At 43.6% G+C, this 121896-nt stretch overlaps 1 protein-coding gene and 1 long non-coding RNA gene across 2 annotated transcripts; one reads left to right on the forward strand and one right to left on the reverse strand.

The window, feature by feature from the left end:
• The first annotated feature begins 6985 nt into the window (after positions 1 to 6985).
• On the forward strand, positions 6986 to 110585 carry SDC2 (syndecan 2). The gene is made up of 5 exons (XM_032316617.1): positions 6986 to 7568; positions 95809 to 95920; positions 102088 to 102221; positions 107103 to 107238; positions 108155 to 110585. The coding sequence occupies exons 1-5, from the start codon at positions 7509 to 7511 to the stop codon at positions 108316 to 108318; spliced, it is 606 nt and encodes a 201-aa protein (XP_032172508.1). The 5' UTR covers positions 6986 to 7508; the 3' UTR covers positions 108319 to 110585.
• On the reverse strand, positions 106160 to 112841 carry LOC116575308. The gene is made up of 3 exons (XR_004279699.1): positions 112539 to 112841; positions 111154 to 111283; positions 106160 to 106802 (listed from the first exon to the last, which is right to left on the reverse strand). It is a non-coding gene; the product is annotated as an uncharacterized LOC116575308 (long non-coding RNA).
• Between the last annotated feature and the right edge of the window lie 9055 nt (positions 112842 to 121896).

The raw sequence follows: 121896 nt of genomic DNA on the forward strand, positions 1-121896 counted from the left end.
TTGGGAATCTAGCCCAGAGAAAGAAAAAATCACCCATTCATTAAGGAAATACATAAAAGGTATTTCCTGTAAGACTGTTTGTAGGAAACAACTGGAAGCAGAAAGAATGTCTTTTACAGGGAAACAGCTGGATGGAGTACGAAATACCCACACCAAAGGGAAATACGCGGCCATTAAAAAAATGAATAGAAGTTCCGTCAAGTGACTCTGAGGAATTTCTACAAGACGAAGAAAGTGTTTCACGGTAAAACACGTAAGAAGGAAAGAAACGAAAACCCCTCCTGGGTGGGTCGTGGGTGTGAGTGTGTCCATTTGGGTTAGGTGAGAAGGGAGGGAAAGGGGAGGCTTCATTCACAAAGGTGTGTGGAGTAGAGGAGGGGAAAGCAAGAACTACTTCCGGGGCTGTAGCACTGGGGTGAATTCTGCAGAGAACCTCCCGTCCTTTGTCCTGGCATTACTATTAGCTCTAAGAAGAGCAACAGTAGGTATTTGGAGTTCTAACTCCATGATAGACAGTTGTGGTTTTTGTTTTGTTTTGTTTTGTTTTTTTTGTTTTCCTTTCCAGAAGCATTTTTTTTTTTAAATTTCCATCTGAATTCAAAAGGATGGTTCCTTGTTTTCACAATCCAATTCTCTTCGCTTTTATTTCAGAATTTGCCATGTTGGAATTTTATACTCGGTTTTTCTTTGGGTTTAAACTTGGTACGGTGCACATGGTTTTTTTTTTTTTTTAAGATTTTATTTATTTATTTCACAGACAGAGATCACAAGAGAGGCAGGCAGAGAGAGAGAGAGAGAGAGGGAAGCAGGCTTCCCGCGGAGCAGAGAGCCCGATGCGGGGCTCGATCCCAGGACCCTGAGATCATGACCCGAGCAGAAGGCAGCAGCCCAAACCACTGAGCCACCCAGGCGCCCCAGTGCACATGGTTTTTTAAAGAGAGAATGATGGATGTTTTGGTTGCCTATGTCCTCTTAATGCTATTCAGTGTTGTTGTTGTTGTTGTTGTTGTTCATACTTTTAGCTACAACAGAACATGTTTCTACCAGTAAGTTTTACCAATACTCAAATATCCTATCCTAGATTATAATTAATAGGTGAGAACTGATTTCTTTTTTTTTTTTTAATATTTTATTTATTTATCAGAGAGAGAGAGGGGAGAGAGCAAGCACAGGCAGACAGAATGGCAGGCAGAGGCAGAGGGAGAAGCAGGCTCCCCGCCGAGCAGGGAGACTGATGTGGGACTCGATCCCAGGACCCTGGGATCATGACCTGAGCCGAAGGCAGCTGCTTAACCAACTGAGCCACCCAGGCGTCCCAAGAACTGATTTCTTAAAGGTGTGTGTTATTCAGTCTAAGAGCCTCCGGGAAGGCGACCTGGAGGCGGTGTGTGACTCACAGTAGGCAACCAAATATTTGCTAGTTAGGACACTTCTAAACTGACACTGAAGGGGCAAGTGGGACTTAGCCAGGCAGAGAGCAGGGTGGACAGGTCATTCCAGGCAGAGGAAATACTACTCAGGACAACTGGGATTTATAACAAGTGGCATTTATTGAGATAACTGGCATTGATATTGCGTTCACTAAAGTAACTCACTAAACAGTTTGCCTATGTAGTTCATAAAACTCCACACATTCACCCTGTTATGTCCAATCTACAGGCGAGGAAGCTGAGGCGTAGATTCAGTGCCCTGCTCAGGGGTCAAGGCCTCTTAGAATACAGTGAGAGGTGGAACTGGGACTCAAGCCCGGGTCTGCCTGTCAGCAAAGCCTGTGCTGTTATCCAGGGCAGTGTGCGGAATAGCAGGTGTAAGAGGATATATTATGTCTCCTTCATGTGCTGGATTACTTCACAGCTCGTCCAGGCATGACCGGCATGACCGTCTTACCTGTTCACATTTCACTACCTGAAAGAATTTGGTAACATTTTCACATCTGGACATTGTGCACTTTGCTTTCTAGATATTTTAGAAAAATGTTCAATGAAATAACTTCCTGCATTAACCTGTCACGATTCCAGCATTAATACTATTCTAGTCAGAGAAATATCAATGTATTCTATTCTGCTTTTAGAGGTTTTAAGATACCCAGCTCTCCTGAACAAGGAAAGCATTTCCCCTAAGGTAATTCAATAGTTAAACCATCTCCTTCTTAACGTGTTTTTTTTCCCTCACAAATCTAAATAATTTTTAAAAATAATCTTTATAGTAGTTTGTCTTCATTAAGACTGTTCTCTACCTACATATACCTTATCCATCACCAAATGGTGAGGATTTCATTCTCTTCAGAGTGAAGATAGTCAAAACTCTGATTCGTTCTCATCTCTGTCTTTGGGATCATTTGTTGACCAGGAACAGAAGCCCTCTTATGCCACCTAAAGAAAAAAAAAAAAAAAAACTACCTTAAAGACAGTAAAATATCTCACAGATCCTAAAGGAACAGTTTTGATTTGGGTCTCAAAAGAGCTAGAAGAAAAGGAACAGGAAAAAAAAAAAGTCAGGAATCTACATTATTCTGGAATCACGTGTCCTCTATTTCTACTTCTTTCTGTTTACCTGCTTTATTCTTTCCCCTGCACACCAAACAGTCTGTTCTGTTTCATCACACGATGACCCCTTGGCAGTTCTGGACGACTCCCAGTTGAGCTCAACTCTGAGCTCCTTGGCTGAAATGACCCAAAGGGTGGATCTAATTGGCCAGTGGCCACTAACAAATTGCCTCTCCCCACACCCAGCCCTGGTCTACATAACTGTGATCAAGAGGGTGTGGGACCATTTAGTATACAGCATGTAAGGCTGTCCTTCAGGCCCTTGGAGAAAATAAATGTCTGAGAACAGTGAGTGGGATTAGAGCCAGCTGCCATCAAAGTCACAGCCTGCAGGTAACCGTAACAGGAGCAGTACTATTTTACATAAAATCATTCAGGATTATATTTTCCAGTTCAAATGGATATATACAAATGCAATGCAAGTGACCTGAAGATACCTTTGTGGAGCCTTGCTAAGTTCATGTATCCAAGTATGACTGTTAGGTAAATGTTCGATGCCCCTAAATGAAGTAGTCCATACATAATGTTGTCTTTAAAATTTCCATTTCTGACTTTAGGATGAAATTTGAGATGGATCTGAGTCACAGCCTTACAATTTGAAGATGACTCTTAATTTAAAAGTTAGCCAGCTTCTCTGGCAAAGGAATGATGGAGGTGAATGAAGAGAACAGTGGAAATACTGAGGCTAAGAATAGATTATTTTGGATGGCCTGTAGATCTTTGTCATGGCCTCAGCTCACTTGCCATTATTAGCATGGGTAATTGAGAGTTGGCCGGCAGGATTTCCTCTTATTCTCAGGTTCTATCATCTTTCAAGTGAATTTAGTCAGGGCTGATTCTACTAAACAGATTTCTAGCTTGAGCCCCTGGTAACAGTCCAGGGACTGGCAAGTGGAGAACAACCGAAAACAACAAAGTGGCATCTTTGTCCCTTTGCAGTTTCCTACTGTGACAGCTCACCTTGGGCCACAGCACCTGCGTGTCCATGGTAATAATGTGATATCACTAGGTACCCTAATGACAGGGTCCAGTGCGTCAGCTTGGCTGAAAAATGTGTCTCTAGTCCCTTTCATTTCTATTTTCTCATGTGTTCTGTTCCTTCTAATTCACCCTCTCTCCCCTTTTATTTACATGTCTGCATCTCTGTCTCTATATTCGTTTGTCTTCTGTATTTTCCTCCTGGGCTCCTGAGGTAGGTTGTTTATTCCTTCAGCAATCAGTGAGCTATTTGAGGAGTGATTGATTTTGCTAGTTTACTTGCTGTGCCCCTTAAAGCACAGCCCTCAAATGGAGGACCTGAAAACATACATTAAGGGGGAGCCTTTGGCTTTAATCACTTACTACCTTTCGTGTATTAGGTATATGCCACAAAGTTCCACGGAATTTTATTCAGTTAAAAAAAGTTGTAGTTAGCGAAAGACACACACAGGCTGCTGCACACTGAATGTTTGTGCCCCTGCATCTCCCTCCCCCCCGCCCCTTCATAGGTTGAAATCCTCATCTCCAAGGTGATGGTATTCAGTGGTGGGGCCTTTGGGACAGGATTAGGTCATCAGAGTGCAGCCCTCATGGATCACACTAGTGCTCTAGAGAACTCCCTCACCATGTCAGGACTGGGCAAAAAGAGAGCCATCTATGAAGCAGGAAGCCTGCCCTCACAGAATTTACCAGCGCCTTGATCTTGGACTTCTCAGCGTCCAGAACTGTGAGAAATAAACTTTTGTTGTTTATAAACCATTCTATGATATTTTTCTTATAGCAGCCCAAACAGACTAAGACACAGACCTTTGTCATTTCCAAGTTGAGGCATGTTCCTAGCACCATGGAACATCCCTTGGCCCCTACCACCACCCCCACTCAGCATAGGCCACTTTTTTGTACCCAGCTCTTGCATGGGTACTTTCACTCTTAGTGTCTTTTATATCTCCGGGTTATCCTTCTGGTCGTACCTGTTATGCATTTGAACACAAGATCTGAATATTTATTTGTTTTCAAATACCTGATACTGTGTGACTTTCACAACAGTAGCATCCCCTTATTACACATACTCTCAATGCTGCATTAGTCATTTATAAAACACAAGTCACTGGGAGTCTTGAAAACACCAAGAGCTTGGGGGACATCTTCAGGTGCAAGGACGTATGTGTTCCTTGAACAGGTGCATGTGCTTACTTATTTTTATTGCTGTCTCCCCAGGCTGAATCAGGGAGCAGCCACCATGCTTCTGTTTAAGTAGATGCCTCGATAAACAGCAATAACTTAGAAAGGCAGCAAATGAGTGCATTTCCCCCCTCACTGGAGTTCTGATTTATTTGATGTTTGAAACTGTTGGGGAGAAGGAAGGTGCAACCTTTCCCAAAGCCGGAGAAGCAGACTAGATCTCTATTGAAGGTAGAGGCAACATTTTATGGCTCTTTGCATTTCTTTCACATTACTCATTTTCCTTTGAAAACTCCTTTTAGAAGACCCTCTCTCCCCAATCTCATGAAATTCTTCAAGGTGCAGAGAACCTATCTTAAAAACATGGCTGTAGTTGATCCTTCCAAAAACGAAGATAGACCCACATTGAGCCACTGTTGCCAGCTCAGTTTCTGTGGAATTAGAAGCGTTTGATGAAACAACTTCCAGTTCTCCTGATTTTTCCTTTCTTCCTTCCTCCCTCTCTCCCTCCCTTTCTCCCTTCCTCTCTTCCTTCCTTCCCTTTTTTCCTCCTTTGCCCACTTTTCTATTTCTCCACATTACCTCTTGGCCTGTCAATGCCTTAGATTTGCCCCTGGAGAGCTTGGTGGGTAGCACCCAACACCAAAAAGCTGGATACCTCTGACTTCGTGCTGTAACTTTCCAGGTCCCTAAATTTATTTCTTTGAGATTTATTGCAGTGAAAACTTATTAAGACACTGTAATTCTCAGAGTATGACTGTATTTTATTTTATTTTTATTTTTTTTAAGATTTTATTTATTTATTTGACAGAGAGAGAAATCACAAGTAGGCGGAGAGTCAGGCAGAGAGAGAGAGAGAAGCAGGCTCCCGCTGAGCAAAGAGCCCGATGCGGGGCTCGATCCCAGGATACTGAGATCATGACCTGAGCCGAAGGCAGCGGCTTAATCCACTGAGCCACCCAGGCGCCTCAACTGTATTTTAGTCTAAATTCAAAAATTACAATGGCCTGGTATCTATATATCTGCATCTGTGCATCTTAAAGCTTTACAACTTGTATGCAGTACAGACTGAGTTTTAGATCAAAATTTATTTAATAAACATTTATTGTGTGTCCTCATGTACCAGGAATGAGAATACAGTGGTGAAAAAGACAGAAAGGTTCCTGGTCTCCTGGAGTAGGCATTCTAGAAGCAGAATAGTTCCACAAATCATTTACTCCATAAATCAGAGAGAAAAAATAGTGTTAGAAACTGGAAGGGAATAGGTATTTGCCATGTTCTGTAGCATACATATCATAGACACGGAACTGGAAAAAAAGTTTCCATCATAAAATATTTCTGATCAATTACTTCTATGCAGGAAACACATGCACCTTATTTTCTTCAAACTAGAAATTACTTTCTTTTCTTTGAAGTTCTCTTATATGTGTTATTATTCAGGGTCTCAATTTCTCATCAAACCACCCTATTTGTAGCTTCCGAACTTTAACACCCCTATGCTGAAATGGAGCCTAGAAAATGATTTAGGGGCCTAAACTGTGTATGAGATAGAAATGGTATTTAAGTCCTTACTGAAATTATGAGCTTTGAAAGCGTTGCATTTTAGGTTATTAGGGTTCTTCCTTCACTCTTTTTTATTTATTTATTTTTTGAAGGGGGTTTTAGGGAGGGTGGGAAATACTCACTGCACGTTTATTGCATTCATTTTCTTCTCTTTTAAAACACAATTTTCATGAAGTTGCGATTTATGACCAGTGCATAATGCGTGAAGGCATCTGTAAAGTTTGTGTGTGTGTTTTCCAACTCTCAAAGCAGTTTCTTTCTACTGGTCTCATTCTCACGGGCAGAAAAGCTAAATTATGTGTGTCTCGTTGTTTCACCGATCTCTCACCAGAAAAGTGAGAACGGAGAGACAAAATCGAGAAGAAAAGAGCGTGGAGAGGAAAAGGGGAGAGGGAGGGAGAAAAATGAAGGAGCTTCGGAGCGCTGGAGCTCTGACTGTGGACGAGCTGATCCTGAGCGGCCACAGAGCGGAGCCACCGGCGCCCACTGGTCCCCGAAGCTGCCAATCGGGGCGTAATCCTGTAGGAATTTCTCCCGGGTTTAGCTGGGAGTCACACTGCCGCCTCCTCTCCCCCAGACGCCCGGAGGAGCTGGGAGAAGCAGGCAAGGGAGGGAGGGAGGGAGGGAGCGGGAGGAGAAGAGGAGTTGGGGGGAGGATCGGGGGAGGAGGATCGGGGGAGGGGGATCGGGGGAGGGAGGCCGTGGCGGAGAGGAGGAGGGGCAGAGCCGCTGAGCCACTTACCAGGCTCGGACGCGCTTCCCTCCAGATACTCCGGGAGCTCCAGCCGCGCGAGTCGCGCGCTTTCACCGCTCTGCCCCCAAACTTCAGCTGCAGCTACATTCCAAGCCATCTGATTTATTCCTCAAAATCAGCAACGGAACCGCGACACTGGGAAGGAGTCCGCGGAGGAGTAAAACAGCCGCAGAGCAAGAAGAGCTCGAGAGAGCAGCCTCCCCGGAGCACCAACTCGGCTTCGGGAGTGCAGAAACCAACAAGTGAGAAGGCGCCGCATTCCCGGGGCGCAGCCGCGGGCGGCGGGAGCAGGCGCAGGAGGAGCCAGCGAGCGCCCCCGAGCCGGGAGCACCAGTGCCGGAGCCCCAGTGCCGGAGCCCCAGCCGCGGTCGTTGCGGCTGCTCCGGTCCGGATCTCTTCGCACCGGCTGCGCCGGGCGCTAGGCAGTAGGCTTCATTTCGCCCTCGTTGCCAGCGGCGGCTGGGAGCAGCCGGTCTCCGGAGAATATGCGGCGCGCTTGGATCCTGCTCACCTTGGGCTTGGTGGCCTGCGTGTCGGCGGAGTCGGTGAGTGGACTCGGAGAGGGGGGAAGTGCGAGCCGTTTCGGGTGCTCGTACCCGAGGGGAGTCTGCAGCGCCCGCGGGGGAATCGCGGGGCGCCGCCTGGGGGATTCCCCCCCCCCCCGACTTGGCGTTCGGCCGCGGGGAACCGACTGGGACAAATGCGCTCGCTCCTCCACCCCTTTCCCCCTTGCGTTCCGTTCCCGCAGAAATGCGCCGCTCGCCGGAGTTGCCGCGAGGTCCCCGGGGATGAGGGCGCGAGAATCGCAGTTCGGTCCAACCGCAGAGGCCCCTGAAGTCACTCCCAACTTCTTTGCCCTTGCGGGGGTCTTGCAGCGTGGCCCGAGAAGGACCTTGCGAAAAGGGTGGCCAGAGCGCCCGGAGGAGGGCCAGCGAGGGAACCCGCCCCCTCCGCGCTCTCGGCGAGACCCCGGGACACCCTGGAAACTTTGGGGTCCCCTCCCCCCCAAGCTAGCTAGCTTTCCTAGTCAGTTGACTAATAGGAGTGAGGAGATGGGGTCCCGATTTAAGAAATCTGAGAGTGACCGGAGAGGAAAGTTTGCAAAAGTTCTTTTGTTTGATGTTTTCGGTGGCCGGGGCGAGGTAGCAGACACTTCGTGGAAAGGCTGACTCCCCTCTGAGGCCCAGTCCGGGGTCCCGCGGGAGAGGGGTGCACCGAACGCGCCGGAAAATGCTGGGGGCCCTGGCCCCTGCAACCCAGTCCTGCGGCGATCCCCCTCCTCCCTGAGCTGCGGAGGGCAGCCCCGCTGGCCCTCGGGGGCAGGAGGACATGTTAATACGGGTTGCGCTGGAGTGGAGCGTGCAGGGCGAGGCGGGGTGCGGGTGACGCCAAGCTCGGCCGCGGGGCGCCTGCTTTCGGGGACCGAAGCTTCCAGCCTGCCACGCTTGCCCCCGCGGGCCCGGGCAGGGGTGCTTCTGAGGCCCGGAGGAGTCTTTTCTCCCGCGGGGCTGGGCCGCGCTCACCAGCCTCCCTTCCCGGGATCTTGGGTTCTTCTTTGGATTGCGTTTGTGGGACCGGAGCTGCTTTCTCTGCGTCGCCCAATGAGCGCCCTCTGAAGGGAGCTGCCTCCTGGGCTGCTTGTCCGTGGCGGCCCCTACCTGGGCGCCCCGAGCTTTGCCCCGCTAGGTGGAAGCCCAGCATCCCCAAATCTGTCTGCAGCCTCGGCGCCTTCTGGGGCTTCGGTTAGGGAGCGCAGCTGTCTGGCCTTTCTAGTTGCCACATCTTCTCCCTTTGTCACCTCCTGACTTGCCCAGGGGTGGTTTTGTCAGTTTCTTCCCCCTTGCCCTTGGAGTGTTAACCGTCCCCTCCCCCATTTTTTAGAGTTGAAGCAGTTTAGGAGCGGAAAACCTCTTCGACACTGAACGTTAGATCAGTGTGGGAGCTTCTGTGTGTGCCAGCAGGTCCCCCCAAACGGTCCTTGAGGTTGAAAAGCGGGTGGAATTGGACACTGTACAGCATAGATGAGTCTTTGGGTGCTTGGGTTGTAAAACAGAACTCCGAGCCTTATCGGTAGCTCTCTCTGGCAAATGATCGGTTCATCCGTTGGGACTGGTAATCTCCCAGCCAGTTATGAACTTTGGCTCATTGTACACAGAAAGGGAGAGATTCTCTGTTTATTTCAGAAAAAAACACGAGTGCTCATTTCGTTGCAAAACGGGGGCAAAGGGAGAACTCCCTCTGAACGTTTTCAAGAGAAGCCTGTCGGAAAGGCTGTATAGGCTTAAGGAAGTCCTTTTTCCGCGGAGTCCTGTTCAGGATTTGCTAGGAAGTGTTACTGTTTGGGAATTCTCCAGAAAGAATGTTTCTGTCTTCTGGCTCTCCGGATTTTTGCATAAATCTGACAATGCTCTTTAAGGAAGCTTTTTGCCTGAACTGTCTCCTCCCCCACCCACACACACCTTTCCCCTGAGCTCTGTCTTTGCGGTTCCAGTATTTCTCATTTCTGACCAGGATTAGATGCTTTCCCAAGGACTTCCTTCACTGTGGTAGATACTATCTTCAGTGATTGGGGTATCATCCTAAAGGGTGATCAGATCTTTTTAAAAATGTCATTTCGGACACTCTAACGGGGAGTCTGTTAGGCTGTTTAAAAGCCCAGGGTGGCCACTAGTCCATTTTCATTATTTTTAGTCTCGGTTTGATGCCAAGCACCCTCCATGTACGTGAAGTTGAAAGACTGCATTTTTTGACAATTAGCTGTTACAGCACATTATTTCCAGGACCTCTTATTTTAATGTGAAAATGACAACTCTCTCCTGGGAGCTAGAAGTGGTGGTTGTCTGAGCCCCAAATCTGTGTTTAGAAGGAGGAAAGGAAAAATGTCTGCAGTTAGTGAATTCTTGAGTTTTCTACTAAGCACAAGGGAAGGTGGGGGAGGGTAGAACAAAGATTCTTGGGAACGAAGGTTCAAAGCTGTCTGTGAAAAGAAGCTGGTGGCCCTTCCTTTCTGGATGCAGGAGACAGTAGGGACCCTCCGTGGTCACCATTCAGACTCCGCCCCCCGGCCCCCCTTCCCCTTAAGGCTTTCACTGCAGGAACACCATGTGAGGAGGACTGACTGAGTGTGGCGGTAGTGATATGCTGCTGTTTTTCTGTCCATTTTTTTTTTAAACGTGACTGTTTACCTTTAGAAATAATATATTGCACGCTTCTCTGAACACATAATTTGAACTGGAAATATGTTTAACAAAAGGAAGTGTTTTGGAACTAATGGAATTTTATACACATATTTCAGTGCGTGTAAATTAAAAGAAACTGTCAAGGCATTTGGACTCATGGGTTACCTCTCAGTGCATTATGAAAGGCAGACTTTGGAAAGTTTGCATTAGAAAGAAAAATAAGGGGCGCCTGGGTGACTCAGTCAGTTAAGCAGTTGGGTTAAGCAGTTAAGCCTCTGCCTTTGGCTCAGGTCGCGATCCTGGAGCAGGGTGGAGCCCCCGGGGCTGGCTTCCTGCTCAGTTGGGAGTCTGCTTCTCCTCTCCCTCCGCCCCTCCCCCTGCTCCTCCTCTTTCTCTCTAAAATACATACGTAAAATCTTTTTTTAAACAAGTAAGAAAAATAAAATTGGAACCATATAACCTTTTTCAGTTCTGTTAAAAAAAAAATTTTTGGCTTTGCTGGTAATGAAACAAATTACTTTTGCTAGCGAATTTTATAAAACCCCTTTTCTCTTAGTTGGATATTAGTGGTAGGTAGACATCATTTAAGAAAAAAAGATCTTGTAAGATTAGCTTTGCAAAAGTTGGTTGTCCTAAAAGGAATTAGAGTATGCCCACAGATTCCTACTTCTGGGACCTGGTAGATGTAGTTTTGGAGGACTGTAAGATGCTTACTCACATGGCATCTTGAATAATCATTAGTTTGGAAAGGATTTCAAAAGATCACCAAGTTTTTTCCTGGGCAGGACTAATTCTCAGCTCTCCAGAAGCACTCAGAGACCTGACGGGTCAGCCGCAGGTGGCCTGGAGTCTCCTCAGAGTGGCAAAGCCCCGAGGCTGAGTCAGCCACTCAGAACACGGACAACTCTGTCATTAAGGTTTATAAGGAGTCTGGTCAGGCCACTATGTTATTGGCATGTCACCTGGCACTCATCCAATAGATGGTGTGAGGAATGTCACCTGCATTTAGATTCTCACAACACTGTCCCTTTTCCATTGCAAAAGATCAGACGAAATCATCTCACCCATCATTTCCTTCTCACCATGAAAGAAGACCTGCTGTTTTTGGCACCGTCAGTGGTACCTTCAGTATCTCAGAATCACCAGATTCTTTCATGGAGCAGAAGCCAAAATAAAGTTTTAGAGAAACAGAAATCAAAAACAAAAACAAGAAGCGATGAAGAGCCTTTGCTGAAATAAGCGACTCTGATTTACCTTTTATAGTGAGGTGGACCGGTACCATCATCTTAATTCTAGTTGTTTGGATCTGAATCTTGAAGACATCCTTGACTCATTCCACTTTGTTGACTTCCACATCCAGTGGACTGCTAACTCCACCTGTGTGTGGTTCATTCTGGAAGTACACATTGGCGCCTACTAAGTGCGTGGGGAGAAAGCATTGAGCAGACGCGGCTATCTCCCGTGGGTTCTTGCAGCTCACATTCTGGTGATCCAGGTAGCTTTCCCCTTCAGTGTTGTCTTTCTTGGGACCTGGGCCTTTACACGGGCAGCCTTGTAGCTGTTCCATTCATCTAGATGCTCACCTGCTGTTTGATTTATCCTGTACCATTCAGATGGTGTTCCCGTGGTCCACAAAACACCCGTGTTTCTTGTTACTTGGCATGGAGTCTAAAAATCTCTTCCACATTTATAAGATGCTCATAATATTGCTCCTTCCTCCTTATCCCCCCCTTGATCGGTCTATGTCATGTCTCCTGCTGCTGGCCCACTGGTTTCACGGTCATGAACACTCAGGGGACATAGCCTCATCTGCAGTGTTTCTCCTTTAATATTCTGTTGATCCAGACCCAAGCTCAAGATGGGACTTTCGTGTTTGAGCTCTTGTTTTTTATCTTTCTGTAAATGGTACAGCAGATGAATGATGGGAATCATTGGAAGTGTGTGAAAATACAGATCTCAGGGCTTCATCTTGGACCAGCATAGCCAGTGCCCTGGAAGGGGGTGGGGTGATCTGTATTTTTATGAAGCATCTCAGATGGCTATAATGAATCAACCACATTTGGGAGCCATTGGTGTGGGTCACATACTTTCCGCTTTCTTCCTGTGCTGTTTTGTGCTAGTTGGTGGGCTCCCAGCAGTATGTAGCTGTGTGACCTTGGAGGCCCCATAGAGCACAGAGGGCTTTGGCATGGGAGGCAGACAAGCTGGGTTCACGTGCTGGTATTTTGCCGCTTAATGTGGTAGCACTTGGACGAGAAACTAAAACTCCCAAGTTACTTGAAAAAATACATATGTACATGTGTATAATTTGGACCTGAATGCCTTCATAACATGATTATTGTGAGCATGTAATGAGGGAGCATAGGAATGGTGCTTGAGGCACAGAAGGTACTAAGTGGTTTTCCTCTTCTTTTCTTGGCCTCTTTTCTGGTCTATGAAATCAAAGAGCAGTGGAAAATGCCCTTAAGCCCTCTGACGTTCGAAGACGGCAATTTTCTCCTCTGTTGCGATTGGTGCCACGTTAGAGGAGGGCCCTTTTTGCTACACCTTTGACGCCTGTGCAGTGCTGAGCTTGTAAACACCTGTTGAAGGTCCGTATTTAGGGGCCGGTGCCAGTGGCTGGGGGCAGTCTGGGTCAATAGGTCCTGCTGAAGTTCATCTTTGCACTGACCGCTGCAAGCAGAGTGGCCTGGGGCTCACTGACTCCACCCACCCGTGGGGGTACCTGGGCTGGTAGGCCAGTTTTGACTCGCTTTTGACCTCCGTTTCCACAACACTGCTGTGTTGGTGGGAAGAATAAACAAGACATTGAAGTCAAGTCCTGCCATCTTTGCTTATCTCCGTGCTCCCTCCTGAGGGCTTCCGCTGAGATCCCAGCACCCCCCGAGGAGAGATATTGCTATATTGGATGCTGGAGCGCCAAGGGTCATCTAGAAGGAGGTGGCAGGGTGGTGAGGAGGGAATGTTGGGGAGTGAGGGTGCAGAGAGAGAGATTCTTCTTATTTTTTAAGGGGAGAAATACATGAAATTTCTCCTTTTAGCCATTTGAGCTCTGGCTCCTACTATTAAGAAATCTCACAGCATTTTGACAAGTCTTTTCTGGGGCCATGTTAGTTTTAGCAACAAGGCTAAAGGGGTGACTGGCTCTGATTAGGAAAGAACACTGTCAAAATAGAATTGTGAATGTCTGTTTTTCTTGGGTATCTCAAAGAATTGGTAGGAGTAGAAGGGGAGAAACTGTGAAGTCTTTAAAGATAATCCTATTTGAATTTCATATTAGCAGTGAGAGGCCAACTGGTATGTGAGAGCCAGCTCATGGTCTTGGACTCCAAGCTATGGAAAATGTTGTTAAAGACAAGATAGGTTTTCACATTTTTTTCCTCTGCTGCTGAATCTGTTTTGTCAAAAATGTCACAAAGATACAGTAAATGTGCCCTTTACAAAGCAGTTAGATGTTTATTTTCTTTTATGATGATACAAGCATATTAAATACAAACAGTACTGATATTTAAGGGGTATGTGCGGTTAATGGAGTTTAGTCTCATGATAAGAATGACACGTGGAATGAGATATCCAATTATTCAGAGAAAATTGTTTTTTCAAGGTCTTACCACGAACAAGTAAAAGTTAAATATGTAGTTTCATATGATCTATTATTAAATATAAAGGCAGTAAAAGTGAATGCACGGTATTTAGGCAAAAGTCAGGTTTTACGCACACGTGGTTAATTATCTTAATCTTTCTGAGATGTCAGGTTCCCCATTTATAAAATGATGGGGTGAACTAGGAGAATTTTCTGTCTTTAATATTTCATTTTTCTATATGCTTCAGGGTAGGATTGAAGAAATGTTAAGATTAACCCAATCAATAAGTAATTATTAAGCTCCTGCCAAATACTTAACTATTTTATGTACTGAAGCAGGGAATTCATTCACATTACTGAGAGGTAAGTCATGTCTGATGGCTGATGGTAATCTGTTCATTGGAATTGAGTATTCGTCATGTACGGAGATTACATACATTACTCTGAATGTCCATGATCCATTGTCTAGTATTTTCTCATATATTCGCAGATATAAGCCGGTGTAGCATCAAGACCAGTGGATGTGATAGAATTCACTTTCACTCTAGGCAAAAACAACATGACTTGTTGATGTAATTTGAAGGGCTTTTTAAGGCTTAAGTCACTGAGGGACCTCAGGCTCCTCCTTTGGTTTCTGGTCTAGACATCCATTTGCAGAGAGGGGCCTTTCGGTGGTGCCTTCCCTCTGGCTCATGTCTCTTAGTACTGGAGCCCGGTGTAAGTGCTGCGGACACCACCGGCAAGAGTCTAAATGAGTAAGCACTATGGCAGACTGGCTCAGAGTCTGGTCATTGGAGGTGGGGTTGAATCCCCCTTACTGTGTCACCTTGGGCAGGTCTCTTAATCCCTCTCTGCTCAGTTTTCTTCTCTGTAAAATGGAATATTCTAAAGGTTTTCAGGATGATGTGAGACAGAATTGGTAGAAGCTTTTCGCACAGTGGCGTATTCATGCTTTATGTCATGTGTCAGTTACTATTATTCTGATCCGTGGTTTTCTGTCTCCTTAAAGAGTGGGACTCCATGGGGCTTATCGGATGAGCTCCAACCCAGAGAGTGTCCTGGGATCTGCAGGACGGAGCCTGCCCTTTCCCAGCTGGTTCTCTTTCCTGATTTGGGGAAGCCTAGCTCTATGTTGAGATAGTGGGGATATGTTTGTATTCATATTTTCTTGAAATGTGGCTGATGTGAGAGGTTATGTCCTTGGTTATTGCTGAAAGGTTCCTTACTGGGACCAGCTCAATCTCTGAGGGTTAAGATATGAAAAGCCCATTTTTTCCCCAGTAATTTTACCTCTTCAAATCTATCCAAAGGAAATTACCGTAGTTGGGTATATGTGTTTATTGAATATTTACCTATAATAGTTTAAAAAAATGGAAAGAACCTGAATATACAATAAAAGAAAACTGGTTAAAGATTCTAAATTATACATTAAACACCATATAACCATTAAAAATGTATTTGAAGAATATTTATAATTTGGAAGCATTATAATAGACAAAAAGTCTGATATGAAACTATATAGTGAAACTAAGGTTATATTAAAAGATTTATATGTATATATGTATACCTAGAACTGCATGTGATAAAATTGTCTAGAACTATGTATACACTTACACACAGACACAAGTAAACTGAGTAACTGAGTAAGACTGGTGGATACTACCAGTATCAATATCCTTGTTGAGATATTTACTATCATTTTATAAAATGTTACCATTGGGGGAAACTGAGTAAAGGGTAGAAGAGATCTCTTTGTATTATTTCTTACAGCTGCACTTGAATCTACAATTATGTCAACAAAAAATTCAATTTAAAAAAATGGTACTGGACCTAGAGGGGTTTACAAGTATGTTCTGATCCTTGAAGGAACACTTATTGTTACAGAGCTTAGAGCATGATAGAATCTGTTCTCTTTAACTTTATGAGGTTAGCATTACTCTGTGTCAAAATCAGACAAAGAGGGTGTAGGAAACAAACCATAGGCCAGCTTCATTTATGATGCCAAAATTTTAAATTTAACATTCTCAAAAGGAGAACAGCAAGCAGCTCATTAAAAGAATAACGATGAACCCAAGAAGAGTTTATCCAGGGCATGCTTCAACATCAGAAAAGCAGTGCAGATAAGTTTAAGGGAGATGATATGATCTTCTCAATAGATGCAGAAAATATATAATAAAAGATTATAAAAATGTTAATACAAGGTTCTCTACTTTCTGGTTAACTCAAAGGTTTACTGTGTAAGGGTTAGTACATCTGTGTTGATGGCTCAATTCACTTGACGTGTTTAGGAACCAAAAGATCACTGTTTACTGAGTTGTTAGGCAACAGTCTCTAGTTGCCTGGGTGACAGGTGTGTGACAGTGCAGGAAAGTAGGGGTCATAACATATATAGATTGTAATCCATAGGAACGTGTCGTTCTAGCATTGCCAAGACTCAGTGTTGTGCTCTCCCAAATTAAGATGACACAGGAGATGATCTTGAGGGTTTTGGAATCAGGTATATTGGGATTTGGTTTTCAGTATTAACCACCTGAAATCTACATGACCTTGGGGAAGTTTATTATCCTTTCTGAGTTTGTGTTTTCACTGTAACACTGGGGGGGTTATAATATTTTGCCTCTGGTTATTTTGAAGATTAGCTTCAATAATGACTGAAAACTTCTAACGTAAAAACCTGACCTATAGTACATGTTTTAAACACATTTGATTCTCTTTCCTTTTAGCTTTCAATTTTGTGATTCTGGAATATATTATTCATGTATAAGTATGTATGCATATATTTTTTTTTGTTTCTTATTTGCATTCTCACCCTTGACACCAAGGGACATATATTTTCACAAATTTATGACCAGTTTTTTTTTTTTTTTTTTACCAGGCAGGGTATGAGCTAAATTACACTTTTTCTTTCTGCCATCATCTGCTTCCTGAATTACATTCAGCTAAAACCAAAAATAGACTTGTACATGAGTTGGAAATTCAGTTAAGACTTGAAAATTTACCGTAGGATTTGGGATTATAATTGTAAAATGCTTCAAGAAGGTCAACATTGCAATCTTATGTTGTAAATTTATCTGTTAGGTTTGCTGATGAATTAAAATCTTAACCTTACTTCTGTCCCACTTTTGAACTCTTTTAGTTAAGAGTGGTGAGTATTTTTATTTCATTATTCAGGTATCCTCCTGCTTGTTTTAAAGTTTGCAGTAGGCCGGGGCACTTTTAGGAAAGACAGACATTAGTACCTGTTCTCAATAACCGAAAGAAATCTGAAGGGAATTTTTGCTTTTGTGAAGAAAACGCAAGAAGTCAAAATAGTGCTCAGTGTTCGTTTTGCAGTGAGCCGTAATGGGGGCAGCAGGCACCTGAAAAGAGCGACGCCACCAAACTCTTTCCCCAGGTAACACACTCAACATCTCAGCATCAAGCCACCATAGCTTTGACCTGTGTCTGTGAGCATCTGTGCTTTCTCTTGATTTCTTTTGTGCATCCATTAGCAAGATGTGTCCTGAGGTATCAGAAAAGCCTAACAGAGGTTATTTTTTGGGGTCTGAAAAGGCTCAAAAGTTTGTCTGTATAAATTACTGATAATGGCTTCTGTGCTCTCTGCCATTTTGGTTTTTGAAAGGTTTCATGGGAACCCTCTCTTTTCGGATAGCAGGGGGAACCTGCATTAGATTTGATTCAATTTTGTCATTGTGCAGATTAGTTATTAACTGAGGCTTTATGTTTGGTAAGTTGGTCAGTTAAGACTTAACTCATGTAATGGCACATCCACTAAGGGCAGAGCTCTTGGCTGGTCTTAAAAGTTAAAAAAAGAAATGATGACATGATGCCTGCCTTCAAGCAGCTATCACCGACCTCTTGATTGTTTAGGGTAGTTGAAAATGGGTTGGGCCCATGAGTTATACATGCATTATATGTAAAATATGCATCAGTTTGTTTTTATCTGAGTCTAATTAGACATACTAACCACCAGAACTGCCAAAGACCTACATATCTGTGGTTGAGAAGGATAAGAAGAACCCCTTGTAGAAGAAAAGTCACTGCTTTTCCAGCAGAACAAAGACAAACCTTCTTTGAGGTAGCATGGTGTGTTGGAGAAAAAGCAGAATTCTGTTGATGATCGGAAGACACTTGACTTGCAGATTTTTTTTCTCTTTACCCCACCTGTGCTCCAAGGAAACATTTCTGAGTATTAAAACACAAGAAAGACAGAAAGAGTGAGAAATTGTCCAGAACTTCAAGGATTTATTGATGTTTACATCCGAGGAGAATGAAACCTTACATTTCATCCAGTCTCATTCTCCATACTCTATAAACTTTGGGCTCCGAAAGGCGAGAACTGGACTTTATGAGTCTGGCTAAGATAGTAGTCTTAGCTGATGAATGAAAGAGGTAGAAAAGTGTTGGGATGGTTTTCCTTGTATTTTTGGGTTCTCATTTTTCATTATGTAACAATGGATTTTAGAGCTGAAATTGACTTTTAGGGGGAAAACACATCTAGAGAGGTTAAGTGATTTGTCCAGGATCACATAATTAATGGGAGAGTTACAATGTTGGGCTTAGGCTATCAGTGATTTGTTAGTAATTTTTTCTTACCATAAATCGTTCCCTTTCTGGGTCCTTCTTCTTCTTCATTCCTCGCATTAATGGTTAGCACCCAATATGCTTAATCCTGGCCTGTGTTTGATGTGTGAATGAAATAGCAAATGGAACATACATTTTATATTATACGCTCTGCATCAGTGTGGTTAATGCGTTCTGTACAAGGTGAGTAATTTAAAATGATGTTTAGATAATTTCTCAATTTGCGGCAAAAATTGTGCCCTGGCAGACTCTGTTACTGTCTGCGGCCCTTTTGGCTAATTAGGGGAAGAGAGCAGAAAGCCCTGGGATTTGGAGAGACTAGGGGCTAAAGTCCAGTTGATTTGCAAATCCTAGGAAGATTGTGGAGACTTGCAGACAGAAAAGGAGATGAAAGGTTCTTATCTTACTGGAGATAAGAATCAAAACTAGAAGTAAAGTCCTCATAAATTAATACCACATTTTATGTGGTTAAAAAAAAAAATGCCTCATTTTATGAGGGAAGAAGAGCATTCCTTAGAGGTTTGTACTAAAAATAAACACGTCCCTGCATTTCAGGAAAAGAGGGATGGTGGCATGTCTAGTCCAGGTAAAATGGTTCCTTTTGCTGGTTTTGTATGGGATGTAGGGTTGTCTTTTCTCCCAACATTTTCTCTTGAATACTTCTTTGGTAAGTCCAAGCGTAATAACGCAAATATATTTGCATCATGGTTTTTCAGAAAATAAGTCTGTGGGGTGATGTTTTTAAGAAAGGAATTTTATTAAAGGACACTGACATTGAAAATTACTACGCAGATGTCCTACTGTGTACTTAGAATTGTGATGGGCACTTTCCGTTCTTGTCTGTAATTGTCTCTCAACTGCCTAGCCGGATCACTGGCCACGACTGCATTTTAGGTGACCTAGCAGAAGTTAGATCCTTGGGTTGGTTGGTTGGTTTGTTTTAAGCTTTAAATAGCTCTGACATGATAATATCATCTTTCAAGAGAGCAGTGAAAGTGTTTAAATGTATAATGCGTTCAGTGTATGAAGTGTTTAAATGTATAATGGGTGCAGGTCCCAATAGTGCAGTGTCAGACCCCTTCCTTTGCATTGGTTGGCCAGATATTCTAGGTCACCCATGTTCTGATTCCTTCACCAATGTGGAGCCTGTTGCTTTGATGGCTTCTCACCACAAACTTATGTCGGGTAATGGGGGAACAAATTAGTGGAATTCATGGGGTCTCTTTACATTCCCAGCTCTGGACACTGGACACAGTGTCCAGCTGTGTATGACCTTGGGCAGGTATCTTAGTGTCTCTTGGCCTCAGTTTTCTCATCTGTAAGAAGGAGATTAGTCACAGTAGCCACCTCATGGTGATGCTGTGAGGATTAATGAGTTCCTGCATGTCTCCAGCTTAGAAGCATGCTGGGTGTAGAGTCAGCACTGGTCTCCTGTTGATGCTGATTGAAATGGATGGCTGATTAGATGTGCTGATCAAAGATGAAAGGATCCATTTTGGAGGTTTTGAATCCGAGACTGAGGAAAGTGACCAGATGAGAAAAGACAGAGCAATGAGAAAGGAAAGGGGAGGCTGAATTTTTGCCTCTTTCTCTCTTTCCTTGCTGTGGCTGTTGTGTGTTGGTCAAGAGAAGGTGTTTTAGCCTCTCTAGGGCTTAGTTCTGGAGACTGGGGGACATGTTTTAGATCACTGACTCTGACCCCTTCCTGCATATTAAATTCATCTGGGGAAACTTTGAAAGCTGTGGGCACCTGAGCCCCACCCAGACCAGTTAAATCAGACTCTATCCCGGTTGGGGTGGCGGGCAACCTGCTATAAAAGCTCCTCAGGTGACTCTAGCTTCCATAAGGTTTGAGAACCAGTGCTCTGGGTGCTTTCTGGTGTTCCTCCAGCTTCGAGGGAAGTCTAGCAGGTAAGATTTTTGTCTCGTGAAGCCCCGTGTTCCCTACTGCTTGTGACCAAACCCGGTGGAATGCAGTGGCTTCCCCGGGACTGCCCTGCCCCCCAACCCCAGTCCAGAGCCGGTGGAGGAGGGCATGCTTGCTCCCAGCTTCTTCCTTTTCCAGCCTTCTCCTCTTTTTCGGTTGGCTCATACTTTCCTGATAATTACGTTGATGGGTTACCATACATGGCTCTTAACACAGAAGATTATATATGTATAAACGAAGCCTATCTGAGGAGGTCTTAGAAAAAAAATGGAAACATTTCCCTTTCCTTTCAAAAACTTTCCTTAGTGGAACAAAGGATGCTTGTCCCCTTGGCCTGGTTGCAGAAAAGCATGTTTGGTCAGCTTATTAGATTTGCCTGAGTTCATGCTTTGAACAGAGAGATTGTGTTTTACTGATTGGGAATGTGTCCTAGAACTTGTCTGAAGTTACTGATCGTGTATAAACCCTACACACGTATCTTAATGATGGTCCTTTTCTTCAGTTTATCCTTTATTACTGCACCTCAGCTACTTGGACCTTGTTCAAGTCGAATTAAATCCATGGAACTCTGTGTTTCCGGGGCTGAAGTAGGGAAGAGCGAGTGCTCTAGGCTATCCTGTGAATAAGACGTCTGAGTTGTCTTTGGTTCTTGCCTCAGTAAAAAAGCAGCAGCCCCATTATCTAATCTGTTCATAGTTTACTTTGTTCGGATATCTAATTTGGGAGCATGTTTGCCCTCACTCAGTTCTGAAGCACAATTTTCCATCCCTCGAATAAAAGGGACTATCTTTAATTGACTTGGGGGAAGAAGAAAAAACCTTGTTTAAGAATTCTGGAGTTTTCAAAGCTTCTAAAAATTGCTCTGCAGGATAACATTAAAGTGCTGACCCTTTAGAAACTGCTGCTGAACATGTGTCTGTCCTACAATGGAGCTGGAAGGATTATTCTGAGCCCGCTGTTACAATGAACCATTTGCTATGATTCATACGCTTTTAAACCCAACGAGACTGTAATATCTTAGAATAAAATTCAACATCGCTGTTTTTTTAAATTTTTTTTTAGAATTTGATAACAACAGGGTTAAACGTTAGAAATTAAGGGAGTGGAAATGCGAATTCTGCCCTCCCCCTCTTAGCGTGTCCCTCTTACCATACATGGATGTTCCAGAGCGTTGATTATAATACAATTTGCGCACAGAAGTGTCTGTTCTCTGTGGAAATGACATCTGTTCGTTGTTAACCCTAGCATTAGGTCAGGTCTCTCTGTAAGACTGGACCAGCAGTTCTGCATCACCTAGGATCTTGTTAGACATGCAGCAGTTCTGAGCCTGACCCAACGGAATCTGAAATGTGGGGGTAGGGCCAAGAGTTGGCTTTAAAAAGCCCTGCAGGTGACTGTACTGTGATCTAGATTCTGAGATGCTGAGAGGGGTTCTCGCCCCTGCTGTTGAAGATTGAATTGAATGGGAGCCCCTGGTTATGGGGCCCAGGTAGCAGTGGGGTTTTGTTTTGTTTTGTTTTTTTCAAGTTGCCTTGGTGATTCTGATACTTGCAGGCCATTGCTTTGGGGTCTCGATTCTCAAAATGCTCTAAAAATGTGGATAAGGGACCCGCATGAGCCTTACTGGGAAGCTGGTAAGAAATGCAGACTCTGGACCCCACCTGAGACTCCTGAACTGTGATTCGCATTTTAACAAGACTCCCAGTGACTCATAAAGCTGGTGAAACAGTAGAGAAATAGTGAGTTTCCTTTATAGAAGTCAGTTCTAGAATGCCCTTAATTTAAAAGTTTTGTGAGGAGGCCACATAGCTGCTTTGTGTGACTTCTGCCTGGGGTTGACTCAGGGAAGCTGGCGTTGATCAGAGGAAAGGGTTGGCACAGTAGCGCCTGCTAGAAGGACCCAGGACGGGCAGGTGTGACAAGGCCCCGTAAGGCATCATGAGTGATCTCAGTGAAGATAGTCCCAGGTGCAAGTAGCAAATATCCCAACTCCAGCTGGCATAAGAAACAAAAACGAACGTTATGGGGAAAGTCCAGGAATATGAATAAAGGAGAAGCTAAACAAATTTTATCTTTAGCTAATTGGTAAGTGCTTTTTTAAAAAATATTTTCCATGAAGTGGTTTGGATCTTTTAACTGCTAAAGATTATATAAATAAATAGAAGCCTTTAGCACATCAAACAGTGATGAGTGTTACACAAATGATGAATTGCTCTGTTTACTCTCTCGTTCTCAAGGTTTTGGTTTCTTTAGTGTGTGTATGTGTGTGTGTAATCTTACTCATTACACAGAAGATTTGAGATTTCCAAGACTGCATACCTTTCCCACAACCTTTAGAAGAAATTGTATAAATGGTCGAATTATACTTCTGCAACCAGAGCTTTCTAGTGCATACTATGTAATGTTTTTTTTTAAAGTTTTACACAGTCTGAAATGATAGAAAAATAATACATGATATTCAAAATAACCTTCCATTTCCAAGCTTCTCAACTGAATGCTTATTGTCCTTTTAATAAAAATGTGGATTGCAGGCACATTTGATGTAAATGAATTAAAATTTCATTTGCCCAGAACTTTGTGTATTACGTTAATAAGATTTACCCAAAACACTATTGTTGGCTTAATAAATATTAAGAGCACATTTGTGAGCTGCCTCCTGGTGTTTGCTGTTTCTCTCCTTGGGCATTAACTACTCTTGTGAGTCTTTACCAGGCTGCTTTTGTTGTTTTGTGCCCTGAGGTATAAATAGAGGCAGAGAACCCAGAAGATTCAAACAAATTCCATACCATAAACTGTTTGCAGATGTGTTTAGTATTCATTCAAGAGAGCCTTTAGTTTATTTAACATAAAATTACTTTCTTCTAGCATTCTACATGTGCAAGAGGTTCGGTTTTTACTTTACTGGAAGTTTAAAAAATAATAAAAAGATTTTCTGGGAAGTACACCTGTGAAGCACCGGGAAGATCCTGTTCTTCTGTTCTTTCGGACAATCAGGAATGAAAGGGGTGGAAGCTTCTAAGGGGACAGATTTTGACTGAATAAAAGGAAGACCTTTCTAGAAGGCAGTCGCAGAAGGAATAGACCACCTCAGAAGTAGTGAGGCTCCACGCTTAGAGGTAAGCAAGCAGGTCTTTGGCCATTTACTTGGCATCTTCAAAACATCCGCTACCTGGGAGATTAGCTGACTTTTACAGCTTCCTGCTAACCTCAGATGCTGTCATTCTTACTGTATTTTGAAGTTGAATGCTGAGCAACAGAAAATACATTTGGTTTCCTCTCCTGAGAACCTGGTCTGACTGCAACTAGACATCATTAATGGCCCTTGAGTACGGCATCCTAGGACGAACTTTCTGTTAAACTGATGGCAAAACATCTATTTGCCAAATTCAAGGGACCGTGTAATGACTGAGGTTTGATGTTTCCGTAAACTCCAGACTCTGATAGCTACTTAATCAGGTAGGATAGCCAGCTTGACTGGTCTGAGCCAGAGAGGTGTGTGTGTGTGTGTGTGTGTGGAGGGGGAGGGAGCTAAAGTCACAGTGCATGGCCTTGAGGGGGAAGGGAGAGAGCCTCTAGGGGTGGAGAGGCAGGGGTGCTCTAAGGTAGCATGAAGAGTATCAGGGGAAGGGGGCCACAGTCAGGGGATTGGGAGATACCTTTGGGAGGTACTTTTAGCTTCCCAAGCATTCCCCTTCCGCCATTTTGCCATATGCTCTCCTTCGACTGGTCGAGGCAGTCATGTTGTGCTATGATCACGTGAGACCCATGGGCCCCAGCACCAAGCTTTCCTTATGAGGCTTTTAGAACCCTGGTGAAAAATACCACTGAAACAAACAATGGGTTACAACTGTACCTCTACTTCTGTACCCAAACAGCCCTTACTTTGCATGTCCTTTTTTATTCTGGGTGATCCAAGAGAAGGCTGGACAGGTAGCCAGAAGACTTGTAGCCTTCCTGTGCCAGAAGCCAGCTGTGACCTCTGGCAAATCATCCCGCCTCTTTTGCCTCTGTTTCCCCATTTGTAAAACTCCTTGATCTTTGTAGCCAAGCATACTACAGTTCTACACCGTGCTCCTCCCTCCCCCCCCCCTTTTTTTTAAAGGAAATCATTTTCTTCTTTCTACCTACTGCCTTGGAATAAAGACTTAAAAATTCCAGCCTGGGTTTTTACATGGTGCTCTGGTCTCGTCTCTCCTCCTCTGCCAGCCAAGCAAATTGGTTAGTTGTCATCTAGAACGCAGTCCTCTTTCCTGACTGACCATTTCCTCTCAGAGTTGCCACTCCAACTAGCTTCTGTAGCTTGGATTTCTTTCTCCCAGAGAGGAGGGTAGAAGTTGCTTTTGAATATGGGAAATATGGGAGTAGGTGTAGGAGGGGAAAATTCTCCCAATAGGGGAAAATGTTGTCTACCTGTCGGGGACAGGAAACAACTGGGGTGTGAATGGTGGCTCTCCTTGTTCAGTGGATAATTCCCAGCAGATTTTCACACCCTCCCTCCCCCGCCCCCTTATTTTGGGTTCTGACTATCAGCACACTGGATATGCGGTCTTACTGTCCTGGAATCTAGTAGTTCTCTTACAAACTGGGAAACGAGTGCACTCCAAAAAGCTCACGAGGCTGCAGGTAGCCCAACTGTTGTATTCTGGGGGCCCTAAGGGCCTTGACGGACCTCCTCTTTCAAAAGCTAACAATTCATCCAGCGTGATCTAGTCACAAACTTTGAAATTTGAAAATCTCCCAAATGCCTATAAAACTGACAGCCAGAGTTAGCATAAAGCAGGTGAAAAATGCTGTCCACCTGTGATCATGTCACACCCACCAGTTTCCAGCTTCTGAATCCCGGGGCTGCTTGAAGACCCTTGGGCTGCAGGAGATAAGGAGCCTTTCCAGGCTGACATGATTTGAATTTTCTGGGTGCTGGTGATAGTGGGGTGGGGGGTGTGTGTGGATTTGTTAAAAATGTGCATTCTGGGTTCCCACCTGAGTTCCTGTATTTTAATGTGGTCAAAACTACTGTAATTACAGAATAACTGCTTTGGCAAGCTTGGACTAAGTTTCTGCGGACCCCGCTTCTATGCTAACCTTTTTGGTGTTTTTAGTTCCAGCCCTAAGGTCCTCTACAAATTGCAAGACTTGACCCTGAGCTCAGGATCAAAACATACCTAGCAGTAGTAGGTTTATGATAAGTTAATAGCCTAGAGCAATAGTATTTTCCAATAGGGAAACTCTTCATTTAAAAAAGTAGTTTCTCTGGCCATGCAGTAGGATAATGGTCAGACAGTATTTTTTTATGCCGCTTGCAGTAATATACACATATATGACCATGACATTGAACAGCTCTCTTGAGATTGAACTCTCATGCTACAAACGTCACCCACTTAAAGTGTATATAGTTTAGTGGTTTTTAGTATTCTCCCAGAGGCTTCTATCCCCCAAATCTAACTTTACAGCATTTTCATCATCCCCGAAAAAACCCTGTATTCATTAGCATCACTTCTCCTTCCAGTCCCCAGCAAGTCCTGGGCAACTGCTGATCTCCCTTCTGTTTCTCTAGGTTTGCTTATGCTTGTCCTTTTCATATGAGTGGAATCCTCCTGTGGGATAGGTGGTCTTTGAGACTGACTGTTTTCACTTGGCATCATATTTTCAGGGTTCAACCAAGTCTAGCATCTATCCGTACTGCAATGCTCATTATTGCTAAACAACCTCTCATTTTCTGGATATGTCAGATTGTGTTCATCTGTTTGTCAGATGATGGGCATTTTGGTTGTTTCAGCTTTTCGGCTATGACAAGTCCTGTTGCCTTGATCATTCACGTACAAGTTTTTGTGCAGACCTAGGTTTTCATTTCTCGGGGTACATATCTAGGAGTGGAGTTGCTGGGTCCTATGGTAACTCTATGCTTAACATCTGGAAGCTCTGCCAGACTGTTTTCCAACATGTCTATAACATTTTTCTGCATCCTCTCCAACACTTGCTACTTTCTGTCCTTTTGATTGTGGTCATTCTTAGTGGGGGTGAAGCAGTATCTCATTATGGTTTTGCATTTACCTAATGATGATGATGTTGAGTCTCTTTTTGTGTTCCTGTGACCCATTTGTTTCTTCTTTGGAGAAATGTCCTTTTAAGTCTTTTTTTTTTTTTATTTTAGATTTTATTTATTTATTTGACAGAGAGATAGAGAGTATAAGTAGGCAAAGAAGCAGGGAGAGGGAGAAGGAAGCTCCCTGCTGAGCAGGTAGTCTTATGCGGGGCTCCATCCCAGGGTCCCAGGATCATGACCTGAGCCAAAGGCAAGTGTTCAACCGACTGAGCCACCCAGGTGCCCATTAGTCCTTTATTTTAAAATTAGTTTATCTTCTTACTGAGTTTTAAGAATTCTTTCTATACTCTTAATAGAAGTCCTTTATCAGGTAATTCGTAAGTATTTTCTCCCATTCCGTGGGTTGTATTTTTTCATTCTCTTGACAGTCTTTTGAAGCACAAAAGTTTTTAACTTCTATGAAATTCTGGTTTTTTCTTCTTATGTTGGTTTTAGTGTCTTGTGTAAGAAACCATTGCCTAACTGAAGGTTGCAAAGGATTATCTCTGGGTGTTCTTCCAAGAGTTATATGGTTTTTAGCTGTTACATTTAGGGTTATAATTCATTTTGAATTAACTTTTGCATATGTTGTGGGGTAGGTATACTTTTTTTTTTGGCATGGAGTCTTTAGTTGTCACAACAGATTTCATTAAAAACACTGTTCTTTCCCCCTCGGTATTGTCTTGGCACCCTTGTTGAATATCAGTTGACCGTGAATGTAAGGATTTATTTCTGGATTCTCAATTTTATTCCACTTATATGATCTAAATGCAGTACTTTGTACACCTACTTAGGTACATAAATGTGTGTGCATATATGCACACAAACATACCCAGAAGGTCATCTTCAGCTTGGTTGTGTTGCGTGATCACTTTGTGATCCTTTGGTTTTAATTTCGGTGGTTAGGAAATGGGACAGATTAAAAAGTAGGAATTTCAGACATGAATGACATCGGGAGATTTGGCCATGAGTTGAGGAGGTTGGTCTGCTCTTCATACTTTTTACCCCCCCTTCCCCTAAAGTGAAATACATTGCGGGATGTTTTGGAGTGGAGCACATTTTAGATTTCTGGTCTTGGCTTAGCCCCACTGGTACAGACTTAACTAAGTGACCTTCATGAGCTCTTAATGCCCTTTGCCCTGCATATAGATTCTTGGGCCTGAACTGTCTTTGATTATAAAATGAAGGAGCTTGACTAGATTCTGATGTTTCCTCCCAGTGGGCTGGAAATTCTGTGATTTGTGTGCATGACTATCCCTTAAAAAGTGGCACATTTTATCACTGTCATCTGTACATAAAACCAAATGAATAAAGACCTATTAATTTTACTCTTATTTTCCTGCTGATGTCTGGTGAGAAGGGGCTGGGAAGCAAACAAATGGTGGAGATGAACTGACCGATTTTCTATGTTACTTAGTTTAATGGTATAAAAAGCTTAGTCATGTGCTCTTAATGTTTCCTGGTTATTTTAATATTTGTAAAGACGAAATGCATGACAGAGAGAAAGGAAAACCCAAGATTTTGCTGTGACACTGTGTGCTTCTGCCTTGTGAATATAGTTGGAGAGACTGCCTTACCTTGAGATCAGTTAACTACAGATCCAGAGCTGAAACTTCTTTCAGAAATGTCTTAATGTTATTCTTGGGTTCCTGGGAATTTAGAAATATAGGCTTTTAATTATTCACAGCTGGTGCATGAATAGAGCAGTAATAATAATTAGGAATAATACGGTTCACCTCTTAAGCTGTTAGTTTTAATCCACTAATTTTTTTTTGATCTGAAGGCTGGCAGAGTCCTCAAGCGGAACATTTGGAGGAGGTCCATCCTAGTTTTCAGTTAGGAAGTGTGCGAATCTGCCTTGTCTTGCTGATTTGTTACAAGGGTTTTGATGGTTTGATTTTAATGCCTTCCACCTAAAAGCTCATGCACACTGAGCCGACCCACACTCAGCAGAGCTCATCTGGACATCCTCATGCAGAGCTGTTGGGCGGAAACAAGGAGTACCATCAGGCTGCTTCAAAGTGTCTGGGGAGCTTGCAGCTTTTTAGCCTGGTCCTCTGCAGTTGGATCATACCTGCTGGAGGAGCTAAGAAGTATTGGTAGGGAAGAGTTTGCCTTAGAGGCTCTTAGGCATGGAGGCTGAACCAGGTGTGGCACTCACAACTTCCCTGGGATGAGACGAATCCTTTCTATTCTCCAGGTAGTAGTCTTAAAAATCATAAAGCTGGAGGCACCTGTGTGGCTCAGTGGGTTAAGCCTCTGCCTTCAGCTCAGGTCATGATCCCAGGGTCCTGAGATGGAGCCCCGAGTTGGGCTCTCTGCTCAGCAGGGACCCTGCTTCCCTTCCTCTCTCTCTGCCTGCCTCTCTGCCTACTTGTGATCTCTGTCTGTCAAATAAATAAATAAAATCTTTAAAAAAAAATCATAAAGCTGATATAAGATATTTACAACCCCCCTGCTTTCTTGTAAAATCCTCAGATTCCAAAGTATTAATACAGTTTATTAGTGGAATTTACTTTCCATGGTTTCTTAATGTTTCATCATAGAGACCTGTTTCAAAAATGTTTCACGATGATCAATATTTATTAGAGAATAAGTGTAAAAAATGGGGATGGATGATTTGGATTCAGGTTGTATTCTGAGAAACTTTAATTGGGGAGAGGAAAAAAAACTCAAATTTGTATTTCGTAGATCAAATTTTAAATCTCCATTAACTTTGTATTATTTTTAGAAGTAGTATAGCCTTAGGTATGTGAACGCATTGGTAGCTTTCATAATTTATGCTGGCCACTAATTTGGCTGTGAGTAAATAGTTATTATCTGGAACTAAGTGATTGTCCTAACACATCCTCTTCCCCTTTCTCACGGGACTTCCTGGAAACAAGATGCCTTTTGCCAGGTATGGTTGATAGGATTCTGCCAAGAAGACTTTGCAGTGACAACCTTTTTACTTTTAAAAGTACACGTTGGAAAAAGCTTTCTTGAATCTACAAATGGAACCTATTTTATGAGGTTAAACTATTGAATCACCTTATATTTCCAGGAAAAGTAGAATTACTTTTATTACTGTTTTGAGGGAGAGAGAGAGAGCGCCCGCATGTATGAGTGGAGTGGGGAGAGGGAGAGACTGACTCTTCTTCTTTTTTTTTTTTTTTTTAAAGATTTTATTTGTTTATTTGATGAAGAGAAATCACAAGTAGGCAGAGAGGAAGGCAGAGAGAGAGAGGAGGAAGCAGGCTCCCTGCTGAGCAGAGAGCCTGATGCGGGGCTCGATTCCAGGACCCTGAGATCACGACCCTGAGCCCAAGGCAGAGGCTTAATCCACTGAGCCACCCAGGCGCCCCGAGAGACTGACTCTTAAGCAGGCTCCATGGCCCCTGGTGAGCTGGAGGTGGGGCTCGATCCCAGGACCCTGAGATCCTGACCTGAGGTGAAATCAAGAGTCAGACACTTAATCCACTGAGCCACGCAGGCACCCCCGCCCCGAATTATTCTTACTTTAAGACCATAGAACTTAAGTGGACAGAGGCTGTGACTTCATAGAAACACTGAGTATTAGAAATTGTTGGTGAGAGATCTGTAAACTCAGCAACATCCAAATGAGTGATTTTTGCTTTCCTCTCTTGTACTGTTACATGAAATCTTGTTTCTCCAAGTGAACAGAGGAGAAGTCCTAATTCCACTAACAAGGAGTCCCGTATCCCTGCCCCTCAAAGAGCCTCTTTTTCTATCCCAGACTGTTTATATATGATCAGCATGTGGACACCGTGCATGCTTATGTCTTAAGTATTTGCTTCTGGAGAGCCAGCTTGGAAAAGCAAAACAGAAAAATCCATTGGCATTTTGAGAGTTGAATCCACAGAAGATGTTGTTTGCAATGTGCCGAAAACATAAGGCCCCAACAGCCGGAACAGGCCTGGTGCCAGGCAATTTCACTGGGAGAGAAAGAGGAGGTCTGAAGCAGGCCTTTTAGGATTATCTCCAACTCAGCAGCTGCTGTCTGAGTTTGATTATGCTCTTCCTGCTGTGGGAGACCTGCATTAACCCTCGCGCCCCTGGGGAATGTCAGGGCTGTCTTTTCAACAAAAGACTCTTCCCTTGGACACCCAAGGGCAAAAGCCAAAATGGTATGGAGGTGAAAAGAAGGTGGGGCTTCTGAAGGCGGAATTTGAGAGAACCATCTAGGAAGGAGACTGCAGAATTTCGGACCTGCAAGTAGTGCCCATCAGGACCCTTGTCTTTTACCGCTGAGGAAGCAGAGGCTTGGGAGAAGTTGAGTGACTTGCCCGAAGGAAACCAGTCAGAACTAAAATTCAGGACCCCTCTTTCTCAGGTTAGAGCTGTTTTAGGGAGTACCCCATTCCTGATGACCTAGTTCTCACGTCAGTACAAATCCTCTTCTTTTGAAAATTGAGACGAAAGAGAAGAAACCTTTTCTTTTTTAAAGATTTTATTTATTCACTTGACAGGTATCACAAGCAGGCAGAGGGGGAGGAGGAAATAGGCACCCTGCCGAGCAGAGAGCCCAATGCCCGCTCCATCCCAGGACCCTGGCTGGGATCATCACCTGAGCCGAAAGGCAGAGGCTCTAACCCACTGAGCCACCCAGGTGCTCCTGAGAAGAAACTTCTACAAAGCATTTTGGAATTATGTATTAACCACCTTTTATAGACTGCCTTGGCATATTCAGATTTTCCTTTCCAGTAGTCGCGTTTTATCAGTGTGTAAATCCTAACAGAGCAGCAGATACGTTATTCCAGTAAATTCTGTGTATGATTCTTCAGGGCGGAACAAGCATATGGGAGAGGCGTCGGGAGGGAAAACTTGAATCTGGGAAGACGGCTTTGAAAACTGGGAAGGATGTTGGTGTAGTGAACCTTTTGTTCAACTATGGCGGGGTCTGGAGCCGGGCTGCACAGCCTCTGAGAATTTATGGCCTCCAGTCTGAAGAAGGTAGGTGGGCTCACATTATCTGTGTTGAGGAACATGTGTGGGGTCTTTGAGCCTAAGGTTGTCCAGGTAACAGGAGGCTTTGTCAGGGAAGATGGCAATCTAGCATTCTTTGAGAATAATGTGTTGCTGTGTTGCTGTTTATTCCACATCTGTGTTGGAAATTGAGAATTTTCCCTGCTTTGTGGTTGTAATAGGATCCCCAGTTTTCTTCCTTTGAAAGGTTGGGAAACTAATTTCTCGTAGGAAAGAATACATTAAATCCAGGGATATCACTAAAATGGGGGAGTTCTCTTTTCTTGCCATGCGAGCGAAGTTGTTTGATATTAATGGTCCTATTTAACATTGTTGACCTAAAAGGTATCGATAAAACAACAGAGAAAAATCAGGATGATCTTATTCACTAAAATTCCAAGTCAATCTGGAATGTTATACTTTTCATTATTTTTTTTATTTTTTATTTTTTAAAGGTTTTATTTATTTGACAGAGATCACAAGTATGCAGAGAGGCAGGCGGAGAGAGAGAGGGGAGGAAGCAGGTTCCCTACGGAGCTGAGAGCCTGATGTGGGGCTCGATCCCAGGGCCCTGAAATCATGACCTGAGCTGAAGGCAGAGGCTTTAATCCACTGAGCCTACTATACTTTTTAATAGTGGTTCCCCTCCTCACCAATAGTGGGGTTTTTAATTGCTTTATTCGTTAAAAAAAAAAGGTATTCATTTTTATTTTATTTTTATTTTTTAATTTTTATTTTTTAAGATTTTATTTATTTGACAGACAGAGATCACAAGTAGACAGAGAGGCAGGCAGAGAGAGAGAGAGAGAGAGAGGGAAGCAGTCTTCCTGCTGAGCAGAGAGCCCGATGCAGGACTCGATCAGGACCCTGAGATCATGACCTGAGGCGAAGGCAGAGGCTTAACCCACTGAGCCACCCAGGCGCCCCAAGTATTCGTTTTTAAAGGTGAGTGTGAGCCCAGTATCCTTCTGGGTTCCACAATCTTTCTGCAAAGCTTAAAAAGCAAATGTTACATTTAGGATACTCTGTTGAAATATGGTGAATGTCTTTCTTTGCATTTCTTCTAAGATTTCGGTGACATTGTAACTGTAAATAAAGCGGGGAAAGGAGGTCTGGAGAGCACAGTAGGATGAGAGCTCCAATAGGCAGTTGCAAGTTTTCTTTCAGAAATGTGCTTTTGGTTATGTTTTTTTTTTAATTCAGTGGCCCAGTTAGGGCATACCGATGTCTGCTTATTGGTTGAGCTTTTTGGAGTACCTGTTGCTTGAAAGTGCATTTTTCAAGTAGTTACCTGTTTTTGTGTGTGTGTTTTTATGCCCCCCTCCTCTAGCTGGGGAAAAACTAGGACCAAAGGGAAAGCTACCTTTGTTTTTTTTGTTCTTCATCAATGATCCTTTTTGGGATCCTTTTGAAAGAGAAGATATCAGAAGGTGGTGAATCCCTTTCTCCTTTTTTCCCTGCATTGGTAGCCATGGCTCTCTGCTCTCATTGAGAAACACTCACTTAATGTTGTACTATGCTGTAATGCTAGGAAAGGAGGTCACTAAAACGATAAGTTGTTGGGGTGCCTAGGTGGCTCAGTGGGTTAGGCCTCTCTGCCTTCCAGCTCAGGTCATGAACCCAGGGTCCTGGGATCGAGTCCTGCATCCAGCTCTCTGCTCGGCAGGGAGCCTGCTTCCTCTTCTCTCTCTCTGCCTGCCTCTCTGCCTACTTCTGATCTCTCTCTGTCAAATAAATTAAAAATTAGAAAGAAAAATTATAAAAAAAATTAAAAATATGATAAGAAGTTGTTGCAATTCATACGACCTTGTATGAAACTTTTTGGAGAATTGCTTGGACTACTATGGTTGGGAAAATAGCTTAAGGATCTCTGATCTATATTTGAGATAGTGATTAAGCTCTGCAGTTGGACACTTAGCAAAATGAGTGGTTTCAGGATGTAAGGTGTAAGATAAATCCTGTATTTGTATTGCTTCCAAATCCTTGCCTTGACCCGAAGGAACCTTCCTCAGGTGGTAGCTCTTTCTAGGAAGACGATAGATAGGTCCTTTCTGGATTAGTTTTACACAAACGAAGTGGATTTCCCTCCTGCTGCTCTTGCCTGGGGTTGGAATTTTTCCTTTTCACTGCTTGTCACTTGGCATTTGAATGGAAATATGTCCTTCCTTTGAGAGCCAGAAGATTCTGTGTAATTCATCAGGAAAAATTTCTCCGTTGAGTTATTAATTCAGCTGCCCCATAGTGTATGGCTCACAGGACAGTGATAAACCGCTGAATTTGAAATCTCTTCTAAAAATCTTTTTGCCTTCAAAAAAAAAAAGCATACAATGGATTTCTGAGCTGCTAAAAATCCCGCATTGTATAGCGAGCCAGGCCATTCTCTGTAATCTCTTTAGAAGATTTGGGGGTGTTTTGCTGTGGGAGTTCAGCCACCTTCATGGGAAGTTTAGGCTTTTGAAGTGGAGAAGTCGTTCAGGATTTTTAACGGGAGATCCTTCGATGCTCTTGAAGAAGAAAGATGAATGTCTGGTGAATATACATGAATCTCACTTATTTGCAAATGTTCCTTGTTAATGGGGGCTCTGAGTTAAGCTGGCCCTGGTGGGCTGGGCCTCTGATGGGAGGAGCACTAGGTGCTTTGAGAGAAGAGTCTTTCATTCTTGGCATTCTGGGAGAGATTTACATCTGTAAGCCGGATAAAAATATGTGGAAAGGTGATTAGTTTAATTGGCCCACTGTTATAATTATTCGGTAGGAGGTGACGGTGGGATGGCTGTTAGCGTCCAGAATGCCTGGTAGGAAGGGGCGGAGACTCCTTGAGACCAGCAGCAACGTTATAAAACATGGGTTTGAGTGTGCGGGCGCTCGATGAGCAAATGACCTTGGCACTTTAGAAGGATGGAGGAATTTCTAACTATTTGGGACAAGAATCCACCTCTGAAAAGAGGTGGGCTCCCCTCACGCCCCCCCCCCGCCCCCCGCACCAAGGATCTTTGTGGGAGATTCTCGTGATTTCCCTTAACGTGAAAGAGTAACAGGATTCAGTGGATGTACACTCACTCGGTGTGCTTGTGGCTGCACTTGGGGCCCGGCACTCAGGGTGGCCTCGACGGTGGCGGTGTCTTAGCTTCTTTCTGAAAAAGCCCCAGTGCAGGGTCATGTGATAAAGTGGAGTATTTTTCTTGGACATCAAAGGGTGGGGGGAATGTTCTGCAGACAGTGAGCTAAGAGGCAGGGAGCAGGCATTTCAGGGCTTGTGTTGGGAAACTATGCGTGGAATGTCCTAGTTCATGGACCAGGGACCCTGAAGTGAATCCAGGTGCCTGCACGATGCTGTTTTCCTGGAGAGAGTGCCTGAGGGCAGAAATTGCAGCCAGATGAACCCCAAGGAAAATTGATGGCTTTATTGGACATTCTTTTCAAGAAATCTAACTTTCTAATGTGCACATACATCACTCTGGGGATGTCATTCTAAATGGCTGACCTTTAGTTTGGGGGGAGCTGCTGTTCACTGTCTGCAACTCCACTCAGCTCGGCCTTGATTCTGGCCCACATCTGCTGAGCATGTGACATACATACCTACATATATATAAAATATATGTATTATATGTGTGTGTATACACATACACATACATACACATGTACGTATATATACGTATATACATATACATGTATATGTAATTTTTTTCCCCTCTGAAGCACACTCATAATTGACTAAAAAGATTTAATGAAAACCAGTCAGAACTCCTGTCAGTTAGATATTCCAGTTTAAGCTGTTAACTCTTTTGGTTTCAGATGTCAAAGTTACGGCTTCCTTAAACATCTGTGGTGGAAGGCAGGCAGCATCAGGAAGTTTGCTGGGCGAGGAACTGGGTCTCTTTGTCTCCGCTCCCCCCCGCCCCCCCCCCCCAGGTTAATGATTGCAGGGTGGCTGGGAATAATGAACCACGCTGCAAAGCTTGTTATCAACATGCTTGAGTGATACAAAAGTCTTTCGTCTTCCATCTTCTCCTGTCCAGTAGAAGTCTGGGCACCGCTGTGGTCACACTTAATAAATAGTAGACACTTCGTTGGGCTGTTTAATGGGACCTAATGTAGTGTCCTTTCTGCCCTCCAGTGGGTGGTTCTTTTTGGTGTGTGGTTTGCTGCTCAGTCTTGCAATGATGTGATGTTTGAGAACTTTCTGATAATTATTATCTTTCATGGAACCAGATTTCGAGTGAGATCAAGACTTTGACCATTATTTAACAGGTCACCTGGATTTCCATATGGACTTTAGGGGACTTGTCTAAGTCCATGCCTTATTGGTAAACTGGATTCCCAGATGATGATTATTATTATTATTATTATTATTATTATTATTATTTTAAATTTGAGGGTTACTCACATGCCTCCTGGATCTGCTGGGGGAGCTGTGGGCCTGGCAAACTGGCCTAGAGGGGAGACGCCGGCATCCTCTGAGAAGGTGGTAGCTCCAGACAGTAGTCTTCTCCTGAAGTTTGGGTCACTACAGTTCCTAATACTTGGTTTGGTCTTTAATGTCAGAGTCCTTGTCTTCATTTTTGGTGACTGCTGCGCTGTCTGGCACTGATCCAACCATAGTTTATTGCAGCAGCTAGTATGATGCCTGGCCATAGTAAGTGCTCAGTAAATACTGGTTGAGTGAGTGTAACCCCCAGAGGTAGAGATATGTGGGGGAAAGGGACCATGCCTCGGGACAGGTTCCTGAGCTTCATCATTTCTGCTCCTGGAGTGCACAGCAAGAGAGGCAAGACTGCAATGGCATAACCCACCAGAGTCCTTCGCTGTTGTCCTTGTGACTACCTGTCTAGAACAGGAACCACAGAGGACTCTTGACTGCTTTAACACTAATCTAGCTGGTTGTCTTTATCCTTCTAAAACAGAAATCTGAGCAGGGCACTGTCCTACTTAGAGGCCCTTCAGTGGCTCCCTGCGCCTCTAGTACCATCCATGCTGTGGGCTAGTGGAGCATGGGGTCCTCTGGGGTCTGGCGCTGCAAGCCCCCATCCAATCCTAGAGCCTCTGTGTGCCCTGCATGGTGCTGGGGACAGCTCTGCTGGCTCTCCAAGTGGGGGCTCGAATCCAGGTGGAGCTAGAGTTCTGGGGTTTCAAAACCAGGGGGTTTTATGTACACATGAGTGTACATTATAATTAGGAAGAAGAAAGAGGTTAAGATTAGTGCTAGAGATTAAAACATATTACAAAGCTATGATAATAAAAGCTGATGAAGTGTAAAAAAAATGCGGTCAGACAAAATAGCACCTCTCAAATCTCCAGTGTATAGAATGATAATTAGGTGATAAGTCATGGGAAGAAGGTACAGATTATCTGCTGAAGGAGGTTGTAAAATTGAATACCTGGGGGGAAAAAAAGGCCTATATAGATCCTTGCCTCAGGTCACATACCAAAATACGGGTCATGTGAATTGGAGTTAAATCTGTATGTTTAAAACGCTGAACTAAAAAAAAAAAAAAAAAAAAAAGGAAGTTATTTGATCTCCTGAAGGAGGTTATTTTTTTAAGCCTGGAAGCAAGAAGTGATCAGTGATTGCTCAACTTGAGTACATAAATTGTTCCTTTTATGGAAGAGTTACAAATGACTAACAATAATTACTAGGATCAGAACAGTGCAAACAAGGATTCATTTTTTTCATCATACTAGGAAAGACTTAGAAAATGTAAATAGGGTATACCTTGATACTCTCTCTAGAAAGAAATGTCATTTAAAATTTTAAAGTATTTAAAATGGTTTGGATTAAAAATTAAAAAGTTTGAATTTTACATGTACGAGGAAATATTACTACTTAAAAACTGATATTTCTAATTTTAGTTTTTCATAACTTTGCTTTTTAATCTAGTTTTGTTGTTGTTTTAAACAACCTTCTGGCCTTTGGGTTGTGCAAAAGCTGAGCTGTATGTAATTTACCACTCCTCATTATACACTTCTCCATATACAGTGTGGCAAAGAGATAAACAATTGGGGGCAAACATGACTTATGAAGGGGATTTATGATCCTTAATATCCTAGACCATATGATGTACCCTGTGTAAGAGGCAAGTCACGTTAGACTCCAGTTTCTGAAATGCTGAAATTATAACGTACACTGTGACTTGGAACAATGTGACTTTGAACAGGGCAGGAACAAGACTCTCTGGGTCTTGATGTCCTCATCTGTAAAACGAGAGAGTTGAGTTACATCCTTGTACAGCTGGGCCAAGACTTGGGTGCTCCTTGGCCCTCCAGGGAGCTGGACCAGAGGGTGGGGGTGGAGGCTGTGGCCTCCAGCCAACAGTAGCCATTTGTTTCCCCAGTGAGTTGTGCAAATAGTAGCACACGTCACGCTTAATGCATGAAACCTGCATGCAGTGAGTTGCTTTAAATTCAAGAGGTGAAAACTGGGTGAAAGAGATAATTTCAGATATAAGGGACCATTCATCCTTCCCCTTAGTATTCAATGGCCATGTTAAAGAATGAACAGAAGAAAAAACATCAAAATCTTGTCAGTAACTACCTCTTGTAATCTTATGTGTAAGTTTTATTTTCTTATAATATTCTGTATCTTTCAGGTTTCCTTGGTTATGAGTGGGTTAAGCTTCAGGTAAGACTAGTCACTGGTAACCTCACATGGAGCCATATCCCAAAACTTCATGAGTGGCCACTGTGATAGTCAATGTTGAGATTATGACAAAAATAAAACGCTAACCCTGGACTTGTTCTTCATTGTGGCAATACCCTGGGGCATTTTCATCTCATGGTTTCTTGCTCAGTGCTGCTTTTCAAGGCTGCTTTCAGGTGAGCAGTAACCTTGGAGCAGGAAGCCTGTGTGTAGAATGAGGCGGAAGCCTTCTCTTTACTCAGACTTTTGGCTTGTCCCCAAAGTCCCCTTGCTCCCGCTCTTCTCCCCAAATGCTTTCTTTTCTCTTTTTCCCTTCCCAGTGATCCTGGAATCAGGGAACAATTCTTCTTTCTTTGTTCTTCTTGATCCCCGGGGTGTGTATATAGTTAGATATCCCTTGTGCCCTCTTAGCTAAGCGACAGAGATTGTTTTTCACTTGTCTCCGATATGCCAGCCCATCTGCTGGGTTCGCCCTTTCTTTTTTCCTCTCCCAGGTCCCTCCTGCTTATTTACATCTTTCTGGTAATGAGTTGCCTAGAACTTTCCAAATGGATGGTGGTGGGGAGGGGCGAGGAATGAGCCCCCCCCCACCCCCGCCCTTTGTTGGTTTTGCTTTCCTTTGAGGATGAACACATACACATTAAAGGTGGTTAAAACCCCCCCCCCCTTTTTTTTTTCCTGGCTTTTCAAACAGGTACTTTTCATTGACTCTGAACATTTCTTAAGTCTCTGGAAACTCTTTTGTCTAATTGATGGGGGTAGTGGACACATGGGGAATTACAAGCACCATTATAATTCTTTAACAAAATAGTAGAGTGATTTTTATTTTAAAGATTTACTTATTTGACAGAGAGAGCACAGAAGCAGGGGGAGCGGCGGGCAGAAGGGAGAAGAAGAAGCAGGCTCGCTGCTGAGCAGGGAGAGCAATGCAGGGCTTGATCCCAGGATCCCAGGATCATGACCCGAGCCTAAGGCAGATACTTAACCAACTGAGCCCCCCAAGTATCCCCAAAATATTAGAAAGATAATAGTGAGGCTGCCATGGCTTATAGTAATTATTTATAAAAGGTAGAATATATTCTAACATTGTATTAAAACCATGCTCAATATGGCTTTCTTTTTTATAATACCTTAGGAACTTACAGTGTACCTTGACCTTCTGAATATAGATAATAAACTGAGATTTTAAGTAATAGAAATTTTCAATCGGTAGGATGCTAGTAAACAACACTGTAATTATATATTTAATCTTTATAGTAATGTTGATTTCTTAGAGTGATGCTAGGGCAGTTTGAGCTATTGTAACAAATTTGTTGAGTGCCTCCTAATTATAAAGCACTGTGCTCTGCCGTGTAGATGATGGAATCACATCATTGGCTCTGGCAGTAGCTCAGACTGAAAATTACAGACTTAGAAAATGCCCAGGTTCACATGAACCTTGAGGCCATCTACTCCCATGGCTCCCGGCCATTTTCCCATCATGGTACACCTCGAGAAGGTTTGTACAGCTCACTGTGGAAAAACACATGGCCTCTCTTGGCTAAAGGTGGTAGATCTGGGGCCTCCCTCCCTTGTGGGCTCTGTCCAGCTGCCCTGAGGGCCAAAGGGCATTAGAATCTTGGTGTGGTTGGGAAACCAATCTCACCCTCCCAGGATATAAGGAAGACCCAGAGAGGTAAAGTAGCTTGTTCAAGGTTAGACAATGAACCAGTGATGTTATAGTAGATACAATTTGAGCATTTCAGAAACTGGAATGTGCTACGACTTTCTTTTACATAGGATGCCTCTTAATGGTCTTCTTCCAGGACAGGAAGAACCTAAAAACATTTTATAGGGCATGTTTTCCCAGAAGGTTTACCTGTTTGCCATGTTTTATACAGAGAAGAATATGATTAAAAGTAGTAAATTACATATTTTTTTTTGCACAACCAAAAGAATAAAAGGTTGTTTTTAAAGAACAACAGAATTAAGGTCATGAAACTAAAAACAGCCTAGTATATGTAAAAACAGATACTTCATTTACACAAATCAAGAATATACTCAAGGTATCAAAACCTGTGCGCTTGGGACTTGCTTTGCTTTTAAAACTGAAGAGATGAAAGCAAGTTGGAAAAGGAGACTAAAGTTTTAAATATCATAATGAACTACCACCATCTACATCTTTCTGTTTACCAGCCATCAGCTGTTTAAACTCCATAAGAACACTAGGAAATTGTGATTGTCTGCATGGTATTATAATTCAGTTCTGGTAAGTTCTCTGTCTGGCCCATGATGTGATTCCCCAGTTCATGTAAGATGGTAGCCTGGTTCAGCCTTACCTACGTTCACGTGTTTGCTGGCCAAGTGCGAACTAGAACATGGCATCATGTGTCGAGTGCCTTGACTGAACTATGAGCTCTGCCAGTTAAGTATTGAGGCAGTTTTATGAAACCTAGAAGTGGCTTTTTCATGCAGCTTAAAGGCATGATGTTGAACGAAAACACAAACAGGAATGATTTGTGTTTGTCAGCCAAGAAGACTTCTAGAAAGGTCTGTGGGGAGTACTGAAGTAATCATATGATAAGGATTTTGCCCCTCGAGGAATTTATGAGTGAGAAATTTGAAAATGGAAGGGCTTATTCCATTTTTTTCTTTTTGTTTCTTCCTTTAATTTCCCTCTCTGAGATGCAGAACTGGGTCTGCCATAGCATGGGTGGAAATCCTCAGGTGAAGGATAGTTACGGATGCTCCCAGGTACAGGTTGCGGTAATGGCTCAGTGCTATTTCTTGAGTACCTGGATATAGGTATGGGTCATCACCCTATTTGAGCGCCTTGGGTATGCCGGCCAGGGCTTTAGGTGATGTGGGTACGGCAGCAGTCCGTGGTTAGTCCTGACTTCTTGGAGCTTGTGCTCCGTCGTTGTGGGTACTTTGAGAAATACAAAGATGTACCAGGTCTGGAGGGAATCCTGACCTCTGGAGTTTGCTTTAGGATTGATTACCTGTGAACTTTCCGACTGTGGCATTTAGAGAAAGTCTGCGCTTGGCCAGGGAACTGGAAACCTGGCTGTACGTTGTGTTTCTGAAAAGCACTTAAGAGCTCAGGTCCCTTGCTGGGGAATTTTCTACCAGAATCTTCAGTAGCCAGTCCAGGCTGAAAAAATGGCAGGCTATAATAAAAGAGCTAGTCAGTCCGTCAGCCAATCAATCTATGATGCTTTATGAAATAATGAAGGTACCTTCCATCTTATGTTATAATGCCCCCAAATATTGGTATGTTATTAGTACTTTCGTGGGGTTCCATTGTTTAAAAAAAAAAGTAGAGCTTGATTAATTCTAATGACCTCTTGATGAATTTTAGGGGGTTGAAAGATTGTACTGTGACAGATTTTTCCTCCTTATCAAAATGGTACAGAATAAGCCCGCAAATGGTCTGGCAGTTCTAATCTTTTTTTTTTTTTTTTTTTTTTAAAGAGGAAAAAGTAAATCTGATTTTAAACCCCTTGGAATTTGAAATCTTGTCTGTGTTCTAGAAGCTTCACGGGTTGCTTGGGATCCCCAGCCTAAAGTCTATAGGATGTCAGTGTCTAGGTATCTCAGAGCTGTCACAAAGTTCTCAGAAAACTCTGAAAGCAGTATACTTAAGGAACAAATGCATACAGTGGATTATGGTTGAGGGCTAGAAGGGTTCTTTGTTGAGAGAAATAGCAAATCAGGCAGTTATAGGCTGTTATGTCAATAAAACTGCATTACAAATCAGTGACTTCAGGTTCAGGGAAGCTAAAAAAAAATGCTAAAAGATTTTTCTTTGGGATATTTTGGTTATTTATTTATTTATTTTTCTGTTTTCAATGCTTTTTTAATGAACCCAGTACTTTGTAGTGGGGCTATAACCTACAACCATGAATTTTAAGGATAACTTAGGGGGGAAAAAGACCATCTCTCAATCCTTGATGAGGGCTAATGCACTTACAAATATCTCTCAGCTTTGTCTTTAAACTCTTTATTTCAAGTGACCCCCAGACTTAAGGCCTAATTGGTTCCTGAACATTTAGTCTTGAGGCATGGCCATAACACAAACTCTTATTTTCTGTTGGCTGTGTTAAATGTAAAGCTTATGTTATGTATTGGGCTCCCTTTCCTGGAAGTTTATCTTATGATAAAAAAATATATATGAAAAATTCAAATGTACTTTTTTTTGAAAGTATTTATTAATTTGAAATACTAATTATTTCAAGCCAAAGATACTAAAGGTAGTTAAAAAAAACACAAAACTTTCTGTAAATGTTACTTTTGGGGAATTTTTTTCTGTATAGGCTGAATTGACTGAAGCTGGTGAGAGTCCAATGTTAAATCTCTCTAAACCAAATACAGGCAGTTTTCCATTGCTTCAAGGATCTTTAAATTTTGTCACATAATGGGGTTATCTGCCTCAAATTATGTTGCATAAGAAAAGTATAGAAATGCAGCTAAGTTTCTTAATTGCTGAAAGTTGGAGGGACAGTTGCCATGGCAATTTCTTCAGCCACCCATGCTCTTGATATTTCAGAAGGATCTTCTTTGCTGAGCTGTGAATGAAATATTAAGAATTCAATCAAGTCTTCAGAATGCAAAGAGCAGTTGCAGAAGAAATTAATTTGCCCTCAGTACCGTTAGATCAGACAGCTGGGTCTTACTGTCCCCGGCTGAATCAGCCTTGCCAGTCCACTGACCAAAGCGTTGACTTTGGACGTGGTCTTTCGTGGGTGTTTGCCGTCCATTTTGGTTATCCCTGCATGGCTTTCACGAGAGGCCGTTGCAAGTTGAGCTGTCTTTGGAATTTGCCATCCAAACATCATTAGGATGTTCTCCTTTAATCTTCTACGTGTTTGTGTCTCAAAAAAGTACACAAAATATAAATTTTGGTTGAAAGACCATTTTCTGGTTTTCCTTTTAAATACGAGGACAAAGCAGGACCTGGCATTATCTTGTAATAACCAGTACCGACCATGTCTGTGTCTACATGAGCTGTTGGGGTTCCTGCAGCAATGACATTAAAGGAAGATCTTTTATCTTACATGTTTTCAAAGATGAAACACATCTACGCATGAGTGAGAGGATATGAAAGTATTTTCTTCAAACATTTTGGGGTGCTTACTTTTGCTTACTGATCTCCACTAGATTTTTTTGCTTTCTAGGGTTGCACATGTGGTAAAGGACATAAATATTTGTGGATAATGCTATGTTGATGCTTTCTGATTGAATTTGTATTTTAAAAACTACTGAACTATGTTAAGGAAGAGAAACCACTATCTTGCATTATTACTCATTGTCCAATAAATATCACTCTATAAATCAATGTGTATTAAGTAGAATAGATATTTACCCAGCATTATACTACAAGGATCAAAAGGACATGTGAGGAATGATCCCTGCTCCCTTTAGTTGCCTGGTCTAATTTCCTGGTCAGTTATTAGTGACTAAAAAGCAGTATGACATGAATTAGATTTTCACTACAATGCATTCTACTCACATTTTTTTTCATTCATTCAGTTTTCTTATTAGATAACATTTCTGGAATTTTTAGTCCTGTTTTTCACTGCCCGAGTTTTCCATCTTTCTGAGATGTCCTTTCTGGATCAAGGTATAAATTAACCCTTTCCTGCCCTTAGGACATCATATGATAGAAATTAACAGAAGCAGTTCTAACCAGTTAACTTGGTTCAGAAACTGGGGCCATTTTGACAGGAAGAGTTGATAGAAGACACACTTTCAAAACATATATTATATTTAGCTTTACTGAGGTCATTAGATCAAGCTCCTAAGAAGTTCTAGGGAGTAGGAAGAAAGAGTGTAGTGTTTATTATGAAAATTATGTGTGATGCTGCATTTCTGGTGTCGGTTCAGAATCTTGAGATGGCGAGAGGAAGGAAACTAGAAATCCCACCAGTAATGTCTTCAAGACAATCAGAATTGTACACAGTGGTTTTGGTGGGGCCTCTTGTACCCAGCTTCCCATCTTGGGAGGTCACCTTATGATGACAGTTGCTGCCCAGAGGCCTCTCCCCCCTTCTTTTTTAAACTTCTGTGGCTTTGGAAGTCAGGATTTGAAAAGATTTTAGCAATGTTTGTTCATTCCATACTGATTTTTCTCTTTCTAGAAAAAGAGGCTGACCTCCTAACCTTCATGAAAGTAGGTTTTACTCATGCATTGGAACTGAAGTGTTAAAAGATAAGCTGGTAAAAGCAAGGTAGTTCAGTGGAAAAATCTCAGCGCACCAAGTGAGTTATTAAATCATGCTTTCTCTTTGAGTAGTAGAAAGAAGAGAGCCTTGAGAAGTGTTTTCTTAATTTTTTTTTTAAAGATTTTATTTATTTGAAAGAGAGAGAGCATGAGAGGGAGGAGGAACAGAAGGAGAGGGACAAGCAGACTCAATAATGAACATGGAGCCCAACGTGGGACTCAGCCTCATGACCCCGAGATCATGACCTGAGCCAAAAAATCAGGAGTTGGATGTTTAACCGACTGAACTACCCAGGCACCCCTGATCTTTTTTTGCCAATTTGTTTTCTTTTTTCTTCTCAAGATTTTATTTATTTATTTGACAGAGAGATCACAAGTAGGCAGAGAGGCAGGCAGAGAGAGAGAGGGAAGCAGGCTCCCCGATGAGCAGAGAGCCCGATGGGGGGCTCGATCCTAGGATGCTGAGATCATGACCTGAGCTGAAGGCAGAGGCTTTAACTCACTGAGCCACCCAGGTGCCCCCCAATTTATGTTTTTCTTAAGAAATCTTAAATATTCCAACCCAGGAGACTTGAAATTCTCTCAAATTTGGAGACTTTTCACGTCTCCAGAGTATGTTTATTTCATTGGTTCAAAAGATATTAGGGAAAGACAATATGTAGTATACCCATACAATGGACTATTACAGGAAATTCTGACCAATGCTACAATATTGGCTGAAGCTTGAAGATATCATGCTGAGTGAAATAGGCCAGTTGCAAAAAGACAAGTACTGTATGGTCCTACTTAAGGAGTGTTGGTTGCAAGGGGCGGAGGGAGGAAAGAATGGGAAATTGTTTAATGGCACAGATTTTCCGTGTTACTGGAGAGAGGTGGTGGTGATGGTTGTAGAACATTGTGAATGTGCGTAACAACACTACTGAACTGTGCCCGTAAAAATGGCTAAGCTGGCTAATGTTATGTGTATTTTACTACAGTTAAGAAGAGGTATTTATTGGGCACCTAATTGGGGTGGGGGGTTGATTTTACTCCAGTGACTGACATGAAAGCCCCCAGGCTTGACGGGAGCCTTATAGGTCCATGAAAGGTGAGGGTGCAAAGCTGCTGAGATGGGGGAATCCAAGGTCATGTCATGGTTAAGAAACTCAGGTGACCCTGAATCAAGCCATGAAAGAGGACCTGGAATGGCTCTCTGTAATTCCCTTCTCTGCCCAGCTTCCCTTCCCATCACGGAGTGCGGCCCCCAGCCAGGGCCTTGGGTCATTGAATCAGCTTCTGCTTTAACTGCCTTGCGTTCTGCTCTCCTCCCAAATCCAGCTCTGCTATTCCTCAACATCCTGCACTTTTAAAATCCCCTATTTGATGTCTGTGTATCTCCTGTTTACAGCCCCCATTGGTTTCCTTCGGGGACTATAAATTCAGAGAGGACGTGGGCTGTGCACTTTGACCTTCATAGCACCCAGCCCAGGAAACTATACTTAATGAATGTTTTGGGTGAGGATGAGCCCCTGAAGTTGGAAGCCAACGTTGCTAATGCCTGTTTAATTGAAGGTTATTAATGCCTCTTTAGCACTGAAGGGTAGTTCTGTTTCCAGCATAGAACACACGAGCCCTCCAGCTTTTTCCAGTGGTCCCAAAGAATTCACAGTCGGGTTACACACTGACCTGGACTCCTCGTCCCAGACAGGAGTGATGGGGTGTTGGGAGAGCTTCTGTTTCTTGTGCAGGGTTCAAGGATGGGAGCTCAGGGCTGGGAAAGGTCTGGGGTAGCGTTGTGTACTCATTCAGCCTATTAGATAGGAGATTTTCCTTCTGTTCCTCAGTGAATAGGCTTTTCCTTCTCCCCAGAATAATAGTGGTAAGTAGGGTCACCATATGTCCTAGTTTTTTATACCTGTTTTTTTTTTTTTTTTAAGATTTTATTTATTTATTTGACAAAGAGAGACACAGCGAGAAAGGGAACACACACGCAGGGGAAGTGGGAGAGTGAGAAGCAGACCTCCCGCCGAGCAGGGAGCCCTATGCGGGACTCGATCCCAGAACCCCGGGATCATGACCCGAGCTGAAGGTAGACACTTAACGACTGAGCCACCCAGGCGCCCCTATACCTGTTTTAACTATGAATACCTCCCCCCACCCTGAAAAAAGTGTTTGGGTTTGGTTGATACATTCTGTTGCTACTGTGGTTATAAGAAGGAACAGGTAGAGAATCCGTTTTTAGGGGGAGGTGGGGGAGAAAGAAGAGAAACTTCGGCTGCTAGAGATTCAGGGGGTGAGGGGTTTAAGAAGCAACAGGGTAGGAGAGCCTGGGTGGCATCGTTGGTTGAGCGACCGATTCTTGGTATTGGCTCAGGTCAAGAGGTCGAGCCCTGAGCCCGGCTCTGTGCTCAGGGTGGAGTCAGCTTGAGATTTTCGTTTTCCCTGTCCCCTTCCTGTTCTTGTGCATTCTCTCTCTCTCAAATAAACAGATAAATCTTTAATTTAAAAAAAAAAAAAAAAAGGTAGTGTAGTCTGGCATGTCAGATACTCTTTGGGTGGGAAAAATTATTTGGCTTTTAAACTATACCCATGCTAATGAAATATGTTAGAATTTGAAAGTCTTGAGGACTGCATGGGATCAAAGGAGGATTTATTAGAATGAGTCATCCTATAGACTCCTTCAGTGCAGGTTAACAGGTTAATGTGTTTACTTAGAGCTGCAAGTACTTCTATGGCTAATGGCAGGAGAGTTCACTGCCATGTACAGATCTGAGTATACACCTTGCATTCATTTCCCTAACTATGAAAATGAATTCTAGTCTTGAAATCCTGTTTTATATGTGTATGTATTTAACTTTGATAGTTTTACAATGGATATTCAATATCGATGGACCTTAGCTATTAAGAAAAGCCAAGCTGCTAATGAGGGAAATAGATAGGGTCATATTAATATCTTCACATTTGTTAAGGAGCCATCGTATAAACTGAACAAGATAAGGGTTTTGGGGGAGGTCCCCCTAAAGATTTATTTTAGAGAACACAAGTGTGCATGAAACGGGGTGGAAGAGGGGTGGACAGAGGGAGAGAGAGAATCTTAAACAGGCTCTGTGCTGAGCCCCACACAGGGCTCGATCTCAGGACCCTAGGATTATGGCCTGAGCTGAAACCTGGAGTCAGCTGCTTGACCATCTCATTGAGCCACCCAGGCATCCCCTAAATAAGTGTTCTGTTTTGTTTTGTTTTGTTCTGTTTTTCTTTAAACAGATACGATTTAGGAACCTTTTATGTTGCAAGTTTCAGTTTACATAGATTGGAGCCGATTTTCCATTAAGGAGATGGAGCTCTTAAGGTAAATAGGAAGTCTAGCTTCGAGATGCACTCAGCGCTGTCCCTCCAGCAGCCCAGCTATCCTAGCACCATCCTGTTGATTTCCTGTCTCAGCTCTAGCATCTTGGGCCTCTGCTGCAGCCTGAGTCTAGCATTCCCCTTGCTGTGGACTGGCATCATACCGAATTTTATCTGATCATGACTACCGTGTGTCCTTAACATTTTTAAACAAATTTTCAGCAGTTACCCAGCAATATTACCGTACATTTTGAAACAGCTTTCTAATTTTACAAAGGACCTTCACACCCATTTTTTGGATCAGCTAAAAGTCTCACTGGATGGAGGAATGAACATTTGTGTTTTGCATGTGAAGAAGCGGAAGTGCGTGAGTGACTTCTGAAGGCGTTCTAGCTGGCAGGGTGAACTTGGACTTCCGCCCACATCTTCTGACTTCATCCATTGCCCTAACCATGATGTTCTTTCTCACTTCTTCTTACCCCGTTGATTTCAGAAAAGCTTGGTTTTCCTTCTAGTTTCCTTTCCGTTTAGGCTTAGCTCGCGGTAATCCCATACTGTTCCTTGTCAGGAAAGAAATAACCTTTGGGCTAATTGGATGTGGTTGACCCATCAGCAAAATCACTTTACTAATGCCAAATTATCCCCATCATCCTTAGGGCTTATGGGGCCTCAGCTTGGGTATCTTCTTGACCATTCTGTCTCAGTGGCCATCCCATTCCCTCCTGAGCACAGGGATTTTTTTTCCATCTATTTTTTTTTTAATATTTTATTTATTTATTTGACAGACAGAGATCACAAGTAGGCAGAGAGGCAGGCAGAGAGAGAGAGGAGGAAGCAGGTTTCCTGCTGAGCAGAGAGCCCGATGTAGGGCTCTATCCCAGGACCCTGGGATCATGATCTGAGCTGAGAGCAGAGGCTTTAACCCACTGAACCACCCAGGCGCCCCTCATCTATGTTCTTTAGCTCTTGCCCTTCCTGCTTGACATCTGTCCTGTCACTTCTAACCTCCACTTAACAGACTTACCCTCGTTCCTCAGGAGCCAGGCGAAATGCTGCCACCTGAATGCTGTTTTCTCTCTTCTGGTAATCACTCCCCAAAGCGATGGTTCCTTGACTTCCTCTTGTGACACTTGGCACACAACTGTTTTGCACTATAGCTGTTTGTCTTTATTATAGTCCTCCCTCAAGATTGTGCTGGGCTCCTGGAGGGAAGTGACCATTTCTCCCTCATCTCGGTGCCTGGGCAGCACGGAGCACGGTGCCATACCCCTGGGAGACTTTGCACTGAGGTTTCTTTGAATGAGTAGTTTTAGAGATGGTTATGCCCACGGAGGAGATTTGAGGACTGCAGAAATTTAAAACACAGGGCTATTATGTGGAACCTTATTATTGCTATAATTATCACCTAGTTTGTGCATTATTTTAAAAAGTAATTGGGTGTTTTTTTGTGTAGTAGGTTATCGCGTACAGTTTTCAGTCTGCCCTCGTTTTTATGGGCCTATTATTTCATGAAATTGCATAGGTGTTTTTCAGAATACCACTGTGAAGGGGGTGAGGAGGTGTGCAGTTGAGGTCTCTTTCCGAAGCCCGAAGCCAAATATCCTGTCCGGCTAAGCCATGGCAAGGCTGTCCCCACCTGACCAGCTCTTCTCTTAGAGAGGGCATTCATTCATTAGCTGAGAGGACAAGTTTGAAGACTTTAACTCCTCTCTGCCTGGCCTCGGATTCAGAAATGCGTCAGCGGATTTTCAGAAAACTCAGTGGACAACCTTTAGATGGTTTGGGGAGTTCCTTCTGTTTTATGTATACTTTTTTTTTTTTTTTAAGATTTTATTTATTTGATACAGAGCGAGCAAGCCCAACTGGGGAGTGGGAGAGAGAGAAGCAGACTCCTCACCGAGGGGAGGGCCCAAAGTTGGGCTCAATCCCAGGATCCTGGGATCATGACAGAGCCAGAGGCAAATGCTTAACCCACTGAGCTACCCGGGTGCCCCATGAATGCTTTGTTTTTTTAATGTTTACGTATTTGCATTTCATTCCATGCTCTCCTAATATAGTAGAACTTGGATTGGTCTAATAATTGGCATTCCTAAGAACTAGGTGATTCGGATCTGAGGTCTGAGAATTCACCTTGAGAGACACCAGAACAGATCAGTATTAGGAGTGGAGGGACTTGGAGATAGACCTTTTAAAGTGTGTAAGATTTAAGTAGGTAGAGAGGTGGGTGTTTCCACGTAGAGGTAAGAAATAGAACAAAGCCTCCGGTGAGAATGAGCTTGTCCTATTAGGAGGCAGGCAAAGAGGGTCCTTTTCTTTCTTTCTTTCTTTCTTTCTTTTTTTTTTTTTAAAGATTCTATTTATTTATTTGAGAGAGAGAGGGCAAGCCAGCAGTGGGGAGGGAGAAGCAGACTCCCCACTAAGGAGGATGCCTGATGGGGGACTCCATCCCAGGACCCTGGGAGCATGACCTGAGTGGAAGGCAGATGCTTAACCAGCTGAGTTACCCAGGCGTCCTGTCAAGGATGATCCTAAACCAGGTTTCCATGGAAGACTACTTGAGAGCAGTCGTTCTTAATGTGTCCAGTGAACTTCTTAAATGTTCACACTCCTGTGTTCCATCCCAGCCTGAAATTGTGAGTTTGGGCTGTTCTGAGGGGTAGGACATGGCCTGGGCATCTACATTTCAGGCAAGCTTCCAGCTGACCTTGAATACCCCCAAGGGATGGAACCTCTGCCTTACCCAGTAAGAGGATAAGCTGACAGGGTGGTGGGGACTACGTTTTGACAATCCTCCTATTTTCGGATGAAGTTTTTGGATTTATGGTGGAGAGACTAGTGCTCTAGCTAGAAGGTCAGTTCCAAGGCTGCTGGACGCCAGTGCTTCTGGTGAGGTGTGACACATGCGTGGGGAGTGGGAGAAGGGAGGATTAGGAATGAAAGGGTAAAACTTTTCCTCACAGGAAGGTATAGACTGCTGAAAAAGACTAAGACACTGCAGAGAAATTTTTTATTTATATAATTCTTCAAAATGATTTAGAGTTAGCCTTTTCTTTCTTTTTCTTTTTTCTTCTTCTTCTTCTTTTTTTTTTTTTTAAGTGTTAGCCTTTTCACTCTACCCCTCGAAGTAGTTCCTTATAGTCCTCCAAACTAGCCCAAGGTCAAAGATTGGTGTAGTCTTGGGGTTTGACTTGGAATCCATGAGCCCCAGATGGCCCTGAGGATTTTGCGAGTCAATTCCCAGAAACTGTAGGGTTTTATGTGGACATACGTTTTCAGGGGAGGGTGTCCCTAGTCTTGATCACATCTCAAAGGAACCCTTACTGAGATTTTGGGTAAGATAATTTAATACTTGGCTGATTGGTTGGCTTGCTTTCTCTCTCCTGTCTCTCTCTTTTTTTTTTTTTTAATCTGAAATCAGTTCCTGGTAGTGGAAAAAAATTAGCCAGAAGAACAAAGAAGGCTCCAGTCCGCTGGATGGAGGGATAGTGGAGCCCTAGATTGACTTCCAGAAGCCCTTCCCATTTGTTTCTGTGTGGGTGGGCATGCCATCATTAATAATAAATCAGAGGGAAAAGGGAACAGGGAGCTTTTTGTAGAATGTGTCATGAATTTTTCCTGTTCCTCATGGAGCAATTTCAGTGGTCTCTGCTGAAGTACAAAAGAAGGGCTATTTTAACAGCAAGGAGGTGAATTACTAGTTATTACTATCAAGTTTGGAGCTGAGGAAAAAAGCTGGTGTGTGAAACAGAGCTATGTGTGAATGGATTTCTCAAGTGTTTCATTAAAGATTCATCTGAATGGTTAGCCCTCTAACCATCCTAGAGTCTCTTCTTCATTCTGATTCCTTTGTGGAATTAAGAAATGCTTTTGGGAGGAAGGGCTAAACAAGCCCTTTGTTTGAATTCTCATATATTGATTAATAGGCCCAGCAAAGCATCCTGCTGTGAATTCCCTCTGCTGACAGGAGCCATCACAATGAGCAACTGCCTTTTTCTGAATGGGCACTTTCCACACAGCCTGTAGGCTGCTATATTGGGTGTGACCTTTTTTTTTTTTTTTTTTAAAGCCATAGTGCCAGAATGCAAACGGGCCTATCCTAAATGGTCTTTTGCTTTGCGAAATCTTTTTGTATTAGTTGGACTGGTCTGTCTGAGTGGAGGGGAAAAATGCAGGCCATTTTCAATTTGTTACTGTCTAGAGGTTTGAGTTGACGATGTTTCGGTCGTGGTGCAAAGGTCTCCTGGCATCTCGTGCTTTGGTTAGGCATGTGAAAATCTGGTTCACTAGCTTACTCTGTAAAAGACTTCCACAGCCCCACTTGAAGTGTGAGTCACCGTCAGTAAATATGGATCTAGAAGGCCTAATTATGACTCAAGCTCGCCCATAAACTTGGGGACCACCTCCCCACCAACGCTCTCCATTGGGCTATTAATGGAAGAAGCCACTGGCAACTGTTAGGTGTCAGCCCAGACAACACGTCTGGGTTCATTGGCCTCATCACAGTATCCCGTCCTGAGGTGAGCCTGGGCTCTTCATTATGAGTTGTAGATGGTGGGGTGCCTGGGTGGCTCAGTGGCTTAAGCCTCTGCCTTTGGCTCAGGTCATGATCTCAGGGTCCTGGGATTGAGCCCTGCATCTGGCTCTCTGCTCAGCAGGGAGCCTGCTTCCCCCACTCTCTCTGCCTGATGCTCTGCCTACTTGTGCTCTCTCTCTCTCTGTGTCAAATAAATAAATAAAATCTTAAAAAAAAAAAAAAAAGAGTTGTAGATGGTAATAAAGCCACACTGGGCAGTACCTGGGTAGAGTCTGGCCTTTGCCTGCTGATTCAGGGTATCATCATGAACTGTCGTGCCAAAGTGTGGGGTCTGGGTTGAAACGAGACTTTCTTAATTATCATAGTGGACCTAGTGTGGGTCTTGGTTTGACTTCCTATGCTAACGTTTAATGCAGCTTTTATGGACGTTTATTATGAACAACGATAATAAAGGTAGTTGAGGTATATAGTATTTGGGTTTCCCCAAACATGAAGGTCCAGGGGGAAGAAAGTTCCAGGAGTCCCAGGTGCTTTCTGTTGCAGATTTGTGATAGGATTCATCCCTGTGGAGGAATTCTTCTCGCCTTCAGGCAGTGTTCAGGCTGGAGCCCAGCGAGGTGCCGCTTTCCACCTGTTTTTAGCCTCTCCCTTTACAGCTTCCTTTGTTTCTTCTTGAAGTGGCAGGAATATTCCTAAATATTGAGGAGCTGCTGGCAGTACGTACGAGCAGCATTGGAAGAGTAAAATTCCCGGTTTGAGCCTTCTGTTTAAACGGCCAGGTTTAACATCAAGACTCTCTGCTTTGCAGGGAACGCGCGACAAGGGGTTTGCAGCTTCGAGAGCCGCACCCTTCACTGGCTCCCTGTCAGTTTCAGTTGATAAGTGTAGGACGATAGCGATAAGGGAGCTCTGACCCCTACTCTGCGTGGGAGACAGAACTTGGTAGAAAACAGTGCACACAAGAAGCCAGCGTCCTCTTTAAGGAGTTTTTGCAGCAGGTTATGTTTGTGTAAAGTTTTCTCTTATCAGCATTCTGGTAAATAGAAATCAGATGTGCCTGTGTACCTGTTACCTCATAAGTGGCGAATTCTATCTGTCAGAAACATTTCTTGGGCAGAGTATAGGAATTGAAAAACTGAGTGTTTAACAGAACACCCTTATATTGAAACGGAGATACTTATTTTCTTAAGAAAACTTTAGGAAACTGCATTATTTAAGAACAGTTTGGGGAATTCCAAACTTTTCTTCTGTTTTCCTCCTTTGCATTACCCAGCCCCCCCTCCCCCACCCCAATGAGCAGACTTGACTTGGGCAGAAGAGGGTGGGGGGCAACACAAAACCTTTTTCCCCTTAGGTTTTTCCCTGTGTTTCCTACTCTTGAATTACAAGCCCCCAAGATGCTCCTGTGGCTTTGAGGCTGTCTTGCAGGATGTGGGAGAGGGCGAAGTGAATCACAAAAATTGTACCTGTTGGTAACTCTGAAAAGGAGACAGAAGTCTTTCTGAGAACTGTCCAGGAGTGGCCTGTTGAGAAAGGGGAAAAGTTCCTTCCTAGTAACAGTAGCACGGAGGAGCATGAATGCAGCTTAATACAACTGGTATATAGAACCAATTATAGGTATGTAATATAGCCAATTACAGATATAAAACTAGTCTCGTTGGTAGATAGACCCTGTTGTCCTTTACCTAGTAGGTCATTGAAGCCAGTAATTTGGGGGAAGGTTTATTATTGGCCCTTTGTTTCTCCTTGTTTAGAGGATCCTATTGGGTTGATCTTTGTGCCTCCCATCAAAGGAAATATGGCTTTGGAAATCTTAATATCAGCTTCTCTTCTGAGGGCTGGAACAATAACTCCTGCGTTTGCACACCCTGAAACGCCTTTGTGTAGGGATTCAAGAAGTATTATTGAACTTGATTTCTTTTTTAAAAAATTCTTATTTTTTAAAATATATTTTTAAGGATTTTTATTTATTTATTTGACAGAGAGAGAGCTCACAAGGAGGCTTAGAGGCAGGCAGAGGGGCCGAGCAGAGAGTCCGATGTGGGGCTCCATCCCAGGACCCCGAGATCATGACCTGAGCCGAAGGCAGAGGCTTAACCCACTGAGCCACCCAGACACCACTGAACTTGATTTCTTAAAATTTAATGAGTGTTGTTTAAAATTTATTTCTTTAAGTGGAACCAGAGCCTAGAAATTGTTATGTGGTGACATGTACACTCTTCCTTTAGCCAAGGATAGTCAGCTAAACTATAGTTAGAATAACCTTTTTAATTCAGCAGTTTTGAAATCCAGCTCCCCTTTTTGAGACTGTTGTCTCTTTTTTTTGGGGTTGAAATTTTACACAAATTTTTGGGTCTCCCCAGTAGCACATAGTACTTCTAGATACAGGCAGCATAGTCTAGGGAACTCAAAAGATTTGTCAAAGACTGCCTATTTACAAGTAATGTATACTGTAAAATGTAAAAATTAAAATCAGAATGGAAGACTGGATGGTTATCTCAGTCTGACTCTGGGATTTGGGGTAGAATATAGTTCTAACTGAAACAGTCCTTCCCAGAGAGAAATTCCACTGAAAATGGAATTTTCCTGGAAATGGTTGGCCGTTCATCGTTAGTGGGTACAACAGTTGTGTCGAAGGTGCTTGTGAGAAAGGAGTTTTGATAGTTTGCTCTGTTATGTATGTAACACACGTGTGCCAACTTGGGCTGTAACTCCCAGACCCCAGGACCCTGGGGAAAGAAGTTAGTAAGACAACCCAAAACAAGCCCCCTGATGTCCATTTTCTAAGCATGTTTTATTAGAAAATAAAAACTGTCCTACTGACATAAGCTACAGCAATTCCTATTCAAACAGGTCAGTCGTGAGTCTGGGTAGATCCCGTTCTGTGATGAGTTCTCGTCAGCCCCTAGAGTCAGTCCCCTATGGTGTAGGCTCCCTCCTGGCGCGACAAGACTGCAGTTGCTTCCCATTGGTGGGTGCCCTCATTTTTATTTCTAGTCCTAATATTTTCAGCTCCTGGCTCCTACCCGCAGTCTCCATGATCCCCTGTCCAACAAGGCCCTCAGGTGTACTCAGCTCAGGGGTCACTGTCGAAGAAACCTTGGGACTTCCTCCTGCTCAGCCAGCAATGAGCTTGCTCACCTGAGTTCTGTGGGTGAGCAGGGCTCCTTGAATAGTAGGTAACTCTCCCTTGGGGACCTTCCACTTGGTTCGAGCCCCTTCTCCCAGGGGAGGGTTTCTTTGGCCACGCAGGTGATGTAGGTGCAAAGATGCCTGTCATCCTCTTGCCCTGGGGATGCAGTACCTCCCTCCCCCAAACCCCAAGAAATTCACACCTCCCCCACTAAATGGGATTAAGAGAAAATCTGCCTGTGGTTATAATTTTCCTAATCAAACCTATCTCTTCTTCCTAAGACAGCATAAAACACTTTAAAACAGACCTCTTCCTCAGTTAGTAATCACTATTAACTAACCTGATGTATTACTTCCTTTGAGCCAGGCTGCTGTTCAAAGCGGTCTGTGTGTGTTAAGTCAGGGAGTCCTCAGGGCCGTCTTATGAGGCCTGGGTACTATTATTAGCCCCGGTTTATGGATGAGTTAACCGGAGAGACACAGAGTGGTTAAGTATCTTGCCCAGGGTCACTGGGGGCTGGTGGAAGCAGGGATTAACCCATCTAGCTCCAGAGTTCAGTCCTTAACCCACTGTACCCCTCACCAGGTACATGCTGGTTTCAGGGTCAAGTGCGGCTAGTTTCAGGGTGCTTAATTTTGGATTCTGGTGGGCTCTTCTGGCGATTGAGCTTGATCATTAATGAGAGCAGGCAGGTCATTTTCTGAATCTGCAGAGGAGAGCTTCCAGGAAAGAGAGGTGATTTGCACCGTGCAATTGGCAGGCTCCCGGGGGCTGGGACTTTCTCTCCTTGCCCTCTGACTCCAACCCCGTGAACTTGGGTGCCAAGGCCCAAGTTTTTTTGTGCCCATTTCCTTTTTCTTGGAATAGATTTTCTCTGATATCTTCATCTTCCTTCAAATCTTTCTTCTCTCTTCCTCTTCCCTTTTTCTTGAACAAGATGAGCCTGTGTTCATTCTTGGGGGCGGAGGGTCTGTGCCCCATGAGTCAGGACTTGATTGGCTGGGGGAGATGCCAGCTCTTGCTGCCTCTCTGGAGGGACTGAATGTCTCCTGATTTGGGGAAAAGTAACAAATTACACACTGTATTTTTCAGTAGCTGGGACACATTGGGGTATATTTTTGGCTGGCTTCTGGGTGGAGGCTGCTCTTTTCCCACTAGGCTTGGCCAAACCCAGACCTGTTCCAGTTCATGTTTCAGGCTCCAGGTGAAATGAGGAATGAAATATAGTTTCTGCTATCTAATATATAACGCTAACTTGTTTTTACTCTGAGTTCCGTCTTGGGACTATATTCTATCCAGAAGCCCCGAGGAACTTCTTTCCCTCTTTTTTTTGATATATTAAAGTTCTTGAATTATATCCCATGTTACTGATCTTGGCAAATGTGGGTTCAGAATTGAGAGAGAAGTAAATGATGCTGTGTTGTTATCGTGTATTTGTGTGAATTCTAAACAATGTCTCAAAAGAAAATTCTGTCAAGCCAGTCTTCTGACCTAAAGTCAGTTTGCACTTTGCCTGTTTAAAATTGATTCATTCAGTCCGTTTGGTGTTTGCCATATCTAAATTTATTCTGATTCAGTATCCTCATAAAATCCTCAGTTTTGCTTGGATAGAATTTTCTAGTAGTTCCACTGACACGGTCTTCCTCTGTATTCAAGACCAAAAAGGACAAAGGAGTTTTAAGGCTTTTTGTCACTAAATTCTAATGGGATTAAAAATAGTGTTACACTTTTTTGAACCCTCTCAATTTTGTGTGTTGTTCCCTTGTTCCTCAGAAGGGACACTTCACAGTTGCCTAGTGTATTTAGTGACCTTTTCATGGAGCGTGGTCCCCCCTCCCTGCCACGTTCAAGGACCCACAATGATGAAATTCCTGTGGAGTCTCGAAGCATCTTGCCTTTGTTAGGGAGTAATGCTTCTCCAGTCATTAAGCTTGTAAGAGTTTTCTGGTATTGAATGAAAAAGAATTGTAGGTATTTCAGGAATTCCTGATTAGCTATTTTTATAATCAGACTGATGAAAAGAAAGCAGTTTTCGTCTTGGGGTTGTGTGTAATACAAGTTTCAGATTTTAACATGATGCAAACATCTGACCGCCTTATTTTGCAAAACTCTCTTTTAGGTTGAAGTGGAATTTGCCAAAAGACATAAAATTAGTTTCATTTGAATATTTGGAAGAAAACTGTGTTTTGTGAGGAAGTACTCAAGCCTTCTAAATCAGTATTCAGAAAATGCTACAGGCATTAAAATTTGGTATAACTAATCTATAAATATACTTAATCTACAGGTTGTATATAAGAATACATTTTTTAAAGATTGTATACTGTTTTATTATTTTGATTTTTAAAAAAAATCTTGTAGATACCTGTATCTACAGTTGTAGCTATAGATGATCTAGAAGGTATACATTTTAAGATACAAACAGCCTAAACAGTTTTTCTGGGGGGTTGTTTTTGTTTTGTTTGTTTTGTTCGTCTGCTGAGTCATTACTCTTGCTAAGTTTGATTGCTATAGTAACTTCCTTTTCGGAAGAGATAAGGGTAATAGGAAGTTGTAGAGATAAGCTAGACTTAGACCAACATCAGTTTTAAAGCACCTTGCTCTCTTTATTTTCGCCTTGGTGGGTTTTTTTTTTTTTTTTTGGCAGCAAGAGCAGTACACACCAATAACAGAGTTGATAATACAGTCATTTATCCATCATAAAGAATCACAAATGCTATTCTTTATGCTTTACTGCTCTATTTCAGAATATTGCCTTCAGACTCTTCAGAGTCCCTTGTAACTTCAACTTATTTGTGTTTAGTTTTATACAAAGATTCATCATCTGTCTGGTTTGACTCCAAGCTCTCTATATAATAAGGTGTAATTGATTGATGACATACAATTCTAGTTTTATACCAGGGAAGTTATTTTCTGAGGAGCTTTACATGGTGCTTTTTGAGGATACAAGAGTCTGGTGTATTGAAATACAATATGGAAGTATCCGAGCAGCCTTTCATCCACCTGTTAAAGGGTCAAAATGCAAGATATAATTCAAACTTTAATAAAGTCTTGAGTTTTGCGACTATTACTCCCTTTAGGGAAGCCCACGTATGCGAGTATATTACTCTTAAAAGCGATAATCATCTTTGGGCAGATATTCCCAATTAAAAGGAAAAGACAGATTTTGTGCAGATCATGGTTTATGTTCCAGCGTTTAGTTAAAAATCTTTATGATCGGGGCGCCTGGGTGGCTCAGTGGGTTAAAGCCTCTGCCTTCTGCTCAGGTCAAGATTCCAGGGTCCTGGGATCAAGCCCCGCATAGGGCTCTCTCTGCTCAGCAGGGAGCCTGCTTCCTCCTCTCTCTGCCTGTCTCTCTGCCTACTTGTAACCTCTGTCTGTCAAATAAGTAAATAAATAAATCTTAAAAAAAAAAAACTTTATGATCTTACGATGCTGTTAATTTTCCGAACACTTCACAAAGCAGTTTCACATACTTTTACCTGTTCATTCCTCGCAAGGGTGCTCAGAGATGGCTGTTAGTATTTTCAGCTGGTGCTTTGAGTGGGACAGAGGCCAGGCCCAAGTTGAATGCCACTCAGGTTGTTTTTGAACTGGAACTTGGGACTTGGGTTCACTTGTCTGACTTGAGATCCAGTCCACTTTGCACTGCACCAAACAAAGCTCTGTGGTTTTGATTTTCCTCTTTTTTTATGTTAAGATAAAACACATTGTCAACAAGGCACTGGGGGTCTGGCCTCTGCCCTCCCGCCCTTCAGAAGCATGGCAGCTTTTCAGCTATTGCCTAGGTGGGTCTGTCTGCGTGGAACTTTCTTCTCCCCCTTCGCACATCCTTTTCCCCTCCCCTTCCCCCTCGTTAAGGCTGGTTGTCCTTCAGGCCTCTGCACAGGCTTCTTTGACCAGCCCTTCCATCCCGCACCCTCCCGCTACGTCATCATAGCTCTGTTCATGTCTCTTGGAAGCACGCACTTCTGTGGGTTACTTTTGTGGCTCCTGGTGGTCTCCCTGACTAAAGCAAGCTTGAGAAGTTTGGGCACTTGGTCCAGTTTTGCACCCGGTATTGTAAATGGGAAAGTAAATCCCCTTTGTGAGATCTTTAAAGATTCCTTCCAGCATGACTGCAGCAATTACACTCAGAGACGCGTACGAAATTAAAGAGCTGTTACGCTCCTGGATCCTGGCAGAGGGAGGCCAGGCATGCCACGTGGCGGCGGGGGGGGGGGGGGGGGGGGGGGCATGTGGGAAGGAGTGCCCAGCATGCATGCTCACCCAAGGGGCTGGGGAGCTGGGAGAGGGAGAGGTCTCCTGGACAAGTGCCTTCACTGGGGTCAGGATGCAGTATACAAGTGAAAGGCTTGAGGGGATTTCATTGGTGCCTTTGAATGTCACTAGATCGCAGGACAGCGCAAGAAGAAGTTGTGGCAGGGAGCAGCCTTATCACACTCTCCACTGACCACCAGAGCCAGGATGTTGACAACCCATTTGTGGGGTTGCTGAAGCATGAGGAAAACAGACGTTCTCAAAATTTACAATATGCACCCATTATATTGTCAACCCTGCATAAGAGTTCTTATGTGTCTGAGTGAATGGATGGATGGTTGGAAGGAGGGGTAGATGAATGATACAGACTTTGTCTCCTTTCTTAAGCCATTGGAATAATGGGGAGCCTGTGAGATAACCTTAACATCCATGAAGAGTAGCTGGTAGAATACTCAGTCACATTGGCCCAAATTAGGACTGCTGTGTTTTCTTTAGTCCTAACTCCAGTCAGTTACCCAATATTTATCGAGTGCGGGACAGGGCACAGAGTGCTGGGGCTCTTCCTTCTCAATCTTAGCATTGCTAAATGTTTACAGAGCAATAAGAACAGCTCGATTTGTTACTGGAAGTTTCTAGGTAAAAGCACACAGATAACAAATATTAGTATTTACCTAAGGGAGCTGCATAAACATTTAAACACAGATGTATGTCACTGATGGGATTTAATAAAGTAGGCTAGATTTAAAATTTTTCCCTTTGGCTTATCTACTTTACTGTCTTGGAAGTTTTCAAAAAAAAAAAAAAAAAAAAAAAAAGAGGCCACTTCTCAGTTACTCCCAACAAAACTTTTCAGATTTAATAGCATTTTCTGCACCAGTCACCTTCCTTTGTTCTCTTTGAAACTCTCTTTATTGACCCTACAAGTTGAGGCATCCATACAAATCCACGTACTTCTTTGCTGCAAAGAAGGCTTGAGATCGTATAAATTTTCTCTTGGTCTAAGAATATAGATTTCCAGCTTGAGCTATAATAAATTGTCAAACTTAGCAAAAGCTAGACCTTTCAACTTCCTCTTGGGATTGATTGTTAAAATAGTTCATTTGGAGTGAATTCTTAGAATATCACACACATATATATTCAGATGTGATCAAGTGATATGTGTGGAAGTCAAACTTGAGCTAAAAGCTTATGATGTGGGTTATTTTTGTGATGTTATTTCTGATTTCTCACCATTATGCTCACCACTTCGGGGCTGATAATTTGAGAAGTTAACTATATATAAACGAGCTTTAGTAAGACATTTTATTATGTTTAAAAGAAAAATGATCCTTTCTGTTTGGTTATGCAATCCCCCCCCCCACCATGCACACACACTTTTAACCAATTTTAGGATTATTTTGGTATCAGTTTTGCCACGTGTCCTATCAGTTGGTGTCTTCATGTAAGAATGGTGCCATTTCTTGCTGGATGGAACTTTTCTCTGTTCGATACTTGCCCCAAACCCAAGGACATGATAGCTATGTTGTGTACTAGGAAGGTCCTAGAATGCTAGGCTGGACTTTTTTTTAAAGAAGATACATAAATATAGGAGGAACACAAGTACATTAAACTGATCCGGAGGATAGATGTCGGGGCATGTCTAAACCTTGTCTACATTCAGTGTACTTTGTAAATAAAGACCATAATTGGTATGCATGAGTAGTTAGAGCAGTTCTAATTGCATGAAACCCGTCTGAGAGAAGAATCCATTCTGTTCTTGGCGGTTGAAGAGATTCTAAGTGTAGGGTAGAGCTGTGTGTCATTTAGCAATGGTTTGCTAGGGTTTAGACAGGCTGCTTTTCTGGTGGGTGGAGATAGGGTTGAGAGGGAAATAACTAGATGAGCCCTGGTACTTGGGAAGGGAGAAACGGATCTGTGATTCCAGCTCAAGATTTGGGTGAGTAGGAACAGTGTTTGAACAAAAGGGATGGCTGGTGGTGGTCTGGTTTGGCGTGTTGTTGTGTGTTGCCTGTTTGGGCACTTGTGTTGGTTGTGGTCTTCACTTACATCCTTGATGTGGAAGAGTTCTTGTCACAGTACACATGACAGAACATTTCTGAAATTCATCTCCTGAGATTGGCTTAAGGTTTGTTGACGAAGTTCCTGACACACAATGGGTGCTTTGAAACATTTAGTCAATTAATGACTGAATGTCATTTTTAAATGGGGTAAGTCCATATAACTCAAATATCCGTTTTTGAAGCTTTTCCCTAAGTCAGATGAAACTTGTGTGATAAACTAAAGTGATAGGAGTTTTCCACTAATAATACATGGTCTTTAAAGTCCCATATGAAGATAATGTCCAGATTATTTAATGAATTGCTAGTGGAGGAACTGCTTTATTTTTTAGACTGTTTTTGCATGCCTTATCAGAACTGCAGAATAAATCTATTCACCATAATTTAATAGCAAAAATTATCCACTCTGTGCTCAGGAAAGGACTGGGTGCTGCTGCGTGGCATCTTGCCAGGGAATAATGGTGGAAACAAGGTTTCAGTATTCGGTACAAGGGCCAGTAGGGATGAGGTGGGATGTGATGACAGGAGAGCAGAGTCAAGACTGAGTGGCCAAGGAGGAGGTGAAATTTGAGGTGGGGCTTAAGAGATCTAGGACTCCTAACAGCTAGAGGGGAGAAAAGGAGGGACTCCTAGAGAATCTCCGTGAACTTAGAGATGGAGTGGAGTTTGGGCAGTGACAAGGGTGACCATCTCGTGGAGTTGTTGGTAAGAGGTAGGAAGTGAGGTGGGGCATGGGGCCAGGCAGAAGGTTGGGGATTTAGTAAGTGAGAAGAGGCCGCTGAAGATCTCTGGAGAGAGAAATGGAAGAATGAACCCATGGTTTAAAGATAAGCTTGATACGCCATGTTCCTGAGAGCTTTTGTAATTTGCTCTCTGTAGCTGGACACCACGTATTGTCTGCGGTTGGTTTTGCCCCTATCTTTAAAGCCTAAAGAGAAGCAACGGTAATGATTTGGTGCTCAGAGCTTCGTGTGTATTATGTTTTTGTCTCCATTTTCATACTGCTCTGAGTTAGAGTGCAAATAAATCGTGCAATCATCCGCGTTTTAGAGGAGGGGAGATTGATGAAACTCGAGAGTTCTTCAGCTGAAGTCTAACCGAGTTGGCATTAATTCAGGAATACTGAGCCAACTTTTCTCTTCCAGTTACTACCAAACTTTCTCAAGTGGAATGAATCAGATATTTGAGAGGAACAAAACACCTGGATCTCTGTGAAGCCCATATAGCTTCATATAGGACCAAATGTGAGTTTTTGAGTTGGTATTCATCCTGATCTTAAAGATGACAAAACATCATTCACTCCTCCCTTAATTTTCAGTTGGTTTAACAGCTTCCTCGAGATAGAATTCACATATCCTATAACTTAGCCATTCAAACCGTATACAACTCCATGGTTTTCACATATTCAGAGCTGTGCAGCCATCCCCACAGCCCAATTTTAGAATTTTTCCGTCAAAGTTCCCCCAAGCCACCCCTCTATCACCCATATCTATTGCAGTTTTAACATCTCCCCCCACCTCCACCCCATCCCTCCAGCTCTGGGCAACCACTAATACGATTTTGGTTTCTGCAGTCCAGTGGATTTTTTTTAAAACCAGTATTATACCAAATGTTACTGTGGATTTTGGCATCGGACAACCTAGGTTCAAATCCTGGTTTACTAGTACTGTGACCTTGAGAAAATTTCTTAACTTTGTAAAGTCTGCTTCTGTATTTTTTAAAGATTTATGTATTTTTAGAGAACGCACACCAAGGAGTCCGTCTGGCAGTGAGGGACAGAGGCAGAAGGAGAGGAAGAGAGGGAATCCTCAAGCAGACCCCGGGCTGAATGTGGAGCGCGACATGGGCCTCTATCCTATGACCCCGAGATCATGACCTGAGCCGAAGGCAGAGGCTTTAATCCACTGAGCCACCCAGGCGCCCCATATGTAGAAGTATTTTGTTAAGTGCTGTATGAGTTAGTTGCTCCAGTTAATGAATTGTCCCACTGAATTATTAAAGAGTCTCAAATATTGTGACACCTGGGTGGTTCAGTCATTAAGCATCTGCCTTTAGCTGAGGTCATGGTTCCAGGGTCCTGGGATCGAGCCCTGCATCAGGCTTCCTCCTCAGCGGGAAGCCTGCTTCTCCTTCTCCCACTCCCCCTGCTTGTGTTCCCTCACTCTCTGTGTTTCTCTGTCAAATAAAATCTTTTTTAAAAGAGTCTCAAATATTAACCCTTTACAATAGTTGGCGGAACATGATAGAAGGCATAACAGATGTTTGGATATGACAGGACAGATTTTATGTTTTTAAAACTATGGATTTTTGGTTCACGTGACTTTCGGGTTTGCGGATCGAAGTGTTTGTGTTTCCCTGTATAACCTGGTATGGTGTACTTAGACTATTTTTGGATCATAAGCCCCTTTGAGAATGTGATAAAAGCTAGGCACTTACACTTGATTTTATTATAAAAAAATCAGGAGGTTCATGGATCCTTTTAAAACCATCCATACAGTCCCTACATACCAGGGTAAGAGCCCTGGGTTTTTTAAAAGAGGTAAAATAGCTCTTCAAAGCTGGAGTGAGCAGTCCGACACATTGGCGGGAAAACAGGGCCGTCATCCAGAAGTGGATCTGTTTACCTTCCAGTTTGCACTAGCCATGTAAAAGTGTGCCCAGCATGCGTTTGGCCAAGTAAGGTAGATCTTCCTGTAGGTACAGAAATCTACATGCATCTCACATAGAGAAGAAATGAAGAGTATTATCCTTGAACGAGCTGGGGAGAGGAAGAACAAGCAACCGGGGCCTCTTCCATGTTGTAAGCAATGGCCCTCGGGCCTGCACATTTTAGAACCGTTGTACACACTAGCATCGGATTCCCAAAGGACCAGTGAGCGGTGGGGATTCACAGCAGCCTTGCTGTATGAGGGAGTGGGATGGCATTGAGTGCAGTTACTCTCCAGAGAGCGGTTACTCCCAGGCCACTTGATCACCCCTGTTGTTTATTTCATCGCAGTTAAATGGCCCAACCATGAGGCATCCCCCAACAGATTTAACAAAGACATTCTTGTCCCGTCTGCAAAGCAGATTTCTTCGTTACCGAATCTGGTTTCCTCCTTACTTCCCTTAATTTGAAATGCATTATTGTGGGCATCCGTTATTGTTACTTGGGCACCCGTGGTAAAGGATCCAGCTAAGAATAGCTCTCAGAGGCTTGGGACAGGGAGAAAAGATGGGGCAGAAGCCAAAGAGGAGTCAGCTCCGAGTGGGCAGGGGGTCTCTGTCAACAAGAAGGAAGACCACACGCTACACAACCTTTAGGTAACAGTCCTGTATGAGGTATGAGTTTTCCAAGTATTTCCTTCCAGCATGTGGCTTGTTTGCTTGTTTTACTGGCAGTGTCTTTGGCAGAGCAGAAGTTTTTAATTTTGCTGAAGTCCACTTTATCAATGATTTCTTCTGTGTATTGTGTTTTTGGTGTTTTATCTAAAAAGTCATTTTTCTAGACCATGTGCGTTCACTCCTCTGGAATCTAAAAAAACAAACAAAAAGCAGAATCAGACCTATAAATACTGAGAACCATCAGTTGACGGTTGCCAGAAGGAAGGGGGGCGGTGGTTGGTGGAGGGATGAGCACAATAACTGAAGGGAAGGGGGTGATACGGCTCCCCAGTATGGAAGAACTAAGTCATGGGAAGAAAGGGTGCCGCGCAGGGAATATGGTCCGTCGGTCCGTAGTGTTGTAATGGCATCATATGGTGACAGGTGGGAGCTACGCCTGTGCTGAGCACAGCATAATGTTATGGATTTGTCAGATCTCTGGGTTTTACCCTGAAACTAATGTACTGTTGTTTTTTTACTGTGCTCCAATAAAAAAATGAAAACTAAAATGTCATTGTCCTACCCAAGGTCACGTAGGGTCTCACCTGTGTTCTCTTGGAGTTTTATAGTTTTGTGTTTTACAGTTAGGTCTGTGACTCATTTTGAGTTAGTTTTTGTAAAGAGTATAAGGTCTATCTGGACTACTTCTTCCTTTTTTTTTTTTTTTTTTTTTGACATGTGCCTGTCCAGCTGTTCTGGCACCATTTGTGAAAATGACTACTCTTTCTCCATTATATTGCCTTGACCCCTTTGTCAGAGATCAGTTGACTGTTTTTCTGTAGGTCTGCTCCTGGGCCTTAGTCTTTCAGGGATGTAACTGGACAGAGCTGGTGTCTCCACCAGAGCTGCTCCCCTTGCTTGTCCTTGGCAGGGTTTCTGAAGGTGATGGGCAGCCTACGGAGTCAGGATGCTGGGGGAAAGCATGCTACGCACTCCCTGTGGGTCTCGGTCACTCTGGGAGTTTGAGGAAGGGCCTCCTTGTCATCAGTGCGCAGGTGAGAGGCTCTGCATTACTGGAATTAGAGTAAGTCCAGTCCTCCCTACCGCCTCTTCTGCGGGCTCCGCATCCCGAACCCACGCAGTCTAACTGATCGGCACAATTTTGCTCTCATTATCTTAATTACTGGAACGAGGGTTTCCACTGAAACGCATGTGATTGGTAAGCCTCACCTTCAATTCTTCTTCCTTAGAGAAACCTCAAATAAAATTAGGGATGTTTTCAAGCAGAGCTTTTGTGCTTAAATGACCCCATTCCTCTCACCATAGCTGCAGGCTAACCTAAATTCCCTCATTCCCATTGAGGGACTTGGATGGTTCTCCTGTGGAGGCCAAGGTTAATTGAGTGATGCCTTAGTGACTGTGGGAGAGGGGACACACACATTCACGGTAGAGTTTCATTCTTTTCTTTCTTTCTCTAGATTCCCCCTGGCCCAGGCCTCCCCTCTGGTGATACCACTCAACTTTGGCTTCAGTTTATTGGTTTTACACACTGCCACCCCTCATTTGTTTTTCTGGCTTTGCGTTCTTTCCTCTTGGACCATTCCAAGCACCTGATTGACATCTTCTCTTGGACACTCTGTGAGTATCTCAAATACTGAAAGCAAAACCCAGCTCTTCTCTGAAACTTCTCTTTTTCTTTGCTGTTTCTGTAATAGATGCCTCTGTTGCGAAGCCTTATGGACATTTCCCCTTCTTGAAACCTTATAAATCTCTCCCTTGTTCATAGTTGATTGCCTTGCTCTGGGTTAGCCTTCTAGACAGTCTTCCATCTGGCCGTCAGAAGCCACCCACCTTGGGTCTCTCTTCTTGGCCCCCAAGTTTTCAAGAGCTCAGAATTTCCAGTTAGAGTTTGGGCTTCCCGGTCTGCACCCAGTCCTCCAGGCTTTCACCTGACCTTCATCTTTACTAGTACACCCCCTTATGCTCTGGGCTTCCTAACTCTGCAGAGTGTTCTCTCAGGCCGTTCATTTCCTGTAAATATCTTCTACATTTCCACTTTTTATCTTTGCTCTCCAATTTCTAAGCTAGTGGTCCTTCAGACCCACGTGAAGGACTCGTGTCTGCGCAGGTCAAAGTTTGATTTGGCAGGTGTAGGGTAGGGTCTGAGAATTTACAGCCCTGGCAGGTGTCAGGGCAATGCTGATTCTGGCACTCCAGGAACCCTACCTTGCTTCTTGAGAACCGCTCTCCTAAGCAATGTGCAAAGCTGAATGTAGAAGCTGGACAGTCCATATTTAATACATTTAGGCTCGGAGATTAATTCAGAAGGGGGCCATCAGTTACTCGGATCTGTGCATTGGCTTTTATGTATGAAAGTGCTAATAACTTTGTGTTTTGAACTTTAAAAAAAAATATATATATAGTATACTTTAAGCTCTTAATCTATGCCAGGTGACAGGCCCTTTGCCTGTAAAAAGCACTGTTAAATTGAGGGTTATGCTTCTGTTTTCCCTGTACATACTGGATGAGAACACTTGCCATATTTATCCATGAGCCACCGATGGCCACACTCTGTCATTACAGACCAGTGGGCTGGACAGCCAGTCAGCTGCTAGTTACCAAACCACAGGCCTGCGTTCCAAGAGTGGTTTAGCCAACCTGTGCCAGCATCTCCATTGTTTCTTTTGTGTCCAGCCTAGGCATAGTCTTGTAGCTTGTTGTAGCTTGATGACTTGGTAATTACAACCTTTTGAAACATTCCGGTGTACCCGGTTGTCCTGGAGAGAAGGTTTGACATTTGAGTTTTATTGTTAAATGTAGGGATCCTCTTCCTGTCTCATTCAAAATGGAAATGTAGGGCGCCTGGGTGGCTCAGTGGGTTAAGCCACTGCCTTCGGCTCAGGTCATGATCTCAGGGTCCTGGGATCGAGTCCTGCATCGGGCTCTCTGCTCAGCAGGGAGCCTGCTTCCTCCTCTCTCTCTCTGCCTGCCTCTCTGCCTACTTGTAATCTCTCTCTGTCAAATAAATAAATAAAATCTTTAAAAAAAAAAAAAAATGGAAATGTAGGTCCCTTGGACCTTCAGTGGGGGTTAGGGAGGAGGAGGGCTGGGGAGGTGCTTTGGCCACAGGTCTGTGGCTTCTGCTCAGGCCTATAGGCCATTAGGGGCCTTTTAGTGCTTTTTAACTTTGCAAGGGCATGTTCAAGCACGAATGTGATTTGAGTAGGGCATTTGGGACTCCTCAGAAAGTAATCAGTACTTCATAGAAGAGTTTTCACTTCTGTTCTCATTATAGTTGCATTCTGCTGGTCTGGACTGCAGCCCCTTACACACAGGGCCCTCCACGTTGGTTATATGGCACCTAGCCTCACAGGGAGGCAAGGGACCTGTAACTCCTCAGGGCTGCTTTTGTGAGGGACTCTGAAGGGAGAGCCTGAAGCATGCTCTCTGACTGGTGATGGATCCTGAGCGGTTTCCCTTACACACCCAGACTTTTGATACCTAACTGAAATAAAAACTTCCCATGGAAATACTTTGAGATTCTACTTCTTCTTTTCTTTTACTTTTTTTTTTTCTTTTTTCTGTGTTTCATCTTTTAAGTTTTATTATTGCTGGTAGTTAAGTTCCAAAATTAGCCCTGCTGGGGCTTTGGGAAAAGTGCCTCGCCCCTTGCTTTTGGAGTTGAATTTTGTGGTCCTTTGGAACACTGACTTAATTGTATGGTGTTGTGTCTTAATTCATTCTCTGTACATTCTTCACTCTGCTTCATAAGCTTTGGTAAAGGAGCAGTAGGATATTCTTTTTTCCCCAGGTGTATTTATTTGTTCTTTTCAAGTTATACGTTGAGGAAGGGAATTTTTAGGAAAATTTTAATACAGTAAGCATATGCATTAAAAGTATGAGATATGTCAAGTATTTTAGTTATCAATAATGAATGCTATATGAGTGAATTACAGGAGTGAATAGCATGCATGAATACACTAAGTTCTGATTTCTGAAGTTTGTTTTAGAAATGAGGTGTCCATTTGGTGTCAGTCTGCCATTTGTGAATTATCGGTTTTTAAAGTGTCTCCATTTTTTTCTAGATTGAAAGTTTTATTAGAGATGTTATAGCCCAATTTCTTATTTTATAGGTGAGCTCAAAGAGTTTCCGATAAATCATATCGACCACCCAAACCACCTTGTATCTGACTTAATCTTTGGTTTAGAGATAATCTCAGGTCTTAGGGGACCATCAAATCTTCATTGTTTTTCTGTGTTGGAGGAATGAATTTACATTGTCTTAGTTTAATAAGTTTTGGATAGATATACATATATGTATAAACGTAACATGTAAGTCTTCAGTATCTGCATAAGCCATCTTGTCTATGAGGGCTGGGACATGGTGGGGAGTGCAGTGGGGAAGGTAGAGAGTTGAACATCTGTGAAACTGACATCAGTCTCTTCTGTAACTGGGGTGTTAAGTGGTGCATTGTGGCTGGCTGTGTCTCCGTTTTTCCCTGACACCAGTCATACCTACATCACACAGAGATTGGGAAGGACTGCATTTCCCTCAACAAGCCCTAGAAATGTCTGATTGGAAAGGCAACGTAGCCAACTGCCATGAAGAAATGGTCGACCTTGGGAATATCATGGTGTCTTCCCTGTGGGTGGGAGTTGAAGGGCCCAGGGATGGATAATTGAGGAACTGATAATCTGGAAGTTCTGCAACCAGTTGACATGCTTGAGGTATTACCCTAAGATTCCTTTTGTTAGTGGAAAGTACAGTGGGCCTGCCACCCACAAGACCTGGACTCGAATCTTCTTTCCTGCCCCTGATGCCACTCCTTAGCTGTGTAATCTTGGGTAGGATTCTCAACTCACACTCTTTTTCCTGTTGATGTTTCCTGCTGCCTGTTCTACCTTACCTGGGTGCAGTGAGCATCAGCTTTCACTAGAGGATGTGAAAGTGTTTCATAGACATAAAGCAGCAGAAGGAAATGTCTCATGTTTGATCATGATTATTATCATGGATATATTATTTTGACCATGATATTGGCCAACTTTATTGTGGGTGTCTTAGAGGCTTTTCTTAAATATGGAATTTTGATTTAAAAACGCATTTCGTAGAAGAACATTGGAGTTGACATTGGTAAATGAACTTAGATGCTTAAACTCTTCATAGTCTTTGAATATTACTTGATTAAGAGAATTTAATTTGTCCTAATGTTATGGAGTTATGAAACCATTAATGGTATTTAGCTCTGGAAGCAGAGGCTACAGCTAATTCACTAGAATGATAAGGACTACTGTGAAGGGTTTTCAAGCGTTCTACTCACAACATTTCTGGGAAAATAATGAAATGGAAATCCATAACTGCTCTAATTGGACATATTTTAGATGTCTAAAGAGGCTCTTATAATCACTATTGTACTCACTAGTTTTATGTGAAACACAACTAACAAGCATATATAGCATACCAAAAAGTATTTTTGCTGGCTGTTCTTAGTTTCCCTGAGATTGGTGGTCTTTTTTTTTTCTTTGTCATTCTGACCTTGCAGTGTGAGAACATACGCATTATTTTCATACTTTAATCCCATTGTAAGCATTTATATTTTGGGAGAGGGGTGTGTGTGTGTGTGTGTACGTATGTACACACGTGTTTAAGTATGTCTTTATTTTCTGAAGTTTACACAAGTGAAAATGTTTTAGTAAGATCTCATGACTATAACACTTCGTATCGAATGTCCTCCAAGTCTGACTTCCAAGAATTCTGGTAGCAAAACGATAGGGAAGAATTCTTGTTTCTCAGTTGCAGTTTGAAGAGAAAATGCAGTCTCATGAAAGTCTTGTGTTTTGGCATGTTCTGTCATCTTGAATCTAAGAGTATTCATGAGGATAATTTAGTTTTCTTAGAAATTTTTTTCCTAACCCTATTTTTACCATAAAGCCTCATTACCCAAATGCATTCTGTTGAGTGGAGTGGGAATAATCTCTGTTGAGCACCTACTGTGTGCCGGCTGTTAGACATTTTATTTGTGGTAGTCATTGTAATCACTAGAATGGTGGTATACTGTTCCCTCTTTAGAAGGAGAAACTCATACAGTATTGTGGTTGTTCGAACCTAAATCTGCCACCATATTGGAAAGTCTGTATTTTCCCCACCACTTCCTTGCAGAGGCATAATTACTGACTCTTATCTAACCCATAGGAGAAGAGCTTATTCTACCCACAAAAGCGAATTGCCTCCATTTGCTTTGCTTTGTCTTACGGAGTTACCAAGGTTGGAGCCAGGTAACCCTTCTGTGTGCAGGGAAACGTGGGTTTTTCCTCCCTTCCTCAGAAGTTCTTAATTACTCTTGGCACATCTTGTGGTGAAAGAATACTCCTTGTGGGGGCGGAAAATGAAATGTTCACTGTAACGAATAAACTTGTTGGCTAGCCCAAAGAGTTGGTTTTAAAACGAGAGGTGGAGCAGGTCAGATGAATCTGTTTTTCATCATGTTCCTCTAAAACCTAACCAGAACCTGTTGGAGATACTAGACCGTTGGCCAGTTTCTCAAGTGGTTAGTTTAGTGCTTGGGAAAGGGGCCCAAGCTCTGCCTGTATTGGCTAGACAGGCACAGTGGCTGGAGGGGTAGATGACCTCCTTGGGTCAGAAAGGTTCAGTGACTTGCCTAAGGGAAAACCTGGAGGTGGGACTCCTACATGGAGTTCCTGGTTCTTAAGTGGGAAGTAAATACCACAGAGACTTAGAGCCATCTTTTCACAAGTTTACAGAATGTAAGCTGGTTAGGGACGATAGACTGTGAGCCAGGGTCTGCTGAAGCCAGGATTTGACCATAGCACAAATCCCCATTCTGGAGATGTGGGTCTTTCACCATGAGGAAAAGCAGGGGAATAGTGAATTCATTCAGTGGGAACATTGAACATTTTCTGTGCTTTAGTAAAGAAATAGGTGACACCGGGAACTCTTCCTCTGTTTGGAGTAGACAGACTTAAGTCAGAGTGTAATATAAGTAAGGTGTAGGATGAGAAGTGAAAAGTCATGTAATCAGGGAAGAGTGAGAAGTTTCACGTGGCTGGTGCTTAGTGTACGGTTGAATGTTCTTTTGTGTCCATTCCCCCTTATAGTGTCAGCCTTGGTATTCTTTCTTCCACGAACCCTCCACCCCAAGACTGGGTAAAGTTCCCTGAGCATACAGTGTACCACCCTAAGCAGACCATCTACCCCTCCGAGATTATGACTGGCTTTCCTTGTCTCCTATGTGACTATAAGTTCCCATGAGTGAAAGAGCCATGTTGACATTACACCCAGCACGTAGTAGATGCTTAAATGTTTTTAAAATGAAACAAAGCTATAAAGGGTAGAGTCTAGGGGTGCCTGGATGGCTCAGGTAGGTATCTAACTCCTGATATGAGCTCAGGTCTCAATCTCTCAGTTGTGAGTTCAAGCCCCATGTTGGACTCCACGCTGGGTGTGGACCCTATTTTTATTTTATTTCATTTTATTATTTTTTTTCTTTTCTTTTTCTTTTTTTTTTGTCAGAGAGAGAGAGCGAGCGAGCGAACACAGGTAGAGGCAGAGGGAGAAGCAGACTCCCTGCCAAGCAAGGAGCCCGATGTGGGACTCGATCCCAGGAAGCTGGGATCATGACCTGAGCCGAAGGCAGCTGCTTAACCAACTGAGCCACCCAGGCGTCCCGACCCTATTTTTAAAAAATAAATAAATGAAAAGGGTGGAAACTAGCTGTGGAGGGCCCTGTAATTATAATGGATGTTGATTGACTGCTTACTTTGTGCCAGGCAGTGTAAAAAGTGCTTGGCAGGTATTAACTCAAAAAAAAAATATTATTTTTTTTAAACAAACTGGAAAAGTAGGTACTATTATTCCATTTTATAGACGGAGAACCTGAGGCATGCAAAGTGGAACGTCTTCTCGAAGGTCACTCAGCTTTTTGAAGGGGAGCCTGGCCCAGCCCTCCCCATTTGGAGCTGGAGTCTGGAGCTCGGCTCTTCCTCACTTCACGCTCTCCCTCCTGCTTGCCCTGCAGGGGCATTTAGTCGGGCTCTGGGAGGTATCGGCGCTGTTAGTGCTGCAAGCAGGACGGTGGGTGAGCACCTGTGCCCTGGGGAAAGTAATCTTCATTCTGCTCAAAGAAGAGAGATGTCTGGAGCAGGGCTGTCACTCCTAAAATGACAAGGACGAACGAGCCCCTTTAGCGTGATTTATTGACCTAAACCACGCCCGAGCACTTAGTCTGCATCAGATGCTGTTCAAAGTACTTTACCAATATTAACTGGTCCGATGCTCATGGCTGATCTCCGAGATAAGCGCGATCACCATCACTTCCGTTTTGTAGATGAGGAACCTGAAGTTCAGAGACATCCCCGTGCCAGTGGGGTCCAGGCTTCTACCCACTTGCTCACGCAGCCTCTCTGTCATCTTGTAGAGGAAATGGTTATGAAGCAATCCCTGGTGGCGTTTTTGTGGCCAGTGGTACAGGATCTCAGGGATGTTTTGGAGACCAATCTCACCATTTCCAGAAGAATCTGCTCTAAAGACCTTTGTCTAGAAATATTTATGTGATTATATTTTATTTAATCTGTGCTTCATTTGGAGGAAAGAAAACTACAGACAGGCTTTTCCGTTGAAGAACTTCTGTTCTGTTGAGGGGACACAGAAAAACAGATGGGCATATAAAGAAAAAAAATCCATCTAGAGAAAAAAAAATAAAGTCACATGATAGACCTATGCTACCCACTGTGGTAGCCACTGGAGCCACTAGCCACACGTGTCCAGTAAACCCTGGAAATCTGGCCAGTCCAAATTGAAACTATTGTAAGTGTAAGATAGATACTGGAATTCAAAGACTTGGGGTGAAAAGAAAACTATAATTCTCTGCATTTTTTTCATGTATTACGTGTTAAAATAAACTTTTATATATTGGATTAAATAAAATGTAAGAATGCTAAGTGAAGTTAGCTAGACATAGAGAGACACTAATGGGAGGAATGGTCAGATTCCTAGAGACAAAGGAGAATGGTGGTTATCCGGCTGGGTGGGTGGGGTGGAGGGAGGTGGGGGGAGTGGAGAGTTACTTTTTGGGTAAAGTTTCAGTCTGGGGAGATGAAAAAGGTCCCAGAGATGGATGGTAGTTACAGTTTAACAAGGATGCAGATGTACTTAATGCTATTGAATTGTGCATGTTAAAATGGTAAAATTAACATTATGTTTTACCCACAATTTTTTTTTTTTTTTTAAGATTTTATTTATTTATCAGAGGGGTGGGGGGAGAGCGAGCACAGGCAGACAGAATGGCAGGCAGAGGCAGAGGGAGAAGCAGACTCCCCGCTGAGCAAGGAGCCCGATGTGGGACTCGATCCCAGGACGCTGGGATCATGACCTGAGCTGAAGGCAGCTACTCAACCAACTGAGCCACCCAGGCGTCCCAACCCACAATTCTTAAATTCATTTTCTTGTTGTTGTTGTTTTTTTATAACTTAAAATCTGACTTCTAGAACTTAAAATTACATATGTGGCTTGTGTTATGTTTTCATTAGACCATGCTGGGATAGAGTGATGGGTAAGATGGTCAGGAAAGGTTTTTGGGGGGATCTCTCCAAAAAGACCAATGAGTCCTCTGAAATGGGAAGGAATGGAGCACAGAGAAGCTCGAGGGAAGAGTGCGGGGTACATGAAGGCCGTGCGGTGGGAGCAAGTTTGTGTGTTTGAGGAGATGGGGTGAGATAAGGATCGAAAATGGGGAGGGGCAGGTAATGCAGAGTCTCCAGAGCACGGGGAAGGGTTCAGGTCAACTTGAGAACAGACACAAAGCAATAAAAGTCTACATAGACTCAACCATCTGGAATTGCTGATGTTTCTAATCTACAAAATGGCCGTTTCCTCTGGACCTGATATCCTGTTCCTAGTTCCGGGATTTGATCTGTTCCCCAGTGATGTGCCTGGTCCGCTAGCTTAGAACACACCTCATTGTTTTCTAGTAATTCGTGCTTTGCCGGGCGCCTTGAGGACGGCACCCTGCCCTTTGGCTTGCGAATCACAATGCCTGGCAACAAATCTGCATTGAAATGGAAGAAAACCTAGCGGACCACAAACTAATACCATCAAAAATCGTAAAAAAAAAAAAAAAAAAAATTTATAGTACCTTGAACATTTTCTACGTCATAAACCTTCCTCTTTGTCGGCTTGGTGGTGTTTGGATCCGAGAGGGAGAGAGAACAGTATTGTTAGCGCCTTTGGGACTTGGCTTGCACAGGTAGACTTTGCGTTCTGGAAAGGTCTTGGCTCAGGACAAACAAATTGACGGGCTGGCCTTCTCAGCAGGGGAGGGTTGTTAGGAAGGTAAGTTGGGGGGTGCCCTTGTACTAAAGGCCATTGGTGCTGGCTCAGGTTGTCTTGTGACTGTGATCTGTTTCCTGGGGCCACCTTGGCAGCCTCATTGTGGGTTATTACTGCCCTTTGCAGAGCAGGGGGCCTGGGACAATGAGAGGTGACCCCACAGGAGGTGCTGCCGAATGAATCTTTTCCTTAATGGTCTTTGACTCCAGAGCCCCTGGTGGAAAATATTTCTTCATATTGAAGGAGGAGGTGGTGAATGCCTCAAATCTTTCATGGATTTTCTGGGCTTTGAAACCTCTCTGGCCACCTGCTGGGAAGTGAGTGCAGCCAGTGATAACGATTTATCACCTTGTTCTCTGTTCTTTGGTGGAGGCATTCTGTGCCATGTTGAACTCCTCAGTGAAATGGTTCTGGTGGCTTTGGGCATCTCTGAGGGGCATGAGGTGCAGCGGCCATGACTGTGGCTTCCTGAGGCTGTTTGGGGTTTAAAAATGGACTGAATACTTTTGTGCTCCTGTGGGATGACTAGACATTGTTTCCTGAGAGCCTAGGTGTTATGTAGGCTGATTTCCTAAAAACATGTATGTTCCTAAAAACAGGTGTGTTCCATCCCCTTAGGGTGTCTGAGCCCCAAACCAGAAATCTGTCTATTGCACGTACTGATCCATTTCTGTGGAGTCGCTCGTTGGGTTATCTGTGTTTACTGTCATAGGGTCAGTCTAAGCATTACCTACATTAATTCAGCACTTCCTAATCTCCTGAAGAACTCCTTATTCCGACAGGCTTGTGTGGAGGGGGGGTGAGGCGAAGGCTGGATGACAAATCTCTTCTTCATTCATTTCTCGGCCCTGATCAGTTTCATTTGTGTGTTTGGTTGTGTTTGTGTCAGGGGTTGCCAGGTGGTGGTGACCAGTGGCTCAGCTGTGAGGCAGACTAACAAAGCTGTGTGACATTCCTGCAAGTGCCTTGAGTTCGATGGACAGTAGCTTTTTTAACATGGCTCCTGACATGCCTCAGAGTGCGAGTACATCTACACAAATACAAACATTTGTGTTGGGTTTTTATTTGACAGCAGATACTGACTCTCACACAGCACATCTCCTTAGTCTTCTTGTGAAGACGGGCACTGTTGGCATGACTGGCATGATTTTTTCCTTTGACTCCCGGGGAAACTGGCCTTCAGAGTTTAGTCCGCATGGATTCTCCTCACGACACCTCCCAACTCCTACCACGTTGCCTGACTTTCTGGCATGGGGCCCAAAGGGTGACAAGAACCCTGAGATTCAGCAGCGGTAGAGATAACCATCATCTCCTCATATCCTTTCCAGTTTCTTTAGGAACTCCTTCCAGCCCATCCTAATTGCTCATTCTCTAAACTGCTCATGTCCCAAGCACACCTTAACCTCTGACCCCAGTGCTGCTGCTTCCTACCTTCCTGAGTCCGTGAAGGACTTTAACTCCTCCCTCAGGGGGCCCAAATCAGATCCCTGGGCGTCATTCTTAGACTAACCCTATGGGTGATGGCGGGAAAGCATGGCATCACCAAGGCTCAGGTAGCTGGAGAGTGGGTGTAGTATTATCGTACTGCCTTTTTGGGTGTCGAGGATATTTTGGGGTCTTGTCCCCATGCAGATACTGTAGGAGGACAGCAGCTTTTGTTGTTCTAAAAAGCCTTACATCCTCTCACTCACCCCTTACTCTGCCAGTTTGGAGGCCCACTTTAGTACTGTTGACGTCATCCTCTCCTTCGCCCTTAGACTGGGCCTTAGACTCTGACATAATGATGGGCATAATCGGCTTCATCACCCTGACTGCAATCTAGGCCCTCCGTGCATCATCTACACTATACCCGGGTGGAGCTTTCTAGAAACACAGATTTGAACTTCTCCTCAAAGTCCCTCATTTGCTTTTACGGAAAAAATATAAATTCCCCCATTTGTCCCCCAGAGCCCTTCAGGATCTGACCCTTTCCACGGCCTCATCTCACACCATCATGTCTGTGCCCGGACCTCCACTGTGCAGGACCAGGACTCCTCTGAATTCCCCGTCCTGTCTCAGACCCCTAAATGCCAGTGTCTCCTGTGCCTGTTCCTCCTTCTCCTTTCTCCTACGCCTACCCCCTTCTGCCAGGCTAGATTGGCTCACCTGCAGCTCTGGGGTCTTAGCTGGGGTCACGTGGCAGGTGTTCGGTGACTGAATGAGTTTTTCAACCCTGGCCTTGAGCAGATACAGAGTGGCCAGCGTCTTTAGCCCCGGGGGCCTCTCAAGTCTCTAGCTCTTCTGGATGGTTGGCAGGCCTGGACACAGGCTGGATCTTGGGGTGAAGACCCTGGGTAGGTGGCTGAGCTTCCAGGAGCTGTGGAATCGTCACCTGGGAACTTGGGGTAAAGAGAAATGAGATCACTGTCACCACAATTCCTCTGCTTTATCAGCAACAGCTGTCCCCTCAGGAATTTATCTAGAGCTGCCATTTGACTCTTCAGAATTTTAAACCATAATAGCCCCTAAAGGCCCCCATGCAAAAGCAGCCGTCCTCCCCGCACCCCACTCCCACCCCGGCCCCAAGCTGCAGACAAATAAGAGGGGTTATCCGTGGTTCCCAGGTGCAAAATCTCCGTTAGCTGAAAAGTAGCAAAGCCAGATCTACTGTCCACACAGGCTGTAGCATCTCATCCTGTTGCAGGTAGGAGCCACACCTGTCTGTGGTCACCTGACAGCTTTCTGTGGAAGGTTTTGAGGCACTAGTCTGGTCTCAACTCTTGTTCTGTGAGAAAGACATTTAACACCTGCCACCTTTATGCTTTACTACTTTGGGAAACTCAAGAACCATGGGAAAATTACCGCAATACATGTATGTTCTAAACAACTAGAAATCCAAGCCTTTCTCCGTCTTGAAAACTATGGGGATTTGCTTTGCTCCCCTCAGATGCAGTGCCTGCTGAGTGCTTCCTGGGTGAGTGTCGAGGTGTCTCACTTCAGCACTCAGGTTGGTAGATGTTCCTGAAAAAGAGCCACATGATCCACCTGCCTTGTGTCTTGTAAATGTGTGTAAGTGCAAACCTGTCTTCTAGAGAATGCTGTGACCACGGAAAAGGGTTCTAGGAGACTCTGTTGTAGTCCATTTTTTTACTGAAGTATAACACAGAAAAGTATACAAATCATGAGTGTGCAGCCTGAATTCTCAAGTGGCCCTTTTAATTAATTTATTTTTTTAAGATTTTATTTATTTATTTGACGGGTAGAGATCACAAGTAGGCAGACAGGCAGGCAGCGAGAGAGGGGGAAGTAGGCTCCGTGCTGAGCAGAGAGCCCAATGTGGGGCTCGATCCCAGGACCCTGAGATCATGACCTGAGCCAAAGTCAGAGGCTTTAACCTAGTGAGCCACCCAGGCGCCCCATTAAGTTATCCTTTTAATATATATATCTACAATACATTAATCATTTAGGTTTTGGTGGTACCACCAATTTCTTGTTTGAGGGGCTGGTGAGGGGTGGGGATAGGAGGGAAGATCAGAGTGCTGTTATCTTGACACAGCTGTTTGATAAATATCCTGTTACTCATCTGCTCAGGGAGGCAAATTTTTGCTTGTATCTGAGCCTATTCACAGCTGTAATTTTTACTTCTAATTGGAAGTTGAATTCCATTAAAACCCCACATGTAAAGGTGGCCTGCTCCCATCCCTGTGTGTCCGATGCTTACTCATCCAGTGACCGATCGCCTCAGAGTCTAGCTAGCTATGCTGTTCTGGAAAGTTCCTTACGTTGACTGGTTTTGCTTTCTCCCCTGACATCTTCAAAGGTGGAAACCCTTTCTCTTTGGGGCTGTAGTTTGTCTTTCACGTTCATAGCTGCATTTTCTTCTACAAGATCGTCTGATCACCCCCCCCCCCCACCCCATGCCATCTTTTGTGGGTCCGGGTAGCTTAAAGCACCTAACCCCAGGCTGGCTGGATTATTTCAGTGAAGCTCAGCTCCCTCTTCTCTCCAGTATGAAAACTTTGCTGTCTTGTTCCATTGGTGAGGAAATTTGCCTTATGACCCGCGTTGGTGTCTCCTGGATGTTTTTTGTTTTTTGTTTTGTTTTTTTAAACTGGCATTTCCTCTCTTCCCCAGTTTTTTCATTATGAAAATTCTCAAATATGCGTAAAAGCTGAAAGACTAGGACCGTCTCTTCCCCCTAAATTTAATAATTTGGTAGTATTTGATCGTATTTGCTTGATTCTCTTTCATAGGTTCTTCTGAGTTGTGCTGGGGATGGGAAATTTTGGTCCTGAGGTTACTTCAGCCCTAAATACTTCACCCAGCCCCTGTAAGGATGATATCTTAGGATATTATCTAATGATCTCCTAAGGTAATGGTCATTCTGAGTTATTTTCTAGTATTCAGTTTGGATTCAGGTTTCCCCCGTGGTCCTAAGAGAGGATGTCTATTTTAGTTCTTTCTTTTACACCAGAAGGCACTAGAATTTTTATCTCCTGCCATTTACTCATACATTGGAGAATCCCCCGATGATGGTGACGGCAAAGTGGGGAGGGGGACATGAATGGCGCAGCTCATTACTTGATCTGTGTTAAGTACACACAGGCCATTTTCCCAGGAGAGGACTGCACTTGGCTGCTGTTAGCAGTTTCCTTCCTTGCTTGATGGAGCAGTGTAGGCAAGAATGAATGGGTGGGAATGAATTCCTAACACCCTCACCATGGTGAACGGGCCCTGTAGAACACCTAGAAATCTGGAACTGTCTCATTTGTTTGGTGAAGCTAATTGAGTCTGATACCACGGGGGTGAGGCAGCCAGGTACACAATTGTCGGCAACTAGGAACCATCTCTTCTGGGCTCGTTTGCAGAAAACCTGTTGTCGCTGTAGCAGGAGGCTTAGCTCAGGGCAGACTGTCTGGGCAGGCCTCAGGAGTTCTCCAGGGATTTGGACTTCGTGATCATTAATAGACTTTCTTGTCTGGTGGGGACGGGGAGGACTCTTGAAAATTTATAGAATACATGTTACAGACTCCGCCAGCTTCCCCTTTTACTTTATTATTGTTATATTTGTGTACACTGCGATTATTGAGCCAGCGTCGATAGGCTCTTATTAGCTGTCGTCCACAGCTCACAGGTTCATTCTTTATGTTGTACAGTTCTGTGGGTTTTGACAAATGGGTAATCATTTGTCGTGTATCTACCCTTCCAGTTCCATACAGGATGGTTCCACTGCCCTAAAAATCCCCTGCGTTTCACCTGTTCATCCCTCCCTCCTTGTCCCCTGAGCTCTTGTCAACTGTGATCATTTTCCTGTTTCCATCGTTTTGCCTTTTCTAGAATGTCAGATAGTTGGAATCCTATAGTATGTCAGCCTTTCAGTCTGGCTTCTTTCACTTAATAAAATATACATTTAAGTTTCCTCCATGTCTTTTGGTGGCTTCCTGGCTCACCTCGTTGTATTGGTAAATACTGTTTCATTGTTTGGCTACACAATATTTTATCCATCCCCAAGCCTTGGTGTCTTTTTTTTTTTTTTAAGATTTTTTATTTATTTGTCAGAGAGAGGGTGAGAGACCGAGCACAGGCAGACAGAATGGCAGGCAGAGGCAGAGGGAGAAGCAGGCTCCCTGCCGAGCAAGGAGCCCGATGTGGGATTCGATCCCAGGATGCTGGGATCATGACCTGAGCCGAAGGCAGCTGCTTAACCAACTGAGCCACCCAGGCATCCCTGGTGTCTTATTTTTAAACAGAGGGTAAAACATTAAGTGCATAGTAGGTGTTTGATAAATGGTCATTAAAGGGCCTCCTTAGATGGAATCCTTAATTTTTCTGACAGGTGTGTGGTGCCCAGGGAGCATTGGGATGGAAAAGGTAATTATGTTGTTAGGCACCGGTTCCTGCTAATGTGCAGTGATTATTTAAGGAGAGCACTTGTCCCTGGGTGGCTTAACCTGGCAGCGGTCGACGGCTTCCAGCAGCAGTTTAAAAATTCTCTCCAGAACCACACTCTCCAATATGGTAGCCATTAGCCACATGTGGCTATTTGGATTTAAATGAATTAAAAGTAAATAGAATAAAAAGCTCCGTGCCTCCGTTGCACGGGCCCTACTTTACCTGCTTGACAGCCCTGTGTGGCTGGCGGCTGCCATTTTGGACAAGACACACATAGACCATTTCTGCTCCCTGTAGTAAATTTCCCCCAGACAGCTCTGATCTAGGGCATCCAGCGAGAAGGATGGAATTGGCTTTGGCTGACCAGGCTGATCCTAATTCTGGTTTCTATTTAATGCTTGGGTATTTTGTGCTGTTAACAGTTTTACAATGGAAGAGAGGAAGGCCAGAGGCTTGTTTGCTGGAGGAAAGTTGTTTTAAAGGCCGTACTGGGGCTACAGAGGCAGCCCAGGCCAGTGAAGCGGTGAGATCCTCCTTGTGTGGCGGCCCCAGGAGGTGGGGCTTGACAAAGATTCTGGCCCTTGATCAGCTAGTGTTAAGGAGTTTTACAGAACCCTCAGCTCTTGCTTATTTAGTTTGGTGAAAAACCCGGGGCCTTCTCTAATTTGAAGGGTCGGGGTGGGTGTGGAGAGGGAGTTAAACTTCTCAACTAATACATTTGCCAATCGTCTAGCCATCCCTTTAGTAAGCTTCTGTGGTCTTTGGATGCTGGGAACAGGAAACCCGAATGAGGATCAGATCCTTACCGCAGAAATCATAGCTCACTCCCTTGAAATTGAAATTATACTTACTTGGGAGCAAAGCAAAGGGCAGCTGAGTTTTCTCGTTTTTCTGCTGTTTTGCCAGCTCTCGGATTTGACCAGATCTCCTTTCATGCACGTGGGAAGTGCCACGCTGACAAAGTGGCAGGGGCTGTCTTTCTACTTAGATTCCGGTTCTGTGTTCCTTTTATGTAAGGCATTTTAATAAAGTCTTAGGGTTGTTGTTGGTGGTTTTTTTTTTCCTCCCCTTCTAAACAGGAGTACAGGTACAGACATTATATTAAACCGTGCTTTTCCTTAATGTCTAATCTGGAAATGGGCTGTTGAGGCTGGTGAGGATTTTTCATATAATTTTTTTAGATGAAAATGCCAAATTGCTCCATCTGCACATCACAGTCTTAAACATGGGCTTTTTCCCTTTGGAAATGTTTGTGTTTCTGAGAAGCCTAATGCAGAGAGGCAGATTTGACAGAATAATGTATCTGCCATAATTCCTGGGAAACGACTTAAAATATTCTGGTATTTGGAAGTTCAGTCAGGATGTGACCACTTGGACTCATGACGGTCTATAAACACAGGCTCAGAATGGATAGTTTTCTCTAAGAAAGGCACAGGGGAAAAGAGCATATATTGTCTTGCAAATGAAGAATTGGAGAAGCCGGATCTCAAATGAAGACTGATTTCCCTTTAATCTTTGAGTGTCACCTGCCTAACAACTCTCAGTTCCTGAGGTTTAATCAGTGTTTAATAATTATCGAATTTGTTCATTTGACTTTCCTTTCCAAAAACAAACATGTTTTCCCTGGAATGAAGGACAGGGTCACAGATGGATTTCTTATATCGGCTATGGTTTTTATTGAATTAAAAAGTAAATGTATTACAATTTAGATGGTGTTTCATGTTCGCAAAGTCTAGAGAAATTGATTATGGTTTCTTAGCATGGGACTATTTTCTTAAAAGCCGTGAAAGGGGAAGGAATCAATATTAGGGCTTTCCAAGTGGCAGCTTTCTACAGAGCCCCCCACCGTCCCCTCCCCAGCACGATTGATTACAGCTGCTTTTGTAAGAGATTTAAAAAGAACAATCTGTATTAAAAACATCATCTTTGGTACGAGCTTGAACAGTTCCAAATGGGTTTCCATGGGGGCTGCGCTGCAATGCGGCCGCTTGAAGAGATTGTGGCGGTCCCCGGGCGGGCCAGCGAGGCAGGGGAAGGCTGTTAGGTGAGGAGTCGGCGGCTTGCATGCCAAAGAGGTTGCCTGGCAGCTGCGATCATTCAGCCCCGCATTCTTCAGCCTCCAAAGCAGGAGGGGCCCAAAGTGTGAGTAATTTTTCTACAAGCGGTGTGCAAGGTTAAACAGCAGGAAGAGTCTCGAAGTTCTTTTATTCAAGAGCATTGGCCAAAGGCAGGTTATGTCCAGCTGACTTGAGGGATCTGAGAGCCTAGGGCTCCCCAGCTGTTTGTCTGCGGCCTGGGGACAAGTCTTCAGTGGGCGTCTTACATGCATGTGCTATGACCGAGTTGTTCTCGGACTGCTCGCGGATCTCAGATTTATCCCAATTAAATAATAAACACTCTGTGGGCAGAGGGGCTGGTCTGGGGCAGGATGCCTGGAAGGGTGAAATCTACTAGACATTGCTTCCACCTTGGAAGGCATGAGATGGAACCCAAGTGAGAAACCATTCCCATGGCCCGGACTCCTAGGGTTGTGCATTGTCAGTAAGACTCTGAGCTTCCCCAGGAAATGAAGAGGGACCACAGCTCAGGGGGCTTGCATCCTAGGAGGGATGGGGGGAGCTTTTTAATCGAGACTTTGTCGTTGGTTATTTTACGGAGGCAGTTGCAGGAATGCAGTGGTCCGTTACTTTGGGCAGAATTGAAGATCCCGGGGAATGTGGGAATTTTTAGAAAATAGTGTTAGGTTTAGCATCATCAAGTTTTATTTAGCACTCTTGAGTGCTAAATCACGGCAGAGGCCTTTGGTATGGCTTGCTTCGGAATGGATGGAATCAGCTGGCAAGCTGCTTTTATTACTGGATTCACTTGGAGAAAAAAGCAAAATCTCCCTGAGATGGCCTGATATATTTTGACTCATAAAGATTTGCTTTTCTTTTCCCATATTTTTAGAAGACTAAGTGCTATGTCTCTTATGAAACGGTGCTTATGAATGTGTGTTCCAACTGGGATTTTTAATTATCGCTAGTGAATTACTGTGAATCAGCCTCATGTGGGGGCAAAAAAGTAATGAAGTGCTCCTTTAAATAGATATTCCAGAGCACTCCTTAAATATTTTTTAATTGAGCAGGTAATTGAACCATCTTGCAGGCTCCTTCCTGCCTCTGATCCTCTGCACCCTCGTATCATAACAGTATATACAGTTCCCTCGGCAAGGTGTCCGAATGTCTCCACATCTAGATTCTGATAGACAGACATCTGATTCAGAAAGACAGAAGGCAATGCCAGGATGGGTTAGGTTACCTTTTGGAATTTTGGAAGCTTTGGCCACGTGGCAGCTTACACCACCAATGGCAAATGCGTAAATGTTATCTTCACGTCAATTAGTCAAATGTAGCACTTTGGCCCGCCAGCAGGAGCACTTTCTAAAATGCATTTGCTTAAAGACGGCACAGGTCATGGGACACACATAAACACCCTTTCTGTGAAGCATGTGCTTCTCTCCGGAAACTCGTGCTCCTGTCTCCAGTGTTGGGATGCAGCCTGGGGATGGTTCCAGCTTTTGGGAAATTTCATGCAGGGTCTGTGACGGATTTCGCAGTGGATTCTAATGATATCTTCAAGTCTTGTCCTGGTTTCTCTATCAAGGAAACCATTTCTTTAAAAGCTGCTTGGCCCTCATTGTTTTGTTTTGTTTTTTCCCACTTGGTTAAAAAGTTTAACCCCTCTTAGTTAAAAAGTTTGCTCAAGAACAGTTCCTTTATACAACAAAAAGAAATACAGGGCCTGGGGCTCTGAGTCTAGGGCAGAATCAGGGTGGTTTTTTCCAGCAGAGATCAGGAATGTGAGTAATCACTTGGGCATATCTGGCACTAGGTCCTAAAGGTCCACTGTTCACATTATTCAGAATGACTTGCCCCCCCCCCACACACACACCCAATCAGTGGTCTTATCCCCTTTGTATTTATCCCCTTCCTTCTTGCTTTGTTACTTTCATGTGGGTAAAGGCCGACACACTTTCAATCTTCCAGGATAAGGAACAAGCCACAAATGTCATCTTTGTTGAAAAAGCCCTCTTAGGTCAGGTAGTCACTGGGTCAAGCCCAAGGCTTTCTGGAATTGGTAGGAGACACAGAATGAGAGGCTCTCCTTTCAGAGAGATGAGTGTAACAGAAGAGACTCTGAAAACCAGGAGCAGTGCTGAACATCTGGGGGCTCCCTTGGCATATCAGCCCTGTAGGCCTGTCGGGGCATGGTGCTCCCAAGTTCAGGTTTTGGCCTCCACAAGCAGAGCCTAAACTGGAAGGGGAAACTTGCTCACTGAGAAGCCCAGGCATTCTGACTTTGATAGGGAGCAGCTTCCTTGCTTTAAATAACCCAGGAGCCAAGAGTAGCTAGTAAGATGGGTAATGAAACCCAGGACATTTTACAGCCTGGAATCTTGTGATTTGAATATCCATTCTGCTAGACCTTTTTTTCTTGTGATCTCAGATGAAATGAATCCAAGTGGCCCAAGCACTGTGGGGTCATTCTGTGGCATTCTGCTCAAGTGTGAGGTTATTTTGTTTCTAATGCTTGTCACTTACACACCTATATAATTGCATGTTGCCTTCTTTAGATTCTCTCTGTCTCTCTATAGGCACTTGTCCATGTTTGAATGCATGAGCTGTTGAACTTCGAAAACTTGTTTGTACTGATGATGTTAGAAGTTGGTCCCATGTGACTGTGTGACTCATTGGCTTTGTGCTTCCTATGCACTTAGCCCCATATATATGTGTACAAATGCAGTGATAGAATTAATTAGGAAAGAAATTGCTCATAAGCCACCATCCTCACCAGTGCACTCTCGTGTGTGTGTGTGTGTGTGTGTGTGTATCTCACGACCCTGAGATCAAGACCCTGAGATCAAGACTCCAGTCTAAACTGTGGTCATATGGATAACAAAATAAATCAAGATCAAGAGTCAGATACTTAACCGACTGAGCCATCCGGGTGTCTCAGAACTCTCTTCATTTTCCATCCCCCTATCTGCCTTTGGCCAAATGATGTGAGATTTTAATAGAGTTGTAATATTAGGAGAAAGTAAAACAATATATACTTTTTAAATTTAATGTGTTGTCTAAATACTTTTCTTTGTTGTTTTGTGGTATATGATTTTTTAATGGCTCCGTTGAGAAAGGTAACATCCCATATAATTTACTGAGCACCCCCACCCCTGCACCCGTCCATAGTTGGCATTTAGGTTGTCTCGGTGAATTTGTTTCAGTGTGGTAGTAAAGCCCTAACTCTTCCTCTGTTAGAATTTTTCCTTAGGATAATTCCTGAGAGTAGAATTATCTGATCAGATGGTATAAAAGATTTTGTATCTTCTTAAAACACCTTAGCAGTGTGCTACCCCAAGGGCCTGTGCCAATTTCTGTTAGTTGGCATCTTTTAAATAGTCCAGGTGTCTCTTTACAGGCCAGTAGTAAAGTGTCCCATATTCCTATTAACATTCAAGCGCAGTGCTAGACCTCCGAGTACGGTCTCCCCTGGAAATTGCATCCATCAGCCACTGCTGGCCTCAGCCCGCAGGTCCCTTCTCGGGTACCCCCTGGAGCCTGGCAGGGTGTGGTCTGCCCTTTGGACATAAGGTCTTTCCCATTTGCCAGTCCCATAGGCTTCCCACGGCATTCTGTCGGCCCCCGTGTAGGGTGGAGAATATACATGTTTGTGTCGTGGGGCCTGAAGTTGTCACAGTTGAAAACCCTTAGAGTGAATTATTAAATCTAAACCAGAGCCTGTTGGCTTCTTGTGCTTGACTTGGACTCTGTTGCATTATGGTAGTTTTTACAAAGCACTTCTGAATAAGAAATAAATTCCAAATCTTCCCCTCCCACCCCCAACTCCTGCCGCACTCCACCAGGACACAGAATCTCGTTATTTCAGTTAGACTATATTAATACTGACCCTTTCCAGCACTTGGGACATTTCAGGTTAGGCTCACACGGCTTCTATTTTTACTCCAGTCTAAACTGTGGTCATATGGATAACAAAATAAATACTGGAATATTCTCGTTTGGGAGGGGGAGAGGCAGCAATGCTTATAATAACATGGCTACATGTTATTGCCTTCCTCTGTTTGATATTCCAAAAAAGGAAAAAAGCACAACTTGGAGCACATCTGTAAGTAATGAACATTTTCCTTTTGTGTGTCATGCATATTCAACATTATCCCACTCAGAAGTCCCAGGCATTGCTTTAATGTACGTTGCTTTGCACAGTCGTATTTTTGTTGCCAACAAATATAATTCAGGAGAAAGGTTCTTCCTTTCTCTCTCTGGATTAGGAATCTGAACCTTTTACCACAGACAGAAGTAAGAACTGTTAGTGTGTGAATTAAAATAAAAACTTAAAAAAAAAAAAAATCCGTGTGTCCTGCTTCCCTCTGCCCTCCCCCCACCTTGACTTCCACGTTGCCTAAGAGGAAGACTGGTTTTCGTTTAGCATTAGCAATAAACCAATTTCAGGAAGAGTATTTCTTAAAAGACATATTGATTGAATTTTGTAATTCGAATGTTTCAAAATCCAAAAGCTAGGAAATCAACCCACTGTGAACCACTTTTAGGTTTTTTTTTTTAAACAAAGAGGAGCATTTCTACCATTAAGTACAATAACTCAGTGTTGTTTTTTAAATGCTCTTCAGCCATTTAAATGTTCTCCAAAGACTAATACTGTCTCTGGCTCATTGGAGGCATCCTTAATGAGTTGGCACTTTCTTCTAAGGTCAACACTTATCTTTATGGCTTCTCCTCGCAGTAGAAGGCAGAATTGCAGGTTGTCTTTTTTTTTTTTTTTTTTTTAAGATTTTATTTATTAGAGAGATAGAGAGAGAGCACAAGCAGGCAGGGGGAGAGAGAGAAGCAGGCTCCCCTCTGAGCAGGGAGCCCGATGCAGGGCTCGATCCCAGGACCCCGGGATCATGACCTGATCTGAAGTCAACCACTTAACCAACAGAGCCACCCAGGCGCCCCATTGCCGGTTGTCTTTTTAAAGAGACCAGATACGAGAACACTGATCTGGTTTTCCCAGATGTGAGGTTACCAGGTAACTTCATTAGACAGGATGGTTCTTTCCTTTCCCCAAATGGCTTTAAGCTTGGGTTCAGCCTTTCAGGGAAATGTGACCCTCTTCCACTCTTCGTTGAACCTTTATCCTGTGCTGGCTCATGGAGCACAGTGCTAGGTCTGATAGAGGATGCAGGAAAACATCAGCCCGGTCCTGATTCTTGGACCTCTTCAAGGAATGTGCATTCTGAGTGGTAAGATAAGATTCCCCCTCTGTATCCAACAGGAAAACCCCACCTGAGTGGTAATTACAAATGAGTGGTTCAAACTTGAAGAACTGTAGGAATTCCCTCATTTGCCGTGCCTCAGTGTGTTGCAAAAGATTCACAGAAGAAATTGGATTTCTCTATAGACTCGCCTGTGATTTTACATTAAAAAAAAAATTTTTTTTTAAAGATTTTTTATTTACTTTTTGACAGACAGATCACAAGTAGGCAGAGGCAGGCAGATAGAGAGGAGGAAGCAGGCTTCTTGCTGAGCAGAGAGCCCAGTGCAGGGCAGGGCTCTATCCCAGGTCCCTGGGATTATGACCCGAGCTGAAGACAGAGGCTTTAACCCACAGAGCCACCCAGGTGCTCCCCCAATTTTTTTTTTTTAATTTGCCATTTTTATAGGCAGCCCTGACTAGTCCTTCTCCCTCATGCTTCTTACCTACATGTGATTCTTCCTTCATGAAACCGAATGGTTTTTGTTTTTTGTTTTTTTTTTTCAGAATTTGGATTTATTTTTCCCAATATGTGCAAATAGATAATTTAGAGGCATACCTTGTTTCATTTTGCTTTTTGCAGGTATTGTGTTTTGGTTCTTGTTTGTTTGTTTTTTTTTAACAAATTGAAGGTTTGCCCCAACCCTGCATCAAGCAAGTTTGTCAGCGTCATTTTTTCTCCAACAGCATTTGCTCACTCGGTGTTCCTGTCACATTTTGGTAATTCTTGGAGTCTTTCATACTTTTCATTATTATACTTGTTACGGTGATCAGTGATTACAACTCACTGAAAGCTTGCATGCTGATTAGCATTTTTTAGCAATGTTTTATAATTAAGTTACGTAGATTGTTTTTTTTGGATATAATGCTATTGCCACTTAAACCAAACCTGCCATATTTACATGCCTGTAAATCCATTCCCCACTTTATGGAAGGTACCCTAAAGTGTTTCTTCAAAGGCTTTAGGGGTTCCTGGGTGGCTCAGTTAAACATCTGACTCTTGATTTCAGATAAGGTTATGATCTCAGGGTCCTGAGAAGTAGCCACGCATTGGACTCCCCACTCAGCGGGGAGTCTGATTCTCTCCCTCTCCCTCTTTGCCTCTCTCCCAACTTGTGCACTCAAGCAGGTGCCCGCTCTCTCTCTCTCTCTCTCAAATCTTTAAAAAAGAAAAAGTAAAACACTTTTAGCTTTCTTAAGTAAAGAATTTAGCAATTTTCTTTCACGTGTGACCTCACCTTTGACCTTGGCTTTTGTATGTATTTTATACAGGATGTTAGGGTAAGCCTGGGATTGTGATAAGGTACCAGGTAGTTGGCTGTAAACAAACCCTTAAAATACGTGCTTGTAAATACAACAGTGTTTGCTTATAAGCTTACATAACCAGCAAAGGTCACGTATTCAAGGACAACAGTATCTTTTTCCAACATAAACATGGGGCCCTTTTCTTCTGTTACCTCTTTGGTTGGGATGGGATAGTTGGTGGAGAGGAAGGTATTACTGAAAGGAGTGGCTGTTGATACTCATGACTCCAGGCATCCTTCATATGGGGAACTTAGCGGACATGAGGCAGAGAAGGAACTTTTAAGCTAGAACTCTGACTCTTACCGTAGATTTTTTTCCTATCTAGGATGCCAAGAATGCTAATTCTGAAAGATGTTAAATAGGTGTCCTGGGGGGAGAATTTCCATGGCCAGAGTTTGTAAGTGCTGGATCCAGCAGGTCAGTGTGACTCTATTGCAGCTCTTCTGGGGACCTTTATGATGATGAGGTGTGAATCACAGGAAGAGCAGGCAGGGAAGTAGTCTCAGCGTGGCCAGCACTCTCAATGAGCATACATTTTGAAGTTCAGACTTCGATATGAATTCTGCTCCCCACTTCTGATCTGTATGTTTTTTGGGCAAGCCTCAGTTCCTTGGTCTGCATTGGAGATTGCTGAGATGACTACATGTGCCAGTGCTTATAAAACACTTAGCACAAAATGCCTGGCACATAATAAACACTTAACAGTTAGCTACAACTAATCCTTTGGAACCCCAGGCTGAATGGCTCTGATATCTTCATGTTCTGGGGAATTACATTGTAACAGAAAGAGCCCAGAATTAAGTGTCCAGAGTCCTGGGCTCAAGTTTGAGCACCAACTCGACAGGATGATTTTTAAACTGTTTTACTCTGTTTCTTTACTTTTGAAATAAACAGGGGATCTTGATGGCTGTCATGTCCAGTCAAGCTTTAAGATTAATGTTCCTTTGGGCTTTACCTAAGCCAGAATTGTCAAGTTCATCTGAAGGACACATGTGTCATCTCTGAATGACTATATGGCTGGAAATTTTAGGTAATTATTATTTATTTGTAGTGTATGTTAGCTAGTAACAAGATAGTTTACTAAGTCATCTCTGGAAAGATAAGCTAAAATTATAGCCAGTTTGACTGACACTTTGTAATCACCATAAAAATTAATATACATTTCAGTCTAAATCAGGACTAGATGTGCCTTTATCCTAAAACTAAGAGCATCGTGTAGGTGTTTGTCTTCTATGATGTGGTCCAGAATGTAATATTAGGCCACATGAATATTTATTTTTATATCCAAAGGGTGATTTTCTGAAGGTCAGTTGCAGGGATGTCTGGTGTCCATAAATAGTTAGATTTTCGGGGCACCTGGGTGGCTCAGTGGGTTAAAGCCTCTGCCTTCGGCTCAGGTCATGATCCCAGGGTCCTGGGATCTAGCCCCACATCGGGCTCTCTGCTCAGCGGGGAGCCTGCTTCCTCCTCTCTCTGCCTGCTTCTCTGCCTACTTGTGATCTCCGTCTGTCAAATAAATAAATAAAATCTTTAAAAAAAAAATAGTTAGATTTTCTACTTTCTGACTTTGTTATTAACATAAGTTGAAAGCGTAAAGTGAATTTAACACCTGCTGCTTTGAGCTTTAATTATCTTGACCACTGTTGACCGCTTGCACTAGTTTAAGGCAGTCAGAGGACATTCATCTAGTAGATAAGGCAGTGTATCTTTCAAGGAAGATCTCAGATTCCTAAATAACTGATTACCACACTGGCAGTTTGAAACAATATTTGTTTGAGGTTTACTTAATCTACGGACTATGTAGGTTTGTACAGTTGCTGTCTCACAGACAGACAGGTTGGGGATGGCACTAAAGCCAAGATCGGTGCATGGGTCTTTTATACTGTTACACTGAATTAACATTCCTCTCTTCATTTATATTACAGATACCATAAGAGTTTTGTCTAAATCATTCTTTCAAAATACTGGTTTTCATCATCCTCAAGTATGTAAAGCCTGGGTCACCATTGCTTGCCTCAATTTTCCATCCTGAAAGGAGTTTATTTTCATGCAGAGGTCTTACATAAAGGAAATTGGTGTGACCAGGCCCCTTGAGTTTGTCGTGGAGACTGGGGTTTGGGTAGAGGAAGTGGCAGCAGCCGACACCGGAAGTGCCGGTGAGACCCTCGCGTGAAAGCACTTTCAAAGCTGAGGACTTTTAATTTCATCCTGTAGGTGACAGAGAACCAACAGTAGGTTTTTAGCTGAGGTGATATATGGTGGCATTTAAGAAGTATGGTCTCAAACTTAAAGACTTAGCCAGTGGCCAAGTAAGGAGACCTTGGGAATTCACGGTCCAGGCCCAACATGGTGTGGTTGCTGCAGTTTGGGGGTTAGGGAAGGAGGGGAGCAGTTCGGGTAGAAGCAGGTATGTATCTTGCCTGCCTTGAGGCATTGTGGGATACCAGACTGAGGCAGTGGTGCGTTCTCTGGGAAGAACTGCCGCCTCCTCAGAGGCAATTAATTTAGTGCTTTCCAGGTCCTGTGGCTGAAGGTGGTGTGAAGCGTCAGCCTTTACCTTGGTTTGCAGGAGATTTTCCTCCTCGCTATACCTAGTAGCTTTCCACAACTTCCCTCTGCTCTCCTGGACTCACATCTTGCATCAGCCAAGGGGGACAAGGTCTGAAAAACCAGCTCTATTTTCCTTCCAGCTCGTACTCAGCCCTGTTAGCTAACAGTATTGGCACAGCCTCACAGAAAGGGTCGGTCCCAAATTCAACAACCTCGTTATGAAATCCTCTAGTTGGCCTGCTGCTCCAGGCTGCTGGGCTGTGCCTGTGTGAATGTTCTCCTCGTTCACTCAGTCCACTGGCTGTGTCTCATTGAGCAAGAGGGTGCTCAGAGTGTGTCCTGGGGTTTTCTGCTTAGCGAGGCAGGCCACACTCGGCTAGGTGTAAAAGCAGGAGTCTTGAGTCACCCCTCTCCATGGCTTTTGTATCTTGGCCCAGGGGAGTGTTTGTGCATAATCCATTTCTCTCTCCAGGCATGGCGAGTGCAGAAATTCAGCCCAGAATGTGGTACCCCCACCAAAGGCATTTGTCATATTTGGAAAGGCCTTTTTTTTTTTTTATTTAAAGGAAAGACAGTGGAGGTATTCCTTGAGCATTGTCTGCTGCAGGGTGAAAAAGGGCCCAGCTTGTTACGATATTAGACTCTGTGGAAGGATTTTGGTAATTCCTCCTCTGTGCTGGGTGCCCCTGACGTCAGAGCAGGAGATAACTGTGGGTTTGATGTAACAGTTATTTTCATGACACTGGAGGATGGAGGAGCCAGGTACCTCTAGTCGCCCTCGAACCCATGAAACTTCCTGTCTGTACCACAGCCATGCTGGAGCCCGGTAGATCCTGAGTGGCTGAGGGAAAGCCAGTGTTTCCCGACACACCCGCGCTTCCTTCCTGAGTCCTGTAGCTGCTTAGACCGGGCAGCTTTGTCAGAGGGTTGTCCTGTGGAAGTCCGTTGCTTGTCACGCCTACCCAGTGTGGTTGGACTTTGTGGTGGCCAGAATTCCCTGGGAGACGTGTTTGGCCCCTCTGCCTGTCTGTCATGACAGATGTGTTAGAACCGAGAACGAACTCACCTAATGAAAAGAAATTCAGTTTACCCGTAGGGATTAAAATATCTTCGTGTTACCATGCCACCTCCAACGTCTTGGACAGAGCCAAGAGGAAAATGAAATCAATGTTAAGAAAAGACAAATAGGTTTCTCATATGTTAAAAGATACATTGACTTACGTCTTAGACTCTAGGTTATTTAAGATGATGGGATGCAATGCGTAGGGGAGGTTTGGGGCAGACCATCTCCCAGGCTTAGAATGGAGAGATCTTAACTATAGAAATCCTGGAGGTCCCCTGCTATGTGCTGACTCTGAAACCCAAGTCAAAGGCCTGTTTGTTTTAGGCAATCTCAATCAGTTGACAAATATTTATTGAGTAGCCATGCACTTTGAGAGAGGCAGGGAGCATGCTAGGTCATTGAAGACTGGCCTTCAGCAAGTTGTACCCAGCTGAGGGGCAAGAGAAAATACACATGAAACGATGAGAAATAACAGTAGGTATTTAGGGCTCAAACTGTTCGTGTGCTATAAAGTCCAAAATCGCAGTGTACAATTACAGGACCTCCAGGGACTGGGGACGTCAGAGCCTATTTCCTAGGCAGGATTTGAGAGCAAGAATGACTGTCATGGGGCAGAGTTTAACATAAGCAGGACTGATAGTGCATTCCAGCGCTAGCCACAACAGCCCAAACAGCATTTACTGAGCACCTACTATATATATACACTAGGTACTGTGATTGCGGGGAGCTGGGGTGGATTAGAGGGGAGGTACAGTCCTTGCCCTCAGAGCGGCGGGGAGTTGGCGAGGGGTCAGGTAAGTTTACTGTTGAGCTGCGGAACCATCCTGATGTGGTTCACGAGCTTTGGGACTTACTGCCTGGAAGGGTCACGATAACCTTGGAAACCCGTGTGATGCAGGATGGCCTCCGATCGCAGAGGTCAGCTCTGACCATTCTAGCAGAAAACTGCTACCAGGCTCTTGGCTCAGGGTGGTCCCTCGATGCCTGCCAGCCACTGGACAACCAGCCCTAAGGATCTCCGTGCTCAACGTGCTAGTGAAGCTCACACAAAGGAAGCTTCCGTGCTTTTCTGTCGGTTGGCACCGAGGCCCTGTGGAGAACACAGGCTCAGGTTTATGTGGCTTTGCTTCTCTAAGCAGCTGCTGAAACCTGAGAGAATATAGGAGGGCTGTGGGGGAGAGCTGGACCCGTCTGTCTTCCTAGGAAGGTTCCAGTCAGGGTGACCGCTGGAACAAGAGAGTTTTATTTTCAGAGGAAATCTAATGAGAGCCAATGTAGTAAGGGAGACTTTTTATAATTCGTCTTAGGAGCAAACGTTCAGTTTTATTAATATTTAAAAATAGGACAATAATGAGTGTTGCCTGTTTTTGAACGCAAATGTTTAGAGTCTGACTGTCTGCTTTGTTTCTGGGTTTTCCTGAGATACTGGTGGGGAAAATACCAATTTACTAAAACCAGTTTTAAAAAAAAATGAGGAGTGCCTGGGTGGCTCAGTGGTTTAAGCCTCTGCCTTCTCAGGTCATCATGATCTCGGGGTCCTGAAATCGAGCCCCGCATCAGGCTCTCTGCTCGGCAGGGACCTGCTTCCCTCTCTCTCTCTGCCTGCCTCTCTGCCTGCTTGGGATCACTCTCTGTCAAATAAATAAATAAATAAAATCGTTTAAAAAAAAAAAATGATACGTCTACTCTGCCTTCCATTCATGTGAGTTACTCTTCTGACCAGGATGAGGTTGAATTTTAATACAAAATCGCTTACTGAAGAGCTCAGAAGCTGTAAAGCTGGCCTACTTCGAGAATGATCCCTCTTCATATGAAGTGTGTGATTTGCTGATTCCAAGTGCCAGTAATATAAAAAGAATGTGCTCGTGTGGCTTTATCTGCATTTGTCATTAAGGCTCTGCTAAGCCAGTGAACCCTAGACATGGGCTCCGGGAGGGCTTTGGCTCTTGTCAGAGGAGCCCCCTGGGGACTGCTGCCTGCAGGGTGCCCTCCCGCCTGGCGTCTGCACGGTCCGGGCTCCCGGGACTCCTGGGGAGCTCTTGGCCACAGTGACAAAGCCCTGAGCATGGCCAGGCCTGCAGACGTTTGGTGGGCCTTGATGGCTCCCTGGGTGATTTGGCCTGAGTATGGGTAATACTGTTGTATTCATCCCCAAGAAAGTCTTAAATAATCTGGGTGTTTGGTAGTTCTCCAGCAAGGGAGCCCCACAGTGACCTTGTGACAGAGAGAATGCCTGAGCTGGCTTTATAACTAGCATTGGGACCACTGAAACTCAGACAGGTTTAGTGGAATATAATGAAATAAGCCCCTGATAGGTGCTTAGGTCTCTGAGCTGTTTCTTTCTCCTGGATTAGGCTATGGAAGCTTCCCTTGGGGGCAAGAGGTTTGCCTGTGGTCAGCCAGGGACTTGGTCTGCGTTATCAGGATGTCCTCAGGAAGCGGAGGGGCCGGAAATGTGGGTTCGGAGGGCTGGAGGAGACAAGGGGTAGTCCCTGTGGTGTAAACCTGAACGGTAAGCTTAAAATGAGCGTGTTTCTGGATCTCTCACCATCCTGAATCTTTTCTCGTTCTTTTCTCAGAGAGCAGAGCTGACCTCTGATAAAGACATGTACCTCGACAACAGCTCCATCGAAGACGCTTCGGGAGTTTATCCTATCGATGATGACGACTATGCTTCTGCATCAGGTTCAGGTAAGGCCGGCTCCTGCCGGGAGCGCTTCTGTTCTTCATGCTGGCGTGTGCACGTGCTCATGCACATACACACACACACGCACACACGTACACACGCACACATGCACACGCACACGCACTCCTGGGGCTTATTTCAAGGAGACAGGCAGGATGCATGGTGGGTAAGGACACACCTTGGGAGCCAGAATGCCTGGATATATTCTAGTATTCTAGCATCCGTCACTGAAGCTCTGAGGTCTCGGGACTGTGTTGGACTTGGCTGAGTCTCCGTTTCTGCCTTCATACAATGGAAAGTAGGGATAGTCTCTGTCATCTAGGTTGTTGCGAGGCTCAAAGGGGTTAACACCTCTTGAGCTCTTAGAGTTTGGTGCTTGGCAGGTAGTCCTTGTTCTGTTAACATTAGTTTTAATTTTATTACGAAGGCTTTCAGAGCGATAAAAGTGGAAAGCCATCCTTAAAGAAATCCCTCAGACATGAGTTTCTTGAAGTCACCAACCCAGTGTGTTCCAGAGTATGCGTGAAACCAAAAAGAGTTGTGCTGGCTTACTCAAGAGGAAGAGGGAGACTGTATCAGCCCAGCAAAATGAGGACAGTGATATCCTCGTTCCCCTAGTATATCTGTAATCTATGACCTCAGTAATGCTGGATGACAAAACACTCCAAAATGTACCAGCTAAAAACAACAGCTGTTCATTAGCTTATTATTCTGAGGATGGCAGCCTAGGCTGGGCTAACTGGACCCCCTTGCATGTTCATGGTCATCTGTAGGCTGGGTTTGCAGCTTTACTGATGTTGGTTGCGCTCTGTCCCAGCTCTGGGCAGACTTGGCTTTGGTGTGCATAGTCTCTTCCTCCTCTAGCGGCCAGCCATTTGTTGAAGGAAGGATGCAGAGATCATAAGAGAGCACATGGAAGTGTGCAAAGCCTCTTGCACACTAGGCTTAGAATTGGCACAGCAACCCTACCACACTTTATTAGTTAAGAGCAAGTCACAGGCAGCCCAGACTCCGAGTCTTTTTTAAGATTTTATTTATCCATTTGACAGAAGAGAGAGACAGGGAGAGGGAACACAAGCAGCGGGAGTGGGAGAGGGAAAGCAGGGAGCCCGATGCGGGGCTCCATCACAGGACCCTGGGACCATGATCTGAGCTGAAGGCAGATGCTTAACAACTGAGGCCTCCCAGGTGCCCTCCAGACTCTAAGTCTTGACGAAAGGATGTACAAACTCATGTTACCGACATGTTATGGACACAAGGTGGGAGGAGTAAAGGATTCTGGCATTTCTGCAATCTACCACACGTGAAATATATCACCTGTACCAGGAATGCCCGCCCTGCCCCCCCCCCCCCCAATAGGTGAAAAGGAAGAAAATCTTGTGCATATATTCAGCAAATAATCAAGTCAGAAATTTGAGGTCAGGAGTGTGCTAGGAAAGTCTTATCCAGGACCTTTCTTGCTTGGTTTTCACTGTAGATTCAACAGATGGTAAAAGTTATGCTGAACGTAGATGTCCGAAATCAGGCTGGCCTGAGCTTCAGGATGACCCAGAGCAGACTGAAATCAGTTGTTGAGGTCTATCTGTATAGAAGTGAGTGTTTTAAATTGGAAACCAGCAAGTCTGAGAAAGACGAGAGAGGTAGTGGCTGACCTAGTAACAGTGAGCTTACGGTGCAATTCGAATGTAAAAATAGCCCTAGATATTCTTGGGGAAGTGATATATACCACACATGCAGAATAAGTGTGGAAAGAGTTGTTCTCCATAGCCCACAACGCTATTAATATCTTTTACTCTTGGCACCTCTTTTTTTCCTTTAGCACCTCAAAAGTGCTTTGTAACTATCTTCAAAATGTCCCAAGAGATCATAAATATGGACCCCTTTTTCCCCCCATTTCATAGATCTTAGAATCCAAGAGTTGTTAGATCTGCAGACATTGTCCAAGTCATTTTCCTGACTTCTGCCAAGATTGTCCTGAAGTTTAATAGAAAGAAAGCAGGTACATCGTCCAGCTTCTCTGCCACCGGTGCAGGTGAAAGGACTTTGGAATGGGTCATTTGAAATCGAGAATACACTAATCAGATAGAGCTAAGCCTTCACTGAGATCCACATTGCTTTTGCCTTGGCTCCAGCTCTGGGCAGAGCATTGCAGCAAAGAAGTGCATCATTCTAGACTTTGGAGACCCCCTGGCACTGCTTAAAGATCTACTGATTCACAGCTTAACGGTAGTAGTTCTAGTTGTAACTGGAATTCGTAAAGCCTGTACTGTGTCTGTTGTTACACTTCCAATATCTCTATAAGGACAGATTGTTACCCTCTTCAGTCTTCACGTGGGAAAGCCCAAGACACGGAGAGATTGAGTAACTTGCCTCAGATCACACTGTCGGAGAGTAATGGAGCTGGACTAAGGGCTGGGGAGTCAGACTCGAGAGTTCCTTTTTCCTCCTTTGTTGACCTGCCTCGTATGTCATAATAAGTTACTCTAGAATTAGGGCACCCTGTCTAGCTGATGCCCAGTCCCAGCTGGAAACTGGGATTCCTCGGGGTTTTGGCTAGTGTGCCCTCTGTCCTCACTCCTATCTTAGCTATCTAATGGGAAAGCAAATGGACCGGAGGAAAATGGTCAGAGGACTAGAGGGTACTTCACAGGTGAGGAGATGGGCCATGATATTGGTGGACTCAAGAATGGACATTAATGAATATGAACACTCCAGCCATTCATTGTATGCCAGACTTACACCATCTTCTTGGGACATAGGGAGGAAAAGGACTTTGGTCCCTGTCTTCAAGGGACCAAGAGACTGAGAGAAATGCAGAAATGAGAAAAAATAATTGCACCACAATGTCCTGAGTGACGTAATATGGAGAGTGCTGTACAACAAAAATTTGAGTCAAACATAAGAGTTCTGGTTAAAAATGGTGGATGGAACACACGTACTTTCCAATGCCCAACTAAGCTGTCAATAAAGGAATTGGTCCTAAACTCACAAGGACACATAAAACAGGAGAGGAGACCAAAGCCATGATGTGTTGAAGGCTGGGAAGCAGATGGTCTTGTAATGGAGAGAGAGGGGATGATGTTGATTCTGGGCAAGATGGCGCCAGCAGCAATTTCCCAGTTGGAAACAGGCTCCGGGGTGGGATGTCTCAGGCCATGGGAAACAAGGAGATCTTGCAAGTCAGGGATGATGGAGATATGATTCTGGGGGCTCCCAGGTCTCTGGTTTGGGCAGGGGGGCCATCTATTTGAATAAAGGTGATAAATACAGTAGAAGAACTAGCCAAGGCAGATCGCTCCTCTGTCTCTGATGGAAGAAGACTAGCTTGAGGGAATTGTTGACCTTACAAAAATCTCTTCTCTCTTACAACAGAGCCTCCTACTTTGGTGATTCGTATTTGTAACTGTTATGAACGAAGGGCGTCTTGAAAGCCCTTAATGGACAGTTTTTCATTTGGCATTGGCAAAAATCTTTTGTAAGGAAATGATTCATTGCAGGAACAAATCAAGCGTATTATGTGTAAGACTTTGATAGAAAATCAGGTGGGCCGATAGAAAAGAGCAGTGTGTTTCTGGAGCCGTCATTGTTAGTGATGTATTTACATACTGCTATTTTATGTGTACAGTGCTTTCTGATATCTGTCACATGCAGACGTCTAAGAGTGAGTTATCCCCATTTTACACCTGAAGACACTAAGACTTCCAACATTTCTCGCCCAAGGTCACACAGCTAAATCTGTCGGAACCAGTGCTGGACTTGTTTTTAATGCCAAATCCTGTGTTTATTTCAAATATACCCTACCATTTCTTCTCTGAGGATGAGTGTACGTGCTCAAGTTAAAGGAGAGAGTTGATAGAATATTTTTAAAAATGTGACTTTAAACAGAAATAAAAGCAACACAGTCACAGCTCTTGCCCTGTTTCTAGCATGTTACCTCTTCTGCACTGCTTATTACGTTACCTGATTCTGTGAGGAATTCGGAGGTATTCCTTACTCATTCCTGTCTGAGGAAGCGGGTTAGTTTGAGGTAGAGAGTTTGAGTTGTTATACGTTTGACAAATAATCACTTAAAAAGAATGTTGTATTTGAATGTGAGAAATTCTCAGATGCTATTCTGGTGGTCAAAAGGCCAAAAGCAAAAAAGAGTGTCCAGGTGGCAGTTGGTGGTTAGTCACGTTGAACAAATACTGGATCAGAGCCTGTATGTGCTGGGGAGTCTGTCAGGCACTCAGAGAGCAAACCAGAGCAAAACAGAGGCTTCAGAGAGGCCAGAGCCTTACGGACCTTCCAGTCTCATTATGGGGGGTCGTGTGGGGGAGATGACTACTTCATTCAGTAGCCTAGAAATAAATACATGATTACACATCTGTGGTAAATGTACTTTGGCTAAGAAAGCCATTTACCAGAGGACTCTGTAATATGGAAGGGAGAACAAACTGGGGAATGACCATTGTGCTGAAGTCTAGAGGTGAATGAGGAGTTGGTCAGATGAGGGCTTCCAACAGGCCATGAGGGAACAGACGAGAGGGGAAAGTGATGCTCAAGGAAGCTAGAAAGTCAAACATAAGAGTTCTGGTTAAAAATGGTAGATGGAACACACATACTTTCCAATGCCCAACCAGGTCCAGCCAGGGCTGGACCATGCAGGGCTGGACTGAGGCATTTTCTTTTCATCTCAGGAGCAGTGGGGTACCGTTGTAATGGTTTTAAACAGAAGGGTGATGGGGTCACAGCTGGTCTGTGGGCAGTGGACTGAGGGGGGCTCTTGGGAAGAAGGCAGGTCTGGTGGCTTATGGATAGATCACAGTGGAGTGGATCAGGCTGGTGGTTCTGGAACTGTGGAAAGGTGGTGGGATGAAGACCTATTAAAGTAAAATCCGAACTAAGGTGATCAGTTCAAGGTGGGGTAAGGAAGAAGTCAGGGTTGTGATTTATAAGACTGGAGGATTCCGTCCGCTGCCAGGTAACACAGGTCGACAACCGGGTTTGTGGGAGGATGGGGGTGAGGGGTGGGGGGCGGAGAGGAGATTGTGAGCTCTGTTTTGAACATTGAGAGGTGGACAAGCAGGCCAGTGGCGTCTGTAGGTCTCCATTTCAGAGGAGTGTTAATTAAGCTAATGTTATAAACTTTGGTTTCCTTTGTATTTAGATAGTAATTGAAGCCAGGAGTGGGAGGGAGGGAGAAAACAGCCTAGGGCAGAACCTTAAGGGACTCTGATATCTTGCATCCAGGTCAAAAGAGAATGAGCTGAAGGCAGAGGCTTTAACCACTGGATCAAGTCCCGCATCGGGCTCTCTGCTGAGCAGGGAGCCTGCCTCCTTCCCCCTCTTTCTCTCTTTTCTCTCTGCCTACTTGTGATCTCTGTCTGTCGAAAAATAGATAAATAAATCTTTAAAAAAAGAGAGAGAGAGAGAGAGAGAGAATGAGCCTGCAAAGGACACTTAGAAGAGTAGCCCAAGAGGTATAGGGGGAAACTGTGACGTCAAAGTTCTAGAAGTCCAAAGAACATATGGAGAAGGAGATGATCATTGACCGGTGTCCAGTGGTGCGAGGGGGGTCCCGTTAGAGGAGAGCCACTCTGGAAAACGGCTTTGGATATGGCAGCACAGAGGACGTCGGTGACCTCATTGACAAATGTCACCGATAGCATGATGACATGGGAAATCTGACTAGAAGGAGGCCAGCAGAGTGCATTGCTGGTGAGGAAGGGAGCTCTTGTGAGGATCCACCATGCCACTGGAAAAGTCTGGCAAAAAAAAAAAAAGAGGGGAGAGAGGGGGCAACCGTTCCCCTCAGAGAATAAAGGGTCTGCCGCTGGAGAGTCTGCCTTTCTTATTGTTATGTCGTGTTTGAAAATGTGAAGTGTAGCGTATTTCAGCATAGCAGAGGAAATCTTGTGGGCAGGAGAGATTTGAACATGGAAGTAAAAGAAAGCTCCTTGAGAGCATTGGGGATGGTATTACAGAAAAACACCAGGCTGCCCGCAGATCACTCTGAAGTCACCTTGTCGCAGTGGAAGCTGCGGGAAGGTTAGTGTGGGATCCTTGGGGAGTGGGTGGTTTGGAAGCACCTGACCCTGTCCGCGTCCACCCCGCACAGCACTCTCTGCTCATAGAGAAACCTGCGTTGGGATTCCTGTGCTCCGCTCACCTTTGCCTGGTTTTTTCCCAGGAGCTGATGAGGATGTAGAGAGCCCAGAGCTGACAACATCCCGACCACTTCCAAAGACAGGGTTCACGAGTGCTGTTCCGAAAGTGGAAACCACGACACTGAAGATACAGAACAAGATACCTGCTCAGACGAAGGTGTGTTTGTTTTGCATTGCGTTAGCAGGTTCTTGTAAATGATTTTTTAAATTGCCCAGAATGTTCCTTTTGGGATGCCCCATTTAAAATGGTGTAAGGATGCATGGTCTTTTCATTATATTGCTGTGAATGGCTCTTCCTTACTCCCCATGATCGTTTTGACATTTACCCACCTACTAGTTCATTGTTTTTGTTAGAACCATACAATATGTAGCCTTTTGAGACTGGCTTTTTTCTCTGAGCAATACACATTTAAGGCTCCTCCATTTAAGGTTCCTGTGTCTCTTCCTAGCTTGGGAGGTCCTTCTTCCTACTGCTTTTATCATCCAGGCCTAGCTTATATGTGGGTATCTTTTATAGGATGCTCCTTCTAGAAGGATCGCACAGCCCAGTTAAGAAGCAAAATGTTTTCTGTTTATTTGGGCTTCAGCCAAGAAAATTTGTTTTCATTTCATAAAGAATTGATTCTGAGTTTAAACCATTGTGAACTTTTATGTGTGCTAAAACGGGTTATGGAATAAGGACACTCCAGGTACCTGTCTCATTATTTCTGAACGTCTCCCTTAGGCCTATCATCAGTGGCCTACAGACTTTGCCCTCTTTCGGTGATAATGATGCCTGTGGTTACATCCCAGTATATTCATTTTGAGAGCTGAGTTATTAAGAAATAAGCTCTTTGGGGTTAGAACACAGCAAAATTACTAGCTAGTGAAAACTATGAGACAGGTGATTTTGGCTGTATAGTCATGGTATTGTAATTAGTTGACCAGTCACTACTGGGTGAGCTATTGAAGTTGGAAAATGCAAATGAAAGTCTGAAGAAGGGGTGCCTGGGTGGTTCAGTGGTTCAGTCTGGCTCTTGATTTCAGCTCAAGATTTCAGGGTCCTGGGATCAAGGCCCGCGGCAGGCTCAGTGCTCATCATGGTGTCTGCTTGTCACTCTCCCTCTGTCCCTCCCCCTGCTCTGTGTGCTGTCCCTCATGCACACTCTCCCAGATAAATAAAATCTTTTTTAAAAAATGTCTGAAGAAGGTCTAGGCTTTAAATCCTGCATCTGGTCAAATTTCTTATCTCTCTGAGCCATTCCTCATGGGTCCTTGAGAGGATTAATTGTGGGTGCATAGAGCATGTCACCTGAGACCCAGTAAGCTGTAGAGACCGAGGCAGTTCACCAAACGAGTACATATAACTGCAGTAGTAGGCTTTGTTGATGGTCCCAGGGTAGCAGGCTGGTTACGAAAACCCAGAAACACAAGTGTCCACTTTGAGAACTCACTCATCCTTTGGTTGGAAGTGAGACGCTGCCAGGTTTTCATAGGAGACAGGACATGGAAGGCCATCTCCTGTCAATAGCTACGTGTCTTCTCTGGAGGAAGAGGTGCCCCCCCCAAAAGGTAGGAACACATGGGGGCCATCGCACGCTTTCATTTTCCTCCCTTTGTCAGAGGGCACTGGTTTTCCCTCCCAGTCCCAGTGTACCCCCAGGGCCTGTGAACAGGAGTATGAGGGACAGAGCTACATATGTTTCCACAGAAGGGAAGGAGCCATGTTCTGTCCTCTGTAGCTTGGAGTGTGCTCTGCAGGGTTAATAAGATGGGCCAGTTCCTGTTGGTGGCAGACGAACTTCCGGGCCAGGTCATAGGGGAAAAGGAGAAGCTCTTTGAATCCTGAGGCAGATGTACCTCACATGTTCTGGCTCCACTCATGGTAGCTGCTCCATAAACATGTGAAGTTGAATGAATGAAAGAAGGATGGGAGAAGGGGAAAAATGAGAAGTAATGGGTGTATTGATGGTTGGATGGGGAGAGGGTCCTCAAAAGTGTGCGGCAGTTATCCAGTGTGGCCATTGAAGGACGCATTTGGTATTACCACAGTTTTGTTTGACCACTTGTGACTGAATCTCTTGAAGTCAGTGACCGTCAGGACCCAGTAGCTTGAGGCAGGAAACTCCATTTTGGCTTTCAGGGGTCAAGAGTTACATCCTAAGCAAAACCTAATGTGACAGTAGTGTTCTGGTCAGTTGACAGGAGTGGATTGAAAATGGATTTAAATTTTTAAAAATTGGCTTTAAGGAAGTAATTGTGTGAGATCTAGATAAAGAAGATAGATGTTTGGCGGATGAGCTCAGAAATTCAGAATCCCCAAACATTTTAACACATATTTATCTGCCTAGTATCATTTGTATTCAACGGAGTCATCATTCATCTCTTCATGAGAGGTTTATTAAATGCTGCTCATTGTGTGTCAGACATTATTCTAGGTACTGATAATGATAATATTGATAGTGAATATTATTAAGTGATTTCATTTTCTATCTTATAGTTACATGGCGGTACAACTAAATTAAACATTGCCTCTAGGATGCCATTAACATAGACTGCTTTCGAATGGGTCTGACAGTGGCATCAGTGTCACTGTCATAGATATTCTGTCTAGTTTGTTGTAAATTTATGTGACAGAAATAAAAAGAACACAGTTGTTTGTTGAAGCAGAGCATTGCTTGCAGTCTTTGACTTCTGATACATTTCCATAGCATCAAAAACACCAGACATGGATGTGACAGATCTTTAATTGACTTCGTTTAATCATCTATGGTGCCTTTTTGTAATTTCATCTTGCACATACATACAAGACCTAAGGTATTTCAGATTTGCTCTGTACTGTAGAAATAATTCTTCTTGGTCAAACCCTTGCTTCTGTACAATAAAGTGTTTCAGTGTAAAGAACGAATGTTGCATCCAGAGCACCTGGAAGCTTGTGCACAGATGGAATATCCCTATTCGTGCATGGTGACCCCAGCTCTGTGGAGACTGCCTGTCCCCATACCCACAGACACCCGAAATGCAGAAGCAAAGTCAGAGGGAATTGTGTCAAGTCTCACAAATGATTATAGAGACTCAGAAAATCTGAGGGGATTCATGGGATTCATCATAGTAATGGGACACAAAGATGTGGCTAAGTTAAACTCAGTCTCTCATATCACAGTAGCTGCTATATCCATCTTATTCACCACAAGAACTCATTTACCCTTTTCCCTAGTGATAAGCCTGAGTAGCTACCTGGTTGAGTTTTTGCTTCCCTTTCCTAACTGCTGGGAACAGTGCTACTGAGCAGTGAAAAGGATATTATGTGAGAACCTAGAGAATCCATTCGCTCAGCTCTTAAGCGGTCTGTCCTTCACCGTGCCAGTTAGTAACAAGTTTTCCGTGGGAAGAATGAAGAAAATGCAGGCAAAATGCTGCCAGTGAGCTTCTCTTTTCTGCTGTACTTTGGTTCACAAAGACCTGGGAAGACCTTTCATGTTTTCTTGTTTCAGTAATGTAGATCGTAGTGAATGGGTGCATGCTGGGTGCGTGTTGTACAGCGGTGAAATAATTCTCTGCGGCCTGTGCTTTCTGTAAGTCATGCCAGGTTGAGGTTTAAGGGTATAGGGTTTCTTGCAGTTTGGGGAAGCGTTGACAGACCTTCTTTATCCCACTTGATGATATGAATGCCATCTTCATTGGAAGCCTAGTGCTCTGTTCACTGAGGCAGGGACGCATGACCTAATATACTCCAGAATTCAGACAGAGCCACCTGGCCTGCCTGGTCTAGTTAGTGATCCTTCCTGGGAATACTTTCAGGCACTCCAGGAAGGTGAGGTCTTTTTATGTTTTTAACCCTCTAGGCTTGAGTAGCACGCTGACATTTTGGATGAACCCTGGCCTCCAGAAAGCAATCACTTGGCCACAGCATAGAGTCCTAATGAAAATGGACTTAGGTGTTTGTAGAAAGACTAGTAGAGCTGATAAGGGTTATTGTCTACACTAATTATTGCCAAGGGAGTTGACAGTGTTTCCCTCAATAGTGTTGGTCAACAAGAACTTCAGCCTGACAGTTAAAGGTTGCTGTAAGAACATGGATGTGATGTAATAAACACCTGAACAAGGCTGTGAAAATGGGAATCCAAGGAAGGCACTTTATTTGAGAGACTGGTGGAAGGCAAGTTGATAGGACTGTGACATGGCAAAACATACGATTTGAAATGTGCTCAAATAACTTTGGGGGTCCAAAAGAATAGCTGGTACGATTAATGGAAATAGAGAAGAAGGTTGATATTATTCAGTGATACAGCCAAGGGTTAGTGTCCTGCACACTGCTGGGTGTTTGGGGTTAATGCTGACTGGAGATGAGCTTCTGAGAGTTGCCATCTTGGATTTGTGCTTTAGAATTGTGGAAAACCCAAGAACCTCACAGTGCCCTTTGTTAAATGGAGGTAGGCACCAAGGTGCAGGAAAGTGGTATGACTTGGTCAGGATCACATGGGAGCTGCTTCTAGAGCCCAGACCCCTGAAGTTCTAGTTCACTGAACTGAACTTAAACTGAAGTTGTAAAAGTGAGTAGGTAGAGGGGAGCATTGCTGGGTAAGTCTGGAGGGCTACTGCACAGAGTTGGTAGCAGGAAGAGTCCTTGCAGAACACCTGGAGGGAGGGCCTGAAAGGAAGCTGTCGTCATCACAGTGCCTGGTGTAGCAAAGGGATGAAGGAATAAGGAGAATTGGGACCATGTTCTTGGGTTGGCACAGCCAGAGAGAGCTGGCACCTGAAGTCAGAGGAGTGGTAAGAAAAGAGATCTTACGAAATGTCAACTAAAACAACCTAAACCTGTCATTTGGATTCTCTTGAACTCGCTAAGCGGCCATCTTTCCTCTACCTGTGATGGTGTTTTGCAGAACCATGGAGAGCATGGCTCTACCCCAGGACTCACCCGTTGGTATAAACATCATAATTATTTCCCAAATTCATTATTGGGGAAAAAAATAATAAACCCTGGAAATGTACTTCTGTTTTCTCTTCTTTCTAGCACATTAAAAATGATCTTTATACTCTTTTCCCTTATCAGTCACCTGAAGAAATTGATAAGGAAAAAGTTCCTCTCTCTGACTCAGAAAGGAAAATGGACCCCGCTGAAGAGGATACAAATGTGTATACTGAGAAGCACTCAGACAATCTGTTTAAACGAACAGAAGTCCTGGCAGGTGAGTAGCCCAGTGGGGACCTGGTGGGAGGGTCCTTAAATAGGCCTATTTGGCTAAGTGATATTCAGAGGTGTAAGCCAAGCTTATTAAATGTCACCTTCCTGTGGAGAGCAGTCTGAGGGCCTGTCTCATTCTAGAGTGAGAGACAAGAGTTAGGCAAATGTTCTTTTTTTTTTTTTTTCTCTCTCTGCTTCCTCATCCTACCACTTGGTGTAAGAAGAGGAAAGTTTGGATCTGAATTGGTCCAGAACTGGGTATGGAGGAGATGGTAGGGTGTGAAGCTCAATCCGTCCAGTTCCAAGTTCTCCTGATTCCAAAATAAACTTGAGAAGGAAAAGTCCTTTATAGGGAGAGGAGGGCAGTTGAGGCCAGTAAAGACCCAAGGCATTAAGGATGCTGTCTCTAACTGTAACTTAGCTGATGAAAGCAGTCTCCATTTGATTTTAAAGGGGAAGATTTGTGCGATTTAAGAGCACTGAGTCCTTGAAAGGACAGTCCCAAAGCCAAGACTAGAAAGGACATTTGCTTGCTTTTTTTCGCATTTACCCTTACAAAACATAAGTCATTTATATCCTGTTTTGTGCCTTCACTGAAAAAGCAACTAGAAGATTAGATATGAAGTGTGAGAAAACTGAAGAATTTTAAAGTATGGAATTAGTTGAGGCCCCAGTCAGATTTTTCTTATTGAGGCTTTTGGCTGATATGATTAATTCTAATCAAAGAAAGTATCGTCCCTTCTTGGGAATGTCAGATTTGGGTAATTCACCTGGTTGCCTCATCAAATCCAGTTTTTCAGCGTTTGGGGGTTTTTCGAGTAGCGCCTTTTAAAAAGTATAAATAGATTGGGCTTGACAAAGTTAATTTCTGCAACCCTTGAATCTCTCCTGAAAGTAATCTTCCTTTCGGCATGTTTCAGCGGTCATTGCTGGCGGAGTTATCGGCTTTCTCTTTGCGATTTTCCTTATCCTGCTGTTGGTGTATCGCATGAGAAAGAAGGATGAAGGAAGTTATGACCTTGGAGAACGCAAACCATCCAGTGCTGCTTATCAGAAGGCACCGACTAAGGAGTTCTACGCCTGAAACTCCCACTTAGTGTCTCTATTTATGAGATCACTGAACTTTTAAAAATAAAGCTTTTGCATAGAATAATGAAGATCTTTGTTTTTTGTTTTTTGTTTTTTGTTTTTTCCATTAAAGGGCCATTCTGGCACTTTAATGATAAAATCCCATTGTATTTAAAACTTTTCATGTATTTCTTTAGAACGGCATAAAATTAAAACTTAACATCTGCAGTGTTCTGTGAATAGCAGTGGCAAAATATTATGTTATGAAAACGCTCTATGTTCATGGAATCGGTTTAAACTTTTATGGGCAGATACAAAATGATTGTTTTTATCCTCTGGTTCGAAGATGAAAGCTGTTTAATTTGTGTCCGCATGTCTCTGATGGACCTTACCAAGTTGGTCTTAACTTTGTTAATTTATCTGTTGTTCCCCTCTCTCCTCTGCTCTTCCCCTCTTGTCCCCTTGAAAACAAAACAAAACTCTATGCCTTTTGTAGCTGTTACGGTGCAATTTGTCTTTGGATAATTCAGATAATGGTAATTTAGTGTATATGTGATTTTCCAAATATGTAAACTTTAACTTCCACTTTGTATAAATTTTTAAGTGTCAGACTATCCATTTTACACTTGCTTTGTTTTTCATTACCTGTAGCTTCAGGCAGATTTGCAACAGCAAATTAATGTATAAAATCGGACAATTACCACAAAACTGTTCAGTCATAGCTATGTAATCACATCTTCTTTTGGGAGGATTTGATGTGAGTTAACTGACAAGCCTCAGCAAACCCAAAGATGCTAACAGTATTTTGAGAAGTTGCTGCAGATTCCTTTGGCCACTGTATTTGTTAATTTCTTGCAATTTGAAGGTACGAGTAGGGGTTTAAGGAGAAATCAGTTTTTGTTCTTAAAAATGCATTTAAGTTGTACACGTCTTTTTAAGCCTTTGAAGTGCCTATGATTCTATGTAACTTGTTGCAGACTGGTGTTAATGAGTATATATAACAGTTTAAAAAAAAGTCGGTATTTTATAAGCACAGACAATTCTAATGGTAACTTTTGTAGTCTTATGAATAGACATCAGTTGTCATTTGGGAACATAAAAACTACTGAATAAATCATGTGGCCTAATATTGAAAATGTCACTGTTATAAATTTTGTACATTTTCGATCCAATGTACATCTCCCCTTTGCAAATGACCATCTGCTCTCGAGGATGATGGGGGTTTGATTTCTGAGCGTTCCGTAGTGTCTGTAAATCAAAACCAAAGAGCTCATCGATGAGGCTGTTTACCAGACTCCCTTCTGAACTGGCCAGAGAAAATCTGACTGTAGCCTCCTGCTTGTGTTTGGGTGTCGACATTGGAAGACTGCCAGGGAGGGAATTGCGAAGTTGGCAAGCTTTGTAGGCTAGCTGATGGCAACATTGAGAGGGTTGCGTGCTTTTGCAAATAACTCTTGGGATAAATTCTAAAGAACTGAAAGGGACTTTCCTGATGTCAGTATCTAAGGTTTTGTCCTGTAGACGGATGAAGACTGAGGTACCTTGGAAACTGTGCTCCAGATCTCTCCTGAAGCTTCACTAAAGAACCAGTACATGGAAATGCTATAGTTTAGCCCGTAGGGAAGGAAAGCGGGGCAGGGTGGCTCTGTGCATTAAAAGGAGGGCCTCCCTGCTGAGGATTGAAATTGCTGGAAAGCGGGGGTGCCTGAGGAGGAGATGGAAGTCTGAGGGTACCCTGCCTGGGTATTTCCTTCTAACAACATTTCCTTTTCTGTTTTCACCATAAATTTTGTTTTACTGTGTGAGCCGCCAAAGTAGGAAGAAGACTGCAAAAACAGCAACCCTTTCGATCCATAATGTACTTTTAATAAAGTATGAATACTTCACTTAGAGAACGTTCCCTGGAATTGCCACATAACTCATTAAAAAAAAAAAAATTTTAAGCAGCACTCGGAACAGTGTATACTTAAATTCTTAATGGCCTTAATTCTCAAATTCCTGTCCCATCACTTACAGAGTCAATCCACTTTGGGGTGGTTAAAAGAAAGTTCTAGCACCTTCTAAAGTTGCACAATATCCCTCGATTACAGAGGTAAAGAATGTAGTGGGTATACCTCTAACTGTGCAAAGCATAGTGAAATTCAGTTCATAGAATAACAACTGCTTGCAATAGAATGCCAAGAAAAGAAAGTTTCTGGCAAATATTTTGTCACTGCTGTAAAGCAAAATATTTGTTAAAGTGCCAAAATAAAGTCTGTCATGCTGAAAGTTTAAAAAAAAAAATCATTGTATAGACTGACATCCAGTTTTCTTCAACTGTATGTTTTCTGCTGAGTTTTTTTTTTTCTTCTTTTTAGTTTTTAAGATGCAGTAAATCTTGCTATATGAAGTGTTAGTAACAATTACCGAGTTCAGGAAAGTTCTGGCAAAATATAAACATTAAAGCCAACATGAAAATTTCCTGTTTCCTTAGCCACATGTAAATGATTTCCTTTGTGCGAATATGGCTTTGTGTTTGGAAGACGTGCAGTATTCCAGCTGCCCTGTTCTCAGTGGATGGGAAGGTGGGATGAGCTCATGGTGTGTTTTCAAGTTTCAGCTACAGGTGCCTCGCACCTGAACTTCAGGATTGGGACCTGGTTAATAAAACTGAACTTAAGTTGGACAAGACAGCATAATTGCCATCTTATTCACATTCAAAGTTGATAGTTTCGGATTGGATATTTAGTGAAATGGTATTTTGGTAATCTTTCTGCAAAGGAGGTAAAAGCCCCTTGCTTTTTGAGGGTATAATGTGTTTGTACAAGGTCTAAAAGACTAAGCTTAATAATAATAAGTAGAACATAGTTACCTTACTCTGGTTTCCCAAAGGAACTTGAATGTCCCGCAAAGGGTGCTGGATCCTATAAAAACAGGGGCAATAACAGCTTTCATGGTTTTCATGGAGCTTGCTTCTTTAGTGTTTTAGACATTTTGAAGACCTATGGAAAATTTTAAATGAGGAGCAAAAATAGAAAACCTAAAAATATTGCAGGGTGAATTTTACGATCACAATCATCTTTACAACTTTATTATAATTATGTAATGGATGGTAGGAAAAAAATTTAATGTTTGGTTTTAAAAGGCAATGACTTAAAGCAACATAACCTCTAACTTGAATTTCTGAAGTTCTAAACCTCTGGCAGACATCATTGAGACCCGAAGAAGTTTTCAATTAAAATTAACCAAGCCAGATGATAAATGTAGTCTGAATTGAGTAACCACAAAGGTGTTTTCAGTGCTGATATTTTATTATAATACTGAAAGTTGAGATTTGGCTGTTTTGGGGAAATCTGCTTTAGCAGGCATGGGAAACTTTTTTAAAAAAAAGATTTTACCTTTTATAAAAGATTTATTAGACTAAGTAAGAGAGAGCACAAGCCAGGAGGAGAGGCAGATGGAGAAGCAGACTCCCCACTGAGTGGAGAGCCTGGAGGCAAGAACTCAATCCCAGGACCTTGTAGGTCATGACCTGAGCCAAAGGCAGACGCTTAACTGACTGAGCCCGGGCACCCTGGCATTGGGAAGCTTTAAAAAGAATGAAAAACCCTGCCATTTAGTGGTAAGAATATCAAAATGAATTTTGTCCCACTCTATCTCCTGATTTTGGGCAACTTCACTCTTACACTTACTGTTCTAAGATTTCATTCCTTTTTGTTTATCTGTTGTATATGATTTCTGGCAAGGCATTTTCTGACTAAGGAATCATGGTGGCTTCGGAAGCAACTTGGTTTTCTGTGAGTTAGGTGGAAGGGTATATGTGACCCAAGCAATAATTCTAACCCACAAATGGAGTGAAGCTGTAGGCTTTGATCTTTCCGGTGTATGAGCACAAGTCATTCATTCTTGTTGCCTTGGCAAAGTAGCATTCAAGCAACAAATGGTTGTATGTGCAAGGCGTAGGAGGTTTAATCAGCAGATACTTGACTACTGAATATGTTCTGGGTACTCTTCTGGGGGCCGGGGGTATAGTGATGAGACAGAGCTCCTGCTCTCACGAGGTTTGGAGAGGGGTGCATAGAGGAAACAAAGCTAGCAAGGAGGACTTGCTAGTTGGTAGTAATTTCCATGATGGACGTCATGCAGGCTGGTGTAAGGGACTGAAGGACTCGATGGGCCCAGCTAGGCTAGGTGTGCTGCGGTAATGACCTCAAAATCTCAGCAACTTGCAATAGTGAGGATTTACTTGGATCTTACTCGTGCCATGTGTCCAGCGGTTGGCAGAGTTCTGCTGTGAATGGATATCCTCAGCCTCAATGTCCAGTCATTGGAGTACCTGTTACCTGGAATGCTGCCGGTCACTGTGGGAGAAAGAAAAGCATAACCAAACAGTGGCTCTTAAGCCTTCTACCCAGTAGTGACCCATGTTACTTCCCACCCACACCTCATTTGCCAGAGCAAGTCCTGTGACCACACCTAATTTCCAGTGTGCAGAGAGGTACGATTCTAACTTGTGCCTGTAGGGAGAGAGATGGTGTATTTGTGAACGGCTAGAATTACTACAGCCTGGTCATGAAAGGTCTCTCAGAGGGTAAGCCCTGAATGATGTAGAGCCAGTGTGCTAAAATCAAGATAAGTATTCCAGGCTGTGGGAAGCCCTAAACAGGGACAGAGCTTGGGCCCCTTAGAAGAACAGTGACAAGGCCAGTGTTGGACCTTGGTAGTAGACCATGGTAGAAAAGGTGGGATAAGAATAGCTGAGAAGCGTTAATTGCCTCCTTACGGGTCTTCTGTCTTCTACTTTTGTTCATTTACAATTTATTCCCACAGTGAAGTGAGGCTGATCTCTTTACGATATCCATTATTTCACATTCTCTTCAATGGCTCCTATAGCACTTTGAACGAAGTCCTGACTCCGTACACCCGCCCTCAAGATCTTCAGGATCTGATCCCTGGACAAGGCATTATAAGGAGACACAGTAGTGGTAATAGTGTGGCCACTTAAGGGATCATTATTGTTACCTAGAGGAGAAACGATGGTGGCTTGGCCTAAGGTGGTAATGGTGGAAACAGAGAAGACGGGAGAGGAATTGTTTGGGGAGGTGGAATCCACAGGGCTTGCTGAAAGGTTAGAAGGAGTGGGGAATACGGAAAGAAAGGAATCAAAGACGACATCATATTTTTGGCTAAGCTGAGTGAGTCCCATTCTTAGAGGGGGACTATCAAGGCATTGGCTGGTGAGAGTTCCTTCTGAGATACTCAAGTGCAGATGAACAACTGAATGTAAGAATCACAGAAGAGGTCTGAGCCGGAGTTAGTAACTTAGGAATAGTGTCCCATCACTTGACTGTTGGCACTCTTCTTTCCTTCTTTGCTCTGCTCTGCTCTGTAAGGCAGTTGGAGGGCAGGGAAAAGGATGCCTCATGCAAACGATGCTTCCCAAGCTTCCTTGCCAGCTGGCTTCTAGGAAAGTTTGGCCGGTGGAAGAGTATTGGCAGAAGACTAGAGGTCAGGTGGAAGAGAAAAGCCAGAGTACTTGCCCCTCTTCTCCCAACTTTGGGCAGCATCTCCAGCATTCATGTATCTGCCCAATGGCTTGAATTCCCACTGAACCATCAAGTTCCCAGTTCCCACCGTTCCTTAACTCTCATGAGCCCCACTTTCCCCCTCTGTCTCCTCAGCCTTAGGGAGGGTAGTGGCTTTGTGCCATTGTTGTTCTCTGGGTTATCTAGCCTTCCCCAGTTTGCCCTTGCAGCTTTTCCAGCATCTTCACACCTAATTCCCTGGACTGAATTGCCTCTATTACATTATCCAGCCTGGCTCTAGTTTCCTTCCTGGACTCTGACTGATGACACAGGAGTGAACACAAGGTAGATAGTATTTAAAGTCATGGGTCCAGATGAGATCAGCTGGAGAGGTAAGTAGGTAAAAAGGGAGGATGGCCCCCAGGTCTGCCTTCTAGCACAGTCTTTCTAGAGGAACTACTACCAGTTTCACTTTTCAGTATTGGTCACAGAATTGGGTTTTCATTTTCTCAGATACCTAGCAAGGAATACCATCTTTCACTACAGGGGGGGGGGGGAATCCCCATAATGCACCATAACTCATTTTTTATCACATGAATAAGCATATTAAAGCATCTACTTCTACCAGGTCCTTAATAACAACACAGTAGAAACTGTTTTTAAACTGAAAAAAGTAATTGGGCAGAGGAGTAAGTATTATTAGAATATTTGGGAAATCTGGGGTGCCTGGGTGGCTCAGTGGATTGGGCCGCTGCCTTCGGCTCAGGCCATGATCTCAGTGTCCTGGGGTCAAGCCCCGCATCGGGCTCTTTGCTCAGCGGGGAGCCTGCTTCTCTCTCTCTCTCTCTCTCTCTCTGCATCTCTGCCTACTTGTGATCTCTCTCTGTGTCAAATAAATAAATAAAATCTTTAAAAAAAAAAAAGAATATTTGGGAAATCTCTCTATTAGCTGTGTTTGCAGTAGGAAAATGTCAGCAAACAAAATGATAATCCTCCTGCTTGTAGCCTTGTCCTGGGGTCATTGAAAGCAGGATTTTTGCCTCCTTAATTACTTTCTGCTTAGGTAAATGCCAGAGTAAGCCTGCATTTCCTCTGTCTAGACCAATTGCAAGGAAAAGCAGGAAAGAGGATATAAAATGTTGATGGACTTGGCTCCATGGCTGACCCAGTATTTGGGGATCATGAAATCCCCTCCTCTGATATTATGTATCTCAGTCACGTCCTTTTCTAGTGTCTGTTACTTCCTTTTTTCTGCGTGTACAATAAAAACATCCCATGCACTGGCTTGTGGGAATTGAGTGAGTGATGCACTTTGCATGTTATCTGGCATCCGGTAGAACCTCCATACAGATTATTTATACACTCTTCCACCAAGTGACTCCTGGGAACTCACTATGTACCAGGCCCATTCACGGTTTTCGGAATACAGGAACCAACAGAACAAAGTCCCAACTCTCAAGGAACTTAAGTTCTAATGGGGAGAGACAGACAATTAATAGGTAATATGTTAACAAAAAGACGTGAGCAGAGGGTTGAAGGTGGTGAGGGAACTGAGCTATGGTAGGTGGGGAGGGAGAGCTGAGGTGCTGGGGAGAATTCCTGGCAGAAGGAACAAGGGCCAAGGCCTTGTGTGGCAGAGGGAGTAAATGAGCTAGAGAGCAGAGTGGTGGTGGGTGGTCAGTGAAAGATCCATGGGCCAGATGGTGGGTGTGTGACCTTGCAGCCATTGTGATGACCTTAGCTTTACGGGATTTTGAACTAAGGGTGATATTTTCTGGCCTATGCTTACAATTCCTTCTCAAACCTTAGTAGGCATCAGAATCACCAGGAGCTCTTGTTAAACACAGATTTCTGGCAGTGCCTGGTTGGCTTAGTCAGCTGAGTGGCCGACTCTCTATCTGGGCTTAGGTCATGATCTCCAGGTCCTGGGATCAAGCCCCGAGTTGAGCTCCATGCTCAGAGGGGAGTCTGCATGAGGATTCTCTCTCTCCCTCTTTCCCTGCTCCTCCCTGACTCACGGGCTCTCTTTTTCACTCTCTCTCTAAAATAAATAAATAAATAAATAAATAAATAAATACGTCTTTTAAAAAAAGAAAGAGAGAGAGCAGATTTCTGGGCTCCACCTCCAGGATTTCTGATTCTGTAGGTGGGTAGAACCCAAGAACTTGCATTTCCACCAACTTTCCCAGGTGTAGCTGCTGCTGCTAGTCCAGGAACCCACTTTGAGAACCACTGCTTCAAAGGGAGTGCCTTGATTATCATGTTGAGGATAGACTGGTTATGGATGGTGGATGTGGGCAAACACACGAGCAGGAGGATTTGTGAGGCGATTGCAGTACTCAAGGAGAGACCATCATCGTGGATAGAAGTGGCTAGAAGTGAAGGGAGTCTGGAGAACCAAGATGGCCACAACGTCTGAAAATCCAGGTAAATATATAGTAAATGGTTTACTGACCTTTCTACAGTACTACCTGATAACGTAACGTGATTCATGTTTCCAAATGTTATGGCCACCCCATACTTTGAAAATGTAGCCAGCAGGAATTGTCAACAAACACTCTTCTTCCAGATGGCCCCAAGCTCCAGACTCTTCCTGTAGGATACTGAAAACCACTGTCATTACCCAGTCCCCAGTGAACCTCACTTCCCTTGTTGCCTTGGAGTTTCTAAGTTTAGGGGGTTTTATGAGCTCTTTTGCAGAACTATCTTAAGCGATCAGGGTGTGCTGAGTCATGCCCATCAGGGCTTTGGTCACGTATCTGTCTACCTATTAGGTTAACATCTGTATGCTGAGGATCTTTTTTGATGACATCTGGGGGCTGATGTCTTAACTGCCCCTTGCCTGTGATGGTGACAAATACTTTGTGCGTCACTGCCTTATTTTAGGACATTTTGCAGAGGTCATTTCTGCAAAGACTGCAAAGCAATGCTAGTGAGGTCCTGTCTAAGTAGCAAAATGGGATGTTGGTGCTGTTTGATCTTAGCTGTCCTGACTCCATATTTTCTTGTTGGGGACCCTGGCCCTGACTCCCTGACTATCTCACTAACTCCCAAAACTTTCTCTTCACTCCTGTAACCTTCAACATATGCCTTGTTCCAGCCTGCTTCTACCTTCAGTTCTAAGTGTGTCGAGGACCTAGATCAGGTTTGATTCATTTTGCCACTCCCCTGCTGCCCTTAGGATCTAGCCCAGTCCCTGGATGATGGACCCAAGCACACACAGACAGAGCTCTCTGACTAGCTTTTTACTCAATTTCTTTTCGAAATTTAGTAAGACCCCATATGTCAGGGACTTCCAACCAAGCTGAACCAAACCAAACCAAACCAAACCAAACCAAACCAAACCAAACCAAACCAAACCAAACAATGTATATCCTGCCAAAAGCCTAAGTAAGCAGGCATTCACAGATATTTGTTAAAACCCTGGCCTTGAACTTTCACTTGCTTAAAATACAGAAAGTGCTCTGATGGGTTAATGGTTTTCTTGCAGATACATTTTATCATTTTGGAGATAAATATTTAGCATGTATACAGGCCGTTGATTAGTGTTTTCTTTCTTTCTTCTTTCAACATTTCCGTTATTGCTCCCCATAATCACCATGCTGGATCCATGCTGTCCTGAGATCAAAAACTACCCTTTTTATGACCCTCTCTCCCATTTATGTGAAGGAGGCTGGGCTGTAAACATGGTATGAGAAAAATTCTTATATGCCATCTTGATTGCTAACATCTGTTCAAATTTCCATTCATAAATTTAAAATTCAGGCTTCTGCAGCCATCTGTTTTCTTGCACTGATCTGAAAAGAAGAAAAGCCCAAGGCAGATGTGCAGGAGGGAACAGAGAGCTCCTGCCTGGCTTGGCCAACTTTTCTGAGTTTTTGCTTGGCTTCCTTTTTTCTCACTAGCAGAGTAGGCAGAACTTTCCTGGCCTCAGGGTGGGACTTTAGTCCCTGTGCAACAGTTTCCTGTCCTCCTGGGAGAAGGGATTAGGAAGTGACCAGAGTCTTTTTTTTTTTTTTTTTTTAATTCCGCACCCCTCTTTTTAGTTCATTGAGTCCTGTAGACACTGTCTTCTGGACAATTTGGAAAAAAAGGCTTCATTGCTCATTGTATCATCATCTCCCAGTGCCCTCCCTGTCTCTCTTTGTTCTCCTCCTCTCTCTCTCTCTCTCACACACACACACACACACACACATGCTATGAGGGAAGTGCCCATTTTATGAACGATGGGAGCGGAAATCTTTGTGAGGACTTGCTTCAAGTTGCCTGGTGATTTTGGCAGACACTAGAGAACTGGAACCCACCGCTGGCCCGGATTGGGGCAGTTTTCTAGCGTGCTGGACCTCTGGGCCTCTTGCTGGGAATTTCTCCACGGATGACTTTGGCGTGGTTATTGGATATGATTTGGCAGCTGCAGGGCCCAGATGCCAAGCTAGGCAATGGCCCTTTTTTTTTTTTTTTCTCTTGGCAGTGTTATCCATGTCTAAGAGACTGGGCTGCTTCTAAAGCTGCCTGGCTGGATTCCATCAGCACTCTTGCAGCGACTGTGAAGGGCCTCCAAAAGCTGACATGACATTTTGTGGGTCTGCTGGGCTGCAGTCCTCTCTCAAATGCGACTGAGCTTGGGATTCACTTTCAGTGTTAGGTAATTATTTTTTCCTCATTTATCTTGAGAAATAGGTCTTCGGCAAACCACATGCAAAATTGACTTTGCGTTCCAGTGTCCCTCTCTGGAAACGTCTGCAGCAGGAGCGAGGATCCGCCCATTCCAAACCTTAGTGGAGAGTGTACCCAAGTTTGGTGGTTTGTGGGATCATCTTGCTGGGTTGTATGTACGCGTTTGCATTCTACTCTGACATTGCTTTTATATATAACTGGTGACAGATGTTCTGACCTCACTGTGTGACCCAGAATGACTCATTTAACCATTCTGGCAACTTCTTGAAATGCCACGGGACTATCCAGTGTCAAGACCTTGCTTCCCTTATGCTTGCTGGTGTGGCTCACTGGGGTGATGCTTGCAACCGGAGGAAGGACTTGGGCTGACACAGGAATACTCAACTTACAAGTTACCCATCATTTTGCTGTCATCCCCATTAGAGTAGCTCCACCCTCGCCCCTGATTTCACCAGGCCTTCCTACACTGTCACAGAAGCCCCAGGCACCTTGGCCTCCCTGAATCCCTTCCCGATGCCCTTCCCCCATCTCCTGGACTCCTCAGGACTCAAGACTGAGAAGCGTCCAGAGACCAGCTTGCAGGCCTTAGTTTACAGCATCGTGTCGGGGTTTAAAAGGATCTGAAGCAGGGATGGCAAATGGCCAGCTTTGGGGCCTCTCTCCCTACTTTTCCATTCACAGCAGATACCATTAATTGATCCCAGTATGCTCTCCTGCTAAGTCCAAGCCCAGAATTCTTGTCCAGACAGCACTCCCTGTAGCCACAGGTTATTGATCAAAACTGGGTCAGAAGATGCAATCTATTCACCATCCTCTGCCCAGAGGGACACTGATCTTGAAGCCATAGTTGTTCTGAGTCAGCCATGGTGTGCGTTAAGTAAGTTTGGTCTATTTAAATAGGTTGGCTTAGGAACCAAACCTAATTTGTAATATTGTTTGGGTGGAAGATGCATCAGAACTTGAAACAGTAGCTTACACATGAACTTCTGGAAACCAGTTATCTATAAATAGGAGCCCTCTCCTGTACAGGGCTGTTTGCTTGTGAGAGCGGCAACATAGGTTGAGACTGAGAGTTTGGACTGCCTAGTTCTAATCCTGTCCCTGCCACTTAATGGCTGTGTGACTTTACAAAAGTTAATTAACCTCTCTGTGGCTTACTTCCTTTACCTATAAAAGGGAGAAGGTGATAGGAGTACCCTCCTCATAGGATTATTATGATGATTAAAAATGTATTATTTATAAAGCACTTAGAATAGTGCCTAGCACACAGAAGATACAATATGAGAGCTCTTTTTTTTTTTTTAAAGATTTTATTTATTCATTTGACTGACAGAGATCACAAGCAGGCAGAGAGGCAGGCAGAGAGAGGAGGAAGCAGGCTCTTTGCTAAGTAGAGAGCCTGACTCGGAGCTCGATCCCAGGACCCTAAGGTCATGACCTGAGCCGAAGGCAGAGGATTTAACACACTGAGCCACCCAGGTGTCCCCAATATAAGAGTTCTTAAAATAAATACAGCAGTCCCCTTATTCATGGTTTCACTTCTCGTGGTTTCAGTTACTCATGGTCAACCCTGGTCTGGAGGCGGGTGATCCTCCCCTGATGTATCATCGGAAGGTTAACAGTACCCTAACGTGAGGTCATGATGCCCAAGTCACTGGCCTCACTTCATCTCGTCACTAGGCACTGTTATCATCTCACATCGTCAAAAGAAGGGTGAGTACACCTCAGGAAGATATTTTGAGAGAGACCACATCGACATAATGTTTATTACAGTATACTGTAATTCTTCGATTTCAAAGATTCCTTATTGTTGTTCATTGCTTACTGTGCCTAATTTATAAACTAAACCTTACCACAGGTATGTATAGATAGGAAAAAAAAAAAACAATATGTAAGATTTGGTACCATCTGCAGTTTCGGCATCCGTTGGGGGGGTGTTGGAAGGTAGATCTCGTAGATACGGGGGACTGCTGTACCAAGTTCCAGTAGGAACTTGGAGGCTATATCTTTATGAAGCAAAAAACAGAGATGGTCAAAATTTTCTATTTGTAGAAGTGAGGTGTGTTGATATCTATTACTAATCTATTCAACATTTTACAAATATATTAACTCATGTAATACTCCCCAATAATCTTCTGAGGTAGCATATCAGTACCCATTTTACAGGTGAGATAACTGAGGCATTAAAATTATATGGCATTAAAATGGATGGATATAGCCATGCACACCCATCTGGCTCCTCTCAGATACCTAGAGCAGAGTTAGGAACCCTAGGCTCCTGCTTCAAGGACTTTGCCCAAATGTTTTCTGTAACATTAACATGTCCCAGCTGATATATGAGTTATTCAAGGTTGTGAACACCAACTCCATTGACTCTTTCTCCAATTCTGCTATTTAAATTTTACTTTAAAAAATTATCTTGGGGCACCTGCATGTCTCAGATGGTTAAACATCTGCCTTCGGCTCAGGTCATGATCTCTAGGTCCTGGGATCAAGCCCCACATCCGGCTCCCTGCTCAGTGGGGAGTCTACTTCTCCTCCTTCTGCCTCTTTCCCTGCTTGTGTGCTCTCTCTGTCTTTCTCTCTCTCAAATGAATAAATAGAGTCTTAAAAAAAAAGAAAAAAAGGATCTTTCACTACTACAGAATCAGGGCATGTACATTATCATATATTAGGCAATAAAGACCAGTGAAAATCACAAAATAAAAAAATAACCCTACCCTCCCATGAGTACTAATGCTGAGTACTTATCCTTCCAGAACTTTATTTGTATTTCTATTTTTTTCACTAAAATGAGATCACGTGATACATACTACTGTTCTATTTTATTGTCTGCTTCCCCCCCTTTTCTGATTGATGATCTCTACTTTTCCATTTCAACACATTTCACCTTATCTAATAAATCATATTTACATTGCCAGACTGTCTCCAAAATGTGCCTTATCACTGTTTATCCAAACTTGAATCTCATCCAGGACCATGTTTGCATCTGCCTCTTATGTCCCATAAGCTTCTTTTAATCTATCCCTTTTTTCATGACACAAATTTGTTAAAGAGACTGAGCCAGTTGTCTTGCATTCTTGAACTTTATTTGTTGGTTTTTTTTTTTTAAATTTGGAAAAGATCCCAAATTTGCAGAAAATTTGCAGTACAAATAATATGATTTTCTTTTCCAAAGTAGGTGAGAGTAAGCTGCTGACATGATTGATACCCTATCCCATCTGGTATTGATATTTGCTATTTACTCATACTAGTATGGACTCCTAGATCCTATTTAACCAGCTACGATCTTTATCTCTGTGCTTATATTATTCCCTATTTGGCTAGTGGGAGTCCCTTTAAGCTGGCTTCAGTATCCTTTGGATGTGACACGTCTCTACATTCTTTGATCGCTTTTGTAGTTTTTGGTACCA

The sequence above is a fragment of the Mustela erminea genome, chromosome 16, assembly GCF_009829155.1.
Source record: "Mustela erminea isolate mMusErm1 chromosome 16, mMusErm1.Pri, whole genome shotgun sequence".
NCBI classification, from domain to species: Eukaryota; Metazoa; Chordata; class Mammalia; order Carnivora; family Mustelidae; genus Mustela; species Mustela erminea.

Coding starts and splice junctions, on each gene's coding strand:
- SDC2 (XM_032316617.1), top strand. CDS start 7,509: ATGCGGCGCGCTTGGATCCTGCTCACCTTGGGCTTGGTGGCCTGCGTG. Junction 102,222..107,102: donor AGATACCTGCTCAGACGAAG/GTGTGTTTGTTT, acceptor TTCCCTTATCAG/TCACCTGAAGAAATTGATAA. Junction 107,239..108,154: donor ACGAACAGAAGTCCTGGCAG/GTGAGTAGCCCA, acceptor GGCATGTTTCAG/CGGTCATTGCTGGCGGAGTT.